This window comes from Psammomys obesus, unplaced genomic scaffold (assembly GCF_907164565.1).
Source record: "Psammomys obesus unplaced genomic scaffold, mPsaObe1.curated_primary_1811, whole genome shotgun sequence".
Taxonomy (NCBI): Eukaryota; Metazoa; Chordata; class Mammalia; order Rodentia; family Muridae; genus Psammomys; species Psammomys obesus.
Window position 1 is genome coordinate 4,404,338 of NW_026585504.1, and position 123,087 is coordinate 4,527,424.

General features: G+C 45.7%; 2 protein-coding genes across 4 annotated transcripts; one reads left to right on the forward strand and one right to left on the reverse strand.

The window, feature by feature from the left end:
• Nucleotides 1-1,759: 1,759 nt before the first annotated feature.
• Nucleotides 1,760-11,798, forward strand: Prokr2 (prokineticin receptor 2). Its single transcript, XM_055603407.1, has 3 exons — nucleotides 1,760-1,809; nucleotides 4,321-4,900; nucleotides 10,530-11,798. The coding sequence occupies exons 2-3, from the start codon at nucleotides 4,443-4,445 to the stop codon at nucleotides 11,221-11,223; spliced, it is 1,152 nt and encodes a 383-aa protein (XP_055459382.1). The 5' UTR covers nucleotides 1,760-1,809; nucleotides 4,321-4,442; the 3' UTR covers nucleotides 11,224-11,798.
• A 54,280-nt stretch (nucleotides 11,799-66,078) lies between these two features.
• On the reverse strand, nucleotides 66,079-119,485 carry Cds2 (CDP-diacylglycerol synthase 2). Of its 3 annotated transcripts, none has more exons than XM_055607466.1 (13): nucleotides 119,176-119,485; nucleotides 87,519-87,655; nucleotides 86,540-86,636; nucleotides 85,432-85,529; nucleotides 83,703-83,842; nucleotides 83,385-83,443; nucleotides 82,513-82,595; nucleotides 78,101-78,188; nucleotides 76,994-77,062; nucleotides 75,821-75,973; nucleotides 73,431-73,550; nucleotides 72,965-73,068; nucleotides 66,079-72,724 (listed from the first exon to the last, which is right to left on the reverse strand). In XM_055607466.1, exons 1-13 carry the CDS (start codon nucleotides 119,227-119,229, stop codon nucleotides 72,592-72,594), a joined length of 1,335 nt encoding a protein of 444 aa, XP_055463441.1. In that variant the 5' UTR covers nucleotides 119,230-119,485; the 3' UTR covers nucleotides 66,079-72,591. The 3 variants fall into 3 exon arrangements, with proteins under 3 accessions (XP_055463441.1, XP_055463501.1, XP_055463566.1); XM_055607526.1 differs by lacking the exon at nucleotides 119,176-119,485 and adding an exon at nucleotides 113,019-113,081; XM_055607591.1 differs by lacking the exon at nucleotides 119,176-119,485 and adding an exon at nucleotides 91,549-91,578.
• Between the last annotated feature and the right edge of the window lie 3,602 nt (nucleotides 119,486-123,087).

Consider the following 123,087-nt stretch of genomic DNA (forward strand, 5'->3'; position numbering starts at 1 on the left):
CCACGGCAAGGCTACTCATCCAGGGGTAGCCAGGGGTAGCCTTGTCACCCTCGTGATCAGCCCCACATCCCCCTGTGCACCTGATCTCACCAGTGGTGCGGCTCTCCACAGCTGACTCCTCCCACCCAAGTCTTGAAGCTCTCTCCTGGTCAGCCTTAGGCTTTCTCCAGCATGTGAAGAGTTCCATGGCTCAGATGGAACCATCCAAAAGAGAAAACTGTCCATCAGTACTGGGACTTGGGGCCGATGGTTCCAGCTGCCCTGTGCTGCCACGGACATCCAGGAGGCTCTCCATGTCTTTACAGATGAGCTCCCAATGGCTGCAGTGTCCCTTGCTCATTAACACAGACTGCATCGGCTCTGTCCCACCCCACATCACTCTGTACCCTGTTCTTAGTTTCTATAAACTGCCTGCACTCAGATTTGTTTGGGGGTCTTTTTGAGGATTCTGAATTAAGACAACTCCTTCAACACTCCAAAGCACTGTCCTCATTGTCTCCTTGGGGACTTCACGCTGGTCCCATGACAATTTTATTATGCTGGGGTCAGGACGTCAAGTTGCTAGGATGATAACTATGAGTTTCCAGGTCTGTGTGAGTGTGGTCCTCCCCTAAATCTATCTTGTGGAAGGCTGTGCGCATGCCAGAGGGTCCTAAGGGTCTGCTTGTCCCATGTAAGGGCTGAGCTGGTGGAGATGGCCCAGGAGGGATGAAGCCTTTAGCTCGAGATGATAAACAAGCACCAACTCTTTGTAAGAATGACATAAAGAACATGTTCAGGTATCTGGCTACAGCGTCAGTCCACGCCTTCCACAAAACCAAAGCAGAACAACAAGGACCTTCCACCAGTCTGGAACTTATACTGACCAGCCTCAGCGCCAGCCAAGCCACAGCCTCTGCCTGTGAGGAAAGCAGGAAACTGGCTCCTGTCTCCAGCAAGGAAGAGGATAGGAGGGCAGGAGTGGGTTAGTTCCCCATAAGGTAGGACCAGACAGCACCACAGCAGGCCCACTCCCAAATACGTTTCCAAGTCCTCTATATGGAAAGTTTAAATTGACAGCCTGTTGGTCGTGCCCCGTCTAGAAAACGCTCTCTGCGGCCAACATACAGCTCTTGCTTTAATGGGGTAATTTATAAAGCCTTCCGTTTCTGGGGGAAATAAAACAGCTCCTCAGGAAACAAAGCAAGGGCCCCAGTCTGCACAGGTAGGCTGGAAGTTGGACCGGGATTGTCTTTGAATAGACAAGGAGTATTACAGGAAGGTCATGCCAGAGTTTGGACAAGGACCTCAGAATTGAAGCTTTGTGCAGGGCAAGCCAGAGTATGGGGGCCGCCCCGCACCACCTCTGAGGCAAAACCAGGCTTCATCCCTGGCTTTCAGAGGGCAAGAATGCTGACACTGGGAACTTGTAGACACAACACACACACACACACACACACACACACACACACACACACACACACGTCGCTGGTGGGAACCGTAACTGCTTGCAGAGCACAGTGCTTAGTCTCGGCTGCTGAGGTCTCTCCAGGTTCAGGAGCTTAGAAAGCCCACGGAGGGACCCAATCGTCGGAGGCTGGCGGGGTCCCAGGGGGCGGAGTCGGGCGCCGGCAGGGGCGGGCCACCAGCTGCGGGGAGCAGCGGCAACTCCAGAAAGACGGGCGAGCCTCAGAAGGGCGCGCGGGAGAGCAGGACAGAGCGACAAGCGCGCCCCAGCTGGCCCTTGCCAGGGTGTCCCCCGAGCCTGGGCCGCGCCCACCTGCGGCAGCGCGGCGTCAGGGGGTGAGCCCCTGGAAGGCACCGAGGCAGGTGAGTGCCGGGTGGCGGCGGGCGGCCCCTGGGGGTGCGGACCGCGGGGAGCCCGGGAACCGGGACGCAGGAAGGCGAGCCGAGGAGGGGGGTGTGCGCGCCGTTCCCGCGCCCCGCGGGCAGCTCGGGTGCCCGGCTCCGCCTCGTGGGCTTGACTTCCCGCTGGATTCCCGGCGCCCGGCTGGCATCCCAGGCGAGGGGGAGACGCGGGGCCCCGCGGGCGGGCTCCCTCTCCCCGCAGCCCGTGGGCTGGTGCTGAGAAGCCGGCCGAACGCCCGCTTCTCTGTCCCCGGGGACAGTCTGCGGGGGACCAATAGACGCCCCAGAGGGAGGACACCGGGGTGCAGACTCCGCCGGAACCCACCGGTCAGGTAGGGTGGACCGCGCAGCTGACCCCAGAGTGAGGACCTCTGTGCCGCCAGCGCTCCCCCGGCCTCACGAGGCTGGACAGACCTCGCTATCCACTTTGATAGCGTCTTGCTACCCCTAACCACAGCTCCCACAGGGGCGGGTGTGCTGAGGTGGGAGAGGAGGGCGCTTTGTGGATGGTGAGACTGATCAAGTCAGGTCGGGTCCTCGGCCACTCTCTGGGGACTAGCATTTTAGAGACTATCCCTCTCCCTCTCCCTCCTGTGTACGTCTCAAGACAGCAAGACTAGAAAGGGGTTCTCAAGCGATGAAGGGCAGCCCTGGACTCTCCGGCCTTCCCCACCCGCCCTTGGGAGGCTGTTAGCAATCCAGTCTGCTCTCAGCCACCACCACCCTAGGAGCCACAGACCCCCGACCCCCCTCCCTCCACAAGGCTCGGTTCCTCCTTCGTCGGGGTTGGCCCATCCCCGAGGGTGCGAATCGGGAAGCCTAGAAATAGGGTCCCGGAGCCGATCCAGAGTAGCAGGGCCAAACAGGAGAGAACGGATTTATTCTAGAACAGGGCTTCTTAATTTTTCCAGTCCGGAGGGCCTCATTCACCTGAGGAATTCTTCCATGTCCCTGGGTTTATAAGTGCACAAAGTGGGCATAGAAGTCAAACATTTACTGATCATAAATCATTAACGTGTTTTAAAGCAACTCTTTGATATGCATATAATTTTATCATTTATTAATGAGTAAAGTAAATTTGCATAGTAATGAGATGGATTGTGTATTTTTATATAAAGAATTAATCTTGGCCGAATATTTGATATAGCATCTTCAACGTTTTTCAGAGTCGAATGATAACTTTGATTTTATAGTCATCAATGCTGAGAACGCCACTTTATATAAACGTGGTACAAATGGCAGGGGTGTTTCAGGGCTGTTTCAGAATCTGTTGGTAATTCTTTCCTAATTCCAAGCCAAATTTCATTTAATAATTTTTAAAAGTGAAACTCCAGCCAACTGCTCAAACAGCAATTTTTTGAATTTATTTTGTTATCGGGGGAGGGATACCCTCTGAGTCCAGAAGTGGGTATCACTTCCCCCGGATCTGAAGAAATTACAGGCAATTGTGAGCAACACAATGCTGGTGCTGAAAGCTGAACTCTGGTTCTGTTTAAGAGAGCCCTCTGCAAGAGCAGCAAGCTCCTGTGACCACTAAGCCATCGCTCAGCCTTTCAAATAGAAATCTTTAAATCAAAACATTTTGGCACAATAAATCCAAGGATACACTAATTTGTAGCTGAATGCAATAGTATGTAGCATATAATTCCAACTATTAGGGAGATTGAAGCAAAGTATCAGGAGTTCAAGCCTAAGTGGTGTGACTCTGCCTCAAACATAAAACCAACAAAAAAGATAAACCAACCAGATACTTACATACTGAGAAATGGTGACACTGAAAGTCTTTGGTTTCCATAATTAAACCGTTATGTTTTCATGAGAGCAGAAAGCTCTGCTTGTACAGTAATCGGACATGTGCAGTTCATAGCGCGTGGGTCTGAAGCGAGGTGTTTCAGGTCCTGTTCACAGGCATTGCTAAGCTAGATAGCACCCAGGGCAAAGTGCATGCGTGTGTGTGTGTGTGTGTGTGTGTGTGTGTGTGTGTGTATTCAGAAACAAGGTGACAATGAAGGCTCCCAATGCAACTTGGTTGAGGGATGCCAGAAATGGCTTGGATTCATTATGTTTGATTTGGTTTTAATTGAATTTTGGTCATTCTGAAACCACTTACAGTCATTCAGTTTTTTTTTTTTGCAACCCCCTCATTCAGTTATGCCAGCCCCCCAGTGTAAGAGACTGGCTTCTAGGGCAGCAGGAAAGCCTCTCCCAGCCACCAAGAGATTCCTATTCATCCCGGCCTGTCCCGCTGTCTAATAAGGGGTTGGGTCAAACCAGCACTGTCTGCTGGGAGAAGGGCAAGGGAGCACATTCTTCTTGGGTTTCTGTGGAGAGGCCAGCTCATTCCGCAGCCAGCAGGCAGAGGGCCTCCCATCTCCTGGCCCCTGGGTGAGTCTGGCTGGGCTGCACCCAGGGAGCTGTTGGGGAGCACTGCCACATCTGATGTTCGCTGTCCATGGTTGCATCTCCCCCCAGGTCCTGGATGGTATCTGTTCTTCCAAGGAGTCCAACAGGGAACTACACACTGACCCCAGCTACAAGGGCTGGACTCCACGTGGCCACACACCCCTGATTCCATCCCAACTGCAGGCATCAAAATGGCAGCCCAGCACACAAACACTAGCTTTGCACCTGACCTGAATCCACCCCAGGACCATGTCTCCTTGTTCCCTTCAAACTTCAGTTATGGTGATTATGACCTCCCCTTGGATGAGGATGAGGATGTGACCAAGACACAGACCTTCTTTGCGGCCAGAATCGTCATTGGCGTGGCCCTGGCAGGCATCATGCTCGTCTGCGGCATTGGCAACTTCATCTTCATCGCTGCCCTCGCCCGCTACAGGAAGCTGCGCAACCTCACCAACCTCCTCATAGCTAACCTGGCCATCTCTGACTTCCTGGTGGCGATTGTCTGCTGCCCGTTTGAGATGGACTATTACGTGGTACGTCAGCTTTCCTGGGAGCATGGTCACGTGCTGTGCGCCTCGGTCAACTACCTTCGTACAGTCTCCCTCTACGTCTCCACCAATGCTCTGCTGGCCATCGCTATTGACAGGTGAGGTTCACTTTAGCCCTCCCGGTGACAATGTGTTCTGTTCATCAACATTTGAGCAAGCTTGAAGTGTCTGAGTCTCATAGCTCTGGTTTCTGCTTAAGATATAGCTAGTGCATGGCCTCCAACACAGAAGCAAAAACAAAGCAGGAAATCCAGGCAGCAACTACTTAAAATCCATGGAAGAGTTAACTGGAGCAGCTTCCAGTTGAAAGAATGGGTACCAAGTTTTTTGATGTTGCCAGATCCAGATACAAAGCATTCCATTGCTTAGGAAGCCTCCTGTGCCCCTGATGAGTTTCCCCGCCAGTCTTAGTAATCAGTCTGTCATCACAGCGCAGGTCTGTCTGTTCTTTAATCACTTCCTTAGAATCATGCAGCACGTAGCTTCCCTTCTGGTGGCTTTACTGCAGAGCTGATCTGAAAATAAGATAGCAGAGTCTGCTTACAAGAGGGAAGGACTTCTTTGTTTTTGCTGTTTTGCATGCATCTGCATGCTTATTTACATACATTTGCATGAGACATCCCAGAAGTCCTTACTCTGCTATAAATTGTACGTAAATTTATAGCATCAGTGAATGGGAAATCTTGTATGTTACAGTTGTGTGCAGTTTCAGGCCAGCATTGTCGCCAGTGGCTGGGTGGGAAAGAGGCCCTCTGACAGTCCACCCTTTGGAGCTGTTCTGAAATGCATTCTGAAGGTGTGCTTCATGACCTTCCCCTTTGTCTCCTTCAGCTCTTCAGTCTCTCCCTTGCTCTGAGTGCTGTTTAGTGCCTCTTAACATACCGGTTAGTTATTTTTCATTTATATTAATAAACAAAACACAGGAACATGATGCCTCTTCCTTTTTATAGCAAGATACCTGTGGGAAAAGCAGCTCTCAGGCTCTGCAGTCTGGAAACCAGCTGATGGAATGCACACTTGACAGCCAACCTGCACAGAATTCCTCAGGAAAATCCCACTCTTCTACTCTGATCTATCACTTGTTCTAGTGATAGAGTCTAGTTCCTGGGCTCCACCCGCCCAAGTCGCCCGAATGGTGATCCCTTGTGCTGGGAGTTGCAAAAACCTGCCCTTTTATTCCCTTTCACCAGTGACTCTGATGCCAAAAGGAGATCTATCGCTGTCCTTGCCCCCATCCTCTTGTAAGCGCTGTGTCTGTGATGACAGTCTCGCTCTGTCTTGTGGTTTGTGGTTCTGGAGCTGCTTGGGAAGCATTCTCCCTGGCACAGACAATAACTGTTCCCGGCACAGCCTCAACACCCTGCCAGCCATGCCACCACTCCCGAGACCCAAGCAGGAAAGTAACCATCGTCCTCCACCTTCCTTCCTGTCTGTCACCCACTGACCCCGTCCCTTTGTTTAGCTCTAAGTGAGTCCAGTATATGTCCTCCCAGCTTTGCCATGATGGACAGCCCTGATGCTCTGCTGTCCTGCCTCCTGTTCCCCAGGAGCATCTAACTGTCTCCTAAAATCCACCTGCATCCGTTCCAAGCATCTGAGCATCAGTCACTGTTGCCGGCTCTTCCTAAGATGTTCCCTTGCTCATGGAATCTCCGGAAGTCCCAATGTCACAGGATATAAACCCTGAGTCTAGCACTGTGGGCTGTGCCAGCCTGGCCTTCCAATGCATGTTGCGTATGGAGCTATAGATGCCCTCCTCTGTACGTCTCAAGGCAATCATCGGGTCTTTGGTCTTTCTGTTGCCACACCAGGATACCTCTATCTTAGTCTGCGTTATTCCTCCCAGACCTTCTGACACAGATTCATGAGCAGGCGACTGACTTACTGAAGGGAGGAGCAGTAAGGACAGTTCTTTGCTCAAGCTCTACTAAGAAACCCTTGCAGTAGGTGTGGCTCATGGCTCGAAGTTCTAGGATCAGAAGGAGGGAACTGGGTGTGCATACACAGCTCTGGCAAGTCATTGCAGAGGGCTTCTCTGGAAATACTGCTCAGGCAGCCACGAGGACTCTGAAAGCCAGAGGAAACCCTCGGACAAACAGGCAGAAAGGCGGGTATTGGCATGCTGGAGTACACGCACATATGCTGAAGGGGCAAAGAGGAGCGAGAGAATGCATACCACAGTAGTGACAGCATAGGGGTATGGAGACGAGGGTAACGGTAGAGGGGCAGAGGGGAGGAGATGCTGAAGGGATAAGAGCAGGGGCATATGGAGAAGGTGCTGGCAGCTTCTGCCGTGAAATGCACACTTGACTGCAATGGGTTTGTGAGCTCTGCTGTCCTCAGGCTGTGTACATAAACACACAAGCAGTAGAAGATAGAGTTCTCTCGAGTTTGTTTTTTTTTTTTTTTCCATGCAAAAGCTAGGAATTATCAAACACTGAGAATAAATAAAGATACACTGATTTGGAAGTGCTAATTTTTCAAGAGAGGCAAGGGTCTCACCTATGTAGTCCAGAATGACTTTGAACTGCCTGAGACTACTGGGCACTGGGATGACGGGCAAGGACCCTTAGAACTAGACTTAGCTCCTCAAGAAGCTTATACTCGCCTTGACTTGGTAAAGGAACTAGATGGAGAGGAGGCCCCATGGGCAGGAGAAATCTGACAGCACAGGGGAGCCTGTGAGTTCTGCGTAGGTGCTGGGAGTTCTGTGAGGCTCAAACATGTAAAGCCTCATACAGAGCCCTGGGCCTTAGGACAGAGCCCTAGTAGAGAAATAATATGAGCCCTTCTCCCATCATCAGGCTCTAAAATGATCAGAAAGACAGACAAGACAGCCCCACCTTTCCTGATGATGCTGATTTTCAAAAACAGGTCTTTTTACTGGGGCCACGTTAAGTGGTTTTTCAGATGGCTGTTTATATTCAACCTCAGAGAGAGAAACAATTTAAGTTTGCTGTAAGTTAGAAGAGACTTGAGAGCCTCTGCCATCCCTCCACACAGGTCATTTCCTGAGAGCCTCAAAAAGGAATGCCACCAGCCGGGCCCCGAGTTCACCCAGTGAGAACTGTCAGAGTTCTGACCTCCAGACCTGCGCTATCACAATGCGTGCTATTTCAAGCTGGGGCATTAATTAGAAAGGCAACAGGAAACGTCGACCCAGTGGGACTGAAGCACCCACTCAGCCCGGGCCCCTTGCCCATGCACCAGTCTCCCGGTGCACATTCATTCCCTGTCTTCAAACAAGCCTGCTCTGCTGTGTTGAGTCTCCAGAAGGCCATGGCATGCTGTCTTTGGGAGCTGAGCCCAGACTCCACGCTCAGGCGGAGGAGGTGCTGTTTCCAGCTGTAGAAAGCTGAGGGAATACACCGACCTCAAGAGCACACATGCAGTAGAGTCAAGCAGACAGCTGGCGGCAGAGACCTTGCAGATGTCTCTCTTGCCAAGCGGTGAGTCATGGGAAATGATCAGCAGAAGCAAAGTATCATAACTCCATCATCCATTATGATGATAATGGATATCATCCATAACTCCATCATCCATTACTTTCTTGGAAGCTGACACAAATCCTGATAGCTTGTCAATTAAGTCCTTATTATCCCCACTTCACAGATGCAGAGACTAAGTCTCAGGGGCATAAGTTATTTATTCAAGTGCCTAACTCAGAAACAGGCCTGCCTAGTACCCCTTAAGTCCATGGTCTTTTCTTTCTTATCAACTTGAATTTTGGAATGTCCTTTAGAGTAAGAAAGGTGTCGCAAATGACAAATTATTTGGGTGTAAGAGTTAATGATAGCCAGACATAGCACAAACATTTAAGAGGCAGATTATCAGTCTGTGTGTGTGTGTGTGTGTTTGAGACTAGCCTGATCTACAGTTACGTTCCAGGCCACCCTGGACTACACTAAACCATGTCTTTAAAATAAAGAAAGGTGAGAGTGACAACAGAATAAGCAGAGATGTGACCTTCTCCTTGCGTTGGTTATCGGTATACTGTACATGGCGACAGGGCCAGCCTGAGAGTAGTATTAAGTCCTAAATTTGTTTTACAGTCTCTAAAGACTTTGGATTTAGTACAGTACACAGAATAATAGATGCCCAACAAACATAACTGCATCCAAATCCTCCAAACCCATGACGGTGCTGTACCAAATGCTGAGAGGGAACAAAGTAACCTAAGGAACTGTGGTTGCTGATCTTTTATAATAGAGTCTATAAAAGAATAATTTGGGTGGAGCTGATGGATGGCAAAGGTTCTTACCTGAAGGAAGCAGGCAGAGCACCATGGTGGGCCAACTTGAGAAAGACTCCACTGGCCATTGCTGGCTCTGATGAAAGAAGAGGTTATGAACCAAGACATACAGGCAGTTCTTGAAATGCTGGAAACCCAGACAACAACAAAAACCAAACAAAAGCCGCCCCCCACACCAGGTTCTGTCCTGAGAACCCCTAAAAAGTACCATCCAAGATTACCCAATGAAAACGAGGTCAGACTTCTAACCTCCAAAACTGCACTATCACGACATCTGCCGTTTCAAGTATCACTTTTATTAAAAAGGCAACAGGAAAGAGTTTGTCCAGTATCACAGGAGACAGTGGCTGGGATGGACCCAGCTTTCTCAGTATTCAGAAGCTTCAACTATGGAATTTTGCTGGAGAGCAACCAGCAAGCAGGGACAAATGGGACAAAATGACAGAAATACTGCAAGGGACAGAGAGGGGCTTCTAAGTCAAATCAAGGGTTTGGAAGGGAGATCAAAGAGTCCGGTTAGGAGGAGAAGGCAGGTGAGATGGAACTTTCCACCGGTGGCCTCCTGCTCTTGGTCCACACACATTGCCTGGATGAACTGTTCTTACCTGCCTCTCATGCCTCTTCTCCTCCTCCGCCCTTCCCTACCATCCTTCCTGTCCCTGCCACACAATGCACAGAAATCATTCCAGGACCCACATACCTAAAATATCACTCCGTCTCTCCGGAAGGAAGGCAAGCAACCCACACAAATGTGGCTCACTGAAAAGAACAGGGGTAAAGATTCAAGGTGCCACAGTGGGGTGCCTTGCTATGCACTCCCCAGCTGGGTGTGCAAGCTTTGTATCAGGAGGCTTCATTCTGGTACCTGCTGGCCATGAAGCCGGGCATGGTGCTCATTTCCTACCAGCGTCCTGACTCCCATCTAACGCTGCTGCCTCCATAATGCAGGCTGAGGAGGAGGAGGAAGCCGAGCAGTGTCCACCCCTCGCTCTGGGGTACACAGCTCTTCTTTACCTTGCATCATGAGGTGTTTGAAATAAGAATTTTAAGCGTACCGTGTTCGTAGGTAGGACGGCAAGACTGAAAACTCAAAAGGAACAATGGTCCCCTGAACGGATGAGCATGTGTGTCTACTGAAAAATACTCGCACAGCACATCCTTACCGTGTCTAATGCCCACAGACATCCTACAAGGTAAGTACCATCGGTCTCAGGTTGTATTCAAGGAAACAAATCTCAGGGAGAAAGGTGACTCCCAGATCCCTACGCCAGGCGAGGGAGAAAAACCAGGCTAGTTAAACCTATTTCTTGTTTCCATCAAATCCTGGCTCTAAATGCCATGTGGGGCTGTTCCCGAGCTAACGCCACTTAAACCTGGGTAGAAGGGACCTGGGGATCCATCCCGGGCCCTGGGCTGGTTGAGAACAATCGTGCGTCCGAGTGTAACCGTCACGGCTGGCTTCTCTCTCCCTTCAGATACCTCGCCATTGTCCACCCCTTGAGACCGCGGATGAATTATCAGACCGCCTCCTCCCTGATCGCTCTGGTCTGGATGGTCTCCCTCCTCATCGCCATCCCATCCGCCTACTTCACCACGGAAACCATCCTCGTCACCGTCAAGACTCAGGAGAAGATCTTCTGCGGCCAGATCTGGCCGGTGGACCAGCAGCTCTACTACAAATCCTACTTCCTCTTCGTCTTCGGCCTCGAGTTTGTGGGCCCCGTGGTCACCATGACCCTGTGCTACGCCAGGATCTCCCAGGAGCTCTGGTTCAAGGCCGTGCCTGGCTTCCAGACGGAGCAGATACGCAAGCGGCTGCGCTGCCGCCGCAAGACAGTGCTGTTGCTCATGGGCGTCCTCACGGCCTACGTGCTGTGCTGGGCACCTTTCTATGGCTTCACCGTCGTGAGAGACTTCTTCCCCACCGTGTTTGTGAAGGAGAAGCATTACCTCACCGCCTTCTATGTCGTTGAGTGCATCGCCATGAGCAACAGCGTCATCAACACCGTGTGCTTCGTGACAGTCAAGAACAACACCGTCAAGTACTTCAAGAAGATGCTGCTGCTGCACTGGCGGCCCTCTCTCCACGGGAGCAAGTCCAGCACCGACCTCGACCTCAGGACCAGCGGGCCTGCCACCGAAGAGGTGGACTGTATCAGGCTGAAGTAGCCTGCCCGTGTAAATTATTCAGTGCATCACACCCCACCAACCACTCGTGAGCTGCCTGGGAAGAGACCGCTGTGTTTGTTCTCTCCCGCCCTAATGTATCCGGATGCTTCTATGCCATAACACACAGCACCGCCGATATCTGTGGAACATCTTAACAGACTAGACACAAATGCAGCAAGCGGTGTGGCCTGAATGCCTTCTGTCCGCAAACCACACCAACAGATTATTCAAGGACCCCAGCTGACATTTGCGGATTACCTGCTTTGTGCAGAAACAGTTGCCAGAAAAACGGTAGAAGCTATTTGGCGTTATTAAGCTCTATCTATCTATCTACCTGCCTATCTGTCTGTCTGTCTATCCATCCATTCCATCCATCTAGGTCACTAGAAAGAGATCACAAATGATTAGTCAGAATCGTGCCCTGTATTCTTCCATTCTGTATCTGATGAGCACAGAACTGTCAAGGCAATAGAATAAAGCCATTGGACACAGTAGAAATGTAAGGACGACTCCATCAATGTGGAGCCTGCGGCTTCATAGGAAGACAGTCCATACAGCATCCTGACTGTCCCCACTCCAGCTCTCTCCTTAGAGATTCTGTTCTTATCTCCAAATGGTGTCATTTCAAAGGAGAAAAGAAAGTCTTTACCACTGATGTGTAAATCTCCTCAGCCTATGGGGTGAAGATGGGAAATCCTGAGAAAAGAAATGCATCCAGTTCCTGACACTTCAACGCCGAGGATTTCAGGGCTGTGAGATCATAGAAGAGGAGGACACAGAAAGAGCAGAGGTCACCATTGGCAATGATTGTAATCTGGCCATTTTCTGTGGTCTGGATGACTTTTCTAGAACAGTAAAAGCAGCAGCAGCTCTACTTGAAACCCAAAGACGTGGGTCAGAGCCCCCACTCCAGGACTCATCTCTGTGTGCCCCATTTTAATGAAAGGGGACAAATAAAAACATCATTAGGAAAGCCTACTGAAGTCATGGTGTGTGGATGTGATTTTCAGCTCTACTGACACTGAATAGCTCATTAGAAGAATCCCCTTCACCCTGGTTTGTTACCTATGGAGGAACAGCTCCACATTTTCATCCCTGTTCATCGGACCAGAGACCACTGAACTTATTTTAACGTAGCACATCTGTCGTGGGTCTTAAAGGCCTCCCTGTGCTAGGATATAATAAAAAAAAGATACAGTCAGTGTCCCAACTCTCAGCATCCCTGTGGTCTTGGACAGTCTTCCCAGCATAGCATTGGTGACCCCAGAACTGGATCCATTAGTGTTATTATATCTACTGAACCAGGCTGACCTGGCTGTCTAGGTGTGTGTCTCCTTCCTCTTTCATGGCCCCATATGTGTCTCCCTTAAACTGCACAGTTACTAAAGAAGACCTCCCTCAACCCAGGAGGACCACTATTCTGTCCAGGGCATAGAGTGCTATGCTTCCCTGATAAGCCTCTTCAGTAGCCCCTGTCTTCTTTGGGTGTCAACAGAATTTACCTCCTCCTTATATCCAAACATATCATCCTCCTCTCATTTAGATTTAACTTGAAAGCAATCCTGTAAATATCAATGCGTGTTTGTAATACTCCAGTGAATAAAGTGAATGTTGTTATCCTATGGAGTAATTAGCATAATTAACATACATAATTATAATCACAGTGTACCAAGGCTTCCCTGCTAATGTTTTGTATCATGTTTATCTGTTTAAATGTAAATGAAGGAATAGCTGTCCCTAAGAAGTTCAACCCTGAAATGAAGGAATTCCCAAAGGTGTTCTTAGAGCAGGCCATCTCATACTAGCAGGAAACCACTGTCTTACGTGTCCCTCTTATTTATAAATGATTTCCAAAATGCAGACTTTGTTCACATGGAGAATGCCTCTAGTCAGAGCTAAGGGAATAAGCTAATTGCATTTGTGTCCACTCCCCTCCAGACTAATTAAAGGCAAGCTTACAACACTTTTAACATGTATAAGTACATATTTATGCCTACTATTTCATATTGGAAGTTAATTTCATCTGGTAAAGTCAGATTCATTTTTTTCTTGGCCACAGTATGAGAAAAGATATTAACACAATGAAGCTGTTACAGATGTTTGTTAAGCTTCCAACATTTAAAATAAGTTACTTCTAACATTGGAGAAGCCAAAAAATGCTTCATGCCCTCAGGCGTGACAAAGTTTCAGACTTCACAAGGAAGGATGTGACATGTGGGAGATAACTAGAAAATTTAACACGAGTTCTGTTTCTACTCAAAATGGTGGCTCCAAAACACATCCTCTGTATCCAATCATATACTCCCTTGGCCTCAAACAAACACACACAAACATACACGCACACACACATCAGCAGGACACCAGACCAGAAAACACCTTGAGAACGTAAAATTCCATTCCTTTCTTTGGTGGATTGGGATTCCAAAGAAGAAAATGACCTCTAAAGGGTACAGAGTCAATTCTTGCTAGAGCTAACGCCTTGCCCCCGAAATTTAACTCTGAGACAATGAGCAGCTTTCAGAGACTGTGCACACCTGAGTCCAGAGGACCTGGCAAACCTTGGTGGCAGGTTCCAGAATATGTAGAACCTTAACTCCCTAGGTTGTTTTTCTTGTTCTTTAAGAGAAGGTTAGTTCCCCGTCCTGGATTAAGCCCTGTGGTGTGGGCTTTAGATCAAGAGACAAAGTGTTGGCTGTACATGGAGCTTCCTTGTAGATAGCTGTTGGGAGCTCACGGCACCCAACTCTATCCAAAAGATGTTTAAGGAATAAAATCCAGTTCTAGTAAATAAGCATTTACCTAAAAGGTTTCCCATAATGCGTTTCAATTAATACTTATTTTAACATATCTTCCTTTCCTACGTAGAGCTGAGAATATTAAGTATGTGTATCCTCATGGGTTGTTATGCTAACTATGCATGTAATAATCCCATTGTTGTAGAACTGCATGACTGTGAATTTGTTTACAAACTAAAATTTATTTGTAATCCTCAAATTGGTGCTCATGATGCTTTTATAGTGATTTGTATAGTCACAAAATGGTGACTTTTGACTGATCCCGTGTACGTGTCCAGGAGTGGCTGAACAAGCCAAGACTCTGCCTTCTTATTTCAGCTACAAACAAGTATTTGGAACAGGACAGAAGGGACATTTCCATTCCACAGTGCAAGATTTCCACCGGTATTTCACATTGTGTAAGAACGGGCCTGCATATACACACGGATAACAGTGTGTTTGTTCTGAGCTAACCTTTAGCCCAGGTGTGATCTAAATGGTGGCTCAGGGGAAATGAGACCCATTCACCAAGACACCCCTCTCTCCACTCCCCCTTCTAATCCCCATCCCTTGGCTACATAAAAGAACTACAGGAGGAGACAGAGAGCCACCATTCCTAGGGTCTCAGAGACCAGGCTACCCCCTGACCAGAGGGGCAACATCAAATACAAAATGATTTGGTCACCATAAAATTATACTAACTGGGGTGGACCAAGACAGACAGATCCCTCTGGCTTCTCAGATGCTGACTCTCTGGATACAACACAGGCTATAGATTTTGTTTCTGTCTCTACTCACTGGTTTCTGGGGTGGCTCCAGTATCCCATCACACATGCTTTCAAAGTCTGTTTTGCTTGTGTCTTGCTTTTGAGAGCTTTTTCTTGTTTGTCTTGTATTTATAGGGCCCCCAAATGGTGCTTATGTGGCATACCTCTTACATAGAAATAGATAATTTACTTGTGGAACTGTTAGGGGAAGGATAGAAGGACCCAGAGAGAACAAGAATTCCACAAGAAGACCAACAGAGTCATCTAGGCCCACGAGGGCTCACAGAGACTGAAGTACCCACCAAAGAACACTGTTACATATCTGTTGGTCTGTACCAGATATGTAACCGATGGGCAGCTTGGTCTTCATGTGGGTCCCCTGGCAAGTGGAGCAGGGGCTGTCTCTGACACAGACCCTGTTACCTGCTTTTGAATCACATCCCCATAGTGGGGCTGATTTGCCTGACCTCAGTGGAAGAGGATGAGCTTAGTCATGATGAGACTTGATATGCCAGCGTAGGGGTGCTTAGTATGGGGGGTCCTCTTTTATGAGGAGAAGGGGAAGGGGGAAATGGGAAGAGAGAGGGAGGGTGGAGCCAGGAGGAGAGGAGGGAGGGGGCTGCATTCGGGATATAAAGTAAATAATTAAATAAATTTAATCTTAAAAAAGAAAATATATATTAGAGAGTTATAGTGGCCTTGGCCATGAACTCAACATCAAAAAGTCAAGTATGTGTTAAATAAAGCAGTTTTACGATGAAAGCATGGATGCATTTAAAAGGTTATATGATGACCAGTTGACAAAATGTGGCCAGTGGCCTCAGTGGTATGACCCCAAGCTTTCCGTGTGAGAAATGTGTCAGTATTTTCTAATTCTTTTATGTGTATAATATTTTCTAATTCTGTTTAATCATTTTACTGGACACTTTTGTAAGGAATGAGGCTTCAGTCCTGCCTCTTGGGTTCAAACCTTGTCTATCACAGCACCTTACCTGGGACGCTGGCTAGGTGAAACCTAAAGGTCTAGGGTTTTAATTAGACACGCGGTCATTTCTTGCAGCACCCCGCCCCACCTCCTTCCAAGACCACCTTTGGTGCAAATTAAAATTCTTGAAGAGGGAGCCCTGTAACGGAAACGCACACACTTGCCCAAGCCACGGCCCACACTTTCTGCAGACCACAAGTCTTAGGAAAAAGCTTACTTCCCACTAAACATCCGAGAACTACAGGCCGCAGCTCTAGTGCTGTTACAGAAAGCACACACACTTCCCCATCCCATGGTGGGAAGGAGGACAGCTCTGGTAAATACTTTACCTGAGTGTTTATGCGGCATTCAAGAGCAAGATGATGATCTTTGCAAAGGCACAGTGAGGGACTACTAATAGGAAATTCTATTTCTTTTCTGTTCTTTTTGTTGTTTTGTTTTATTGTTCCATTTATTTTTTATTTTTGAGACAGAGTCTTTCTATGTAGCTCTGACTGTCCTAGGTCCTTCTAGGTAGGCCAGGTTGTCTTCTAACTCACAGAGATCCACCTGCCTCCTGATGCTGAGATTAAAGGCATGCACCACCAGTTGGCTGGCAATGCTATTTCTCCCAACAGATCCAGGAACCAACATGTAGAAGACTGGGACAAAAGAGAATCCCATCAACACAAATGAAGTTTAGCTCCCCCTAGGAGATGTAGTCTCAAAGATTGTGGTGCAAATTATGAAGGAAAACCTTATTCTGTCTTTGTGTGTTTCAGCTGTCTCTGACAATTACACTGTTCTTGACACTGTTCTTGAATAGAGGGATATGGCAGTCAAATGGCATTCCACCCAATTCAACGTCCCTTCCTGAGGAATATAAAGGAGGAAGAGACTTGCGTGAAAATACACAGATATACAGACCTGGAGGAAATATACTTGACTGGGCTGTGGAGTTGAGAATGGCAGAAGCCACCTCTCACCCGCTGGCGCCACCTTAATAAAAATGTATACCTTCCTACTTACCCATACTGTAAGCACTGAAAAGGACAGGACATGGCAGGTAAAGAGACTGGGGCCTGCCCCACTCCAGCCCACTAACAAACCCTGGAGATGGGCAGTAATGTCCAGGGAATGGAGAGAACTCTGTCCAGGCACCCCAGATCACCAGTAGCAAGGAACACAGAATTGAGCTGGGAGCCACAGCGCCCTGGTTCCTGGTGCAGTCACAGGCATAAAGTACTTTAAAAGAAGCTATTGGGTCCAGTGGCCAAGACGCTGGCCCGTCGCCTGTCTGGACAAAGTGGGAGAGCTGGTGGGCCGACCAACTCAGCTTTCCCCCAGGCTCAGATCCAGGGCTTTGAGTTGGTGCACCCCAACATCTACCCTATCTATGAACTGCTAAGCATGAAGGGGCCCATCCTGCAGAGCCAAGGCTGCAGGATCTCCATGACACAGGGCAACAACAGGATGTCTGAGAGGAGTCCCATGAGGATCCCGTATTGATGGTGTAGCAGAAGCCAGAGGCCTTGAACCAGCCGAATGACTCATGCGCATTTGCAAGGAAAGCTTTTCGGGCAAAAGGATCCACTGTGTGACACGCCAAGACATTGCAGCTTCCACAGAAAGATTTTTTCTTTTTTTTATTCTTTTGTTTGTTTGTTTGTTTGTTTTCCTTTTGTGGGGGCTACAAGGGCAGATATGAAGGAACAGGGTTCTGAGTAGGATTGAGGTGTATGATGTGAAATTCACAAAGAATCAAAAAGCTAAAAAAAAAAAAAAAAAAGGAATATTCTATCCAAACACACATTCTTTTCAATATCCCATGGACCATTCTTGAAAAGAAATCACATATTGAGACATAAAGCAAGTCTTCACAAATACAGAGAAATTGAAATATCTTTTTGTATTCTGACTACAATAGATAGAGCTGGAAATCAACAACAGGAGAATCTACAAAAAAATACTCAAAAATCATGAAGGTTAAGCAACACACTATTGAATGATGAATGAGTCACTGAAGAAATTAAGAAAAATTGAAAAATTCCTAGAACTGAATGAAAATGAAAACACACTATATCAAAATTTATGGTTACATAATTGAGGAAGTCCTAAGAGGGGAGTTTATAGCTCTAAGGACCCATATTAAAAAATCATACAGGCAAGGTATAGTTTCACATGCCTATAGTTCCGTCACTCATAAGGCAGAGGCAGGTGGACCTCTGTGAGTTTAAGGCCAGCCTCGTTTATAAAACAAGTTTCAGGACAGTCAGCACTAAACAGTGAGTCCCTGACTCAATACAAAATGGAAAGAAAAAAGAAAAACCGAGAAAACAACAAAAACCCTAATAAAGTACTTAATGAAGGTTTTGAAAAAAACAAGAACAAACCAGACCCAAATTATTTATCCAGGCAGCAATAAATAATCAGGAATGGGAAGAAGTAATGAAACACAAACAGACAAAAGAAAAACAGTACAAAGACTCAGTGAAACAAGGAAACTCCTAAAGAAATTAACAGACATTTAAAAAGAGCTAAATTAATAAAATTAGAAAGGGGAAGACATTTCAATAGATAAGAATGAAATTTAGAAAATTGTAAAAATATGCTTTTAAAACATGTATTTCTCTGAGTCATAAAATTTTAAAGAAATGGATGAATTTCTTGATTATCTGGTCTACCAAAGTTAAACCAAGATGAGATCAATATTTTAAATAGAACTGCAACAAGGAAGAGAAACGGTATTAAAATATTACTTCAAAGCCCCGTTGGACTCAGCGGAGAACATTTTGAAATCTTCAAAGAATTCAGTCAAAGTTTCTCAGGTTAGTCCATTAAGTATAAAAGCACACTTCTATTACCAAATCAATATTACTCTACAACCAAAACTAGATAAAGATACAACAGAAAAAAAAAGTAGAGATGAATATGCCCAATGAACATATATACAGACATTCTTAACAAAATACTTGTAAGCTGAATACAGAAACACATTAAAAAGATCATTCACCATCATCAAGTTTGCTTTAGTCCAGGGATTCAAGGACGGTTCAGCATTGGGAAAGAGAAAAATATAAGACATCAGATAAATGGACGCAAAAAAAACATCATGCGGTCATCTCTAGAACTGCAGGATGGGCCACTGACAAAATATAACATCTCTTCTTTATAAAAGCTCTGGAGAGAATAGGGATAAAGGAAATATATTTGAGATGTTATTTTGAGAATAATAACAGCTATATATAACAAACCTATAGTCAACACCAAAATAAATGGACTAATCTTGAAGTGTTCCATTAAAATCAGGACCAAAACTGATCTCTCTACTCCTGTTCACAGGGCCAAAAGTCTTATCTAAAGTAACAAAAAAAAAAAAAAAAAAAAAAAGATGAGCAAATAAAAGAAATGTAAATAGAAAATGAAGACATCAAAGTACCTCTATTTGCACATATTCTAAAACGTGATGCTTAAGACATGACCAGAAAATTCCCATAACTGACCGACACTTTCAACAAAGTGGGGGAATACAAAATTAATACATGAAAATCAGTAGCATTTCTGTATACCAATGACAAATATACTATAAAAATCAGAAATAATATCCTACGCAGTCAAATAAATAAATCTTAGAATAAATAAATCTTGTAATAAATAAATAATAAAATATTGGAGACATGAAAGATCTCTAAAATGAAAAAAAAAAAAAAAAATCTTAAAACACTGAAGAAAGAAATCAAGGAAGACAGGAAGAAAATGGAAAACTTCCCACACTCATGGATTAGAACTAATGTTGTAAAAGTGAGCATCTTACCAAAAACAATCTACAGGCTCAGTAAAATCCCACTAAAAATCTCTGTGCTATTGTTTACAGAAATAGAAAGAATAATCTTAAAATTCACACGGAAGACCTGAGTAGTCGAGAAAGAGCAGTGCTGAAGGCATCACCATGCCTGATTTCCCTTTGTACTGCAGAAACAGTAACAAAAACAGCATGGCTCTGTCACGCAACAGGCGTGCAGATCAATGGCACGGAACAGAAAATCCAGACATAAGTCCTGGTAACTATAGGGACCGGATTTCTTACAAAGATGTCAAAAGTAGACAACGGAATAAAAACATCTTCAACAAACAGTGCTGGAAGAGCTCACTGTGCATGCAGAAGAATGAAGCCAGGGCCCTTTCTCTGTCACCCCACACGAAAAGCGACTCCAAAATGAATCGGGCGCCCCAAGAGAAGACATAAAACTCTGAAACTGCTAATGTTATTAATTTGCTACATTGTCATTTACTAAATACACTACGTGATATCGTAGGAATGTACCTGTGCAAGCTTTAATACTATACAAGCATGGGTGGGGCCGAAGGGATAGATTGGTGGTTAAGAGCACTTGCTGCTCTTCCAGAAAACCCAAGTTCAGTACCAGCACCCACACTGGACACCTCACAGTGGCCTGTAGCTCCTCTCCAGGGAACCCGACACTGCATCTGCAGAGAATGGCCCATCCTTGTCCATGCTGTGCTGGTCACAATAACTAGGAAGTGGAAACATCCCAGATGTCCACCAGCTGAGGAACGGATGATGAAAATAGGGCATATTTATACAATTCAATTCTCTTCAGCTCGAAGATAAAAGGAAATTCTGAACTTTTCATGAAATTGGGCGGAATTGGAAAATATTATAGTAAGATAACCTAGAACCATGAGGACGAACACTTTGTCTGTGGACCCAGATGTTTAGATTTCTGTGTTTCAGTAGGAGAGTCCACAAGGGCCATGAAGCAAACAGAGGAGCCGTCAGAGGTTGGGGAGAAACGTCTAAAGGGGGTGGATGGTAAACACATCTAACATGACCAGAAGGGGAGACAAGAGGAGGGGATGATGGTAGGGTGTGAAGCCAGGGCAGACAAGTAACTCAGAGACCCACCTGCCTGACTCCTGAGTGCTGGGATTAAACGTGTACACCACCACAAATCCACTTTCTTCTACCTCCTGAGTGTTGACGTACTTTTTAAAAACTCTTTTATTTACATTTCTTTTATTTTTTTCTCCCTACTCCACCCCAACCCCTTCCATCACCCCAACATGAGGTAGGAGAGAGAGAAAGGGTTAGTGGGAGAGGGGGCGCAGTTCTTTCTTAGCTGCTTCCTGCTGGTCAGGGTCGTCAGGCTCCTTGGAGCCAGTCCAGTCCTTGTTTCAGGAGATCTCCAACTTCTTGTCTAGCAACGGCAACCAGGAACAGCAAAGGGGAAGCAGCAACAGCCTTGTTCTTCTTCCCCCTCTCTGGGCTCTGGCATTTATTCCCTCTCCAGAGTCTTCAGATTTAAACTATCTGCAGCTGGCAAAGAGCTTCTCTCAGCACCCATACGCGGCAAATAGTCTGCTGCTGTGACCATCTGAATCAGTCCCACATTCCACACCTGGGTCCAAAGCAACACCTGAGTGTTGATAGCCACACCTGAGTGCTTGGCTTAAAGGCATTCCACCACCCCTGGAATAACATGATCTTTTAAAGGAGCATTAGTGGAGATGCTCCACATGAGTGGACAACTCTGCTCATGTAAGTCAAGTTACTAAGCCAAAATCTCAGGCTCACGTGCACAATTCGTGCCTCTGAGCTTTTGGCCAAGGATGTGCCAGAGGTTCCCAACACAATGCAAGCTATCGCACATCTCCTTGCTGCCTGTCAGAACTAGACAGACTTCTTGCTGCAGGCAATAAGTTTGGGTACAAGACAAGGAGAAACTGGGCTGTAACCAGGCTGGAAGCTTCCTCTTTGCTGACTAGTGTCCAAAGTGCCAGAAAGAATTGTGTGGGCAGTTGGGAGAGAAAAGTTATCAGCAATCTCATCCAGATGTGGCCCCCTGTGTGCTCTAAGACTGAACTGCCTGGCAAGGCACGCCCACCAGTAGATCCATTGCATGAATGTTCCAGGAACAACCAATTGCTTCTTGGTTGCATTTCAAGCCTGCTGCACAGGAAGAAAACATGGCTGGTACTGTAGACCTAATCAAAAGGCTATGGCTGACCATAGCGAGGTCACAGGTCCCAAGGGGGAATCTACTACTTGTGTTTTTGTGTAAAAAATATAGTAAATATTTATGTTTAAAGCCATAGATTAGTGCTGCTCTCAGCCTTGATTGGAAAGTCTATTTTTGGCAGTCGGCAATCGTCAAAGTAGGGATTCACAACTCATCAAAGTTTGGAGAATAAGAGACTATTGAATGCTTGTCCCTAAACAGGACACACACATATGCCACCCCTTGTGAAACTCAGGGAACATCTAGAGAAGGGGTGGAAGTGTGTGGGAGGCAGAGGATGAGGAGGAAGTACTGTGAAGGTACTGTCTTCTGGGTATAAATAACACAGCCTTTATAGTCATGAACACATAGCAGCTATCACCATGTGCACAACAAAGGAAGGAAAGAAGGCAAGTAGGAAGGAAGGTAAGATGGAAAGAAGGAAGAAAGGAAAGATGTAAGAAAGGAAGACAAATAAAGAAAAAATTGAAGGAAGGAAGGAGAGAAGGAAGGAAGGAAAGAAATATGAGGTAGGAGGCCAGTAACTGGGAGGGGAGTTGGTAGGAATGGAAGCGGATGGGAGGATAGTGGAGGGTGAATGTGACTATAGTACTTGGTAAACAACATGAAACTCAAATTATTGCAGTAAATTATATACGTATTGGCCATTTCTATTCTTCTGAGAACTCTTCAGTCCACAGGCCCATTCACTGACTGGCAGTTCTGTTTTAATTTTGGTGTTTAACTTTTGCAGGCCTGGAATATTGCGGATATTAACCTCTCTTCTGAAGCCTGGCAGCTGACAAAGGTTTTTCCCAGTCTGTAGGGTTTTTATACATCTGATTGACTGTTTTCTTTTTATGTGGAAGTTTATTAACTTTGCATAATCCTATTTGCTGATTCTCGGTGCTATTTCCTGTGATTGGTACTATTTGTGTCTGTTCAGAAAGTGCTTAGTCTATGCCAATGGTCAGTTCCTGCTGTTGGCTTCCTACCAGAAGTAGATAGTATGACGCTATTGCAGAAGACTGATGGAAGAATGGCAAGTCTGCTATGGAGTAACCAGTGTCTTCTGGTTGCATTTGTTATGGGGTAACCAGTGTCTTCCTTCCACAAGAAGGAAGTCATGCCTGGTGCCATAGATCTACTCAGGAGGGTGTCTCAGAGACCCTAGCGTGGAAACTACTGCTGTTGTTTTACTAAATAAGAATGATATTCCCATGAAACTGCCTTCTAAATAACTTTTTTATACCTGCGGGTTATTGCTGCTGTCACCTTTGGCCAGAGAAGCCTCTGTTAGCAGTAGTCAGCTGTGAGTGCAAAGACTCAATAGCTGATCCAAATAGAGAGCAATGTGACTGTTGAATGCTCAGCAATAAAGGGGACATTTTTATGCCGCCCACCCCAAGGCTCCGGAACATCACAGAAGAAGAACAGAAATAATAGAAGAGCCAGAGGAAGGCAAGGAATGTATGGAACAGCCTCTTGCACTCTTCTTTCTTTCTTTCTTTCTATCTATCTATCTATCTATCTATCTATCTATCTATCTATCTATTCACTTTACATCCTGGTTGTAGTCCCATCTCTCCTCCCCTCCCAGACCACCTTTCTCACTTCTTCCTCCCCTCTCACCTATTCCTCAAAAAAGGGGAGCTCCCTTTCCCATCCACCCTAGCTCATCAAGTTGGATCAGGACTGAGCCTGTCCTCTTCCCCTGTGGCCTGGTAAGGCAGTCCTGCCAGGGGGAAATGATCAAAAAGCTGGCAAGTGAGTCCCCGTCCAATCCAGTCTGCACTTCCCTTACTAGAGGACCACATGAAGCCTAAGCCGTCAGTCTATGACACCTTTGTAGGGGGCCTATTGCAGTCTTTAACTCTGCAGCTGTGATTCTCGGCACAAGATCTGCAGATTTGTCTGTCACTATCCTGTCATGAACACGGAGGGACTACGGGGCCCCGACCCTCCCAGAATGTTTATACATGGTTATAGGTGGTAATGGTTGGTATGGGAGAGAAAAAGACATTTTCTTCAGTGGCGTAGCTGCTGTTAAAGGTGTCCATGTTCCTGTGGGCAAGCCTGATGAAGTGTATTCAGTCATCAACCAATCAATGCAGAAGTGGGGCTAGTGGGGAAGACGAGGGGCGTCAGTAAGCATGGGAGGGGAACAAGTGAGGCTAACGAGGAGCGAAGATGATGAAAATATATTATACACTCTCATAATTCTGCAAAATTAACATATGCTAATAAAAACAGCTGAGAAAAAGAAACTGTTGTGAGGTGCCTTTTTTTTTATTTTTTGGCAGCTTCAGTGTTTCTGGTTCTAAATTGAGGTCTTTAGTCCATTTTGAACTCATGGTTGAAAAGCCTTTTCCCAGCATAAGTTTTTGGGTTTTTTGTTTTTGTTTTTGTTTTTGGTTTTTGTTTTTTGTTTTGTTTTTTTTTTTTTTTTGCTTTTTTTAAAAAAATCTTTATTAATTACACTTTATTCACTTTGTATCCCCCCTGTGGTTCCCTCCCTCCTCCCGTCCCAATCCCTCCCTTCTTCCACCCTCTGCATGCATGCCCCTCCCCAAGTCCACTGATAGGGGAGGACTTCTTTTCCTTCCTTCTGATCCTAGTCAATTAGGTCTCATCAGGAGTGGCTGCATTGTCTTCTTCTGTGGCCTGGTAATGCTGCTTCCCCCTCAGGGGGAGGTAATTAAAGAACAGGCCAATCAGTTCATGTCAGAGACAGTCCCTGTTCCTATTACAATGGAACCCACTTGGACACTGAACTGCCATGGGCTACATCTGTGCAGGGATCTTAGGTTATCTCCATGCATAGTCCTTGGTTGAAGTATGAGTCTCAGGAAAGGCCCCTGGGCTCAGATTTTGTGGTTCTGTCCAGCGTAAGTGTTTTACATGTTTGGATTTACGGCTTGCTTTTGTCTGTGACTACACAGGTTGATGTAACCACTGCCACGTCCGAACGTGTTATTCACATAATCTGAGCCTGCATTCTTGGGACATACCCACTCAAATTTGGTTCAGATTAAATTGCTCTATTCCCTTTGAAATGAGGGCTGTTTTTGCCAACAGTTTTAGGGTCTGAAGAGCGGCCCTGAGGCTGCTCCACTTGCACAGAGTGACACCATGTCAGCGTGGGCCTTTTCTGCTCAACTGTGTTGTCACCTCAGGTAGAAGTCGCTGAGTTTTTTCCGGGCCTGCTTTGTTTTGATGTGGTCAATAGTTTGATTTGGTTTCTTTTGAGTTATTGGAAATTCTGTGTGCGTGTGCGTGTGTATGTGCGTGTGTTGCATGCATATTTATTTGCTAGCATTTGGCTTTTCTCTCCTGCAACTCCTTCAACATCTAACTCTGCGTTTCTGTCTGGGTCCTCTCCTGCTTACTGTAAGTTTATTCCTTTAGCCTAGAAATGCTGTGAGTGTGAGAGCCTGATCCTAAGTATGCTGAAGAGGCATTTGTGTCCTCCAGCCCAACAGGGTGGGGATGTCAGAGGGGACTTCCCAGGGTGTGCAATGGCCTCATGGGAAAGCCCGAGACAGCATACCTAGACTACAAGGAATCTTATTGGCTCAGCCAGCTAGATACTCAGGGGAAGTTGTTGCCTGGTATCAAAACCCGCTCACGTTCCTGCAAACATGCAGGATAAACCAGAGCCGAAGTGAGAGGAACTGCCCTGGAGATCAGAGTTGAGGAGGCCTGCTGTCATACGCAGCACCTGAATCCGATCCAAGCAAACTCCTCCAGCTGACAAAGGGAGGCTGCAACTTCCAGGAAAAAAGAAAAAGATGCTAAGTGGGAGACAGACTAACAGATAAGAAGGATATCTTTGGGAAACAGAGCACCATTTGGAACTCCAGCTCACATTATGTTTGATAATTATAACAATTTAACTTGCAGATGTCTTTAAATGAGCAATATTCTCAAATTGGTTTTGTTTTATATTTCACACACCAAACTGAAATCCCAGGCAATGGGTCATAATGGGAAGCCTACTTTAGTTGAAAACTGTAAGTATCTAAGAAAAGAAGAAAATAAAATTGTTAATTTACTTTAAAAAGAAAATGAAGAGTTTTGAAAACTGGAGGAAAGAGAGGGGTGAGAGAGATTGAGTTTAAAGAACAGGATATGAATAAGAATTTTTTTATAGGTATGTCAGAGCTAAAATAGGTAATTCTTGGGACTCTAACTCTTCAGCTCAACACCCCTCTCTGCTTTGCTGACCTTTGTATCATTCTCTCCCTCTGTTCTCTTCTCCAGTAACCTCTAAGAAGAACATATTTCTGTACCAATTACTTACAGCATTCCGGGCCCTACTTACTACAAAACAGGATTTTCTGACTTTTATTAGGACGTCACTTGTTCTGTTTAGCTCCTAAAACAAGAACGACATCAGAGTTTAGCCAACGTCTCCATGAGAAGCTTTGTCCTTAGGTCTCTCACTGGACCCTGTTAAAGCTTAAAGACGGAGATGCTTGGTGGAGGCCTTGGTCTTACTGAGGCTGGACTCTGATTAGTGGAATCTTTAATTCTTTGGTTTGTTTTTATCAGAATTGTTGATTCCACATATTCCTTCTGCAGTCTCATCTGTTAGTCTGTTAGCCTACAACTATGATTTTATGTTCCTATTTGAGGCTGTAATACAGAGGTTTTTACTTAACTACAAATGAGAAGTTTATAACTTTGACCACCTTAGCAGGTCATCTTTATTTTGTCATAATTATTTTGATGAGATATTAACGTAAGAGTTATTTCGTCTTGGTATGTCAGTGTACGTGTGTGTTATTGTGAGATATATGTCTGTGGTATGCTTACGTAGTAATGCCTCCCATTCTCGAGTGGTTTACTAAAACTGGCTTATAAGTAAGAACACATATAAAGTCAATTCAGTTCCTTTTTGTTCAGAATGTAAAACAAATTTGAGGAAAAAGTCCTCAGCTCCACCAAAAGACTAGGTTTGGCCACCTGTCTCCATATACCAACCAAAAAGATAAGAAATGACAAGAGTAAATAAATAAATAAATTTGGCTGATGTGGCCATATCAGGAAGAGCAGATAAAGGGGCCCAGGGACCCACATCTATCCTCAGAGTGTGACGTAACTTTAAATTTAAAAGGGGAACTAAGAAAATGGGTAAGCGATACATACGGTTTATTAAGCAGCTGTGGTCGGGGTGTGGTCTGTTGGTCATGTTCTGAGTCTTGGTTCTGCGAGGTAATCTAGAGAAGTCCTCATTGCTTGAGAGAACAGGCTCCTCTTAGGGGCAATGGCTGCTGCCCGGGGTGTGGCCATGATGCTCTTTCGGATAATGGCTCTGCTCTGGAAGATGGCATCGTTATTTGCTTCCTGTTGCTGTGGTAAAAACCATCGCCAAAAGCAACTGAGGTAGGAAAGGGTTTATACCATCCCACACGTCAGCGCTCATCGTCAAGGAAAGCCAAGGCAGGGACTCAGGTAAAAGCTGACGCAAAAACCACAAGGAAGTGCTGCTTATGGGCTTGCTCCTTGGGGCTTGCTCAGCTACCTTTCTTCTACAGCCCAGACCCCTGCATAGGGGTGACACCTTCTACTGTGGATGGGCCTTCCTCCATCAATTAGCAGGCCTATCCAATGGACGCAACTTCTCAATTGATATTCCTTCTTCTCAGGTATGTCTACCTTCGGGTCAAGTTGACAGAAACTAACCAGCAAAGGTGGTCTGTCCTGGGAGGCCTTGCCATTTCTGGAATCCAAAGTGACTTCAGGTTGGAACAATAGTTTACCACTTGCCTTTATCTTTGAACGGGAGGAAATATTTTGGGTAAACATTGCTTAAATAACAAACACACCTATAGAGAATCAAGCAGGCACTTGGCCCTAAGCAATGGAGACAGGAAAGGAGGCTGAGGTGGCAAACTTCTTTTTTCAATTTATAATTGTTTTTATTTTTTAATTTTTTATTTATTATAATTTATTCACTTCGTATCTCAGCTATAGTCCCCTCCCTCGTTCTCTCCCAATCCCACCCTCCCTCTGCCCCTTCCCCACTCCACTGATAGGGGAGGTCAGCTTAATCCTGCCCTTTGTTGGCTTGTGGGCGGGCCCAATCAGAAGTTGGTGCTTTTTAGACAGGGCAGCTAGTCTTTAACGACTAGCTAACTTAAATTTGATAGTAAGAGAGAATGGAAAGGTCTATGGGACAGTTGACATATTCTGCATATGTTTCAAACAGTTTCCTGCGTTTCCATTGGAAAACAAAGAGTTATTAAGTATTTATAAAATTTATTAAGACAGAAAGAACCTTCAAGTATGAAGAAAGACATAAAAAGATGTCATAGGTATGAAAATACATTTTGGTAAAATGAAAATACTTTGGAGTGAGAAAGATTTTACATAGGGAAATATAGTTTGGATCTAGAAAATGAAGGATTGTCTCCCAAATTGACATATGAAGATGCTGTGAACAGGGAACCTGTATCCGAGCCTACCATCCAGCCGCTATGGGACCTGCGCGCCAGTTCAATTGGTCATGCTCTTTACCTTGGCTTACAGCTCTTCCTCTTAGCAAAAGCTAGTTCCAGGGTTCACACCTAACCATCCATGTTCCCTGACGGAAGGAGCACGCCAGATACTCTGGCATCAAACTCACAACCTTCGGATTATCCAAGTTGTTCAGATTATCCAAGCGGTGTCTCTGGAACTTTGCTAGACAATCCTATACGAATGAGTCAATGGGATCCTACTTCTCTTTAAACTGTCAGGTAGATGCGGATTTGCCTGGCTTCTTTTCCGAAGCATCCAGGTGTTTGTTCCTTACGCAGGAGTCTGACGTAAAGAAACAGCTAATCAGTTGTCCCGCCTCTGCAGAGCTCTGGGCACGGTCCAGCAGTTGTGAGGTTGCATTTAACTTCATGTTTACTCTATATTTAACCTTTCATTCTGTTATCCTTGGTGTAGTTTCTTTCCTCGCTGTCTCTTAATGCTCCTCAGAGGTTGTACAGTTATGACCTCCTGACTTATGTTCTGGATCTTTGCCGTCTGTTATGTTTGATTGCGGCCCTCGCATGGTCCCTCACAAAGCAAGGCTCACTGTTTGCTCGTGACTGACCTCTTTGCCACACACCCGACCTATGAAACAATACAAGTACATTTTTATGCAATACATTTTATGCAGTGTTTTTTTCCTAATCTTCTGCTCCCTCCCAAATCAAAGCCAAAGATTCTTGTTAATCATGGGTGATTTTATTTTTGTATTTTTCATCAGATACTGTTTTTCTTCCAAAGGTGATTGCTATTGAGAGTTTATCGTGTTCAGGCGGTCTTTCCCTCATGACTAATGAAAGCTCCTGCTCTTTCACCTTATTACTGACACAGCGTGCAGAGAACTGTTACCCACGCTGTGTCGGCACACCCTTTAACAAGCCACCTGCACACTGTCTGTATTTCCCAACCTCCAGCATGGCTGCCTATGTAAGGTCCACATGCTTACCCACCAAGGATAGCTTTTTGATTTTGCTTCCTGCTAGTCTTTGAATTATTTTTGTTCTAGCAGAACGAGAAAACCATTAACATGGTCTTGTATAGGTTTGTACCATTTTCTCTTAAGTGGGATAAGTCAGAAAAGATTTTATATGGATTATGAAATTTTGGTCTAAATCATGCTTTCAATGACTTTAAAAATGAAACAATGAGGGTTAAGGGCAGAGCTTAGTTGCAGAACATTTGCTAGCATGTGGGTGCTGAGACTTGAACCCAGGTCCTCTGAAAGAACAGCAAGTTCCCTTAACCATTGAGCCATCTTTCCAGCCTGCTTTTAGGCTTCTTGACTTGTCACATAACTATCTGTGACTATCTGAGACCTTTCAGGAAACATTTGTTTATTGGGAGTGTGTAATGAATCAATACTCTTAGAGGCATGTAGAAACCACAGATGGGCTGTTAGATGCCACAGGCACCCCCTCTGTGTTGGAAGCGCTCTCCCCCACAGGGCCTCACGCACAGGCCTAGTCAGGATGTCAGTTTCTGTTGAGCCAGTCAATAGTAGAAATAATAGAAATGAAATAACATCAGGCATCCTCCATTTTTTTCTGGCCTGGGCCTGGGTCAGCATAAGCTGTTCTAAAGGTTATGACCATTAGCCTAGCCCCTCCCACAGGCCACCCATCACTCTCCAACTCCACAACCAGTAGCCAGTCAGAGCAGGCCTGTGGGTGACAGCCCAGCCCTCCCCAGAGCCACATTAGCAAGATGTCACTCTCTCCCTCATCTTTTGCTTATCTGCCCTCACACTGTATTTGTTCTCAACCCAGCACATTCTCAGGCATCCCGGCTAGGTATGAGGCTAATGAAGCTGGCCTTCAGTCTGACGGTGCATTTGTAAGCTGCATCACACTGCCATTTGAGCAATGCTGTCCCCAGTCCCCGCCCAGAGCCGGAGAATCTGAAGTCTCTGGGTACTCATTACCATGGCTGTGCACTCAAATCAGAACCTCAGTATTACACAGGATATTTCTGGCTATCTCGTATTTTAGGAAATTTCTATAACAATCCATGATGTCAAAGTTTACATGGTTCATTAGAGTGGACTTTGAGCCATAGCAGGAGCCTTGCACTTGGTGAATGAATAATTCCTCTGGACTTCTAGGAAGAAGAAAAGTTTTTGTGCTAGCTGCTTAGGAAGAAGTCTGCTTGGGACCTCACTGAGAGACTGAAAGGCAGACTTGTAGCTGAGTGTCGTCACCGGAAGAACGAAGGAGCAAAAGATGGAACACCGGGAAGATTCGTTTTCTTGTTCTTTCAAATACCTGGAAGAACCCTGTTTTTAAAGCCACAGTTATTAAGAAAACCTCAGAACTATGGATTTATGTCCATTTTCACTAGCTTGAATCTTGCCTTGTGTGAATATGCTTTGTTGAATTGAGTAAAGATTGTAGCCAGGAGTTGGGGTGCATACTTTGAACCCCAGCACTCCAGAGACAGAAGCAGGCCTATGTCTGTGAGTTTGAGGCCAGTCTTGTCTACATAATCAGTTCCAAAGTAGCTGGGGCTCCACAGTGAAGAAACTGAGGAAAAACAAAATAAAACAAAACAGGAAAGATTGTATTCTATTGACTCACATGAGTCCACAAAGAAGGCCTTGCGCAGTTGTGTGCTTGGCCCTGGAAATGGCTCTAAGTGAGATAACCATATGGGCTCTGAGCCAGAGGAAGGGTGAACGGTCTAATGCAAATGTGGAACCCACATAGGGTGATCACACGGTGGCTATGTGGATTGCGGAGGGGCCAGGCCTGGGCCTCTGCTTTCTTTCTGTAGCAGAAATGTCAGAAGCAGCTTAGCAATAACCAATAAACAAAACAAAGCGTTTAGCACTCAGGAAGAGCAGGAGGAGATGCAGAAAGCAAAACCAAGAAGGAGCCACCCACACCACAGTGCAGAGATGTCTGGGTGCCTCCAAGAGCCTGGGTTGTTGAGTTCTCCCGGACTTCCATGAGCTTGGCTAAGGTTTATGCAATACTTAACAGTGTAGACCTTCATGATTCAGAACCCTGTCATGCTTGTCATTCTGAACCAATTGTGTGACAAAAAGTCCAGTGGACAAACAGATTTGTGCACACAGAACTGAGACCAGACTGTGAAGTGTTTCCTCTTCTGAGTAAAAGTGAAAGGGGACCAGGTATGCCCTTACCTTAAGGTTAGGCTAAGCCACAGAGGCTGATCTGTAGAAGGGGCTTATATTCATTCCGCAGGACTGACACCACAAGGACCACCAACAGGTGCCTTAAAATAACAGAATAATATTCAGAGTTTGGAGCTGTAAGTGTGAAACTGAGGTTCCACAGGGCCACACACTGAAAGCTTCAGGGAGAGTGTATCCTGCTTCTCCTAGCTTCCCATCTCTACAGACAATCCTTTTGTTCCTTAGTTATACACACATCACTCTGCTCTCTGCTCTCCCTATGTCTCTTTCCTCTTCTAATTAGGATGCTTACCAAATCAGATTAATGCCCCACATTCTGGTTTGACATCATCCTATTTCACTATATATGCAATTGTCCTATTTTCAGTCACAGTCTTAAGTTCCAAGTGTTAGGGCTTCAGCACAGTTTGGGGGACATCATTTGTGCTAATTTTGTTGTTGTTGTTAACTTGACACAGTCTAGAGTCACCTGCTAAGAGGAATCCTTAGATAGGGATTGCCTCCATATGCTTGCCTGGAGGCAAGTCTGTGGAGCTTTTCTTGACTGATGCCTGATGTGGGAGGGCCCAGCCCATTATGGGCAGTAATACCACTGGGCAGGTTGGCCCCGGGCAGTATTTGAAAAAGCAGGCCATGAAGCACACCAGTAAGCATCTTTCCCCTGTGGTCCCTGCCTCTGCTCCTACTTGAGTTCCTGTCCTGACATCCCTCAGTATTGACTGTGATCAAGACACAAGCCAAATATGGTGGTTTGAATGAGAATGGCCTTCATAGGATCATATACTTGAGTGTCTGGTTCCTAGTTGGTGGACTGATTAGGAAGGATTAGGGAAATCTGATTGGAGATTTCCAGTCCCTGGGGCTGGCCTTTGAGGTTGCAAAAGCCCTCTCCAGGCTCATTCTCACTCTTGGCCTGCAACTTGCATATCAATGTGAGCTCTCAGCTACTGCTTCAGCGCCGTGCCTGCCTGCCTCCATCATGCTCCGCACCATGATGGGCATGGGGTAACCCTCTGAAGCCGTAAGCAAACCCCTAGTTAAATGTTTCATTTTATACTTGGCCTTGATCATGGTTTTTTTGTCACCGCAATAGAACAGTAACTAAGACACCAAATAAATCCTTTCCTTACAAGTTTCTTGGTCACAGTCTTTGTCACAGCACTAGAAAGTAGACTAGAACACAGTTGAGCCCCACATGGGGCCTGCTGGAGGAATGACTGAGTCCCCTTCGGCACTTACAGTCTTTGTAATGCTGAGACAATGAATGAGACATGTGTAGAACCAATAAATTACACACGTAAAAGACATGGCTACTTCGTGTGACAGTTAATGAGGACAAAGCTGGCTGAAGACACTATTCTGACATGTTGCTCTGTCGCTGGACTCTGCTTCATTCACGTCGGGATATGCTGGCTCTAGTTGCTGCTAGGTGAGACACTTACCTTGGGGTAAGGGGACTGGCCCTTTGAAGCACCGGCTCAGCCAGTCCTCAGGTGTGGCTGCAGGGTGAAGGGCGTGAAGACAAAAGTTCGTGAAGATGAAAGTTCCTGAGCAAGGACCCTACACAAGGAAGGAACTGCATAGTAGACTGTTAGGGGCCAATTCGCACATTAGTTGAGCGATGTCAGCACTGACTGATAAGTCAGGCCCTTATGCAGATCATTTCAGCAAAACCTCTCCCTGCTGCCCTTCGGGGGCTGCACTGACAGCGTCCTCCACAGAGAAGGGGTTTGTGCCATTTGCCATATGACCCGTGCCAAGCAGGTGCCCAAAATTTAAGATGTGGGCCCACAAGATGGCTCAGGGGGTTGGAGTATTTCCCACTGAGCCTAAAGACCTGAGTTCAATCTCTGAGCTACAACCGTGGAAGGAGAGAACTGACGCCTACAAGTTGTCCTCTAACTTACACCACACACACACACAGGGAGGGGGTGGGGGTTGTGCAAGCACATACACATAGACATACACCAAATAGACTGGTGTAATTTTTTAAATGGAAATGCTTTGTTAGGCTGGAGTCTCTGTAATCTTGCTAGGGAACTTGGCCCACTGTGTTCTCTTACTCCCGGTGCCTGGAGGTGCGATCTGCCCTGGTGCGCTTTGCTTGCTCGAATCACTGCTAACACTCAGTCGGATATCTCATTAGTGTATTTCCCACACCCATCTCAGGGTGACTTACACAACTGGAACCAGGCTTTATTTTGCTATGAATTATACATTTGAGAGCCCCCTCCCCTGTTAAGGGTGATTTAAGTAACAGTGGGAGAGAAAGCTATTTAAGGAGGAAAGCTTGTTGTCTTCTTGTTTCTAGATCTTGAGCGCTCTGCGACGACGTTGGGAGATATGAAAGCAAATGCTTCCTAATAGCAGTTTACCCTGAAAGTGGTTGATGGCTGGAGCATGATGGCAACTCCCAAAATCACTACAGATTTCTGCTGTGTTGTGGAGAGAGAAGATAAATTGCTTTGATTTTGTCACCCTCTCACAAAAAGTTGGCAGTGACTTGTGTTTTGGTGTAAAAGCGTGAGTACTCATGAAACCATTAGATGCCTGGCTCTGTGTGAGTACTTGTGGGACCATTATCTGGGGAGGGCAGCAATGCTGTATTTGGGATAAGCTGAACTAAACATAATTCCCTGAATTGTAGAGCAAGGAACAAGATCTTCCCTGGAACGTGGGGGGGGGGGGGCTCACTGCAGGGACAGAGGATCAGGCAAGGACCGAAGTCTCAGGTCCACTGACCCAATAGTGATCCCTTTGACCACCACTGCCGCTGAAGTGACTAGCATGCACCATGGAGCCACTGAGCCGCTTCTGGGGTGGGAGAAAAGGCAGCTCAGAAAGGGAGAAGTCTTGCTTCAGGCCCTCTGTATTAGCACAGATGGAAATCAGAAGAAAGAGCAGGTTGATGTTTTTTACCTACCTTTCTATTCATGAAGGATGTAGCTGGTGGAGCATGGTGGTGCATGCCTTCAATTCCAGCATGTGGGAGCGGGAACAAGGAGGATCACAGGTTCAAAGCTGCCCTGGGAATATAGAGCTAATTCTAGACTGTCTTTGAGACTTTGTCTCTAAACAAAATGAAGCAAAAGAACGTCAAGACTGAAGTAAAATAGTGTGAAAACACAAATAGCATCCTCCCCCGACTGCCACATCATCCCAAACCTATTATGAATATAGTCATGTCTGCTCTCCCCATAGGTGACATACGTGATTTTTATATGAACTGCATATATGTGTAATGCGAGCATCTGAGTGAAAGCTACTCACTATTGCACTTATATTTTACATCCATCTGTATAATTTATTGGCAGGCTGTATGTGTAGGTCAGTGGCTGGACACTTGCCTAGCAGACGCCAGGCCCTGGGTTTCATCCTCAGCAATCCCTCAAAGAAAGAGATGGGACAGCTGTACATTCTGCTTCGCAGTCTCTTGTGAGCACTTTCCTTACAAGACCGTTTTGGTGGTGCAAATGAGAATGGTCCCATCTTAGCCACTGTTCTACTGCTAAGCCAACTCATAGAAGAAAACTTTTATAGGGGTTTGCTTGCAGCTTCCGTGAGTCAGTCCGTTAGCATGGTGGTGAGAGCAGTGATAGGCCCCCTGAAGTTCATGTGGAAGCTTGTGTAAGAAAGCTTGAAGTTACTGTGAACTATGACAGGACAGAAAGCAGAATGCTCTTCCCTTAAGGTGGCCTTCAAGAAAGAACTGTGTAGACTATAAGCAAATGCACTTGAAAACAAGGACTAGAAGGGAATGCCCTGGCATGTCCACATTACATCTGTGGAAAAAAATATTCTTGGCTCTTTTCACACGACCAAAACACCAAGTGTATTCCCTCACTCTACTTGTATTGGCTTAAGCTAACTGTAAGCACCATGTTGTGTTTCAGTTACTAGATAATAAAAATGAGAAGTGCTTTATTTGCACCACCCCTGAGCTCACACACGTGGAGTCCTCTGGTTATCCTGGACAGATCTTTGTCATCGCTATTGATCCATGGAGACTTAGCTCCCTAGTCAAAACAGATTAACAAATTCACATGATTGAATGCTTGGTTCCCAGTTAGTCTGGGAAGGATTAGGTGTGGCTTTGCTGGAGTTGGTGTGTCACTGGTCCTGGGCTTTTAGGTTTCAAAAGCCCACACTAGGCCCAAATCTCACTCTCTCTACTTACTGTCTGTAGATCAGGGTGTAAGTTTTTAGCTACTGTTCCAGCCCCATGTCTGTATACCTGCCACCATGCTCCCCACCATGATATTCATAGATGAACCATTTGAAACCAGTTGTAAGTAAGTCCCCAATTAAATGCCTTCTTTTTTAAGTTGCCTTGGTCATGGTGTTTCTTCCTAGCAATAGCACAGTAACTAAGGCAAGGTTGTTCTTTGGAATATGATAGTAAAGGCTCTGATGCCACTCCTTGACTATCTATCTGTATCCCAGGAGTATCTAGTCACTTTTACCTGACTGGAGTGAAATCAGCTGAGTTTGTTTTGAGTTAGTCTGAGGTAACCAGGTGGAGACGAGAACTGGTGTCCTTGACTGCTTTCGGTTGCTGTGATTCACACCTTAACTAAAGCAACGTGGGGAGAAGAGGGTATATTTGCCCTCCTCTTCTATCTCACAGACACAGGAAGTCAAGGCAGGAACCTGGAAGCAGGACCTGAAGCATAAAGGAACTCTGCTTACAGGCTTGCTTCCCATGGCTTGTTCAGTTTGTATTTTTAAGCAACCCTGGCCCACATGGCCAGGGGTGGCACTGACTGAAGTGGGCTTGGCCCTCCCACATCAATCATCAATCAAGAAAATATCCCACAGACTTGCCTACAGGCCAATCTGATGGAGGGAATTTTCTCAACTGGCTTTCCTTCTTCCTAGATGACTCTAGCTTGCATCAAGTTGACAAAAAACAAAAACCGCTACCTCCCACAAATAGGAGAAAGAGAAGCCTGTCTGATCTGTGCTCAGCCCCACAGAGGAGCTAACAGTCCCCAAGTCAATTAGAGATGCTTGGCAGAACACAGTGAGAGAGCAGCTCATTACAGCTCTCCAGGCTCCAAAGAACACGACACTTCTTGGGAATGTAGAATGTTTGCACATGTATTTGCAAACTCAAAGAGCCCCCTGTCAGGCAATTCAACATTTGCAGGCAATCAGCACTGCTTGCATAGTCAAGGACATAGAGGCTAACATTTGTATGTAGAAGAGTCAAGACAAATTATAAGTTCAAGTGTGTACTTGAGTTGGCTGGCAACTTGAAACTATATGCCAATTTTTTTAAGTCATATCAAATGCCTCATTTTACATGTTTATCATTACTTTTATTTATTTCATGTGTGCTTACCTGTGCATGCTCACTGCGTAATACATGTGTGGAGTTCAGAAAACAACTTTTGGACTTAAGCTCTCTCCTTTCACCAGCTGGGCCCTAGGGATTGAACTCAGGTCATCAGACCTGAGTCATCTCACCAACCCAATATACCAATTTCTAGAATAATGAGATCCACAGTCCTTATACTACCTTTAGGAAATACCCAAGAAGAAAGAATACTAAAGAATATCGTTTGCCTGTATCTCCTAGATCACCATCTACATGGCCAACAGAGTGTGCCTATCCTGAATGAAGAGCACTTGCCAGTAGCGGCTCTTGTGCCTAAGGAGTCTGATATGACAAGGAAATATATATTCTATTTATCTGCTTGCAGTTTGAGAAACATTCAAACTCATATAAGCGATGCACAGATGACATACATCCATTATTTTGCTTATTAAGCTTCTTAACAAGAGACAGGAGAAGGTGACACTCCCCACGGGAAGAGCCTGGGTGCCGGGAGCCAAAGCTATCTACTGAAGCCAAAGTCAATTAGTGAGCCAAAGCTATCTACTGAAGCCAAAGTCAATTAGTGAGCCAAAGCTATCTAGTGGAGACAAAGCTATCTACTGAAGCCAAAGTCAAACAGTGAGCCAAAGCTATCTAGTGGAGACAAAGCTATTTACTTAAGCCAAAGCCAAGTAGTGAGCAAAGGTCATTTAGTGGAGACCTAAAGCTATTTAGTTGAAGAGTTACCTAGAACCCGAAATCATGGGTGATAGATTGTGAGAATATTCGTCTGTTAGTTTTAGAGCATCCGTGAGATAGCTTAAGAAAACATCCTTACGGCATCTTGCAGGTGCAATATTTAACCCATGAAAGCAGTCTTCCTATCTCCTGCTGCAGTAAATTAACCTTCCCCCCTTTCCTGCCTTCTCCCTATATAAGTTGGGTAAAAATTTTTAATAAACGAAGCCTTGATCAGATGAACAGACTTGGCTTTCATTCCTGCGTCTCTTGTTCCTTTTTCCCCCATTCCTTCCAATCTCTCCACCTTAGGAACCCCGTTGAAGCCCCTTGGGTCGGGGCACCTGGGGACAATTAAATCGTTCTTCATGGTAGTTTTGGTTTAGAATAGGGAACTGGAAGAAAGGGGCCGTAGCAGTGGGGTGGAAGAAAATGTCTGTAAGAGGACATGCCTAACAAGAGGGGGTGAGAATAGGCTATGCTGTGCCATGATGTCCTCTGACCACATGAGCCATTAGCATCATCTTCATAGCACCTGTGACTATGGTCATTCACCCTTCCACATAAACCTCTTGGTATTTCCTCACAGGAGGAAGGAGTAGAAGGAGTCATTAAACCCTCAGCTGAGGTTTCAGCTACTCTCGCCTGTCCCTTCCTGTCAGCTGAATATAATTCTACTGTGTGGTCTTGGGCAGTTGACAGAATGTATCTAGTAGATTAACCAAGGAGGTAGGGCTTCATTTCTGCAGGTACGGGGAAACTGTCATCAAGAGGGTGTGAGACTTTTCAGTGATGTGGCTATTCAGGGGGTCATCCATACAAGAGTAACCCATCACCCAAATTCCTAAAAATAAAGCCAATATGCTCATTAGTTCACCAAGCTAGACTTGGGTGGGGTGGCTGGTTTTGGTGTTCTCTCTGGGAAGAGTAGATAAGGGTTCATTTCTCCCCAGAAAAGGTTGATCCAACATGCCTCTACCGTAATCTATCCCAGAGAGGCATTAACTTCAGCCAGAAAATGCATGAGGTCCTCAGTGGGTTCCTGGGCAGGAGAAGGCAGAGGACTGAAGAGTAGCCTAAGACAGAGATTTGCATATAAGCAAATTATCAGAGAAATAATTCCAGGCAGCACTAGGGAGAGGTAGTTATCTAGGATGACAGGAAATATTACAGAACATGACAGCACGCAGGGAAATCGGGGCCCATCTTGCTGGAGAACTCTGGGAGATGATATGTGTGGAAGTTTGAACATAAAATGTCCCACATGGGCTCATGTGGTCCCCAGCCTATGGTGCTGTTAGAAGGGCTGTGGAACCTTTAAGAGCTGGGGGTGTTTTGTCACAGCAATGTAACTAAGATGATATGGAATACATGTGAGAGGCAGCCCACTGTGAGGTAAAGGATCTGAGCTATTTACCCACCAACTTTTTCTTACAACACATAGGACAATGTCATTTTATTTTTTTTATTTGCTTTAGTTTTATGTGCATTGCTGTTTTGCCTGCATGTATGCCTGTGTGAGAGTGTCAGATCATGAAGTTACTGACAGTTGCGAGCTGCCATGTGGGTGCTGGGATTTGAACCTGGGTCCTATGGAAAAGTGGTCAGTGTTCTTAACCTCTAAGCCATCTCTCCAGCTCCCACAATGTTTTTGTTTTTTGTTTTTGTTTTATTAGCACACAAAGAGTTTGGCATTTTCACAAGTTACTATTTTGTTTTTATTCATCTCACTCTCCCAGTGCTCTTCCCCTTATTTATGAACTTAATACGTCCCTGGCTGAAAGCCAGTTCCTGGCATACTTCCTAGCACTTCCAGCCTGCCCCATCACTGGTTGAAAAAAACAAGGGAGAAAAATGCAGGCATTTTCCGTAGGATGCAAATGACATGTCCTGGAACACTGAAGTAGAATTAAGGGGCTGGTCACTATTCCCAGCAGCTGAAACCGGGACTCCCCAAAGGGCATCACTGGCCTGGCTTTGATGTAATCTGCTGAAGGTAGACTTTTTTTTTTTTTAATCAAAGATTCAGAAAACTAAATTCAGAATTTAGAAAACTTTGATCATTTGGTTTAAATCCATTATCTTATTGGAAACTTTGGCCCACGGGGTTCAAAGGAGTCTGTGAACACACAGCAGACAGGGAAGAGAGACCACGGTGTAAGCTAGAGCACCTGACCCTCCATACACCTGGAAATCCAGGAGGGGAGTATCTCTGTGGCCTGTTGGCACGGTTGCAGATCATTTCATAAAGGTGCCAGCTCGTCACAAGCACTAACATATTTACATGGTATGCACTACGGCCCAAGCACCTAGCAAACAGATTCCCCTTCCAGAATCTTACCTTCTCGAGATACAGACATCAAACCAAAAGCAAAGAAAAATGTGTGAGTGACAAAGGCTAAGGGAAAAAAGCTGGAAAGAGGAAAAGGTAACAGAGGGAGTTCCAGGGTGGGCACCGCTAAATGGGTAGCCTGAAGAGAACAGCAGAGCTCAAAGGAGAAGAGGGAACCAGGCGCACACTTTAGGGCACGTGTGGTCGGTGTTTGCCACTTTGTGGGTTCCTTTTTCTACCACCCTTCTCTATCCCCCAACACTAGGCAGGAGAGAACAAAGATTCGAGAAAAAGGCCCCGTTGATATCATTAAACTACTTTCTGCTGATTAGGGGTATAAAGTTCCTTGGGGCAAGTTTGATCTTCACCGTCAGGATATTCAATTTCTTCTACTTGTCTCTTTGCACACGACCATGTGACAAACAGCAACCAACCACAACAATAGCAACCAGCAACCAGCAGCAGAAGCTGCAGTCCCTCTTAAAGCTCTCACATTTATAAACCCTCCCAAAAGTCCCCAGAACTCCAAATGTCATACACTTTCAGAAACTATCTGCAGCTGGCAAAATCACGCCCATGCCAGAGCATGAGACAAATCATAGTCAGCTGCTGTGGATAATCTAAAGCAGCCCCATATCCCAGACCTGGGATTAAAACAACAACATATTCCCATGACATTTCTGTGGGTTTTTTTGTTTGTTTGTTTGTTTATTTTAATTTTTTTTCTTCACAGTTTATTCATTATATATCCCAATTGAAGCTACCTCCCCCAGCTCCCCAAGTCCCACTTTCCCTCCCTCTTCCCCCATCCCCTTCCTCTAGTCCACTGAAAGGGGGAGCTCTCCTTCTCTGCCATCTGTCTCATCAGGACTGCCTGGATCCTTTTCCTCTGTGGCCTGGCAAGACCGCACCATCAGGGGCAAGTGACAAAGGCGCAGTCACTTTTTACATATCTGTGTTTTTAAAGGAACCAAAATTCTCACTACAGGCACACATGCAAGAGAACAACAGTGCATGCAAATGAACAGAGCATGCAAGAGAATGAAGAGTTTAAGTTAGCCTGGGTGACTCCATTTTGAAATGAGGAGCCATCTTGACAGGAGCTGAACTCGGGTACCAGGAAATATCACAGAATGTGGGCTTGGCAGAAAACAAAGTTGACTCTCCTAGCAACAGCCTCCAGGAAATATCACAGAATAAATACTTGATAAAAAATTGAGACAATCTCCCTGGCAATAATCAATGAGAATCAGTTGGGAAAATTCTTCCTAACATTCCAGATGTAGTTTGGAAGAATGACAATTGTGATTATGTAGAGGGTCACCTCGCCCTATGGTTTTTACCTAATCCTGAACATCAAGATATGAACCCCCCTGCTTGCTGTCATGGAAACCCCCTGCTTTCAGTTTTTCCCTTTAAAAACCCTGCTCACAGGGCTGGAGAGATGGTTCAGTGGTTAAGTGCACTGTCTGCTCTTCCTAATGGACCTGGGTCCAATTCCCAGCACCCACATGGCAGCTCACAACTGTCTGTAACCCCAATTCCAGGGGATCTGACATCTTCACACTAATGCACATAAAATAAAAAAATAAAAACCCTGCTCACTCAGGGCTCGGGGTCCCACTTCTCTACTGCTGCATCAGTGAGCCTTGGGTCCCGAGTTCAATCGCTCTCGTAATAAAGCTCTCTTGCCTTTGCATTGAGTTCTCTCCTGCTGGTCTCTGAGGGTCCCGTGATCCTGGCACAACAAGAACAGCTCATGCAAGTGAACAACACATGGAAGAGGGAGCCAGGAGGCCAGTGTGGTCTCCTCTGAGCAAGGGAAGGACACAAGGAGAATGAAACCAGACCGTGTAAGCAGAGTAAGGACTCCAGCTTTGGCTGGAGGGCTCAAGCAGGAGTGTTAGCAGTACCAGGGTTTGGGAATTTCCAGGTTCTTGGCATCATATTTAAAGCACTAAAATAAGGACACATAGATGTAGCAAGAAAAGTATTCAGAGCAAAGAGATAGTACACACAGGTTAGGATATACTAGGAGAGAGCGGTGGGCCACACCAATGAGGGAGCACTAACCAGCTCTGGTTGTTGTTTGGCGCCTTCTCTCACTGGGTTCAGGAGAAGAATTTAGCTGCTAGTGCTGTAGCATGTGTGGCTCTTCAATTTTTTTAAGACTTTACTATTTTTACTTTAGCACATGAGTGTTGTGCCGACATGCTAAGTTCACCGCCTGCAGAGGCCAAAAGGGGGCCAGGAGCTGGAGTTACGAGGCAGCCGTGTGCTGCCACACAGTGCTGGGAACTCGGATCCTACAGAAGAGCAGCAAGTGCTCTTAACCACTGAGCTTTCTCTGCAGCCCTGCCTGTACAGTTCTCTGTCTTACTCGGCAGATTAAGTTACACAGCCTTTATTCTACTGTGTATGTTCCTTCCCATAATGCACCATTAATCATATGCACATCGGTTATGCATAGGCAAGAAAAGAAACCGGGGGATCGCCCTAAAGGTTCACCTAGAGGACAGTTCGCCTTACTGTGCATTAATCCAAAGCCAGTCTGGCCTGGATTGACCCCATTCCCCTTGTTCTCGGATAGACTGGAAATGTCTAAATAGAAAATGTCCAATTAAAAAGAATCAATTTGGCCTGGCAGTGGTGGAACACACCTTTAATCCCAGCACTCAGAAGGCAGAGACAAGGGCATCTCTGAGTTCAAGGCCAGCCTTGTCTACAGAGTGAGTTCCAGGGCAGCCAGGGTTACACAGAGAAACCCCATCTCAAAAAACAAACAAAAAAATTAGGTTTATTTATTATTTTATGTCTGTGAGTATTGTGCCTGCATGTATGTATGAGCACTTTATGTGTGCCCAGTGCCCTCAGAGGTTAGAAGAGGGCACCTGGTCTGCCGGGAGTTGAGGCACAGACAGTGGTAAACCTCCATATAGATGCCAGAAATCAAACCTAGGTCCTCTACAAGAGCCACATGTTCTGTTAACCACTGAGCCAACTCCCCAGCTTAAAGATACCTAACTTGGATTGTCATTAAGGGAGAAGAAACTTGGCTCATTATTTGAAGTGGGGAGTACCCGGCATTCGGTGTGGGAGGGGCTCGTAGACCTCTAACAAGGCACTAAGTTCGTTGGTCAAGGAGGAATGTGTATGCGTAGTGCATTTGAGTGAGGCTCTCGGGCCGTCGGGCATATTCTTCAAAGATAGGTATGTACGGAGCCCAAACCTAGCAGAGTTCCAGACTGCTAAACCGTTCCCTTGTCTGTCCTGGAGGTGGGACAAGATCTGAGTGGCTGCTTTACTCTGGTAGATCAAGATAAGGCTAAAACTAGTGAGCTGGATAGGGCCATGCCTGACCCGGGGGTGTGATGACAGGGTGATAGCAAGAGATAGACGGGAAGTGAGTTGTTTATGCTCTAAACTGCAAGTAAAGTGTGTGTGTGTGTGTGCCACAAGCGACTTTTGTGTTTTGTTTTGTTTTGTTTTAAGACAGAGGCTCATTGCATAGCTCTGGCTAGCCTACAACTTACTTTGTAGACCAGGATAGCCTTAAACTCACAGAGATTCACCTACCTCTGCCCCATGAGTACTGAGATTAAAGGTGTGCACCACCATGCCCTGCCCAAGAGTTATTTGACAGATTCGTATGGCAACCTGAATGGCAAGAGAGGGGCCTGGCATCAGCACTGCCGGGGCAGAGTGTGAGCCGAGACAGACAGGCAGGGAGGGGTGTCCAGTCGCCCAGACATTTTTCTCGTGGTTCCCTTTCACAGGCAACAGAGACCTGTGTTGAACTTTCACCGTTGTTGCCTGTAACCAGTCATTCCAGTACAGCGTCCAAAGCTAGAGTTGGCAACTTCCGCATCAGACCATGTGAAGCTGACTAACTCAAACCGTGATGGTTGGACACTGAATCTCGGGGGCTCTGAAGCTGGGGTTGCCTCATTTCTACTCAGCTCTGATGCTGGTTTATAGTGCCATTTTCTAAGAGCCACCTGCTCTGCGTCTTGGTGCCCTTTTGTAGCATAGAAGTGATGTTTTCTAGCACTACTGTAAACTTGCTTAAACAAAAAAAAAAAAAATGACTGCTGTGGTTTTCCACGTAGCCCTTTTCGAGTTAATAGTTACATGTCCTCAAAAAGACCAATGTGTATTTAGAAAGCTGGGCGTTAGTTTTTAGAACGAATTGTGACTCCAAACGCCAATGCGGTGTCTTTAATAGCCCAACAATTGTCCTAACGACATGGTGTGATTATAAATCATTCTTTTCTAAAGCCACACTTCCTTTTCAGCATTTAACACGTGGCAACCTGTGCGTCCGTCAGCAAACCCTTCAGACTTGGCTTCCTGCAGAAGAAAGGCTTAGCGAACGATTGGGCTGCATTCCCCCCCCCCCACGTCACCAGCCTCAGGCACTGGGTATAACACAAGATCCGCACCCCAGTCCTCAGGTCCACATGAGCCAGACACCCTTCCGTGAAAGGCTTATGCCCGCATTCCCACAACAGATCTCCCACTCCTGTGAATTATGGAAATTCTTCCGCTGTTCATAAGTTATGAGGATCTCAAGCCATGAAAATGCCACAGGCAACAATGTCAGCCATTGTGCCAAGCCTTGAACTATAGTCTGCCTGCTCTGTGGGCATTTCTCCCAGTCTGACAGCCTGTCACCACGGTGCCAGAAAGCCGCTGTAGTAACAGTCAGTGGCATGGCCAACCCCCTTAGAGCTAACCATCCCTGTGCTGTGCTGGCTTCCAGAGGTAAGCGCTTGTGATGAAGTGCCCAAGAACCACCCCTGGCCCCATGGATGCTCTTAGCAGGAAGTGCAGTGGGGAGGGTATGCTGGGAGACTTACTGTCCTCAGACACTCTCCTCAGCCAAGAACAGAAGCAGATTGGAAGAAGGGCTTCCACCTCTGTGGTGGCAACTCTGAAAGCTCCCCATAGCCCATGCCTGCAAGCTCTCGATGCTGCCAGCAAAACCCAGCCTCCACTCCCCTGTGTCCCTGCTTCCCCTGTGGTGTCTCCCAAGCATTCCTTCACAAAAACGGCCTGCACTCCCAGCCTCCTCCAGTCAGCCAGCGCTTACTGGGTGAGGTTAGTGGAATCTGCCTGTAGAGCTTTTCATTATTGTTGTTATTTTGTTTGTTTGTGTTTGTTTGCCTCTTCAGCCTCCAGTGTAGAGAGGGTGTGGTTTTCACAGAGGAATCTAAACTATGCAAATTCTACTCTGTGAACAGAGTGAAACTTAACCTTACTTCTGCCAACCTAAGTACGCTCACACTCACCGAACAGCAGAAGAGAAACATGTTACAGGAAAACACAGCAAGGCAATCAGCCCCAGCCAGCCTCCTCACATCCAGATAACAAGTCTCCGCTGGAAGAAGCTCTGATCTCCAACGTGCGGAAAGAAAAGGGGAAGCAAGCACACACCCCCCAACATTATTACAGCCTTCACCCAGCTGTGCTCCGGTCCCACCCAGACCATCCCCACCTGCACGACAGCCTAGACAAAGTGCAAGACCCTGTGAGGAGAGGGCGGTGCCCTGTCCACCTGTCAGAGGCCAGCCAACAGCCTAACCGTGTGTTCTGATGTGAGTCTTCTGTTTATTTGGTTGGTTTTCATGAAATGCCTGTAGCTGTCCTGGAACTTGCAATGTAGACCAGGCTGGTCTCAGAGTTGAGGTGTCCTCTGGCCTCTGACCCCTGAGTGCTGAGATTAGAGGCCTGCACCGACACACCCCACTGAAATTGGCTCCTGATTCCTCTTTACTTCATCACCCTCACCTGATTCCTTGGCATGCTCCACGGGCTCTATACCTAAAATATGTTCCCAGGGACTCTGTCTCTATGCAGCTGGGCCAGCCTGCTCCAAGCCACCATTAGTGTCCACTCTAGAGGGCTGCAGTGTCTCCCGCCTGAAGTCGCTGCTTCCACCCTCCTCTGCACAGGGAATTTGCAGACGGCTTTTCCTAATCTACGCTGTGTGGAACCTTGATTCCTGATAAACCCTGCTTCTGAGACATCTGTTTCTCCTGGTCAGCACACCTGTGGGGAGGTGTGGCTTTGTATGCCAGTGCCGCCCCAGTGCTGAGCCTTGACTTGGTTTATACTGAGGTGCAGAACAAGCCCTTCAGGCACCATTACAGCAAAGATCTGCTCATCTTAGCAGGGGCATCGGTCCCACAGCTAGTCAGACCAAAAACCCTGCTTATGAGTGGCACAGAAGCTCTCTTGGTGGCCAGCTTTCAGTGACCCTCTGCAGAGTGGACGCAGACCTCAACCACATATGTTGTTCCCCTGGTTTGCTCAGTGGCTTTGCAAGCACTTGGTTTGCTATAAAAATCCCTTGTGCTTGCTCCAGACCTAAGAGTCTGCTCTTATAGCTGACTTCTGTTGCCAGTGGAGTATCTAAGGATGGAGTCACAAAGGCTATGGGTATACTTTAGAGCAATGGTTCTCAACCTTCCAAAGGCTGTGACCCTTTAATACAGCTCTTCGTGTTGTGGGGACCTCAACCATAAATTTATTTTCACTGCTACTCCATAACTGTAATTTTGCTGCTGTTATGAATCATACAAAATGTCTTCTGATGGTCATAGCCCTGTGAAAGGGGTGTTTGACCCTCAGAGGGGTCACCACCCACAGGCTGGGAACCACTGCTTGGAGGGATACGCTTGAGGCCAGCCTAGTAATCTCTGCAAGAGATGAGGCTGAGAGAAAAGGTCTTTTCCATAATCACTGAAGAATGCACCCAAGAACATAAGTGCTTCCCATGTGGCCCTGACTCCAAAACACTTTCTGAACTTGCTAGGAGTATCACGTCGCCTCTGAAGTCCTGTGATCTCTCCCCTCAAGATTGCATTCACAGCTCCTATGTGACATTACAACAGAGCCTCTGTTGCTCTGAGGTTGCTCAAACAATAGAGACAGGAAGCCTGAGGACCGAGTTCCACGGAGCAGCCTGGGGTGGGTATTGTCAAGTTCTTTCCAAGGTCTCCTCACCAGGCAGAGTGGTAAGACCCTATTTTCCTTTTTAGTTTTTGGGTCAGCTTATCCGTTTCCCATAGACACTCAATTTTAGTTTTAAAAACTTTTCTGTTAAAAATGCTATTGTGAATTTGCTGTGGAGTCCATTGCATCTGCAAAAAGCTTTGGTGCTGTGTACTTTTTTTTTTTTCAAGACTTATTATTTTTATGCTGCATTCTGCCTGCGTGTGTGTCTGAAGGCCAGAAGAGGGCACCAGATATCACTGTAAGTGGTTAGGAGCCACCATGTTGTTGCTAGGACTTGAACTCAGGACCTTTGGAAGAACAGCCTTTAACCCATGAGCCATCTCTCCAGCCCTGCAAAAAGCTCTGGACAGGACAGACACCTATGCAGAGCTGCCTATTAATCCATGAACATGGGACATCTTACTGTTTAATCTTCTGCACTTTCACCAATATTTGTTGTTTTCAGTGTACAAGTCTCTCATCTTCTTGAATAAGTTTAGTCCTAAATATTTTTATGCTGTTGCAAATAGGCCATTTTTCTAAATTCTTTTTTGACAGTTCACTTTTGTTACACAAAAATACAACTGGGTTCAAAATGCCCAGGGCTAAAGAAACAAACTCTGTCTTGAAATATATATATATATATATATATATATATATATATATATATATATATAATTTTGTATAACTATATATATATATATAAATATATTCAATTGTGTGTGCATATATATATATATATGAGTTTTGCTGTTGTTTTGGACCTTGAATATGCTTAAGCAACTTTTATACGTTGATTCACAATCCTAATATCTTGCAGAACTTTCGGTTTTGCTGGAATTCTAGTGTATTCCTTAGAGTCATGTATGTACAGCTCATGTCGTCCACAAATTGAGATACTCTCACCTGAAACTTTCAGTCTGGGTGCCTTGTATTTGTCTTTCTTGCGTGATGGTTAAGAGCTTCAGCATAGTGTAGAATAGAAGTTTGAACAGACATTCTAATCCGCTTCCTAATCTCAGAAAGCAGAAAGTCACTGTTAGCTGTTATCAATGTGAGGAAGTTTCCCTTTCGTCCTTTTTTTTTTTTCTGTACAAATTATAATGATACCCTCTTATTCCTGACTTTGGCTATTTAAGTACTTGTAATGGCTAAACTTGGTTTTCAACTTAACTGAATCTGGCATCAATTAAAACCCATCCAGTGCTGGGCAGTGGTAGTGCAGGCCTTTAATCCCAGCACTTGGGAGGCAGAGGCAGATGGCTCTCTGAGTTTGAGGCCAGCCTGGTCTGCAGAGTGAGTTCTAGGACAGCCAGGGCTATACAGTGAAACCCTCAAAAACAAAAGCAAACAAAACAGAACAAAAGCAAAAACTCAACCTACACTGCAAGGTATTTTCTTAACCAGATTATTACAGCTGGAAAGTTCACCTTAACTGTGGGTGGCCTGTTCTGGCGAGAGTCCAGATAAAGGACACGGAATAAGGAGACTGCTTTTCTCCGCTTGCCCTCACTCCCACTGGCAAGTTTATCTATCCTGCTGCTACCACGTTCCTTAACCAATATCAGAACCAACTTATCAATCCTAGACTGAAGACCAGCAGCATCCCAGGAGTCCCCCAGGCCTTCAGCAGCAGCTTGGGGCTGCTGAGACATCCTTCCTCACAGACCCAGACAGCCATTGCTGGACTGCACACACCACATCTGTAAGCCACCGGAATAAACCCTTCTACCAGCTCCCCTTCCTGCAGAGAACCTCTGCTTCTTTCTCGCTTGGTTCTAGAGACAAGCCTGTCGATACAGTTGACCTTTTCAGAGAATTGAACTTTCAGGTTTATTAATTTTTCCATTGTCTCTCTTTTCCTCTCTAATGTTTGTTGTCTATTTAATAAAAGCTTGCTCTGCTCATTGTTTTCATTTTCACTCATCTCAAAGTATTTTCTAACTCCCCCTGTGATTTTCTTGTTTGTATTTCACACTCCACGAAGTGGCTGTAGCATGCACAGTTGTTTTTTTTTTTGTTTGTTTGTTTGTTTTTTTATCCCATGCCTCGAGGTGACTCTACAGAAGACAGCATTTTGGTTTGTTCTGTTTGGAGCCATCATCCTGACCTCCCTTTGCAGGGACATGGCATCAAAGAGATGCTGCCCTGAGGCATGGCTACCAACAATCCTCAGTCACACAGCTCTAGAAAAATCCAGTCATACGCCAACTTTCAAACAGTGCTCAGCCACATTATAATTATGTCGATTAGACAGAACTTTAACTAACCTCAGGCTCCAAATAATTTGAGAAACAGTGTGACAGTAAAGTAAGAAGCAATTCGTTGTTCCTGGCAGGCAAGATGGCTCAGTGGGCAAAGGCACTGGCCACCAAGCCTGACAACTTTGGTTCAGTCCACATGGGAAAGAAACCGATTTTGCAAGTTGTCTCTAGGAAAGAAAGAACTATTGCCATTGCTTTTAGGTTGTTTGTTTGTTTGTTCGTTTGTTTGTTTGACAGGGTCTCAACCTTAACCCAGGCTGGCTTCAAATTCATGGCAATCGTCTTCTTTCTCAAGCTTCGGGCACTGAGATTACAGGCCTGAGCTACCACACCTAGCTGACAAGTGGCATTCATTTGGAGGGCTAGGCAAGAAGACTGACTGTCTCAGGACCCTGAGCAATTAAACCCTCTGACTTAATGTCATAATGAAACAGGCAGGGTCGGGGCGTCCAGAAACACTATAGGGAGTAAACAGACTGGTGCTAATAAAATCTTAGTCACAAAATCTGTTTCACTGTGAAGAGCTTTCAAGACATTACCGAAGCTACGATAAACCTTCCCACATAGTACTGTAGTGGGATACAATTATCGTTATTTTATCAGCACAGATCTTCATGTATGCTGGGCAAACCTACTGCTAAGCCACATCCCAGCCTAGGAGATCTATTTAGATGTCTATCTGTCTTTCTGATTAATAGGGGCCAAGGGATGACTTGTTGGTGTCTGGTTATTATTTTCCTCAGTGAAAGAACAGTTCCAGGCCACTGACTCCTGTCACTGCGTGAGGAGCAAGGCTCCTTACACCTACTCCACAGTATAAAAGAAAGGAGGGGAGAGGAGCAGACAAACCATCTCTGGACTCAATAAACACTTAAGCTAGAATTCCATACAGCAGCTTCTCCTTTCCCCTAAATGCCTCTGGCTGTGTTCTCAGAAGCCTCTACCCTCCCTTCCCCCACAGGACTTAGATTCCTGATCATCACTGACTGAAATTCCCCAATATGTTAATGACAGGACTCGCTGATGACACATAGGAGAACCATGCTTCTTCCTCCCACTTGGATTCTTGCTGATCCATTACTTCACTAGTGAGTGTTGAAACTTGAGAGAGCCTAGAATCACCTGGAAGATGGCCTCTGAACAGGCCTTGTGGGGGGGCTTTCTTGATTGTGTTAACTGAGAAGTGAGAAGGCTTGCCCGTGGGACGGGCACTGTTCCCAGATGGAGCACTGGACTGTGCAAGTGGAGGAAGGGAGCTGAGCAGAAGCGTCCATCTCTCTCTGTCCCTCACTGTGGATGAGACTGGTCAGCTGCTTTAAGCTCCTGCACCTTTCACTCCCTACCAGGGTGGACTACATCCTTGTCCTTCAAGGCAGAATAAGTCCCTTCTCTCTTAGGTGGCTTTCGTCTGAGTATTTCATCACACCAACTGTGTTACCAGTGGTTGAAATCAGGTGTTTCCATATTTGTGGTCTCCTACTTAATGAACTGAAACAAAAGCCCATGCAGATTTGCGAAAATATCAAGGAACTTTATTTAAGGCAAATGAGAGATAAAAGTGCACTGCCAGGGAGCACCAGGCCACATGAGGGAAGATACTCAGGGTCTCGGTTATTGTTTGAGGCCACTTTTTTATAGGGGTCAAGAGAAGGAGTTTGATTACTAAGGAGCACACAATAGGATGGTTCTCTGTCCTGATTTACAGGTCAGGTCACCTATTCACTTCTCCACTACATGTCCCTCCCCATAAAGCATCTGATTTTAATCAGATTGTGGTGGTCTGAATGGGCATCGGTCCCATAGACTCGTGTGTTTGCATGCTTGGCCCACAGGGAATGACACTGTTGGTAAGTGTGGTCTTATGGGAGGAGGTGTGGCCTTGGAGGAAGTGTGGTACTGTGGAGGCGGGCTTTGAAGTCTTACATATGCTCAAGCTATACACAGTGATACAGTCTCCTCCTGCTGCCTGCAGATCAAGATGTAGAACTCCCAGCTCCTTCTCCACACCATGTCAGCCTGCATGCTCCACGCTTCCCACCATGACGATAATAGACTAAACCTCTGAAACTGTAATCCAGGCCCAATTAAATGTTTTCCTTTATAAGAGTTGCCTTGGACTGGAGAGATGGCTCAGAGGTTAAGAGATCTGGCAGTTCTTCCAAAGGTGCTGAGTTCAGTTCCCAGCATCCAGTGATCTTCTTGACCACATTTGAAAGAGGGGCCCAGTGTCCTTGTGCCTTAGGAAGAAAGGGAGCCTGGGTAGTCACTGAGGCCAGTCGGATGGCCTTGGCCAGCATTTGGTATTTTTGTTTGTGGGCTTTGTCATCTCTCTGAGGTACACCTTAAAGGCCAGCACTAAGACTTCTGCCTGTGGAGTCAGAGGTCCTCTTTCCAAGCATTTAAGCTTAGCCCTGATGTCGGGGTAACTCTGGGAGAAAAAAATATGGCATCAAGAGTTGCCTACCCTCTGTACTTTCAGGGTCTAGATTAGTATGTTGTAAGAGGGCCTTTGTAAGGCACTCTAGGAATTGAGACAGGATTTCATTCTTGTCCTTGAATAAGCTTCTGGAGCTTCTCATAATTAACTGGCTTGAGGGCAGCTTCCAGAGACCAGCCAGGAGGCAGGTCTTGAACGGATCTCTAGCTAAAATGTCTTCTGGAGTATTATAATCCCATTGTGGATCCTGGTCGGGCACCGCATCAGCCCCAACCACCAGGTGTGCTGTGTTTGTTTGGTGAACCTCATCTGCGTGCATTCTAGTCTGTTCCCAAACTCGCTTGCACTAAGGTAATAGGCTGTTGGTAAGAATCATATTCATATATATATATATATATATATATATATATAGGAAGGTAAGACTATAAGATTGAATGAGATACTGAAATTCTTAAGCCAAAGATGAAGAGGAGGAAGCAGAGGAGGAAGGAGAAGCTGGAGGAAGGCTGAGAACGGCAAGGCAGAGGTTCATCTGCAGGGTCAAAGGTAGAGAAATCTTGAGGTTGAGACTTTATAGCTAGAAGAAGTTGGGTAGGAAAACAGGAAGAACGGAGAGAAGGTTTAGAGTGGAGGACACAGAATGCTTGAACATAAGATATCTTCTTCCATTTACCAAATGGCTGACAGTAATTAAAAAGATCCCATAAAATATTGGGATTTAATGTGCCATTAATTGGCCAATTTGAACCATTATCTGAGAAACATGTAGGCCAAGTTTTATTACAGAGGCATATGAGCCTTTAATTCAGGCTCCATGTGTAGGGTTTTTAAATTTTCCAGAAGACATCCAAGTGAAGATGCTGGAGGAACGGACGCATGCGCAGTTCCCATTGGGAGGGTAGGAGTCAGTGACCTGCCAGAGGCATCCCAGAGTCAAGGTTTGGCTCAGTAGACTAGTATGATATTACCTGATCCAACAACTCACCAGCATTGGCCACAGGTCGAGGGCACAGCTGCTGGTAGAAAACACAGTTTACCTAGTACTAGGATTTTTGTAGATGAGCAAGAGCAGTAGGTGAAACCATGCCAGTAAAAGAAAAAAAAATCTCACCCAAGGGAAAAAGGAAGCCCTAAATGGAGGTCAGCCATTTAGGTTGACCTAAAAGGGTCAACTGTGGCCAGTTAAGGCCGTGGTTGGGGGTTCCTCCATCTCAAATAGTACTAAGAAGTTGCCGGACACTGAATGGTCAGTCTTCACTTGCCAAGAGAGATGTTTATGCTGACCAATGAGGGGAAGTTACCAATCCAGCCAGTGTTGCATATAGGAGGTAGCAATCCGGTTGTTGGAAAGTGGGTCTTGGGCAGATTTGAAATGAAATAAGTTTCCAGCAGCTCCAGTGGGGTGCTGGCCCCGAAAGCAACTACCACAAGGTATGGCTGCTGACAGAATCTATTCCCAGCCAATGCACCAATGTTAGGATTATGCAGAGGCGTTACACAGCAGGTTCACAAATCAGGCTACATGACTGGTTCCATGTGGGAGGTTTTATTAAGGGAAGAGGAGGGGGTCACAGAGACCATCTCTGGGCAGGGTAGGAGAGAAAGAGTACAGGTTGTACAAGTTCTTTTATAAGGTGACCCAGAGCATGTGCAGGTGGTTTTAGGCGGTCCACAGGTCGTCCATAGGTGGCCTCACAGATGCCTGGTGTCCAGTTTATCAGGTCCCTTGGGGCTGGCCTTAGAGATGCCTGCCTATGGATCCCAACAATAGCAGCACATAATAGACCCACAGAAAGTCTTTGCTTAGGCAAAGGTCCTACAACACAGAGTGGCTGTGGGACTGTAATGGCCCAGTGTTACAGAGGCTAGGTTGAAAGAGCCTCAATCCTGGATATGTCAGTCATGAGCAGAGTTAGCTACCTCCCCACTCTCAACCTGGCAACATAAAGTCAGCTCCCCCATTATCAACCCTAGTAAGAATTTACTACCTGACACATATCAAGCTTCACTCCTTGTTTGACTGTATAATCCCCCTCCTCCCTATGGCCGCTGAGTATGCAGATGAAGCATCTTTCAACACTCCTGCCATGGCCAATGGTGCATTGCCACACAAACCTTGCCCTAGAGACTGTGGCTGCCCCCAAAGGGGCATAAATACCCCTCTCTCCCCCAATAAACAGAACCAGTTCTCTGAAGCTGTTCCGAGGCGTATTCTTTGCCAGTGCACTCATGGCTGATCAAGATTTTGCCCTGCACCCACCTGCACCCAGCCAAGCTTCCTTCCGTCCCGTCCAGCTTGGCGTGCAATGGGCCTGGCTACCCTGAGGGGGAAAGCAGACACAGGTGGCAAGTGGCCACTATGAAGAGCTCTGTGTGCTGCCACTGTGGAAACAGACTGAGTCTAGACTAGGACTAACTCGCTGTTCACAACGGGGCTCTCTCAAAGGCGAATAGGGCAGGCTAACATCAGTGTGGGGTGCACCGTTGTAACCCCATACTTAGGAGGCTAAAGCAAGAAGATGGTGCATTCGAGCCACACTGGGCAACACAGAAGGTGTGACTCGGTGGGTGGGAGAGAAGGAGGTGAAGAGCTGAGATAAGAAACGAAGCAAAGGCCAAGTTCTCCACATAGACCAAAGGAGCGGAAGGGAAATGCCCAGCGCTTTGCTGGCGGTGGTGGCTTTGGCTTTCAGATATTTGAGACAGTCTCACTCTGTATCCCAGGCTGCCTGGAACTCAGAGCGCTCCTCCTGTCCCAGCTTCCTATGATTACAGGAATGAGCCACCGCCCACAGCTGGCTAAGTTTGTGAAACTGACTACTGCTAGTGTTTACGAAAACTTACCATGTGCCAGAAGTTAGATAAGCTTTGTATAAGCAGAAGTTTATTTAATCCTTATAACCTCGTGGAGTGGTGCTATGCCTTGAATGTCCCGCCAACAGGCTCATATTCTGAGTACCCGCTCCCTCACTGGTGGTACTATTTGGAAAGGTTAGGTAAATCTTGGTATTTCCATGCAGACCACAGGAATAGACCTTTGAGGGCTCTGTCCCACACCTACTTCTGGTCCTATTCTCTGCCACCTGGTCTGACATGAGGGGCTGCTGCCTCCTGTCTTGTTTCGTCAGAACGCAATGGCTCCACCGCAGCTTTCATGTCCTCCCCGCCAGGGCTGTGTCCCTCCTTCAAGCTATGAAGCCAAATGACCCTCCCCCCCCTTACATGGCTTTTGCCAGGCACTTGGTCACAGCAACAGGAAATGTGACTGATGCAGGGGGCACTGCAATGCTCATTATCCAGTGGTCCTCAACCTACGGGTCGAGACCCCGCTTGGGTCCTGGGTACCCCGCATATCGGATGCTTACATCACAACACATAACAGTAGCAAGATTTCAGTTATGAAGCAGCAATGAAGTAGTCTTATGGTTGGGAGTCACCCCACGAGGAACTGTATAAAAGGGTGGCCGCGTTAGGAAGGTTGAGAACCACTGTTCCTCACCCCAGTGAGGTAATGCGGCTGATAAAGGTAGGCGCTGCATTGCTCATTATCCCGTGAGGAAACTGAAGCACAGCCAGACAGCATCCTCAGCTGAAACAGAAGGACAAGCCAGTCTACCTCTCCAGGTGTGTCAGGACATCCGTGGAGGGAGGTCCAGCCCCGGCTGGGAATCTAGACGACGTCAGGAAATAATTCAGCCAACGTCCCAATGTGATTTTAGTTCTAGCCGCCCCTAGGGTGCCTGAGCCAGGGCACCTCTGGCAGTTCTAACCTGCCCCTCTTTGTTACCAAGCAGACACTTTCCTTCTTAGTGCAAACAGCTACAATGTCCATCCCTGGTTTCCCTGGAATATTGATGCCAGAAAGAAACTCATTTCTCAGACAACAGTGATAACATTACAAATAGACGCTCTGGCCAATGACTATTAGATGCTAGGAACTGGACAAGAGCTTTGCATATTTTCCCAATTACTTCATACAGAGGAGGGCCAGTGGCTGAGCAGTTTCATTGAGGCAGAAGAAAAGCCAGTGAAGGTTGGGCCAGGAATGGTGTCTGAGCTGCAGTGCTTGAGCTTGGTTCCTGATTCACCACTGCCCTCTTCTGGGCCTGTGACAGCACTGCCTGGCTGCGATGCATTTTTTTTTTTTTAATTTGGTTGGTTGCTTTGGAGTTTGTTTTTGTTGTTATTGTTGAAAAAAATGAGATACATCATTTCCCCCTTCCTTTCCTGACTCTAAACCCTCCCACATACCTCTCTTCCTCTATTTCAAATTCATGGCTTCTTTTTTCATTAATTGTTGTTACATTCATATAGTATATAGGTACTGCATTTTATTCAGGCCTCTCAAACTGCAGAGGCCAGGAGCAGCATTCCATCAAATGGGAGATGGAGCAGGCAGAGAGGGAGAGGCGAGGGCATTTCTTGTTCTCCAACCTACTACAGAGCCCCTCAAAATTGCACTAGACAAGAATACACACATTATAAGAAATGAGAATCTAGCTCAGTGATAGAGGGCCTGCCAAGCACCCAGACTCTTCTCCCTTACAAATAATCAAGATTAAAGCTGGTCATTTCTCAGGAACTCTTCTGTAGAGCAAGGACTCTAGACAAAGTAAAATGACAATTTCTTTATTACTATTAAAAAACTCATCTACATCATTAACCAAATACAATAGTGTAACACTGCCTTTTCATTCATTGACAACTGCTGGATAAAACAGCAGGGTCTGGTTCTTTTTATTTGGTTTTCTGGGTTTATTCTTCCTCTGTAATAATCAGATACCCTTTTAGGTAGGTAGGTAGGTAGGTAGGTAGGTAGGTAGGTAGGTAGGTAGATAGATAGATGATAAGTAGGTAGATGTTAGTCAAGTAAGTATGTAGGTAGGCAAATAGACAGATGATAGATAAATAGATGATAGATAGATGTTAGGTTTACAGATAGATGATAGTAAGTAGGTAGGTAGATGACTAGATGATAGGTAGGTAAGTAAATAGATGATAGACAGGCAGTGTGGTGCTCTGAATGAGAATGCCCACCATACCCTCAAATTTTAGAATATTTGGTCCCCAGGTGGCGGTGCTGCTTGGTTAGGTTTAGAAGGTGTGGCCTTGCTGGAGGAAGTCACTGGGGTGGGCTGTATGGTTTCAGAGCCACATGCTCTCCCCTATTCCCTCTCTCTGCTCTGTGCTTGTGAGCCATGCTTCTGCTCCAGCTGCCAGGCCTCCCTCCTGCTACCTTCACTCCATCCTGGACTCTTATCCCTCTGGAAGTGTGAGCCCAAATAAACTGTTCTATAAGATGCTTTCGTTGTGGTATTTTAGCACAACAAACAGAAAAGTAACTAATACAGATAGACAAGTAGGTAGGTAGGTAGACACAGACAGACAGACAGATGACAGACAGCTTGTTCTGAATAAAGGTCAACATTTAGAAGCTAGCATCCAGGCATTTTGAAGCCCATGCGGAAATCCCTCCCTTTGTCACTGTGAAAGCTCTGCAGCTGTGACGTGAGCAGTTCCTTTTCCTGATAGATGTTTCTGTTTTGTCTATTTCTATTTGAACAACCAAGAAAAAAAATGATATTTAAACAAAACACAATCATCCCAACCTCAAACCACTGAAATCAGTGGTAAACAAGCTACTATATTTTTTAAATGTAGAAACCAACACCTTCTGTGGAAATGTCTCAGTGCTTAGTGTGTGCCATTTGAAGACACCCTGCCTTAAGCTTAGTAGACCAACTTGCCTAGTTTGTGACTTTAAAGAAACCTCTGTGATTAAAAAGTTTTAGAACTGCTCAAAAGTATGAGTGGTCACAGTGTTGGGAGGGGATGATGGCAGCTTTCCAGGAAAAGACCCACACACCCAAATTCTCTATCTGGGCAGTGCTGGGAGAGACCCCAAACCAGGCTCTGGTGCAACCCAGCAGTACAGCCGAAAGAATCCAAAAGGAGAACTGTTCCTACAGCAAAGTGGGTGTTTAGAGGCAGGGTCTCCTGCACAGCCAGGAAGGGCCTCAGACTTACGGTCCTCTGCCCCTCCCTCCCAGGAGCCTCCTTACAAGCAAACGCCACACCGGGCCTTAATGCTCTTTATCTGCCATCGTCTGCTTTCATAATACTGCTGTCTTCCACTTTCTTTAGGAAACTGCTCTTTCACTAAGTGGTTTTTGCAGCATGGATCAAAGAAGGGCTTAATGTGTTAAGATGTGAGAAGAAACTGTCTAAAGCAGGTGAGCACTGGAGAACTGTATATTTTCTCTGACTCTGAGTAGGGCTGGAATTGATTTAAGTAATATGAAGAAAGTGAGCCTGGTTTTCACCAATATTAACCTATGTAAAATGGCACTTGTTCTTTTTATTGAAAATACTTTTTTTCAGCGAGGCATGGTAACATGCCTTTAGTCCCAGAACTCAGGGAGACAGAGGCAGGCAGATTGTTGTGAGTTTGAGGCCAGCCTGGACTACAAAGGGACTCTAGAATAGCCAAGGCTACACAGAGAAACCCTGTTTTTTTTTTTGGGGGGGGGAGGAAACATGAAAAAACTTTTTTTCATACAACCTTCCAACTCCCCACCTCTCCCCACCTCTCTCTCCATTCTCTCTCAAGATCTGTCTCTCTCTCTCTCAAGAAAACGGACAAATAAAACAAACAAACCAGAATAAGACAAAACAAGAAACATGATAAACACATTCATTTGCTGACACATATACACAGACTACCAAATACACAAACATGCACATATATAGACACCAACAAACACACAATACTCAAAAGCACAGACACACACACACACACTATACACATACACAGACACACTCAAACACAGACACACACACAAAAATGAACAAACATACACAGAAAAACAGATACAGACATACACATGGACATAGACATACACCATAAAAACATCAATCTTAAACTGCTAAAATAACTTTAGAAAAATAACTAGGGCTGACCTTAGAACCCTGAGAAAAGTGTTTACCAACTGGCTCGTTGGCTATTCGGAATCTGGAAATCAGTTTTTTCTTTAATAGCAACAAGAATGGTGCAGTAAAAGGAAGGTTCTAGAAGATGCAGTACTTTTACTTTAATGAGAACCTGCTGTTTCTGTATTTTATTGTTTACAATAAAACCATTTTTTTCCTTCAAAAGCAGTCTTACGAGTAGTCCAATTTAGTCTTAAGCTTATAAGTCAGCAGCCACAGCCTGCCAATTGCTAGGATTACATGTGTGTACCATGCTTACCCCAGAAAACTTCTAGCTGCGCAAAAAAGAAATTCATGTTATTCCACTATGAAGGACACATCAGGATAACGTGAAAGTTGAATAAGTCAGTAAAGGGACACCATGCTCACAGTTTCAAATGGTTCAGAAAAAAACACGTGAAGAGTGCGTGAGAAAACACAAGCAAACGTGGCAAAATGTTAACATCTGGGTGATTGGTTGGAGAATGTAGGATGTTCTTTACACTATTCTTATAATTGTCCTAGAAGCCACAACTAATCGAACACAGGGCTACACAGCCACCCCTGAGGAAGGGACCAGCCACACTCTCTTGTAACGTGGCATCCGTGGAGACTGTCACCCATGGAGCTCCTTGCTTGGCATCTCTTCATGATGACTACCACCGTAGGCAGGGAGTGAAGGGACCCTTTAAGAGACAGGAGGACAGAGCTGCCGCTTAGCAATCAGCTCTGCAGATCCTCAGGGCACACAGGATCCCTGCACAGTCCCTCTAATGACACCCACAACAGCAATTACAGGCAGTGATGGGGAACCCCAAAAGAATAAACATATACGCAGGCACTGGCCAGCACAGCAGTAGGGGGACTTGGGGAGCAGTCTGTCTTATGAAAAATAAAGGTGAGAAACTTGGGACAGGAAGACCAGGAGGCTAAAAGACAGACGGGAGACAGGTGGGAAACGTTACAGACACTTGCTCTGCGAAAGAAAATCAAGTCTGAGGTGCAAGAAGGACTGGTCACAGGTGGGCCACCCTTGGCTTGAAGACCGTGGGACACCAGAAGGGTCACTTCAGAGTGTCCTGGGGATGGTCCAGCAGAGGGTATCAGCCACGTTGGAGGAGGTCAGAGGACGTACTTTTACTCATCTACTGCTGCACATCAGAACCACAGAGAGAGCTTAAAAAGAAATGATGCTCAAGTCTGATTCTCAGCATTTCTGACTTAAAGCAGTCTCGGCTGCCTGGGTACTGGGACTTTCTGAAACTCCTTGGTATTTTTCACATACAGTCAGGGTTTGAGAATCTCCAGCTTCAAACACAAGCAGCCTTGAAGGTACTGAGAATCTAAGAGCAATGTGGACTGTGTGGTCAAGACCAGCGTCCACTCCTGCAGCAGAAAGAGTGGTCTCCTGGTCATACGAAGATGGAATTTACCCCAAAACTCCTCTGTCTCATTATATGCTTTGACACACACACACTCCAAATTGTCACAGATCTCTTGCTACAATTCAGAACGTTTTCTGAGTTTGGGTTGATTGAGAACTTGGCAATGAATGTCCTTTGGTAACTAAGGGGAGGCGGTGGCTTTGTGACTTAGAATGCCATGGCTGAGTCTTTTCTCTAAAAACCCCTTTCTCTGGTTCCCTTGCCCCAGCTGCTCTGAATCATCAAACATGGAACCTTGCTTTGCTTCACTTTCCTTCCCAGAAAAGCAAAGGCCAAGTTACTCTTCCTCCTTAAGCAGAGACCATCCAAGCTTGCACTACAGCTGATTCTGTGAGGAAGGCGCAAACCATCTGAAAACAAGCCTGTCAGGGCCTGAAACAGGATTGTCCGAGGCGGAGGAAAGGATGCACGTGAGCACACACCCACAGGAGCTGTCAAAACTGCAGCAACTCCTCAGCCTGAGGCTGTCATGAGGTACCGCCACGGGAGCTGTCCATGGTGGCGGCACATTTTTCTCCAGCCTCCCCAAGCAGCTCCACAGCTATGGTGCCTCAGCCCATGATCTCCCCATCCTAACCCATGGGCCTGATGCAGGGAAAAGGTTGTGAAAAGGCCACTAATCCTTAAACAGGTAAACCCATCAATCCCTGAACAGAAAAAAACCACCAATCGCTGAGCTCCCAACCTCAGTTCTTGAAATCCCACCATCACTCCGGAAATCTCTGGCCTGCCCTTTGTCTCATCCCCTGCTGTCCTCTCCTGGAAGCAGGGCAGGCTCCCCAACACTTTGACTCTCCAATGAATCTCTTTATGAGATGTGCTGCCTGGTGGGACTCTTTCATTGGAAGAAGCCAAGAAGCAATGAAAAGGGAAGAAGCGAAGAAGTGGAGTGGGGATGAGGCTCCTGAGCGCCTCAGCTCAACTGGGGACACCCTCCCCTAAGAGCTACAATGCCTCTGCTGTGGAGGCTTTCCCTCAGAGCTGTGTGGTTCCTGGGCTATGTCTCAGGATCTCCTTCCATCTGAGCAAGAAGGCCAACAGCACCAATGGAAGGAACCAGTACTATACAAAAGTTCATTCTCAAATTAGAACCAAGGACTTAGCTTTGGACCTCGTGGTGGTCTGAGTGTGATTGGGTCCCAGTTGGTAGAACTGTTTAGGGAGGATTAGAAGGTGTGGCTTGGTGGAGGAGGTGTGTGTCACACTGGAGTGTTGGCTTTGAGGTTTCAAAAGCCCACAGCATTACCAGTTAAGCTTTTCCTGCCAGTTCTGAGCTGTAGAAGCTCTGGAGCACAGCAGAGTGTGTAAGCATAGGATCAAGTGTGAGCTGTCAGCTGCTGCACCCCCCCCAACATGATCATGGACTCCACCCTCTGAATCCATAAGCCCCGATTAAATGCTGTTATAAGCTGGCTTGGTCATGGTGTCCACTGACATTTATAGACAAGTAACTTAAGGCAGATTTCCAACTCTTCCCTGTTGGTGGTTTTATCCAGTCTCCAGGCTCTTGGTTGTCAGGAGACCATGTCCTTGGACCAGACATCCACACGTGTGCCCCAAATGAAACCCTTCATCTTCACTCTCCTGTGCTCCGTAGCTTCTACAGCTCAGAACTGGCAGGGCCATTCTTCTGGTGGCCAAGGACCACCTCACAACCATCCCTAGCTCTTCTTTTCCTGTTCCGTGCTGTATCTAGCCTTCCAGCCGATTTTGCTGGTCTAAGGCACTATCTTCTACCCTGTTGTCATTCCCTCCTCCTGGTATCCCTGCTCCCACTCCTGTCCTTCTGGAGTCTGTCATCTAACAGCTACCAAGTAACAATTGGGAAACATCAGATAAAATAACTCAGGTCAGAACTGTCGGCATCTCATTCTGCTCAGAGTAAAGTTGTCTCTGGGGCTGCATTCCCTGCAAGAATCCTCCCGACTGCACACGGCCCTGCAGCGCTTCCATGTCTTCACCTTTGCCTCACGTCGATCTGTTGTAAATAAATAAAATGGGTGTTGGGCTATATAAGTTTATTATTAGCCCTAAGATTACTGTGATGGATTATTTAACCCACGATCACAAACAAAAGACAGAGATACCTGTTAGATTTGTAATTGCCTTATTTACCTTGGGCAGGGCAGATATTTCACTTACACTGTCTCACTATCCTCACCATCCATCTCCCAGTGCCCATCCAATGCCAGCCTCCATAATCCTCCTCATCTAAACTGTCTTCTATCCATAATCCCATGGCACTTGATTGTATTGTTCATCTGGGCCTTTTTACTCCATTATTGGAGTCCTTCCTTCTGGCCTCATGTGGTTTCTTCCCTGTGCTAACCATTGCAGCACCCTTCTTCCTCTCCTCCTGTCCATTTGTTCCTGTGATTCTCCTCAAGAGCCCAGGAACCCTAGCCACACCTACCTATTCTGCCCTGCCTAGGTACAGGATGTTTAATCAACCAATCAGGTATGTCTTAGGTAGGTTTACACTAACAAGGATGGGTGTATCTGGCAGGCAGTAACCAGATCTTCAGGGCCAGTAATTAGCATTAGGCCAACCTCCAACAGGTCTGAATACCCTTCCCCACCAACACTCCATGTTCCTCTCTCCTGACTCCATCTGTCTCCACCTGAGCTCCATGAGACTCTGTGACATGTGCCCAGTGTGCAGACAGGACATAGTACAGAGCAACACCTCCTAAACTATTCACCGAATGAATGCTGGTTGCCAAGGCCCATTTGAAAGCTCCAAATAGAAGAACACTAGATGCAGGCATGAACACCATGGCCCTGATGCCACCGCAAGGAGCTCCTCAGAATAAATGCATGCACTTCCCAGGTGGACCGCTGACCATGTGGTCCCCACTTTAGTTGTACATAAATACTCTGCTCCTGGTACTAACACAGGAGAATCAGGGAAAATGACTATTTGGTTTCTCATCAACCCTAACTGGTGGTTGTAATCAGGTTTTGTTAGTACTATGACTTAGCTATAAAATGTCCCCAAGAGCTTACACTGAAGGCTGGGTCCCCATGCTGTGGTGCTATTGAAAATGTTCCCAAGGGCTCATGTTGAAGGCTGGGTCTCCATGCAGTGGTGCTACTGAGACATGATTGGAACGTGAGGAGGAAGCTTGCTGTGGTAGGGCACAGCTGTAGTCCTGTAGCTGGAAAAACTGGCAGGAGGATGGAGACGTGGAGGCTAGCTTGGGCTATATACCAAAACCCTAGCTTAAGAAACAAGATGAAAAATAGGTTTAGAGGGTGCCAATATCATCAATGCATTAATACACTGGCAAGTTCATAGCTGAGTGGGCTATTAGCAAGTGGGGCCTAGCTGAAGAAAGATTTCTGGGAAATGTACCTTTGTATCTCTTGTCCCTGCCTCCCCACCACCACCACCACCACACCTCTCTGCTTTCTGGTTGCCTTGAAGTCAGCACTTTTCTCTGACAAAGCCCTTCCACCATGATCTGCTTGCTTTGCTACAAGCCTGAAAGCTATGAAGCCAACCAAATACAGAATAAAACCTCTGAAACTGTGAGTCAAAATATACCTTGCCACAAGATTTTTGCCATTTTCCCCATTGTCACAGCAATGGAAAGCTAACACATCAAGAAAACAAATGCAATGGGCTTTGTACCTCAAATACTGGCCACCCATCATTTGCTAGGTCCTTATGCTAGAATGGGTATCAAAGCAGATGCTGAGACTCATAGCCAAACTTTGGGCAGAGTTCAGAGAAACTTACAGAAGAAGGGGGAGATAGAAAGACCTGGAGGGGACAGGAACTCCATGAGGAAACCAACAGAGCCAAAAAATCTGGGCTCAGGGGGTCCTGTGGTGACTAATCAACCAAGGACCATGCATGGAGAGGACTTAGACCCCTGTTCAGATATAGCCCATGAGCAGCTCGGTCTCTCTATGGGTACCCCAGTAAGGGGAGCAGGGGTTATCTCTGACATGAACTCAGTGGCCAGCTCTTTGATCAACTACCCCTGGTGAGGTGGTCTTACTAGGTCACAGAGAAAGAGGATCCAGACAGTCCTGATGAGACCTGTTAGGCTAGGGTCAGATAGTAGAGGAGGACCTTCCCTATCAGTGGACTGGGGAAGAGACATATTGGGGGGAGAGGAAGAGGGTGGAAACAGGAGATGAGGGAGGGGGCCACAGCTGGGGTACAAAGTGAATAAACTGTAATAAAGAGTAATAATAAAGAAAAAAATTAAAAAAGAAAAAATAGTCTCATCAAATAAAGGCAGAGGCCTTTGTCCAAAAGGCTATGGTTATAAGCCCCACTGTTCTCAGGCATTAGTCCTGGTGAGGCTAGTCCTCTCTTCCTGGAATTTGGATTTGGCCCTATCTTCAACTCTTGCTTCTAGGACCTATAGTCTGCCAAGGTAACAAGAGTCCTAAGGCAGGAAACAGGGAACAAAGGGCCACACACAGGCCTTTTTAAATGTGCACTGTTATACAGCTAAGTGAGCTGGGGAAGAGCTGGGAGAAAGAAAGAAATCAGACAGAATGACATGTGCTAAGGGCAGGAAATGAGTGTCTGGACAAAGAAGAGGTGACCACCATGAGTGGACAGCAAGATCAGGGTCTGAGCGTGTCCTCCAGAAACCGTATGAACAAGTCTGAAAACTCCAGCTGTGGTGGAAGGAGTGATCAGCAGAGATGACCACATGGCAAGGAAACAGCCAGAGGCTGACAGAATTTGTCAGGAAAATGGGGCCTTACCCAGAGGCCCAGAAGGCAGAGTGGCCATGCCAACTACAGATGAGGTCACATTACTGGCTTGTAGAACAGAGATGATCAGAGAACAGTTAGAAAAGGCCATGAGTTGGGTTTGGTCAAGTAAGGAAGTACCTGCAAGCAGAGGCCCTGTGAGCACTGGCAACATGAGAACGTGGTGACTGATACCCTCAGAGTGACAGGAACACCTAAGAAACCAGAGGAGCACAGAGAGGCTAGGGCAGAATGCCCATCTATGAGATGGACAAGTAAAGAGTCGTTCAGAAAGAAGGAAGGCTGAGGAGGAGCAACCACAAAGATGAGGAGAATGCCCGGATTGCTGGCACAAAGACCTAGGGCAGCATTGGAAGGTTAACCCTGGCTAAACCCTATCCCCTGCCAACCCCATTCCCGGAAGTAAACACACCAGCTCACCACATTCCTGTCCCACCTTCAGTCTTCACACACCTCCTGGGTGTTGGGGAAAAGGCTCAGCGGCTAAGAGCACTCGCTGTTTTTCCAGAGCACCTGGGTTTGATGGCCAGCAGCCATGTGTTATTTTACAACCACCTGTAACTCCAATCCCAGGGGATCCAATGCCATCTTCTGACCTCCCTGAGCATCAGGCATCCAAGTCTGCATATATATACATATATGTAGAAAAAACACGTACACATCAAATTTTAAAGAAAAATGACTCTAATTTAAATTTTTTTTTTAACATATTAAAAAACAAAAACAGTTCCCAGTGCTGGGGAGATGGCTCAGAAGGTAAAATGCTTGCTGTACAAACCTGAGTTCAGATCGCCAGAACTCCTAAAAGTTATGTGGACATGCCAGCCTGCCAGTAATCCATACTGCAGGAAGCAAAGACAGACTAGCCAAAGGCCAAGCAAAGGCTCAGCCTGACGCTGCCTCAAAACGTAAGGAAGAGAGCAAATGAGAAGACACACACGTCACCCCGGGGCCTCCACACACGTGCCCACAGACACAAGCACATCATTCTCACACACGCAGGCAGCAGAAACAAAAACAAAGGCGCCACACACTTTCTGACTGGCAGTGTGACATATGTGTGACCTCAGCATTCAGAGGTGGAGATGAAAGGATCTTAAGTTCCATGCCAGCCCAGGCCACATAATAGGACTGTCTAAAAACACAGAAACCAATCCCTTGGGAATACAGAAGTGGCTCAGTGATTAGAGGCACTGACAGCTCTTCTAGAAGACCCAGATTCAATTCTCCACACCCACACGGTAGTGCACAACCATCTGTAACTCCAGCTGCAGGAGGGATTTGAATACCTTCTTTTGGCTTCTCCAGGCAACAGCCACGTGTGGTACTTACACACACATGCAGGCGAAACAACCATACATATAAAATAACTTTTTAAAAGGGCCTCTTCAATCAAAAACCACAATCTAGAATTTAATATATGTTTATTTGTTTAATAGGAACATTCAGGTATATAAATAAGGTAAATACTTTCCAATATACAATATATCACATTCTTATACTGTGCTGAAAGGAATCTACAAGTGTGTTCAACACCAATCCTAAGTGCAGAGAGAAAGGTCGGACATGGTGAAAACACTGACTTAGTGAAACCGGGTTGAAGAAGTGGCACGACAGTAACACATAAGCACATGCCTATCTGGGGAGACCCAAGGTTTGTCATGTGGATTCCACACATCCAAGTGCTGAGTCCCAGTGCGCCCGGTCTGAGGCAGGAAAGCAGCCAGGCAGTGTGAGATAACTGAATTCAGCAGGTCCCTCTGCACAATGGAAGTGGCTGAGAGACTGTCCCAGGTAGCCTCCCTCTTTGCCACTGTGATCCCCGCTGCTGTTTAGAAGGTGTCGAAACTGGGTCCACGCAGACTCTGGAAGGAGCCAGGGAGTCCCAGCACTCCCAGGATGGATTCTCCAGGGCGTTTTCTGGTCCCCTCAGCCACCAAGGAGCACTGAGCTGGTCTGAGTCTACCTTCAGTAGTTTAAGAACGTGTGACTCCCATCCCCAGCCTAGTCCTGCTGCTGTCCCGGTGTCTCAGGAGTCCCTGAGTTGGACAAAGAGCTGATGCCTTCCTTGCCTCCACTCTTTAGACACTTGCCCAGTGTGAGTCAAGACAGAAACTGAGGAATGAGAAGAAACGTCACACAGAGGACTGTCATGAACACATGTGCACACTCAGCTCACTGCAGAAACTCTCCTAGCCCCTTTCTACATCGCTGTTCCTTAGAGTAAAGCCAGTAAAAGCAGCACACAAAGCCTGTGGGTGAGGAAAAGGTATGCTAATGAGGAGGGCAGGGAGGGCTGACAGGGTGGCACCTAGAAGCACAGTTTCACTGAGGGCAGGTGGCCAGGCGGGAAAGCCTTCTGAACACTGCACTCAGGAAAGTCCTCGGAAGCCGCAGAGCTGGGCTTGGCCAGAGTAGAGGAGGGCAGTGCCCCAGGACCTCTGCTGGCATCAGACTTTTCTTTCCAGATAAAGGACTGCCTGGTCCATCAGATGGCACAATGAAGGAGGAAGGGCCAGAGCTGGAAAACTCCAGAAGAGCAGGGGAGCTCCAGTATCTGTTCCAGCAATGGGTCTGCAGGTCCCATTAACACCTGGGACCCGCCACTGCTGGAACCAAAGTTCTCAGTTACCATCACGCAGTCTAAGAACCTCCTGGGTTATATTAGCCAGTGCCACTCAATCAAGGTGAAGGCTTGTCACTCTCTCTCCCAATTAATTTCCCGTGTCCATTCAGAAAAATGAATTAAGCATTTCTCCATTCATGATTAATAATCTATGTGATATGTGATTCTTTGCTAATCTAGAACAGACAGAAACACTCCAATCCCCTGTCCTCAATAGTCACCTGCTCTAAACTGTTCTTTTAAGAAAGAAAAGTCAGGAGGTTGGTAGCATACACCTTTCACCCCAGAATTTGGGAGGCAGAGGCAGGTGGATCTCTGAGTTCAAGGCCAACCTGGTCTACACAGAGTTTTATAATAGCCAATGTTACACAAAAAGAAAACCCTGTCTCAAAAAATAAACAACAACAAAGAAAGAAAGGCAGGCAGGCGGAAAGACAAGGTGGAATGGTTATGGTGTCAGAGCACAGGTGGAGCTTTAGGCTTCTGGCTGATGCACAAAGCTTCAGGTTTGTTTTCTCTATTCCTGAAAATATCCACTTGTAGAGGAAACCAGGGGTTCCAGAGCTACACAACACAGTAAGGCCTTGGCTGGGGAAAGTGGGGTCCAGGACAGGACAGGCCCTTGCACCCTTCCACTCTGGGTCCACCAGGTCAGAACAAACTGTGAACATTCTTGACCATGGGAAAAGAAGAGCAGAAGTGCTGAGCAGCCTCACATCATCCAGTCAGGCTGGCCTCAGTGCTCTGGGAAACACCAAGCTCTTAGCATTGGACTGCTGAAGTGCTGCTCTTAGGACAGTATGGTCACTCTACAGGACACCTGTGATGGCAGGAGCATGTGGTGACTGAATACCCAGCAGCCCATCAGTGGGGGCCAAACTACTCACTGAGCTCAATTTAAAAACAAAAACAAAGAAAACTACCAATATTTATTGAGTGCTTACTATGTGCCAGGCACCTTGCTAAATGCTTAAATGCATTAGCTCACTAAATCCTCACAGCCAGCTGGCTGGAAGTGAAGGCTGCCCGCAGCCTAGAACCTGGCCAGAGGTAGAGCTACCTAAACCTCTAGTCTGGCAGTTCTGTATGTTCTCAATCTCTAGCACAGAGCTTCTTCTGGATTAAAGGAGGTAACGCATGCAAACTCTCGGCACTGTGTCTGGCACTTATTAAGCACTATATGAGTGCACGTATTAATAACACACGGCTGCTATTTCATTGGCTGACGAATAAGATAAAGAGGCTGGCACATAGGCACCTGATAAAGGGCAATGATGGGGGCAGGGTCTTCAAATAGCCAATGGATTTGAGGATCACTGGCCATGAAACCGTAGCTTTTGTGTATTCTGCCCTTCTAAGTCTTAAAATAATCCCTATGTCCTAAAGCCCTAACACTTCAGCACCCAAGCACACTCATGGAGACTGGCTTGCCCAATAGAGAACCATTCCAATGGTAACAGCCTCCACCCGCAGGAGCGCACAGAGCCCAGGTAAGGTCGCTCCCAGTCAACTTGAATGGAGGGGAAGGCAGACCACATTCTAACAGAATGACTGGGTCAGCAGCTATGGATGATCCCGAGCATGGGCTCACCCTGCTAGACTGTGAGTGAAGACTACCCAGGATGTGGCAATGAATGGGCCTAGCAAAGCCCTTAAATAAGAACCCTCCTCTGCCACTTGGTCTAAGCCCCAGCATGCCCCTGGAAGGTGCCCACTCAACAAGGGAAAACTGAGTCAAGAAGTAGAAGCTAATAATCTCTTTTCTGAAGCTCTGCCCAAGATTCAGCTTCCTGTCCAGCAGCTGTCGGAGCCTTCCGGGTGGAGCTTTCCGAGTGGAACCTTCCGGGTGCTCTCTGGAGCCCTCCGCTCCAGGTGGAGTACACCCACCCAGAGTTGACTGTCTCAGGCTGTGTCTACAGCAGTACCCTAGCCATCCTCTCATCCTGACCTGGAAAGAACAAGAACCCTGGATGCAAGGAAACTGCCCTCCTCCCCACATAAGCACAGTGTGCAGGCATGGTGGCCACAGACAGGAATTACTCTGAAAGACAAAGACAACATGGCCTCAGATGTTACTAACCCAGCAAGTTTTAGTTGTAACATCCTACACCGGTAGTGAGGAAAAGGCTCTCCTGGAAATCCACCTCAGGCTGACTCTGTAAGGAACACAGTGACCTCATACAGAATTGTATGTGGCATACTCGTCCGAAGTCCTTAAGTCACTCTTTCTCCCAGCTCCATCAACAACAGGGACTGACCTCAGCTTGCCAGGGGCTCAGGAACACTTCAAAGGAGGTCCCAGGCAACCCAGCAATTAGCCCAACACAAGGTCTTTGTTTGTTGGTTCTCTTGAAGTACACTCATCAAATTCTCTTTCATAATATAAGCCAGGTTACAGGATGAAAGTGAACAGGAGCAAGAGATCATAAGAACTGTTTCACAGTCCACCTATAAGAGGACACCTATAAGATGTGAGATTCCACATCTCTGAAGCCTGGCTCACATATACTCCAGTACATTAAGAATAAATACATTTTAAATGTGGTTATAGAGCAGAAACTAAAAGGCTGAGAGTATGAGACAGAGTGTGTGTGTATGTGTGTGTGTGTGTGTGTATGTGTGTGTGTACTTGTTCTCCCAACTTCCTTACATGATTTCTTCCTTCATGATTCCTTACATGATTTCACTTTCAGAAGTAAAACACAAATTTCTTTTTCATACTGAAGCGGTTAGGAGGTTGAGAAAAGCACACACAAAGGGAAGGAAAGGCCCAGTTTTCTTGAGAACAATCATGAGCAGAACTCATGTGGGAGGCACCCTGGCTTGTTCTGACGTCAGCCTGGTTTCTGGGACCACACTGTTCACCAAATCCTTACCACACCAGTTATAGGCTCCTAGGCATCTAAGCACTCCCCAGGCCGCGCCTGGCTCGGGGCTCCAGAGCCTGTTGGAAGAACACTGCAGTGTTTCTGGTGTTGGGACCTCAGGAACTAGCTAATCCTGTCCTTCAGGCATACTGTGAGATGTGGTACTTTCTGGTTCCACCCCATGGCTCTAACCTGAGATATATCAGGGTATGAACAGATGGCATACAAACTGAAAAACAAAACCCTTTAAATTAAAATTGCACAGTATTTACAATCACATAAAGTGGGAAACAAAGCCATGCATTAAAGTGACAAACACTGAATTCGTGACAAGGAAAGGCACAAAAATTTATTTCTGACAAAACAAAATGAGTGTCAAGCAAGTCCTGTGAGCCACTGAGATCTGCAGGGTGTAGCAGTCTCTGGGATCCCGCCTGTTTAATGGGACAAACTCCATGCTGGACAGACACAAGGCGGCACTGCTCTCCTGGCTACTGACTGGGAAAGTTTCCTCTTTCAGAAGACTGGAACCTCAGGAGGAACAAAGCCCTCGCCGACAACTGCAGTGAGCCCTGGCTTTCAGATTTTTAGGACACCAGGAGCCCTTCCTCGAGCCTCAGCTGCTGCTACCCGAGCGAGTCTCAGCTGCCGGGGAGCGGCATGCCCTTCTCTATCTAGTTTGGTGATCCAAGGTTATTTTTCAATCAAATAAATATAGCCTCACTCCTAATCACTGCTGAAAATCTTAAGAAGATACTGGCTCATCTTAAAGAGCAATTGTGAAATACAGCTCAGTGTATTTCCTTTTTTGAGTCCCCATGACATGACTCAATAACAACAGGGGCCACCAGTGACAGGAACTTCTTTGTAGATTTACACAACTGGTGAACCTCCAGGCTAAGTCAGAAAAGGAGAACGCTGAGAGCAAAGCTCCCACCCAGGGTCACACCACAAGAACCCAATCCCAAGACACCAACATATTCTGTTCAGCGTGGCCCTGGGAATTGAGAACAAAAAGCCACAAGGCTGACATGGAAGTCAAAGGTGAGAGGCAAGAAGCTGTCCCCCACCTTCCTGCCCCGTGCAGGGCGCAAGATGGTTCAGGACAGACAGTCTGGGGGCTGTCTAAGCATTGGAGGAGACAGAAAGGCTAATTGGAAAACAAACAAGCACAGACCAGTGCTTAAGCCAGTCACTGTGCCCCTCTTGGCAGTGGGCACACCATGGCAAGGCCAGGCTGTTAAACGCTTGGTGAACAAGTTCTTTCCCTGCCAACTGCTCCATTCCACAACAGTCTCAACTTAAGATTAGGAAGGAAAAGAATACTCACAGGTTACATAAGCAACAGCAAAAGGTCCCCCAGAAAGTGCAAACTACATCTACACTGGTCACATTTCATAAAAAGTGTACACTGAGTCTTGAGAAGATCCAAGCCTCTTGACAGATCAGGCTTGTCACAGTTCAAAGCAGGACGCAGGGACTTCTGTGAGAAGTGCGGGTTTGACTGAAATCATGTACGAAACAAGTGAATTTAAGACACACAGACACACACTCACCTCAAGAGTACTATATACACAACACAGCAGCAACACAGTGGGCTTCGGGGCAAAGGGCTCCCCACTCTCAGGAGTCCCCAGAATTCAGAATTCAGCAGCAGCAAACATGACAGCCTCAGCTCTGCAGAACTATGAAGCCACCAGCGCCTGGGTGGCGGGGAAAGGGCTGTGACAGTGCATTCTACTGCAAACACTTGAAATATTGCAGTATGAATTTCTTTTTCCAGATTTCATAAATTCTCCATGCTTTTTGAGAAAGACGAAGTCTGAAATCTTCCTTTAGTCTGCATTATGAAAGCAAACTCTAAGCAAAGCTCACGTGCCCTCTGCAGGATTTCAGCTTGGACGGGAAGCTCATCTGATCAGTAAGCCTCCCTCAGTTTTACAGAAGGCAGCCCACCACTGCTCCCAGCCAGAGATGGCTGAGGAGCCCCAAGGAAAGGTGTCAAGTAGACCAAAAGCAGAGGCTACCCTGCCCAGGGGGGAAGTCCCTCAGCTAGTCAGGCATGGATGACTGTATGTTCTCTCAAACAGCACAGAAACACCTGGACGGGTGGGGGTTGCAACCACCAAGCACGCACCCTGAGTGGGCAACACTCCTTCACGCTGTTCAATACCTACATTAAGAAACCCAAATGGGTCTTCCCTGTGACTTCTTTGCAACTCAAAGCTATAGCTTACTCACAGCCCACATTATAAACAGACTGTATATACAGATTTTTAAAAAATAAAACACAAATTAAAAAGGGAAAAAAAAAAAAGACAGTGAGTTGAAGCTTTTCATTATCTAAGTCACAGCAGCTGGGCTGGCCTTGATGACCTGCCCCTCACTCAATCCTGCTCCAGCTCTCCTGGCCATGGGTGGACTCTGCTACTCATCTTCCAAGGCAGATGTCAGAATCCCCTTATCAGTCAGGTGAGACTTCAGTGTATTGAAGATGTGGAGCTGCTGATCCGGCCGCAACGTCAGAAACTGCTGAATCAGCTTGCTCGGGTTTGGGCCCCTACAACAGAACATGAAGCAACCCTGAGTGGGGCCAGCTGCTTTGCTGGCCCAGTTACCCATGTGCTGTCTGATCTCTGAATTCACTCTCAGAGGTGGAGAGACCTCAGAGAGCCTTTAAACAGTAACAACTGAAACCTCACTCATGCTTAGGCTGGTTTTACTGAACCACCTGAGACAAGTTCGAGGATTTCAGAGTTTGAAACCCCACTCATCTGGCTCAGGTAGAGGGGACACGCACCTGATAAAGCTGGCGATATACACGTTGACAAAGGTGGCCATCAGGTACTGGCAGTCAAAGCGATCCATGATGCCTCCGTGACCAGGAATGGTGTTGGCGAAGTCCTGTTTGAGGCAGAGGGAAACATGATGAGCCTAGGCTCTCCAACAACCAAATTCCACACTAATGGACCCACCCCATGTCCAAAACCCCGTTGGGTAGAGAAGGTGATGGAAAGAGGCATAGAATCAAATGAACAATGGTCAATTAGGAAATGTTCTTTTTTTGAAAGAAACACTAATAAATGAAAACCTGACTTCCTCTCTTACTGTCCCCAAATTGAACACATGGGTCAAGAAAAGCATACATTTTTAAGTGCCAGGTGCATACGCTGGCATGGTGAAGGGTAAACACTGACAAAGCAGGGCAGGGGAGAGACTGGATGGGCAACAGACAGGGGTGAGGGGCAGGGCGGAAAGTTCCCTACTTTAATTTTAAAGGCTCGCTTGAATCCACTTGCGAAGAACCCTCCAAATGGGCCGATGAGCGAGGCAAAGGTGGAGAGAGCGATGCTGTGGATCTGGAAAGGGTACATCCTCACCGTTTTCTGAGAAGAAGTGAAATCAAAATCAAGAAGTGTGCAAGTCTGGCTTTTCACAGTTAATGGGAGAAATTAATAAAACCAGTTCTCTATTTTTTTAATCCACCAGAAGACTGAAAGGAAAGACGGTAGGTTCTATGGTTTGGAGCACCAAAGAACCTAGGTTCAGTTTCTAACATACATGGTGGCTTACAACCATCCATAACACCAATTCAAGATCTGATGCCTTCTTCTGGTGTCCACTGGCACTGCACACACATACACACAAGCAAAGCACTCACACATATAAAAGGAATGAGTCTTAAAAAAAAAGGGAGAAAAGGAAAGGAAAGCGAAAACTGGCCCATGTTTTTAGGTCTCCTCATGGTAGACATTAAGATATTCTGGCCTGGAGTGGACGCAAGTGCCTGTAATCCCAGCACTTGGTAGGTAGAAGCAGTAGGATCAGGAGTTCAAGAGCAGCCTCAGCTACACAGAGAGTGTAAGGTCAGACTGAACTACATAAGAACCTGTCTCAAACAAACAGAAATTCTCGAATCAGCTTCTTATGTTGCTTTGCAAGCACTGTATGAACAAAGTCCAGAGAATGTAGCTTACAGAAAACATAATTTCAAAAGGATGAGTATTTCAGCAGTCTTCTCAGAGAACTGTGGCTATTCTTTACCTTTATGCCAGAACCTGACACAGATAGTTCCTTAAACGTTAGGTGCAGGCTCGGGGGATACTCATCAGTTAAAGTACTTGCCCTATAAGCAAGAGGAATGGAGTTCAGATTCCCAGAATCCATGTAAATGCTGGGTGTGCATGGCAGCCACCTGTAATTCCACACTTCGAAGGGAATCCAGAGCAAGCTGGCTAGCAAGATTAGCCATAATGGCAAGCTTGTGGTTTGCTCAGGAAACCCCATATCAAAAGAATAAGGTAAAAGAGCAACTGAGGAAGATTTCTGCCATCAACCTTGGGCTTCCACATATATATGTTTATTTATATACACCTGCAAACATGCATACATTCATGTACATAATCACAAACAAACATGAAAAGAAATATAGTTGCAAGCCAGGTGGTAGAAGGATTCCAAGTTCTTAATGAGATATTGTTTCCCAAAAACAAAAGAAAAAAAAAAGGTACAGTGTGAAATCTAAAGCCCTCCTACTGAATGTTCTGTGCTTCTTCACATAAGTCCATGGTCTACAATGCCCTGCTGGTGGTTCTTTTATCCAGGCATGACTATGGAACATTATTTACTGGTCAGTATTTCAGAAACAGTGGCTCATGCTGGCCTTGGAGACACACGCCTTTGATCCCAGCACTCAGGAAGCAGAGGTAGGAGGATCTCTGTTACTTCGAGGCCAGACTGGTCTACAAAGTGAGTCCAGGGCAGCCAGAGCTCTGTTACACAGAGAAATACTGTCATCCTGTCTTAAAAACCAGAAAACAACAACAAAAGAAGTGCTGGCTCACTGTTATGCAACTTCCACATGTGGGCACACTCTGTTACGTGATGCCAGACGGCTTTTAAGTGTCACAACGCCACTATGCCTCACAGTAATAGGTGCACACTTTCAAACTTCTCATTTTCACCTGAAATGCAGACTTTTATCATTGGTTGCAACTGCTATCAGTCATTTTCTTTGAAGTGACAGTTACTTCATTCTTCTCAAGAAAAACACCCATTCCATACCCAAGTCTTTTCTAATAAAACCTATGCCAACGACTAAGCAGCCAGCTGAGCTCACAACTTAAACAACTATACATGTTTTCTCCGTGGGACACTTGTGCTTCAGTATTTGGCAGAAGTATTTTCTATTTCAGTACAGAGAATATTAAAATGGTGTCAGGGATCAGGAATATCTTAATGAAGTTACTAATTTTAGAATCCTATCAAGGGCATTCACAAGAGCAACTAGCTTGTCTGCATTCACTAGGAGGGTACAGCATGAAGCAAGCAATGGCCTGCCAGCCCAGGCAGCGCTTTAGCTTTAACTCACACCCATTGCCGTAAGGTTACCCACCACTGATTCTGCATCATCAAGGACACACCAGCCCAGTGAAAGAGGCGCACGTTACTCAGAAAGCAGCTGGGACTTCACAGACCCCTTTAAAGAAACCTCAGGGTCCTCCAGGAGCCACACAATCTGAGAACCGCTCCTCAAAGAGACAGGGAGTTGGGGAAAGGCCTTCTCTACCCTGATCCTGGCATAGAGCTCAGATGGGGAAGCTACCATCTCTGGAGGGAACTCCTCTGTGCAGCCACCCATGTAAGTGTTACGTACCCAGCCTACGACTGACTGGATCACCCCAGGAAGGTTGTACTCCTGCAAGCGGAATAGGTCAGAGGGCTCACAGTCCACAGTGAAGCTGTTGGTGTCATTGTTGTATTCCACAGGACACACGAAGCATCTGTACCCAGACATCACATAGGAGAGCTAAGGATGAAGAGCAGAGGGACAGGCAAGAACACCAGTTGCAGATACTCAGCCTGGCTGGCCAACAGCTGACTGGCCCACGATTCTCAGAGAGCCTCCTACCTTGTCCACTGTAAGCCATGGGCTCAAAGACGTTTGTGTTTCACTATGTGTATTTTTTTTTAATTTTTATTTTTTTATATTAGTTCCAGTTTATTCACTTTGTATCCCCCCTCCTTCTTTCCCTCCCAATCCTACACTCCCTCCCTCATCTCCTCCCATGCCCCTCCTCCAGTCCACTGATAGGGGAGGTCCTCCTCCCCTTCCATCTGATCCTAGCTTATCAGGTCTCATCAGGACTGGCTGCATTGTCTTCCTCTGTGGCCTGGCAAGGCTGCTCCCCTCTCAGGGGGACACGTGTATTTTACCTGAACTGTTAAGCAAAAAGGTTCATATGTCTCACTGGGGACTCACATATATATGTCCATATATGTCTTAAAAAAAAACCCAGGAAAGATCTGAACAAAGATGTAAGACAATTCTTCCCACCTGGGGAACCCTGCCCCATCGTGCTATGATTCTCTAAACTCAGTGCTACATGGAAACCATGGTGGGGGTGTGAAAGGTACAGTGACAGCCAGCCAATGCTAAGAGAGGGCCTGAGGATCAGTCACAAAAAATGATGTTCTCCAAAGGGCTAGAAGATTGTGTTTCTCCAGGAAAGTCATGTGTACAAGAAAATCTGAGGTGAAGTAACACATCTCACCTCACCCCTTACTCCAAGTTGCCAGAATCACCCCAATCTTAGTATGACATGGTGTGTGGACATAAGAGGACAGATAAGGTATACATGGACCCTACACAACTGCTTGAAAGCTGGCAGGTGTCATGCCAGTTACAGAATGTGTTCTTCTGGGCAAGGGCCAGCATTGGGCAGGAAGACTCTATACTCTGGGAAGACAAGTGTCTACTCCTGCACAAGCCTCTGAAGATGGTGTGAAGCCTTGTCCCTTCCCCATCCAGATGGGAGCTACCACCTACCAGAAGGCCAAACACCACAGTAGCAAAGAAGCCCCCAATGAAGCCTTCCCAGGTCTTCTTTGGAGAGAGCTGCAGACAGAAAACACACTATCAGCAAAGAACACTCTGTAACTCAGATTTGGTGGTCCATCACTTATGAAAAGTATTTCCAGGGCTGGAGAGATGGCTCAGTGGTTAAGAGCACGGACCCCTCATCCAGAAATTTAACCTCATCTGGGTTAAATTTCTAGCACCCACATGGCAGCTCACAACTATCTGTAACTCCAAGATCTGACACTCTCACACAACTATGCATACAGGCAAAACACCAATGCACAGAAAAAAATGAATGTAAATAAATAAAGTATTTCCAGCCAGGCATGATGGTATTCTTTTGTTGTTGTTGTCGTTTGTTTTTCGGGACAGGGTTTCTCTATGCAGCCTCGGCTGTCCTGGATTTGCTTTGTAGACCAGGCTGGCCTCAAACTCAGAGATCTGCCTGCCTCTGCCTCCCTGAGTGCTGGGATTACAGCTGTGCACCACCATGCCAGGCTAACGCAACACACATTTAATCCAGTTTTAGGGAGCCGGAAGCAGGAGGATCTCTGTTTAAAGCTAGCCTGGTCTACATGGTGAGATCTAGGACAACCAGGGCTACACAGTGAGACCCTGTCTCAAAACCATGCAAACAAGAAGTATTTCTACATAAAATCAAACTTCAATTCATCATGTACTTTCAAAATTCTCCCCCAAAACTGTTTTTTCTTGCTTCTTATCCTATGTTCTTCAGCTTAGTTTTCTTTCTATTCTACTATTGACTAACACATTTATTAAATTATAAAAATTATCATTATTTAATAACAAAAGTCACATAAAGAGCAAAGCCATAAAATAATGTCTACATACAAATATTTTCTTTGGGAGATTTTTTTTTTTGAAATAAGCATTTGCCTGTGTCTCTTTCAGCTTTTTTGTTTGTCTGTTTTTCCCTCTAAAATATCCCCAGAGTAACATGAAGACAGGACTACAATGGATACACACCAGCTAGAGTTCCTCCCTGTCCACTGACATGCCATGAGAAAGCATCACCACCTACTAGGACAACCCATGTCACGATGACCCACTTACCTTAATGAGTGGGGTCCGACCAAAGAAAAAGCCAAACATATAGGCCATAATATCATTACAGATGACACACGAGATGGGGACAATGAACCTAGGAAAAACCCAAGACAGGAATAACTCTACCAAGACAATCTCAGAAGTCTACCAAAGAGTGTCAATAACAAGTCAGTACAAAATAACTCATGGTGTATTTATAATTCATTAAGATTCACGTTAAGAAGAAAGAAAATACACATGGGAAGAGAAAAGGAATAAGTGAAAGTTGGAAGGAGGTAAGAAAAGACAAACACATGAATGATAAAAATACACTGTATACACATATGAAAGCATAATAAAATACATTACTATGTTTAGTTGATATCTGTAAAAATAATTTTTAAAGTAAGTCAGCTGTGATTGAATGAACCTCTAACTCCAGCTAGAAAGGGTAAGAAAGGATTGCTGTAAGCTCAAAACTGGTTTAGGCTACACACTGAGACCATCTCTAAAAATTACAGTGGAGGAACCAAAATGTCATATCTAGTGCCTGACACATGACTGGTATTCAGATGTTCACTGAATGACTGAACAAATGAAGACAACATTCTACAAATGTCATTTTCTCCTTTTTCATTACAAAATAGTATATAAGCAAGAAAATAAACTGTTAAAGTAAGAGAAAACTTGCTTATTTCCCCATCCCTACTACCACTCCCCAAAATAGCCATTTAAAATCATTTTAATATTTTTGTTTTGTTTTTCAAGACAGGGTTTCTTCTGTGTAGCCCTGGCTGTCCTGAAACTCACTCTGTAGACCAGGCTGGCCTCCAACTCAGAGATCTGACTACAATCCGAGTGCTGGGATTAAAGGTGTGCACCACCACCTCCCAGCTCACTTTGATCTTTTAAGTAATATACTTTGATGCCAGTTAAATTTCTCACTGTTTATTGCTAGCGCTAGTATTCCCTATGGTGCTTGAATGAGAATGACCCTCACAGGCCTGTATATGTGAAAACTTAATCATTAGTTGATGAAACTCTTTGGGAAGGATTAGGCCTTGTTGGAAGAGGTATGTCACTGGAAGCAGGTTTTGAGGTTTCAAAAGCCCAATCCGGCTCCCCCGTCTCTTTCTCTCACTGATGGACTCTCTGGAATCACAGGTCCCAAATACAATGCTTTCTTTTATAAGGTGCTTTGGTCTTTTTTAATGGCAACTGAAAAGTAACTAAGACAGAAGTTGGTACCAGGGAGTGCACTATGGCTGTGACAGGCCTGACCATGCTGGGTTTTGGAGGGATGTGGAAGGCTTTGGAGCTCTGGATTAGGAAAGCAGTTGAATGCTGCATGAAGGGCTTACGTGGCAGTCCTAAAAGAAGCTTAGTAGTGCTTAGCAGTGTGGACTGTAGAGGCCCAACTCAAGAGGTTTCAGAAGAGAACAATATTAGTGACTAAGCTAGAGGCTTTTCTTGTGATATCTTGGCAAAAAATACGGCTACTTTTGCCCCTGTCCTAAGAATTCGCCTGAGGCTAAGTTGAGGAGTTTTGGACTAATTTCACTGGCAGAGGAGATTTTAAGACAGTTCAATGTTGTCTCTGGAATTTGGTTATTAGCAATCACTCTTATGCAGATGTTCAATGAAAAGGAGCAAGTTTTGCCTATGGAATTATCTGTTCCTAAAGAGCAAAAACAAATCAAAGCTTATGCAACTGTAACTCAAGATGAGGGCCAGAATACAGCCCAAGCAGGCAGCAGAATGTGGCGGCATCAACCAAATGGTTCTGGCTTTAGAGTCACGAAGGAGACAGATAAAAAAGGGTTATAGAATCCTCTTCCTTGGTTAAGGAAAGATGCTGAGGACAGACATGTGGCAGGAGAGTCCCTGAATGGGGGCCCATAAAGGCCACTGTGTGAAGCTGTTAAAAGTGAGGCCTGGATTTCTCTCAAGAGCCCAGAATGTTGGAGGTACCACAGCCATTGGATTCCAGACAGGAAGAGCACACAGTGAGTGGAACAAGTCCAAGAGAAAGAAGTGTCCTGCAGGTGGCAAAACTGGCAAGGCGGAGATATCTAAGCCCTCTGGCATGAGACATGGAGCTACAGGATTTGAAGTTTGCCCTACTGGGTTTCAGTCCTGCTTTGGTCCAGCACTTTCTCACTACGCCCATCTCTTCCCTTGAAATGATAATATATATTCTGCATGTGTATAGAGAAGCATGTAATCTGATTTTTTACTTTACCGGGCATTACAATTATGAGATTGTCTTAAAGCGGGGTGTGGTGGTGCAGGCCTTTAATCCCAGCACTCAGGGAGGCAGAGGCAGGTGGATCTCTGTGAGTGAAAGGCCAGCATGGTCTATAAAGCAAGTCCAGGCAGCCAAGGCTACACAGAAAAACCCTGTCTCAAAGAGAAAGAGAGAGAGAGTGAGATTGCTTTGAATCTCAGAGGAGATTTTGAACTTTGAAACTGTTGAGTCTAAAAAACTAGGGGAACTTTTAAAGTTGAACAAAATACATTTCAAATTATGATATGGTCACAAGCCTACAGGGGCCATGGAGTGGAATGTGGTGGTTTGAATAAGAAAGCCCCCGATACGTTATTTATTTATTACAATATATTCACTTTGTACCCCCACTGCAGACTCCTCCCTCGTCTCTTCCCAGTCCCACCTACTATCCCTCTTCTCCCCCTATGCTCTTTCCCTAGTCCTCTGATAGGGGAGGATCTCCTCCCCTTCTATCTGATCCTAGCTTATCAGGTCTCATCAAGGCTGGCTGCATCATTTTCCTCTGGGCCTGGTAAGGCTGCACCCCTCAGGGAAGGTGATCAAAGAAGCTCATATACTTTAATACCTGGTCATCAGTTGGTGTAATTATTTGGGAAGGATTAGGGGGTGTGGCCTCATTGGAGGAGGTGTGTCACTGGGAGCAGGCTTTGAGGTTTCAAAAAAGCTTGCCATTCCAAATTAGTGCTTCTCTCTCTCTCTCTCTCTCCTCCCCTTCCTTCCTGGTTACATCTAAAGATACAAGATTTCAAGATCCCAGCCACCGCTCCAGGAGCCATACCTGCTGCATGGTTCCCACCATGATGCTAAACCATCTTGACCCATGAGCCTCAATAAATCTTTTATAAGTTTTCCTGGTCATGATGTCTCTTCACCACAATAAAAAAATAACTAAGGCACTGGGAAAGCAAGTCTAGTCCTCATAGACTTCCTCCCTGTTCCTCCTCTGCTGCCCTACTGCTCTCTCCTTCCCAACAGAACTGCTTCAGTCTGCCCCTCTCACTCTCTGACACTGTTCTAAGTTCCTTTGCTACAGTTTGACATGCAATACATAAATCTTATTTCCTGGCCCAACAATTCCTGCCTTACTCTGAGGCCGTTTAAAGTGTTTGAACCCCCTCACTTTATTCACCTCCAACTCCCACCACATTCCCTTCATCAAGGCTTCCAGCAGTCTGCTCTATACAACTATGAAAAAGCCTTCATTAGAAACACTGGCATTAGTCATTCATGATCCAACTGGTGTGCTTGGACTACGGATGACTTTAGCACTCTTAAATACCTAATAAAAACCCAGACAGGGAATGAGCTGCTTGGTGCCTTCCCGGGCCATTACGCTTGTTTTAAATATAATATACAAGGCTAACATTTACAAGAGCTCTCTAGAGGCAAGTAAATTCTGAAATGAAGCTTGGGGGCTTATTACCCACAACACTTAGCACCTCTTTCATTACACCAGGTGTGTCTTGTCCACCCACTGAGGGAATCCAGCTTCTCCAATCAGCCTGTGACTGACAACAGAAAGGCTTCCAGTGAACCCACACACTCAAATGAAATCTCTCCCTGTTCTTCTGACCCACTGACAGATTCAATTATCTGGCATTATTTCTTTCCAACTGTAAAGGGAATCAGTGGTTTCTCACCTACTTCTTCCCTCTATATGATGTTCAGCAGCGTCAGATGACTATCAGCTCTTGACCCATCTGTCTGTTTCTTTTGCCCGAGTGTGGAATTTACAGTTTTCAAAGCTCCTCTATAATTACTGATTTATTCACGTGTTTATCTTCATTACTTTCCTTGTTTACAAGTCGCTAGGAAAATCATAATTAAGTCACCTATGTTATCAAGTCTGTTGCCAGTTTTTTTCACCTTTGGTTCCTTAACTTTCAATGCACCTGTCAATCTAGACTAGAGCTTCTCACAGTTTGGCTCTAAGCAATGGCATCTATATCTCCTGGAAGCATACTCGAAATTCAAATAAAGCGCCACCCCAGACCTACTGAATCACCTACGAATTGAAAGCCAGCCCACAGGAAATTCTATAGGTGAGAAGCTTGAACACAGAGGCAGAGGTCCTTAGTCTTCCTGTGTATGAGAAACCCTCCAGCCCCTGGGGCGGGGGAAGAAAAATTCTTGTCAGTTCACTACTTACCATATCATTCCTTCAAACAAGTTATGGATAACAAGATGTGACTGGGTTACAACAATAAGCAAGGTCACGTGGGTCCAGCCAAACTGCAAGAGAAGAAAATGAATTCTACCCACCAAGTTCATTGTCAAAACAGCTTCAAAGAACAATAAGGAACAAATGGGATTCTACTGAGAACTAGGGAAGACACATGCTTTAATAGCTGACTTATTGGCAGTGAAAGTACAAAACAAACTTTTAAAAGTAATGAAGTCTTTTCCAGGACAGTCCCACCAAAAGCACGCACTAAGTCAGACATCGGTGATGCAAACAAATCCCAGCATTCTGGGGGAGGGGGACTGTAAAGGTGAGACCAGCCTCAGCTACATCGTAGTATATCCAATCAAACAACAACAGAAACATCTCAGCAGGGTCTGTGCCATGGGTCCTTTCATGCCCTCGAGCACAGAAACATTCTCACCCAGACTGATTTTCTCAGGCCGAGGCAAGCAATGACCAGCACCAAAAGTGAATGAGCTGGAGCCTCTGCAGCCATGTCCCTGTCCCTCCCTCAAGCCCACCTTCAGAGGCACAGAGGAAAGACCTCTCAGGATGTAAGCTGAGTGTCTGGTCAGTTAGATGAAGAACTGCAGGACTCTTGCTCTTCTGCTCTAGTCTAGATGAATACAGAACAAACCATGACAACTTCTGATTTGTCACAGAAAGCATGAAAGGCCTGCTGAGTTTTTGCATTTCATCTGGCCAACAAGCTCAGCTGGTTAGTTTCTGCAGATCTTCAAGTAAACCAAGAAGCCAATCTCAACCTGTCATTTATACACCTCTAGAACATACACATTCACCTCCCATACACACATGCACGCACACACACGCCTTACCATGTAGAACTGCAGTCTATAATGCTTCTTAACTAGACTCAGTACAAACATGCAGAATCCTAGTTGGAGACAAGAGAAGAGAGGACAAAATGAATCACACTGCATTGCTTTTTCTTTAGCTAAGTTAAGTACTCCATTGGCTAATTTACTTGTAACATTAATTTCAAAACCCACAGGGGAAAATTAGCTTACAGTCAATGTAAGACAGAGCTGTCAGCTTGCTTCCCAGCATGGCCAGAGGTAAGGTTACAAAACTTTAACCAACTCCTACAAATGAAACAGGACCACAGAGCGCAGAGGAGAACTGGAAGGACACACCTGTCAGATACAGGGTGAAGGAGATGAACCGGTGGTATCTGCTGAGAATCCGCAAAGGCTCCTCTCTCTGCACCAAAGTGAAGAAGTAGTCCGTCACTGTCTCACCATAGAAGAAGTAGTTCACACACAGGAGGAAGTACCTGCGAATGATGAGAACACAGTGCCAGGGAGCACATGCAGCTCTCCTCCACGAAGCTGTCAGATAGCCCCGAGAAGACAGAACAGCACACCCCACTGTGGGAGCTGTGCTAGAAGCTGATGGCACCTTTTACTCACTCTCCCTGTATTACAAACCCCTCTGTGGTGCTCCCACACCTAACCTCCGGCACCTCCAAGTGCGCCTCCCCCACCTCCCTAGGTTCACTCCTACTATTCCCGCAGGAACCCTCCACTCAAAAGTGGTCCACGTGGCTTTGTCACTGTCCTGCTTTAACTGTTCCCTGAACAGAACACCGTCTTTTCATTGATTTTATTTGTTGCTCTAACATCATTTTATAAAAATAAAGTTTTAAAAATCTGCATAAGCTGGCATCCTAGCTACCACGTCACATTTGTTTCTACCGCAAGTAGTAACTAATGACCTCATTAGACAATTAGGCTCCACCTCAGGACATATCCCTCTGGCCATGGCCCAGATCCTTCAACTAGAATCCGCTGTGCATTTGTTTACATCCTTTCTTCATGGAGAGGAACATGAGGGGAAATCACAACTTACGGCCCTGTGCATCCTCCATTACGCTTCTGGGTATGGGATCATGCTGTATCACCCCAAGCCCTCAACAGGAAGAAACTGCAGATCTTCTCTTTCCCATCTTTTCATTATGAAGCATGAACTCCCACACTGTTTTTTTTTTTTTTTCATTGTAATGAAAAAAATTTCCTTTGTGGAGCCACCATACTGAAGGATCAGGCCTTCTGAGTATGTTAACAAAATTCAAAACACAGCTGTCTAGCTACAGAACAGACAAAAAGAAAACATGAGCTGCGAAGGCAGGTGGAGGCTTGAGAGTCGGCGTGTCCTGATGGATACACGGGGCAGAGTGTGCCCAAGTCTGAGCAGGCCAGCTTCCTTGGCCATATCCAAGGTTCTTACACACAAATCAGCCATTAAATCACAAAGTAATTAGCATGGTCGGTGGGTCTTCCCAGCTCTGCTAGAATACCACCACCTAAGAACAGTGGGGCCAACAGCAGAGCTCTGGGTCAGGAAGGGGCTCAGAAATCCTTATGTGCTACAGTTCTTTATTTACCTTTTGCTGTTAGGCAGCCGAGCCTTTTTAGAAGAAGAAATCTTCTCTCTGAAAGAGCTCATATCCTAACCACGCTGGCACCCTGAGTGCCTTAGAGGAAGCAGCCTCAACAATCTGCTGTAATGCTGAGGAATTCAAGTTCCAGATAGAGCAACGCCAACACCAGATCCTGCCAGCTCCTAGGTGACTCCAGTGACATGCTGGGCCGCAGCATAAAACTACAGTGACCTCCAGTGGGGATGTAAAATACCATCCCTGGCTACAGGAGACCAAGGAATCCTCCTGCTGAGGTAAGCCCAGCCAGAGGCTCATCCTGTTTCTCCTAGCTTCTCAAGACTCCTCAAAGGTGGCCATACAATACAGCCTATGAAAGACTATGTAAGTCTGTGGCAATGACTGTCTCTACCAGTCCTCTAAGTACCTGCCACAAATCACATCACCTAAATCAGGCAAGGTGCCCCATGGACCAGAGAACTTACCAGCTGAGGGTCCTGAACCAGGGCAGGTCATAGGAGTGGTATACATTGTAGCCAATAGTGATTATCTCATGGAAACACTTAATCTGAACACACATAACCTGAAAAACAAAGAGGAATCAGCTTAGGGTCTTCAGAAAGAGAAACCAACAGGTCACAGGCCTTCAAGAAAGCTATGGCATTTAGGAAATGTTTTGGTCTTACACTGTTCTGCTTTCCTCCTGCTCTCTCACACCACCCCACAGGGTAATGTAGCCCTTATGTCACAATTTCTCACAATAAAACACAGTCCTGGTACCCTGACTAACCTTTTCTTCTAGAACCTCCCAGGTCCCAGCCAATCTTCCCAGGCTGACCTTGAATACATACATGTGGGTGCTGGATGAGAGCATCCAGCTGTCCTCATCTAGACCTATCTCTAATGGTCCACCTGACACCAGCTGTAGCATCTGAGAAGCTCGAACCTCAACTGAGAGAACGCCTCTCCTAGAGTAGCATGGGCAAGCACGTGGAGCATCGTCTTGACTGACGACTGATGTGGAGGGCCGGTCCACCAAAGGTGGGGCCACCCCTGGGCAGGTGGCCCTGGGATGTACGAGGAAGCAGACTGAGCAAGTCGCAGGGGCAAGCCGACAGGCCACGCTCCTCCACGCTCCTGCTTCAGTTCCTGCCACAATTTCTTGCGCTGGCTGCCCTTCATGGTGTGATCAGGACAAATAAACCAGATAAACCCTCTCCACCCCAAGTTTCTTTTGGTCATGGGGTTTATCACAGAAACAGAAAGCCAAAATGAAAAAGGTGGGAAGACTGAACTCCTTAATGAAATGTCGAAGTTTGTGAATAAAGCCCCAGGAACACGAGAAACAAAACCAGAGTCTTACACGAACCAAGAGCCAAGGTCACCTTTCATGCCGGTGTCCCTACAGCTGGCATGTGAAAAATGGCAAGTTACAGGTTCTCTGAGACAGAAGGTTCTGAGAAAGAAACCTGGAGCTCCAAGGTTTCTCGGCACCAACCCAGCACCAGATATTGTGGGCAGCAGGCACTAGAGATGACAGGCCCCCAGGAAAGGCTGGATGCAGCACTAAATTGGCTTGTCAATGGTACTTACAATCATCATCAAAACCATTGGTCCCAAGTAAATGATAATGAAGAAAAATGCAATCATGGCCAAAGTCAGGATGCCTCTCACCCACCAGTTCTTCCATCTAGGTGAGAGAGAAAGACCCGTCAGGAGCCCAGAGAACCAATGCACAAGCCTAAGGAAGTGAGGTTGCGGGGCTCTGAATGTAACCCTCCCCAAGCACGTCCTTCACATCAACAGACGCCAGCTTGTGAGAGCAGGACCTCAGCATCAATGCCTGCTCACAATCACTCAGCAGCTGCACAAGTCACCAGCATACACAGGGGTACAACAAAACATGAGGTAGTATGGGGAGAGGCAGGGCATAAGACAGTGTCCTTTGCCTGTTTCTACATGGATGGTTTCCAGGGCCATTTCTATCTGAAAAGAAAAGGCTGAAATCATTCTTCCTGTAGCTGGCTTCTGAACACTGCAGGGCCCTAAAATCACACTGGTAACAGCTGTCTTAGACAGACAGTACCAACTATAACAAATAGGCACCAGGCTTATCTGCAAGAACTTGATGCATTAACCTACCTAACCCTCAACACAACAGTCTCAGTAGGTTTTATTTCAAATACATTTTTAAATCAGCACACAGTATCTGTACTCAGTATGCTGAGAAATGAAAAAAGACCCTGTAGCAAGCTAATGGTAAAGCTAAAGTTCAAACCCAAGATCCACAATGCCCCACCCACAGGAGGAACGCAGAAACTTTCAGAGAGGGCTGTGGAGTCTCATGACTTGTGCTTTCTCATGTATGCACACAACTCAAGTTAAGAGCACTGACTTCTCCAGGGACAGGAGTTTTACCCTGACTCCGGTTGAGACAGTTTTTAGTTCTTCCTGGACTGAAGGAAATGTTCAGAGGATGTACATGGAGGAGAGAAAATAACCGTCAGCCAGAAACCCTAAAAGCCTCAGTCTTACACGGCAATGGGCGTGGTGCAGCACTCAGCCAGGTTACCTTGAAGACAAGTTGGAAAGTGCCCTGTTCAGGACCTCTGGGGTATCATCTACGGAGGTTGGCAAGGGAGCTGGTTCCGCTCGGCTCTCGCTGTCTGATGCGGTCTCTCCATCTACCTTTGCTTCTGTCTCTGATTCCTACATGGCAAAATCAGAAGAGCAAAGATCAAACCTCCTGGGCAACTACTAAGAAGTGCGCAGCTATCACCCGAGAGCCACAGGAAAAGAACTCAGGGCGCCTGGCGCACTGACATGACAGGACGGGGGACACAGTAATCCTGACGGGGTTCTGATACGAGGAGAGACATCTGTGCCATGCACAATCTGTTTACAGCCCTACACCATGGGGCCTGGGGGCGGGGTGGTATGAGAAGACAGAAATGGCTCACTTGTATCCAAAGAATGTAAAACGGAGGAGACTGTGACTGACTTCCTGAGGGCCTGGCCCTGAGCCTGCCATTGTTTAAGCCTCCAAGACCCTTCCCTATGTCAGGCCTAAGCATTTCTGAAAGCCCCGCTCCACAAGCACTTGAACCTAACCAGTGGGCAGACGCCACGGCTTGTAACCACTGACCCAGATGCTCTGAGCACTGATATCCCCATTCTGTGAAAGGAGCTCACTAAGGGTTCTCTTCATCTTTAGGGCTCCTTTCGTGTGTGTCTTGTTTTACAGTTCCGGGGGTTGAACCCAGGGCCCTGTGCACGCTGGGCCAGCACACGACCCACCACTGCCTGTATCCTCCAGTCCAGCCTGGGGTTCCCTTAGGACAGATAAGCAAATGCCAGCAGAGCTGTGCCCCACCTCACTGTCACGGAAACTCTGCGACAATAACCCCCCAAGCTCTGTCAGAGGAAGTGAAGCCCAGGCACCAACTTCAGTTTTCCATTCTTTAACATTTACACTTACATCCTACTAGCAGCCAACTACCTGTGAGTAAGACCATAAGGCAGTTCTGACCCCTAAACCTCAGGGCTTCACCATGTGAGCACCTGCCTGCCCCATATGCTGACAAGCTCCAGGAGCATCTACAAGCCGCAGGAACTGAGCCAAGCACCAGAAGGCCAGCACAGGGTTATTTTTAACTTATCTATCCCGTTGTCAAGGAGACTCACAGAGACTGCTGGGTCCCTAGGCAGGAAAGGACAAAAACAAAGGCTAGTGCTGGGAAGTTAAGGGGAGGGTGCTAAGATCTCTCTGGCCATATACGGTGGCATGTACCTGCAAATCCTGGGATCTTAGCACCCAGAAAGATGAGGCAGGAGACCGCTTTGAGTCTGAAGCCTGCTTGGGCCTACAGTGAATTCCAAGTCAATCACGGGTACACAGTAAAACTGTCTCAAACATAACATAAGTTAGCCGGGTATGGTGGCGCACTTCTTTAATCCCAGAACTTGGGAGGCTGAGGCAGGTGGATCTCTGAGCTCAAGGCCAGCCTGAACTACAGAGCAAGTTCCTGGACAACCAGGGCTACGTAGAGAAACCCTGTTTCAAAAACCAAAAAAATTAAATTAAATTAAAAAGCCTCCAAGGGCTGGGGGTGGTGGTACATGCCTATAATCCCAGCACTTGGGGAGGCAGAGGCAGGCAGATCTCTGTGGGTTCAAGGCTAGCCTCGTCTATAAACTGAGTTCAGGACAGCCAAGGCTACATAGATAAACCCAGTCTCTAAAAAAGAAACAAATAAACAAAAAAGTCTTCAGCCTGACCTATACTTTCCAAACCTGATCCTATTCCTCTTCTTTGAAGAGGAAAAAGAGGTATAGTCAGTAGAAGGAGATAAAGAACTCTCACAAAGCCCTCTGGCTGTCATCACTACCAGGACCTCAGCGTGACTAGGATAAAGAACTAAGAAATGGAGTAAGCTTCTGGAAGGATCAAGCCTAGGTTTTACCTGCCTCAAGATATCTCTGGAATAAACACCTTGGAGGCCTCCTTAGGAGTAACTGCTAGGCAAGAGGCTCACACTCATTCATAACACCATGCTCCTGCCCAGCCTCTGGGAAAGGTGAAGTTGGCTACCTCTCCGTCTACTCCCCCATACACCCAGGAGTGGAGGTCAGGACCAAACACAGGAACCTGGAGCCTGCAGTGTTCCTGGCCTCTCCTCAACTCTAGGCAAAGACCTTCTGCTCAGAAAGTGGCAACTCATGTGGACGTGAGGGAGGCAGAGTGCACACAACAGTTTCCATACTGGGCAGAAAGGGGACCTAGGGCCCAGAGTCCGGCCAAGAATAAAGCAGCACATTCTGGGCAGAAAAACTGGAATGAGGGATGGGAGAGGCTGCTCTGTAGTGAAGAGGGCTTGCTCCCCTTCCGGAGAACCTGAGTTCAGTTCACAGAGCTCACATCCGTCTGTTACTCTAGCTCCAAGAGGTCTGATGCCCTCTTCTGGACTAACACACATGCAGCACACATGAACGCTTTAATTTTTTGTCCTGTCTTGTTTTAAGTCAGAAGTGGAGCCAGGAAGATGGCTCAGTGGGAAACGACAGCTGCTGTCAAGCCTGATGACCCGAGTTCAACCTGTGGGACCCAAAGAGAGGAAAGAAATGACGTCAAAAGTTGTCCTCTGGCTTCCACACACGCCTCCATACCACAATAAGCAAATAAATACAAATTAAAAATAAAAATTCACTGGGCCTGGTGGCACACCCTGTAATCAGAGGCAGACGGATCTCTGTGCGTTCAAGGTCAGCCTGGTCTACAAATCGAGTCTACAACAGCCAAGGCTCTCAAAAAACCAAAAACAGATAGATAGATAGATAGATAGATAGATAGATAGATAGATAGATAGACAGACAGACAGACAGACAGACAGAAATTCAGAAGTGCAGACAGACATCTAGGAAAACCTCCTGTAGGAGGTGGCAGGTTCAGCCTGGGAAGCAAGGCTGGCTCATGTTCACCACACTCCACACGAGTTTCCTTCTCGAGTCTTCCAGTAGGGAAGACTCCCTTATCTCACAGTCGCTGGGGTCTGCGGCAGCTATCCGTCAGCCTCTCCTGCTTCCACTTCTCGGTAATATGCCCAAAACACACAGGTCAGAAGCAAGGGAACCTCAAGTAGCCAGGCAACCTGGGCATCATTCCTAAGGAAGGTGGGTGCAGGGAAAAACAGTGGGCTAGGCAACTAATAAATTACTCAAATGCAGCATTTGCCTGTGTGGCCTCCTTTCACACTGGCAGCCCAACCAAAAGCGAAGACCCCTTGAGCCAACATGCGCTGTCTAACACTCACAAGCTACCTGTTAAAGCAACAATGCCGTGTATGTGCTCACTCTCCGCTGGGATGCACATAACACATCTGCCGTCTGTGTGCCAGGACAGCCTCCTCCTCGACAGAATTGTTGCTATTTTATATGTATGAGTGTTTTGCTGTCTGTGTGCATTCTGTGTGCCATATGCATGCTTATGCCCTGGAAGACCAGAAGAGGGTCTTCTGTAACTCCATCCCAGATGAGCCATCATGTGGGTGCTGGTTCAGTTCTTCTGGAAGAGCAGCAAGTGCTCTTAACCACTGAGCCATGTTTCCAGCCCTGGGCCTCTTAAGCACTGCTGAGAATGGGAGTGGTTTCACAGCACATGCTGGCAGCCAGGCTGTCTGGCTCCCATGCACCAGTGCTCTCTGGTGTAAGTTCATTTGCTGGATGAGATTCTGACACCTGGGAGTCTGGAAACTAGAAAATCAGACAGTGCAGCAATAGAGTACTTAAGTGTATCTGTGAAAGGGCTGCTGTTGGGATTATGGTCAGGCCCAGGTTTTCTGTCTCCAGGCCTGCTTTGCTTGTTTTCTCTAGTGCTGTAGCCTGAGCTCTGCTCAGGGCCCATGCAATGCTAGTTATCTGTCTGTCCATGCATTAATAACTCTTCAAATAAACTCCATGCCCCCAGTAATCCATCTCAGTGTCCCTTCTGAATCCACATCCAAGACCTTATGACTCTACTGAACATATAGTCCCCACACCAGTTCCCATGGACAACACAAGGGCTGCCTCCACTGCTACTCAATGCTCCTGAAACCCATTCTTACCTCCCTCCTTGATGGGCATAGGGCGGTGGCTGCAGAATAGGCTTCTCCCAGGGCCCCTCCTCCTTCCCAAGAGCCTTTCTTCCTTTCTAGTTCCCAGGCCCAGAGCAGCAGCTCAGCAGAGCAAGCCCCTCAGCCTCCACCCATCTTCCCATGTTTCCTGAGGCAGTCCCAGAGGGGTGTGATGCTGATGTAAACAGGAAACAGACCAATCTGCAAGGAAGGGAAATGGCCTCTAGAAGCCTTTTCCTTGGGAAAAAAAAAATGTAGCCATGTTTCATCTAATTATTCTTGAAGTAGGAATTTTCTTTTCTGTAGATGAAAAAGATGAAGTCCAAGATGACTGGATCTCTCCTAGGATCACATGGCTTGTGCTGTTTGTCTCTTTCCCTTGCCTGCTCCCTGAGCTCAGGGGTGTCTTGTTGAGAAGGTTATAGCTGGTGTTGTTTTCTGCTCAGCTTATCCCTCCTAATGTGTTTACAGAATGGATGCTGTAAACATCAGCACTTGGAGTGAAGACACATGCAGAGCCTAGACACCAAGAGCCAAGCAAAAGACAGTGGCACTTCTAGAGAAACTGTTACTCAAAAAGTGTGCCTGACCAGCCTTCCAGACTCTTCACCCCCAGCCCACCACCGCAGGAGTCTCAAAACAGCACAAAAAGTTTGTCTAAAACAGAAATGTGGAAGGAAGCAGAGAGACAGTGGGTAGGCAAGGAAGCCCCTGTGTTACCATCTGGATTTTACTGGGGAAGGACCTCACTTGGCCGGCCACAGCCTATGCTAACTCATTCCTGCTAAGGCTTTCTAGGTGGAATCCCTGTTGTTTGACTTGCACCCTGAGTTCTCTATTGTTGTGAGGAGAACAGCATGATCAAAAAGCAGGCTGGGGAGGAAAGAATTTATTTGGCTTAAACTTCCTTATCACTGTTCATCACTGAAGGAAGTCAAGACAGGAGCTCAAGCAGGCTGGAATGTGGAGGCAGGAGCTAATGCAAAATTCATGGAGGGTGGTGCTGCCTGCTGACCTGCGGCTTGCTCAGTCTGCTTTCCTATAGAACCCAGGACACTAGCCCACGGATGGCACCACCCACAATAAATGCTCACAACTAGATCTCACGGAAGCATTTCCTCAACTGAAGGTCCCTTCCTCTCTGGTGACTCTAGCTTGTGTCAACTTGACACACAAAACCAGCCCGTGCACGCCCTGTTTTCTCCCCATACCCTCTTAATTCTCCGTATTTCATGACTGGCTGCCTCTGGCTCACAAAAAAACATCAACCTTCCCCGTGTGGACAGAGGCTGACTTTTTAGAAGTATAGCCAGGGGCCAGGGCTGGACAGAAGGCCCTGTGGACAGGGGATCCAGGTAGCTGGGCCTCACTCTGTTCTACACCCATTTCTTTACCATTTTTTTCATGTTTTATCCTAGTTTGCTAAGAAGAGCTAAAAACTGGGGCAAAGAAACAAACAGTACCACCCACTAGGCTTTCATTCATTTCAAGAGGCCACATTTGGCTCACTGGCCCCTTTCGATCCCCAAGCTCTCTCCTCTGGGGACCCAGCGGTCCAATCCATAAACTCCATTCACTAGTTACTCCACAACTTACAAACTATTTTTTTGCACTGCTTTATATGAAAATTGCATGCCTCCTCCTGGAGCAAAGACGTAGCCTAAGCTTAACCTTAGTTGAATACTAACACTGTCATCTTAACAAGCCTTTTGGCAGCTACCAAAGCAACCAACTTCTCCCCACTTTCAGAGACAAGTCCTGAGGAAAGACACTGCTAGACAGAGGGTGCTTAGAATGTCAGGATCCCTGCATCCTTCTCGATGGGAACGCCCAGTAGGTTTCCATCAGAGTTCTTGCAGAACAGATGGATAAACTCCAGCACGTGTACTGCACGTGTGCAGGGTGGGGTAGGCACTGTAAAGAAGAACAAAGAAATACTCTTCCTGTTTTCAATACTAATTCCATTTGACAAGTTCATATGTCTAAGGAAAAGGGCAAAGATTGAGCTTACTGTGAGTTGGGAACTGTAGAAGCAAAATGAACTTCCTCCCTGCCCTACAAAGATTAACAGAAAGGGACACATAGATTTTACCTCCAGAGAGAGGGGCATTCCCAGATTTAGTGAACATCATGAATCCAGGAAACAGGAGCTTATTTACACTCTTTATAAGCAAGCTGGCAATTTTGAGGGCAATGAATTGGCCCAGAAAGCTGGTGCTAACTGACCCAACTCTATCCTGCATGGAGTCAAGCCCTCATTCTTCTGATATTGCTTTGTAGCCAGGAAAATAAAGTTACAACTAAGCAGAGCGTGGTGGCACACGCTTTTGATACCAGCACTCAGGAGGCAGAGGCAGGCGGATTGCTGTGAGTTCCAGGCCAGCCTGGTCTACAAAGCAAGTCCAGGACAGCTGAGTCTACACAGGAAAACCCTGGAAAGAAAAGAAAGAGAGTGAGGAGAGAAAAAGAGAGAAAGAGAGAGAGAGAAAGGAGAAAAAAGAGAAGAGAATGAAAGAGAAAGAGGAAGAGAAAAGAAGAGAGAAAAGAAAAGAGAAAAGAAAAGGGGGAAGGGAAGGGAAGGGAAGGGAAGGGAAGGGAAGGGAAGGGAAGGGAAGGTTACAACTGCAACTCTACTGGAGAATACGGCTGGCCGGTTTAGAACCTTAAAGACCTCTGAGTGCCAGGAGAGAAGTGCCAAGAGATGTAAGTGCTCTGCACGCCAAAGTGCCACACACTTGGGCATCATTTCTGAGCCCTAACAGAACCACTCCCACTATTGCATACCCCGCCCCCCGAAAGTAAGGTCTCAAATCAATACTGAGATCTACAAAAAGAACACTCAGCCTGCCGAGATGAAACTCATTACCAGTAACAGCATCATAAAAAATATCAAGGGTGAGGAGGCAGAGGATAGATTTACCTTCTAAAAACCTAAATTTCACCAGTCCAGGCCAAAGAGGCCTTTGCAGAGGACAAGAGCACTGATGGCATGTACCCTACCGGGGCTCCTGGAAAGCTACACTGAGAAGTCTGCAAGTGCTTGCCCAGCCGTGACTGCTCACCTCCTCCTTCCTCTTCTCACCACTTCCTCCCAGCCATCTAAGCAGGCTCAATAATAAACAACTTGTAAAAGTTCATCCAATTAATGTGCTTTCTTCACCGCTCCACAGAAAACCTTAGGGAAGAGCATCGCTGGCTGCACCATTCCTCAAACCTTAGCAGCCAGCTTCATCTCAACCTGGTCCAGGCAGCTCCTTCATCAAAATAAGCTCATTATTAAAACCCTCCGAACCAGCTCTCCAGCCTCACCTCAGCAACTTCGACGAACAACAAAAACCCTCTTCCTCTGGCCTCTCAGCAGCACACACCCTGGTCTCCCATCTGCCTCTCTGGCCAGACCATCTTAACCAGCCTTCTCTTTCTCAGCCTGTCCCTTAATCGGGAATGGGGGGTGTTCCTCGGGAGACTGTCCTACCACTGGGCATGGTCTGAGTGACACCTCACTCACTCAAATCAGGTTCCAAACTGTCCTCCTTTGGGGGTAGGGCAAGGGAGGCTGGGGCCCAACCCAGGGCTCTGCCCGCGTTAGATGAGCTCTCTCTACACCTCTATGCTATATTCCAGCCATGAGTCTCTCTGCTGGCCTGCAGGCATTTATGTCCAAACACTTTTCAGGTCTCCACATGCACCTAAAACTCTCCACATCTCCAAAACAAAATTCACACTTACTTCCTCTCCAAGCCTCCTCCTCCCATGTAAGCTATCTCGCAATGGGATCTTTCTCCTTGAATTCCCAGTTTGACTCATCCCACATTCCTCACACCCATTACTAAATGTGTAAATGCTATCTCCTAAACTGCTTTCAGCTACATTTCATCTTTTTACCTCTCTGACTCCTTAATTCAAACTGGTATCATCTTTCCTCCTCTGATAACTGCAAAAGCACACTTGCTACCTTTGTCTAGCCTCAAATCTACTCTCTACACTGCCGCAAGGAAAGAACATCTAATCTCCCCACTCCCTGAGGGGCTAATGAGCTGTTCCCATTGTCCAGCCTTTGAGTATTTGGTCCCAGGTTGATGATGCTTGCCTAGGATTAGGAAGTTGGCCTTTTTTGGAGGAAGTAAGTCACTCCGGGTAGGCTTTGAGAATTTACAAGACTCTCCATTCTCAGTTCACTCTTCCTGCTTTTTTCCCCCCCAGTTCAAGATAACAAGCTCTCAACTTCTGTTCCAGCAGCCATGAATTCTGGAAGCCCAAATAAATTCTTTCTCCTATAAGTTGCCTTGATCATGATGTTTAATCACAGGAATAGCAGAGTAGCTAACGGGCTAGAGAGATCGCTCAGAGGTTAGAAGCACTGCTTGCTCTTCCAGAGGTCCTGAGTTCAATTCCCAGCAACCACATGGTGGCTCACAGGCATCTATAATGAGATCTGCTACTCTCTTCTGATGTGTAGGTATACATGCAGGCAGAACACTGTATAAATAATAAAATAATACATCTTTAAAAAGAAAAAAATAAAAGTAGCTAACATACTCCTCCACATCTTACAGAGTAGCCCATAGTTCAAATACTATGTCTAAACCCTCTCAAACTCCCTTAGGATCAGATCTTGGCTAGGCTTCCAGCTTTGTCTCTTGAGACCATTCTAAATGAGAGTTCATATTTAAAAACTAGAGAGTTCCCAAATAAATAACCTAATGATGTACCTCAAAGCTTTAAAAAAAAAAAAAAATAGGAAGCTGAATCTGAAGAGATGCCTCTTCCAGAGGATCTGAATTCAGTTCCCAGCAGCCATGTCAGGCGGGTCACTACCATCTGTAACTCCAGCTCCTGGAGGTGCTCTGCTCTGGGTCTGAGAGCACCTGCATTCATACGAACATACCCATGCACAGGATTAAAAATAAATCTTTTGTCAAAACACAAAGGAAAAGCCAGGTGAAGTGGCACACACCTTTAATCCAAGCACTCAAGGACACAGAGGCAGCTGGATCTCTGTGAGTCCTAGGCCAGCCTGGTCTACAAAGCAAGGCGAGTCTAAGACAGCCAAGGCTACACAGAGAAACAATGTCTCAAAAAAAAAAAAAAAAAAAAAGGAAAACAACAATAAAAATCTGTTTTAAAAAAACACAAAACGTGTTTTAAAATCTTTGTTTTCCACAATCCGACCTTTATGTCTCTTTTTGATGAGGTTGTTTTCACCGTGAGTAGAGCAGGGAGGCAGTGCGCACCATGTGCGTGCAGCACCTGCAGAGGCCATAAGAAGGCACTGGGCCCCCTGGTGTTGGGTTACTAAGCAGTGGTGACCCACCCAACATGGGCGCTAGCAACTGAACTCAGGTGCCCTGCAGCACCCCTCTTAACCACTGAGCCACATCGCCATCCCCAAACTATTATGTTTCTATTGACAGCAGAAAACTATGTGAACAGGGAAAACAAAAACAAACAAACACCAATGCATAATATACAATATTCCAAACCTGGCACCTACATTCCCTATGCTGAGACTCTAACCCGCCCAATATGATGCTGTTAGGAGACAAGCACCACTGAAGGAAAACAAGTTCTTCAGCCCAGGCCTCAGAGTGTACCTCTTCCACTCTGTATAAACAACGACACAGCAGCTAGCAACCAAGGGTTCACCTGTTAGCATCATGATGCTGGATTGCTCAGGATCTGGAACTACAATAAACATTTTTTGGTTTTTTTGTCTGTTTTTGTTTTTTGAGACAAGGTTTTACTGTATAGCCATGGCTGGCCCGGAACTCAAGGCTAGCCTTGAAGTCACAGAGAAACACCTGCCTCTGACTAATGTTGTGCACCAACACGCCTACCAAATTGTTGTGGGTTTCGTTTGTTTGTTTAAAGCTGTATTTATTTACTATGTATACAGTGTTCTACCTGTATGTACTCCTGCACACCAGAAAAGGGCATCAGATCTCATTATAGATGGCTCTGAGCCACCATGTGGTTGCTAGGAATAGAACTCAGCACCTCTGGAAGAGCAGTCAGTACTCCTAACCTCTAAGCCATCTCTCCAGCCCCCTAAATTGTTGTTTTAAACCACCCAATTGTGGTCATCTGTTACAGCAGCCCCAGGATTATCTATAGGACAAAGACAGCTATGGATAGGGCTCAACATAAAATCCATAAACTTACTTAAGGTTAACATGTAAGGTTTGGGCTGGTTGTTTGGTTGGTAACTGGACTGTGTAGCTCTTGGGACAGTATTGTGACACAATGACCACACTCACTGTACCATCCTTGTCAATGTTCTCTTCTGATAGTTTTCATTTCATCTTTAGTCCTAGCACTTGGAGAGAGAGGTAGGCGGATTACATCTGTGAGTTCAAGACCAGCTTGTTTTATACAGTGTTCTAGACCAACCAGGGCTAAACTGTGAGGCCTTGTCTCAAAAAAAGAAGAGTGATAATATTAATAATAACAATAATTATCATAGGTATCTTACCCATAAAATTTATTATGCTTTTTCTTTTTAAAATATCCAGTAAGAGGATATTTTCCATAGCTTATTCTATTAAGATCATCACAAATAGGGACTGCTTTTCATGTTTATCTTGAGACCTCAATGCTTTCATTGCCGTGTGTGTGGGGGTCGAAGAGCAATTTGGGAGAGTCAGCATGTGGGTTCTGGGAATCCAACTCAAGTTGTGAGGCTTAGTGTCAAGCGCCTTTACCCACTGTGGCATCTTACTGGCCTCAAGTAATCTTCCTTAAAGGGTTGTTTCTTATTTATATGCATGTGTGCATATGTGCATGGATATACAGGTGCCCAGGGGCCAGAAAAGAGCATGAAATCCCCAGGAGCCATGGCTACAGGCGAGTACCTGATGGAGGCCGGAAACCAAATCCAGTCCTCTGCAAGAGCAACAAGACCTCTTAACCACTGTCATCTCTTCATCTTCCAAATATGCTTTGTAATAAATTTATGTACCTTTTTCTACAGGGTCTCACCCACATGTGTGTAGAAGAGACAAGTGGAGAAGGACTGTCACAGTTTGGTTTGAGTTCCCACAGACGTAAGAGGTTCCCTCTAGGGGCAACCATAAATATTGGGGAGTGGTTAGCTGTACTTCCCAACATCAGCTAATGTACTGTCAGGAACGACGAATAACAGGCAAAGCCTTTTAGGGTTCTTAGTGGTTCCATCTTGCATTATAGAATGTACGGGTCTCAGTACATTTCCACTTGTTTCTCAGACAGGTTCAGAAACATCTGTCCACATCTCAGCCAACTGGTCTATACACTGGAAAGCGCCCTGAGAAACTAGCACTTGAAAATGCTACCCTCATAAGAAACACCTAGGTTCAGGTATGGTGGCCACAAACCTATATATCTCAGCACTAAAAAGTACCTCAGCACTGAGGTATGAAGAGGATGAATTTGAGGCTAGCCTTGACAATACAGTGAAGACTGTCAAGAACAGAACAGGAAAGGAAGAAAAGACAAAACAGATGGAGGCAGGCCTGGCAAGCATGTGACCTGTAGTCCCAGCTACTTGGAAGGAATAGTCATGGGAGGACCATTTGAGCTCGGGTTTTCCAACAGCCTGGGCAACATAGAGGGACCTTGCCTCCAAAGAAGAGTCCTGCTTTGCCCTTTATAACATCAGTAACTCTTGTCAGGAAACACTCATCTGTGGCCTTCGATGGAACATGAACTCCATGTTGGAAGAAACTGGGTTATTCACTGCTATAACCCACGTCTGACAACACTGCCCCCGGATAATTCCACCATGCGTGAAGAACCTGAAAATTGAAGGCTTTTGGAGCTAAAGTCTCAGCGAGGCATTAACAACGTTAGCAAACATTTCCAGGCTGAGAGATGGGGGTTAGAAGTAGTGGTCCCTCAATCAGAATGTGAGGACAACAGGACCACTGCCCGCTGAGGCATGGGCTGGACAGCAACCTCTCCACCACACTGTACAGGAGAGGCAGGGATGCACTCAGCTTTTCCTGCATGCTGAAAGCCCGTGCTGTCTACGCCCTAGGTTCTGTCCATACCAAGAACAGAGGACAGATGCCAAGAAAACTTCCAAGACAACACCAAAGAAACAAGCAAATGGATCTGACTCATGCTCATCGTGCTAATAGCAGCAATCACTGGAGCTATCTTCCTTGTGAGCATCCATTCTGTAAACACATTAGGAGGGATAAGCTGAGCAGAAAACAACACCAGCTATAACCTTCTCAACAAGACACCCCTGAGCTCAGGGAGCAGGCAAGGGAAAGAGACAAACAGCACAAGCCATGTGATCCTAGGAGAGATCCAGTCATCTTGGACTTCATCTTTTTCATCTACAGAAAAGAAAATTCCTACTTCAAGAATAATTAGATGAAACATGGCTACATTTTTTTTCCCAAGTAGCAAACTGAGACCCACTGGGTCTTGAAATTAACTTAGTGGGTCACAATTAGCCACACACACAGTGCCAGAATGCAGGTTGTAGCTCCCAGAGTGATCATGAGTCAGTGATCACTCAGAAGCCTCCCCATGGGAGCCTTCCGGGGACTAGGAATGATCTGTTTCATCTGACACTGTTGCAGGGATGTGCTTCATTTAAGAAAAGAGAATTACGAATATGTACAATTCTGCATGTCTGTTATAGTTCAACAAAAGATTTACAGAAAGGGTAGATACGATAAAATCAAAGAGCAGCAATCTTTGACATGTTCACAGACAGACTGTTTTGTGAAATGTTTATACCCAAGTCACATATGTACAAGCTAACATACACAGATGCATTTCCTAGTGTTGGGTCCAGACAGCAGACACCCTTTTTAAGATGAAATGGGTTTGGGGGTATAGCTCAATGGTGGAGCACTTGGGTATCATGCGCCAGGCCCCGAGTGTGCTCTCCAGCACCATGCCCCCACCCCGGCTTGATACAATGCACTCTGAAAGACAAGCTTTTCCCCACTGCCTGTATACACGCATAGGCTCACCTGTACCAAATGTCTTCTTTTAGAACCTTGCCTCCCTGCATGAGCCTCAGGAAGAGGGAAAACAACCAAGAAGATAAAGCTTCTGTCTAAAGACTAAGTCTTAATTGGGTTCCAAGAGTTTCTAGACAAGAGATGAAACTGAAGGGCATCAAGACAGACAGGAAATCCTGTCTGGAGAAAGAAACAAAACCCGATTACTAGCAACTAAAAGGCTACACACAGTCAGCCCACTGGCCTCAATGTCCTCAAAGTTATCACACCACAGGGCCAAATCTTTAGCAATGTCAGGCTAAGAGGAAGAGTGGCTGTCTAATGATCCCAGCATTCCTCCTCCTAGAGTAAGCCTGCACAGGGAAAACCCCTCCAACAAAAACACCTAGTCAGCATCACCACTGATGCAAATCTTAAAAGAGCATTTCACTTTAAATCTATGTTTTGACTTTGTATTTAATAAACAGTTAATGTGAGACATTTTCGTAAATTTTAATTGGAAATAATATTCAAATTTTGTCTACTAAACCTACCCAGAAAGAATAAATGTTCAAAATTACAGTTTTATTAACTTGGGCTTTTAATTACGATTCCATGGTATATCCAAACACTGAGTATTTGAACCACTTGATTTTCATCATTTCTTAAATCCCAAGCCCTAAAATAAAACCCTGACAGTTCAATTTTCTTTGTGCTTCACAACAGGTTAGTCACTAAGCATAACAAACTTCTCCCTAAATCACAGACCTGGTTCCTACTGCCCATGCAGCTGTTAATCTTCACAGCTGATTAGTACCAACTCACCCTTAACCTCCTGACAAGTCACACGTACTAGAAACTGGGTCCAGCCATCGAGTTCATGACATAGTCTGCAGAAAATTCAAACCTGTGAGCCCAACACACACATGGCATTTACAGAAATCCAAGACAAGAAGCAAACCTCAAAGACCATCTGTTGGGAAGACAGCGGGAGATGGCACCTAATGGAGGTGTGCACAGTGACTTCCACAGAAACAAGGGGGAAGATATGAGCTGGAAGTATCCAGAGTGTCACAGAAGAGGCTGGGGCTGAGCTGAGTCTCTGAAGCCTAGGGCTCTGTGATACATCATTTCACAGGGCTCCAGGATGCTCCTGCTTCCAAGATGAAAGCCTCAAAGAACTGCAGGCACTTCCTCTCTACAAAACTGGATGCGAGAAAGGAGGGGTTCACTCTGAGACAGTCACAAGGCTTCTTTCTTTGTGTCTCTTTGAGCAAACCCAGGAAGAAAACGTGAAATGTTCTGCAAGACCAATGGAGAGTGGATCAAGCCCACACACTCTGCAGACCCTTCCCGGTTAATGTTTTCCTGGGACGACATACACAGACACATCTATGTATGTATGTCTACAACCCTACGTATATATGGCTATAACGCTAACCCTTAATATGATCTTAAAGTCTATAGAGGAAAAAAAAAAGACTTTTAACTCAAAACTCAGTCAACATTTTAAATGGAAATCCTCACAATAAATTTCACATAACTTCAAAGAAACCATCCATTCTGCAAAGTGCATGAAATGTCAAATGTATAGTCCCCAAAGCTACTGACATTTTGAAGCTTGCATTAGTAGCATGCTCTTTGCAACAATATGATGGTGAGATAATTTCCTTAAAAAAAAAAAAAAATAGAGGGGCTGGAATGGCTCAGTCGGTAGGAATACCTGAGGCTCTTCCAGAGGACCTGAGCTTAGTTCCAGCATTCATTATGGGAGGCTCACAACCCCTATAACTCCACCTCCAAGGATCCCCCACCTCTTCTGGCCACAGGCACCCTCACTCACGTGACATTCACCCATACACACACACAAATACACATAAATCAAAATAAGTAAAGATTTTTAAAACACAGGTCCAATATTTAATTAAAATGTCTCATAACACCTCCAATTAAGTCTTTTCTTTTAATAAAGTGCCACTGCATTTTTTTCTTCCTAGAACTTGACTCTCCCGAGTCCACAGGACAATTAGAGACTGACAGTATCACAGACACCGAAGGAAGCTACAGAACGCTAGGGAGCAAACAGTGTGTCACTATGCTCAAGACCCAATCACACACCATCATGTCTGAACCCAGCACAGCGGCAGCTTCAGCCCCTCCTCCACGATGAGTGACACACCTCATTCACTAGAGTGGCTGCTCTTAATTATTAAGGACCTTATTACTTGTTTATGTAGAGCCATCAAAATTTGCCATGTTATAAATTAAAACTGAGAAATTTCTGAAATACAACACCCAAGTATTGTGGTTCCTCAAAAAACTAAAAAGCTGGAAATAGTTGAGCATCTGCAAGCACAAATATAACCAGCAGTATGATTCCCCAACACCGCAAGAGGAAAAAAAAAGGAGGAGGAGCAAGGAAAAGAAAAGCATTAAAGTCTGTATAACTAAGACTGAACAACACCACATCTGGCTGTCCACCTAAAAAAGCTGAGCAGAGCCAGGCACGGGCCTTTAATCCCAGCACTCAGCAGGCAGAGGCAGGCGGATCTCTGAAATTCGAGGCCAGACAGAACACAGTGAGTTTTCAGGGCAGCCAGAGCTGCATAATGACCCTGTCTTAAGAGGAGAGGGGTGAGCTGTGAGCAAAGACAGAAGTATGTGCACACTTGTACCGAAAGCAGCACCATTCACAACACTGGCTTACAAAGCTTTCCACGATTGTCCCCCAGAGGCTGTAAGGACAGAATTCTATTAGGCAGTCAATCACTATGACTGCAAAGACTTGATCAGAAAAGGGAAGAGCATTATCGTTGTTTTGAGCCAGGGTCTCATACCATCCAGGCTGGCCTCAAGTTCACTATGTAGGTGACTGGCTCCAGCGCTGGGATTACAGTGTCAACAGCGTGGGTCTTCAAACCTGGCTGGCTCAGGTATATTCAGCTTCCATACACACCGGCCAACAACCTTCCACAGCACTGGCAACCCCATCCACTCCCCAAAGAGTGCAACTGTCCTGCATGTTTGTTAGCTCTTAGTACATTCACACCTTTTTCAATTTTAGCCATTCAGATGCTTATGTTTTATCATGGGCTTTAATTTTAAGTGTTCTGATAACTGATATTGATATTGGCCTGACTGATTTCTGGTATAGAATGTAAACCCAAGACCTCCCACATGCCAGACCTGGCCGCACCTTTTCTTTTTGCTTTTCACTACATGCATATGTGTGTGGTTGGGTAATTTAAGTGCAGTTAAGTGCATTTAGGTATGGAGGCTAGGCATGAACTTCTGTTTCTTAAACTAGTAAGAGAATGAAGACTATTTCTATAAACATACCTGACATGGGTTTATGCCCCCACAAAACAAATAGGGATGTAGCTGGACAGAAAATCAGCACTTCATATGGGTCAAACTGTCAGAAAAAGTATTCAGGGCTGGAGAGATGGCTCAGCAGTTGAGAATGCTTGCTGCTCTTAGAGAGGACCTGAGTTCATTTCCCAGCATCCACGCTGAATGTCTTATAACTTGCCTAGAACTCCAGTTCCAGGAAACCTAATGCCCTATTCTGGTCTCTGCAAGCACTAGCACATGCAGACACAGTAAAATAAAATATTAGAAACTGTCAGTTCAGCTTGGTATGTTAGTTTACACCTTTCATTCTAGCACTAGCAAGGCAGAGGCAGTCAGGTGTCTATTGGTTCCAGGCCAGCCTGGTCTACAGAGTGAGCTCCAGGCTAGCCAATACTGCATAATAAGGCTCTTGTTTCTAAAGGAAAAAAGAAAAAAATTAAAGAAAGTTAAGTTCATTTATATTAAAATAAAGACCCAGTATTAAAGAGCCAGAGGAGGGATGCACTGTAGCTCCAGCTATTTGAAAGGCTGAGGAGACTGCTTGAGCCTGGACATAGCAAAACCTCACCTCTCCTTTTGTTTTAGTTTCTGTTTGTTTGTTTGCTTTGTTTCTTTGAGACAGGGTCTCACTATATAGCCCTAGCTGCCCTGAAACTCACTATGTAGCCCAGGCTGGCCTCAAACTCACAGAGCTCTGTCTTCTAAGTGCTGGGATTAAAAGGCATGCTGCATTTTACCACACCTGGCTAAGAATGTATCTCACACATACATACATATATACATACATACATACATACATACATACATAAAGATATAAATTTCAAATATACCCAATATGCATAAGTTTGATTGGCTCAACATTCGAATACAGTTCTGAAATTATTAATATTCTTTAAGTCTGCTAATGTAGTGATTTCACTTCTTACCCCGTGTCTCACGGAGAAGTAGAGCATCTCTGAGCTGTTTATTCACAGAAGCAGGCAGGCCATTATTCCAGTGGTGTTTGTCACAATAAACTCTTTTGTCCCTTCAATTTCCTGTCAATGAATCTTTCCAACTGAAAGTTCTGGTCACTTGCAAGTTGGTTTTGTCTAGGGGACTCCTCTATCAGAAACTACGAAATGTATCTGGCCACCTCTACTAGAGCACAATTACTATCTCATTCCATTAACTAAATGTGGGCTGAAACAGCTCCATTAATGTTATTGTAGTAATGGAGACTGAACCCATGGCCTGACCACTGATCTACACTCCCCCAGTCCCTTAATACTCTATCATTCCTTTGTCACTTTCTATAAAGAGAAACTTTCCCTAATCAACTATTTTGTTACTCTAAAGGTCAGTATGGTAGGTAGTTTTATGTCAACTTGACACAAGCCAGGGTCATTTTCAAAGCGGGAATCTCACTTAAGAAAATGCCTCCATCAGACTGGCCTGTGGGGATGCCTGTGGTGCATTTTTTGTTGACGACTGAAGTAGAGGAGCCCAGCTCACTGTATACAGTGCCACACCTTGGCTGGTAGTCCCGGGTGCTACACAAAAGCAGGCTGAGGGAGCTGGGAGAAGCCTCCATGTAGCCCCTGCTAACCTGGAAGTCGCTATGCAGACCAGGGGCCCCAAACTCACAAATATCCGCCTCTGCCTCCTGAGTGATGAGATTAAGACTATGTGCACAACGTCTGACTTAACAATTTTTTTTTTTAAGATTTAGCTCTACGTAAAAATAAGAGCATCCAATTCAGATGCAAATATGCTTTTGTGTTTAAAGAACAAAAATTATACATATAGCAACTTTAAAGTAAACTCCTGGGGCTAGGGCAATGACTGGGTGGGCAAAGATGTTTGCTACCAAGCCTGAAAACCTGAGTATGATCCTGTGGAACCCACATGATGGAAGGAAAGAAATTTCAGATTTCAGAAAGTGATCAGATACTATGACCACATACATACCATGGCATACTCAACCCATACATAAATAAATTTAGAAAATAAAATTTGAGGTGGGTGGCGGTGGCGTGTAGTGGAAGTTTTGGTGTGTTTAAAGATTCAAGTTATGTTATGTAAACATGTTTCTGTGTTAATTCCAGGCGTGGGATATGAAGTTGCTTTAGACTGTCCACAGCAGCAGGCAATTTGCCTTGTGCAGGCTCTGAGAGGGGTGTGATCTTCGCCAGCTGCAGACAGTTGAATGCTGAGGACTCTGGAGAGGAAATAAATGCCAGAGCCAGGGGAGAGACATGGAGTGCCGAGAGAAAAAATGAAGGCTCCTGCTCCCCACTACTGCTCCTGGGTGCTGTTGCAATTTAGTGAGAAGTTGGAGATGTACTGAAACAAAGATTAGACTTGCCCCAAGGAACCCAACAATCTAATCCTACTAATGTTGGGAGGCTGGAGGACTGGAGGAAAAAAAGGAGAAAGAGATATAAGAACCCAATAAAATAAAACAGATTAAAAACAAATGCACGCCAACATGTGGTGCCCACTGTGAGGGATAACAGAAAATCTGGCTTCTAATGCTGGAGGGCAGCAGGGTATGAAGGGATGAACATGCTGTTTCAGGGCATAAGCAAAAGGTTTCACTACGTCTGCTGCCACTGGGTTCTCTCATGCTTTGCTCCCTGGAGGAATTTTCTGTTTTTGCTCAGTCTTCTTCCTGTATTCCATTTCAAATAAGGTTGGAAGAATAGTTGAACAATTGGAAAAGTTGCGAGTAGATATGAAAGGATATGAGAAACAAAAATGTTTGAAATAGGAAAATCAGAAGTGTCACTCAATTCTCTCATTTTTTAAAGGATTGCAGAGCTGGCTGTGCAACTAGAGATTTTGTTGGTAGAGACGGAAGCTCTTGGAAAGCAAATAGCACTACTGGTAAAGGGAGAAAAAGGGTTCAGACCTGCTAACTGAGAGCTGGAGTTTCCCCACAATTGCCACCAAGACCTGCTCCATGCCCTATTCCATGCCCTTTCAGTGTCGATCGAGTTCCCACAGGCTCTGGGCAGGCTGGGGAGCTGGAAGGAGCAGAAGGCCATATAGGGCAAAAGAGTTTCAGAGAAACAGTCCATTTCAAGAGAAAGTGTTAATCCTTACATTAAGACATTACCACCATTAGCTTTCCCGGTAGCCATTAAAGTCTTGGATACTAAAATGTTCAGTGCTTCAACTGCAGTAAATTTCAGTCTTTGGAAAAGAAATTGTGACCAGCCTGCTAAAAGTCTCAGCACTCAAAATGGCTGTCTGTTAACTCTGAGAAGTACCGTACTTACCACCAGAGAAGCGAACAAGCCATTTCTCATAACACTGGATCTCAGCAAGAACGCCTAAGTTTCCCCCCCACCCCCGGGTTTGTAGATGCTGTGATAAAAGCCGTCGTAGAGGGAATTTATTTCAGAACATGGATGCTCCAGCAAGAGATCACATCCAAAGACCTTCTAGGCTGTGTGATCTGGCTGGAATACAAACACGCCTTTATCTGGGAGACAGAGGCAAGCATATTTGAGTTCAAGGCCAGCCTAATATAGAGCAAGTTTCAGGTAAAGAAAAGCTTAAAGCCGGGCATGGTGATTAATTAATTCCACCATTAATACCAAACAATGAAGGTAAAGTTAGTTTGTAAAAGGAAGCACCCATGTTTGAAAGTGATGTTTAATTGAGTGGCAGAAAAAATTGAATCAGAGAAAGATTTGACAGAATAGGATTTGCCTAGCTCTCACAAGAACAGAAAGGAAGGGGAAGCTATCTAAAGGAACAACAGAGAAGGAGAGAGAGGGAAAGCAGTTTTACTGGGAAAGTTTTACAGAGAGAGCTTGAATAAGAGAACAAGCTAGACACAGGTAAAGACACAACAAGCCAGAAAATGAGAAGGAACCAGAAGATTAGAAAACATTGCTGGAGTTAGTCTGAGGAGCAATTCAGAGGTCGAGAGAATCAGCTGGCAGAGGAGTTTTAGCTGGAACAGCTGACTTGAACCAACCAGATATGAGCTCAGAAAGAACATAAAAGGGTGAGTTTATTGTATAGTAAATCTCAGAGGCTGAAAACATTCTAGGCCTAGGTTAGATTGTACATAGACTAGAAGCTTCCAGGACTAGGCCTAGGTTAACAGACAGATGCAGTCAGCCTCCAAGACAACAATTACTTCAGGCGAATGAAAGTTCCTTTTACAAGGCATAATTGGACTAGTGAATGCAGGTCCAAGAGTGACATGAGATAACCTCTTGCCATTAGGAAGCAGCTTTGGAGTCAGAGCCCAAGGCTCAGGAGCAAAAAGCACAAGCCATTCCAAACAGGAGAAACCAAGAGTTACCAGGTTATTAAAAACAAACAAAAAAACTGAGCCTGGTAGCGCACATCTGTAATCCCAGCACTCAGGGAGGCAGAGGCAGGCAGATCTCTGTGAGTTTGAGGCCAGCCTGGTCTACAAAGTGAGTCAAGGACAACCAAGGCTACACAGAGAAACCCTGTGTCAAAAACAAAACAAAAAAATAAATAAAAGGCCATTTTTATACTAACAGGAAAAAATGTAGTGGAAGTTTTGGCATCTTTAAAAACTCAGGGGCTGGAGAAGTAGCTCAGAGGTTAAGAGCCCTGGCTGCTCTTCCAGAGGTCCAGAGTTCAATTCCCAGCAACCACATGGTGGTTCACAACCATCTATATTGCCCTCTTCGGGCACGCAGGTGTTCATGCAGACAGAACACTGTATAGACAATAAATAAATCTTTTAAAAAATTTAAAAAATAAAAATAAATAAAAACTCAGTTATGTTATGTAGATATGTTTTCTGGGTCAGTAGTTCTACATAAAATAATCTTCCAAGGAGATCATGCACGAATAGAAGAATTTAGTGTTTGTTTTCTTTTTTTGTTTAACTAGAGTTAACTTATACAGCACTAATTATAATAACCAAACACTTAAAACCATTTTAATTCTTAACTAGTTTAATAGACTAAGGCTCAGCACAAAACACAATGGCCTATATCTGTTAAAATGATGGGGGCGGGGTGCTGGAGAGATGGCTAATGGTTAAAAATACTTGTGCTTGCAGAAGAACTGAGTTTGGTTCCTTGCACCTTTTTGGCAGCTCAAAACCTCCTGTAACTCCTGGGATCCAAAACCTTCTGACTTCTGCAGGGTCCTGCACCCATGTGGTACACACAAACTCATGCAGGTACATACACATAAAAATAATTTTTTTTAAGTTTAAAAAAATGATGGTGAGGGCTGCAGAGATGGCTAAGTGGTAGAGCCCTGTCTGCTCTTCAGGAGGACCTGGGTTCAATTCCCAACACCTACACGGCAGCTCACAATTGTCTCTAACTCCTGTTCCAGAGCATCTGACACTCTCATACAGACATATGTACAGTCAAAACACCAATATACATAAAAATAAATTATTTTTAAAAAATGATGGTGAGCATCAGCAAGATAGCTCAGTTAATTAAAATTTTTAAAAAGGCACCACTCACCAAGCCTGATGGCCTAAATTAAGTCTCCAGAACCCACAGATGGAAAAGGAAGGAAATAAGTCCCATAAGCTGTCCTGACTGCCACATGTACACAAATAAATACAATAAAAAAAAAATTTAAGATGCTGGGGACCTGAAGAGATGGCTCAGTGGTTAGGAGCACTCACTGCTCTTCCAGAGGACCCGGGTCTGATTCCCAGTATCCACATGGCAGCTCACAACCTTCTGTGCTTCCGGTTAAAAGGAACCTGACACCCATTTTGAGCCTCTGCAGGCATTGGTCACACATGTGGTACACACACACACACACACACACACACACACACACACACGCATACAAAATGCCCACACAAACAAAAAATAAAACAGAATCAACTTAATCTTTAAAAAAATAGTTTAAACTCTCAACATTCAAATCACATTTCTAGAAAAAGGGGAAAACACATGCCATAAAGTAGCTGTATATACAGAATGAAAGAATGTGTAAAATGTCTGAAATGAAATGACATATATATCAAAATATTAATGGTGGTGCCCAAACAGCAGAATTAAGACCATTTTTTCTTTCTTTTTGGTGCTTCTACAATAAATGTCTTTATCTTCACCTGTTTCTTCATAGTCAGGACAACACTTCGGCGGGCCAGCGGCAGTGCATGCCTTTAGCCCAAGCACTTGGGAAGCAGGGACAGGTGGAGCTTTCTCTCTCTTTTTTTTTTTTTTTTCTTCTCTTTTTTTTTTTTTTTTTTAAGGTTTTTACGAGAAAGGGTTTCTCTGTGTAGCTTTGGCCGACCTGGGCTTACTTTGTAGACTAGGCTGGCCTCAAACTCACTGTGATCCACCTGCCTCTGCCTCCCCAAGCGCTGTGATCTTTGTGAGTTCGAGGCCAGCCTGGTCTACAAAGCAAGTTCTAGGACAGCCAAGGCTGTTACACAGAGAAACCCTGTCTCAAACCCCGCCCCCATTAGCACAAAGAGGAAAACTGTGAGCTCATGGTGGCTATTTCAGTCACACCTGAGCAGGAGCCAAACCACAGCCCTGTCTCTCATGGGTTCACAGGTGGCCTGTATTCTTATCCGTATACATTTGTTTCTATAATACAGGCAAGAATGTTTCCAGTGGGATTAAGTCCAAGTGGAAGAGGGTGACAACAAAAGCCACTGCAGGGACGGAACAAGATAGATGGCAAAGGTGTCCAGCAGAAGGGAGCACAAGGACACAGAGAGGGTTCCATGTCTTTGTTCTATGATTCATAGCATAGCTTCAGAAGTGCTAGAGGACAGAAGCACAGACGGACTAGAGTAGGTGCTTAGAGCCCATCCTGAAGAGCTAGAAGAGGCTCAAGGTGAAGAGTTTACAAGAGTGAAGGCATCAAGTCCTGAACAACAGGAATTGTGCCAGGGCAGCAGATAAGAAATCCTAGTAACACTTAGAACCTGAGTCCTGGACTCCTCAGAGGAGCAGAGGAGATACACAAGATTCAGGCTGTCAGACTTGGCAGCAGCTTATCTAATGGGCCCAAAGCCTGAATAACTGAGGGACCTGTGGTTCTAGTGGAGGAGGAAAGGAAACTGTAGGAATAAGGTCAGCATAGAGAAGATGACAAACTCAGGTATGAGACAAGCCAAGTTTGCACCGATGAAAGGACCTAGGAATGTATGTGTTCAGACGGCTGAAACCACAACACTAGCCAGGAAACAGACGGGGAGCACACAGCTCTAAGAATCACCAAATTGGGAGTGTCTGTGACAGGCAACTCTCAATATCAGATATTCAAAAAGAGCGTCACCTTTAAATCTTCCCCAATTACACTCCCCAAGTTACTTGCCATACTTGTTCCTGTCTGGGCTACTTCTGTTCTGTTCCATCAGGCCAACCTTCATGGCCACATGCTCATAGTCCATATTTTCCCATACCTACTTCCTTCTCCTCCTGCTACACCTTCTATTTCCTCTTTTCTTCCCTTTCCTTGTGGTCTCCATCTGACCCCAAGCCAGGGAACCTAAGCTCCGCCTACTTCTCAGGCTGCCCAGTTGCAAGCTTCTAGCTATTTTATTAACCAAGTAACTAAATCAGGTAGAGCAAAGTTTACACAACAAAGACTACGGTAGTGACTCCCTCTACTGCAACCACAACTCAGAAGCCAGTGTTTAGCATTAGAGTACATAGCACCTGACCAACCCCAACACGTCCCAAAGCTTTCCTTGTTTTGTTTTTTGAGACAGGGTTTCTCTGTGTGGCCCTGGCTGTCCTGAAACTAGCTCTGTAGACCAGGCTGGCCTCTAACTCATAGATTCACCTGTCTCTGCTTCCCAAATGCTGGGATTAAAGGTGCATGCCACCAACGCCTGGCTCCAAAGCTTTTTCAAACTCTCAGGCAAGTCTTCAGGAATGGTCAAAATGGGTCTGTGGGGACCATATCACAAAGAGGCTGATGTCACATGCACCAAATCAAAGGGACATCTGACCTCGGCAAGACAGGTCAAGCCTTTCTTGATACCAGCATGCAGGGGCTCTTCAGCTCACTAAGAAAGGAGTATCTCTGGGGAAAGCAGGCAGGAGCAAGGAGACTCGTCGCGACCCAGCAAGCACTGCCAGTTAAAAGAACATGATAAAATTTAACTTTCTTTGCGAGGTCATGCAGGCTTGTGGGCTGGATAAACACGAGGTCAAAGATCAGTGACTGGCACAGTGAAGGTGACTACTGGGTGGGTGGGTGGAGGGGTGTGCCTCACTACTCCCCCAGTCAAGCAGCTACTACACAACAAGCCTTGGAAAGCAGACACTCTGCTCAGTGCCAGGAACAAATCAGCATTCATTCAACAAGACCCTGGCACACTTAACAGTCAAGAGCCCAAGTCTCTTTTCCAAACTGGAGGAGTGGCTGTGCTTTTTTAACCCCACGGCCTCTTGTACCAGTCAGGGACTGGAAACTGTCACGGCACAGGTGCAGCTAAACAAGCTATATGAAGGAATCTGCTCGGCCTATACAACCTCAGAATGACAGACAAGTGTGAAAACTAGACATACGGACACATATTTGCACTGTGAAATGCAAATACAAGATTCACTTTCAATGAGTTTCTCAGCCAGCAACAGTGACACGTGACTACAACCTAAGCATTTAGGAGGAAGAGGTAGAGAATGATCCCGAGTTCAAGGTGGCTGGAATTACATGAGAGATCTTGTCTCCAAAAACCTAGGGCTTGGCCTTAGAGATGGTGACCTCAATTCAAACCCAGGAACACAACTAAAAGTGGAAGAAGGGAACTGACTCCACAAAGCTGTCCTCCAACCTCCACACACTCACTGTAGCATGTTTACCTACACACATATACACTCACGCACACAGGAATGCTAATTTTTAATTTTTTTAAGGGCTGGAGGTGTAGAATACTTGAAGTAGGAGCCATTATGGCCTGGGTTTAAGTTCCTACACGACCAAATCAAAACCAATTTAAATCGGGGGGAAAAAAGAGATCACTGGGAATCAAACTGGTATAGAGGCTGTGATAGAGGTCAGTGATAGATGGCCTACCTAGCTGTACAAGCCCTGGGTTCCACCCCCAGCCCATGTGAGCATGAGCACACACCTCTGGAGTTATTACCCGTACAGACTGACACCAACCTCAACCGGAGACACAGTGAATATTAGAGCACAGGCAGTGTACACAGCAGACTGAGAGAGAATGTTCTGAAAAGCGCTCACCACTGATGACGGATGGTGCTGGAACAGAGGGTTCTGATGCTTAGTCATGCCTGGCCAGCACTTCCTCTAGCAGCCTCACACACTCACACTGCTCTGAGTGAAGCTCTGTGGTGGCCGAGCCTGAAAAGGGAGTTCCATTCAAGGATGTTCCAATCCCCCAACCCCAATACCACCAGTGGCTACCCTTAGGGATGGACTTCAAAGTATATAAATTAGAACCAAGGATTGAGAACTGTCTAATCTACTTTCTCTTGAAAAAAAAAAAAAAAAAATTCTCTCCCCCCACACACTATGAGACCTCACTTGCTTTTAACATTTTGCATTTTAAAACATGGTTTTTGCAACTTTTTATTTACAACTACATAAGAAAATTAGGCTTCAAATGGTGGCACATGCCTTTAGTCCCAGCACTCAGGAGACAGAGCCAGGAGGATCTCTGTGAATTCAAGGTCATTCTGGTCTACACATTGAGTCCCAGAATTGCCAGGAATATATGGTGAGGTTCTGTCTCAAAAAAAAGAAAGTCAAGAAAAATAAATACATAAGAATAAGGCCTTTTTTTTTTCTTCAAACCAATACTCATTAATACAAGAATAAAGACTTTCAATTAAAAGTAATCCTATACCCTTAAATCCTATACCCTTTTCTCTCATTATGCAATATGAGAGAAAACTGGAAGGGCTTCACACTAGCAACCCTGCACCGAACTAGCTACGTTGCCTTACTTAGGCGGGAAACCTAACTCTGCAGACGGTGGCACCTGTTACAGGAAGTGATCACCTCTCAGAGCCCTTGTGGTCCTAGAGTCAAAGACGGCAGGTTAACATTTATAGAGGATACTGAATCGTCTTAAAGAAATACTAACGCATGTAAAGACAAAGTATTTTGAATTAAATTAGCTTTGCTTGGGGCGGGAGGGGGTAGGGGTGGATTTCAAGCAGTCATAAGTTGGGAAGTAACTGAGTCCTTAAAATAATATTGTTTTTCCAACATAAAAAACAGCAAGATGGCTCAATGGGTAAAGGTGTTTACTGCCAACCTAAGTGCAAACTCCAGGGTCCTACAGGCAGGACAGACCCATTCCTGCAAGTTATCTTCTGACCTGACATCTGCCAATGTACACCTCACACAGCAAATAATAAATAAATATTTACTTTTCTTTTAGAAACCTAAAATGCTAGGGTGTATGATAAACTTACCTTTTCCGTCATTTCCCTACATAAAGTCTACAAGCCATGCTTAAGGTTTACTACTTTTTCAATTCCCAACTCACTCCTCATGTAAAAACTTTTTAAAAAAGAAATAATTCACAGGGCTGGAGGGATGCTTCAGTGGTTAAAAGCACTTACTCTTGCAGAGGACATGGATTCAGTTCCTAGCACCCACATGCCTGCTCTCAACCATCAATAATTCTAGATCCAGGGCCTCCAATGGCCTCTTCTGACTCTATGGGCACCAGGTACACACACAGTATACATAGATACATGCAGCCAAGGCAAGACCCTGACACATATAAGATAATCTTTTCAATTATAAAAATTAAAGATAAATAGCATAATTCTGCCTCTGAAAACCTAGTTATAGCTCTTAAAATAATATCTCAGTAGTTTATTCCCAAAATCTATCAGAAAAACATTTTGATTATTCAGGAGCATCTTGAAGTACCATAGCTGATGCTACGGAAGAAGATAACTACAATCCAGAACTGGTGCCTGCATCCTACCTACCTTCAGGGTGCAACCCAACTCCAAAGCCAACCTGATCAACTTACACACTCTCTGACAAAAAAAAAAAAAAAGTAAAAATGGGTTGGAGATATGGCTCAGTGGTGGCTCACTTGCCTAATATGCTTGAAAGCCTAGGACGAACTGCCCCCCGCGTACCAAAGCAGAGACTGCACACACAAATGCCTAGTGTTCCTTCTACAATTAAAGTGTGTCATCTGAGTACTGAAAAATTTCATCAAGAAAATGAACTCAAAACAGGTCACAGAAGGCCAACCATTATTCTAAATATAACTTGCAAGTTTAAACACATGCCAATACGTACAAAAAATTAATTTAAATTCTATAAAAAATCTATTTTATGCAGCAGCAACAGTGGCTAACATGTTCTCAGTGCACCATGCTCTGTCTCGGTGTTTACCCTGTATACACACTGAATCCACTCAAATGACCTATGAAGCACATGCAGTGTTCCCACTTAGAATACGGGCTTGACAAAAGCCTTCTGTTTGGCAGAATGACTTACAGAAGAGCCCAGGTGCAAGGCTGATCTCACTGATGCTTTGAATTATCTGCAGCTAAAACCTGAATTTTCCTTTCTAATCAGATTGGCATACACCTGTAATACCAGCCTGGGAAGACAGAGACAAAAGAGTTTCCAATCAAGACCAACTTACACTACATTGCAAGTCTGAGACCAGCCTAAGGTCCAAAACAAGTCTCTGTTTCTGGATGGATGGATGGACGGACGGACAGATGGACAAACAGACAGATGAGTGACTTGTTACCTACCTATACTAACTTCATCCATCTAGAATGGATAGGCAGAAGAATGGGAGCCCTTAAAACAACTAACGCTATATTTTCACACCATGTCAGCATCTAAGTAAAGTAGAAAACCCAGAACCTTCCATGTAAGTCCACAACAAATCTCCTAAAATGCCAATCCAACCATTTTTAGTACATTAGTCCAAGTTTCATCCTTTTGCTGGCAGCAGAGACCAGTCCTAAAGCTTAACATCCAAGGGTCTTAGTTTGGCAATTGCTTTGGGACTCTAGATCCCAAGAGAACACTTCCTTTATTAGCAACTGGCTTTGAGAATTCCATTCTAGGATGCTAAATATAACAAAATGCCTCCTGACTTTTATAAACACATTCTCCAGATTATTTTAATAGTGGTGATTGTCTAGTAACAAGACAGATTTGCAAACACAGTTTAGCAACTGTAACATTTTGAGTAATCTTTCAAAATTGTTCTTTAAAGAATTGTCTTGAAAATTGTTTTTTGGATTTTCATCCTATGAAGTAACAGAGTTCAAGTTTCACTACTCATTTCCCTAAAAAGACAGTAGTGCTTCGTTATACCTAAGCCCTTGGATTGTGACACAACAGTGATAGCAAAACCATAATTGTGGAAGTAGGTCTTCTCCAGTCTAAGAGACAATGAATAGCAACTGGGTGGTGACCTGGGTCTATGCTTAACAGTACTTGCTGCTCTTGCATGTAGCCAGCACCTATATCAGGAAGCTCACAAGCACCCAAGAGTAGTTCCAGGGCATTTACTACCCCCTTCTGGCCTCATGGGCACCCATACACACATGCACATACACACAGAAACACATACAAACATAAATAAAAGCAAACAGCTCTCTGAAGAAGTAAGATTTGGAGGCTGGAGAGACAGCTCAGAGGCTAAGAGCACTGGCTGCTCTTCCAGAGGTCCTGAGTTCAATTCCCAGCAACCACATGGTGGCTCACAACCATCTATAATGAGATCTGGTGCCCTCTGCTGGCAAGCAGGTGTACATGCAGACATTGTATACATAATAGATAGATAGATAGATAGATAGATAGATAGATAGATAGATAGATAGATAGATAGATAAGTGAATAAATAAATAAATAAATAAATAAATAAATAAATAAATAAGATTTAAGCCAGGTGTAGTGGCACACACATTTAATCCAAGCGCTCAGGGAAGTAGAAGCAGCCAGAGTTCAAGGCTAACCTGGTCTATAAAGCAAGTCCAGGACAGCCAAGGCTACACAGAAAAACCCTGCCTTGAAAAAACAACAACAAAAAAAAATTAAGATTTTAAAATGTTACTATATGCATTCATCAAAAGATAATAAGGCATTTCACTACTTCCTAAATGCATTAATTTTTTTAAATTATCTTTTTATTATTTTATTAAAATCAGTTTTTATTTTTAATATTTTATATTTATTTTTTATTTTACTAAAAATCCTACACATGACAACTCAGAAATAATAAGTAATCATTACCGTGCATGGGCTAACTGCCCACAATCTTTTAAGCAGAATGCATAACAGCTATATTTGAGGGAGCACACACCTGGGAGACCTCAAAACCAACCACAAGCCTCTTTCACATCACACGAGGCTTAAATGCTCTTGAAATGACTAAGGCCGGACAGCTCCTCATATCTTTTCTACGTAAAACATGCATGCGAATACTAAGAACCAGCTGACACTCCATTTAGGGAATGGGGCCGAAGGGCTGGGTAGGGAGGGTGAAAACTGCTTCGGCCCTACTAACATCATAGTCGTTTGGCCTTAACTTTTTAAGTAAATATGTGTGCATATGTGTGTGTGTTTATGCGTGTGTATGTGTCTGAGTGAGCGTTCGTAGCTGTATTCCAACAGCTATCAGACTTTTTGTTTGTCCGTTTTGTTTTCAAGACAGGGTTTCTCTGTGTAGCCCTGGAATTTGCTCTGTAGACCAGGCTGGCCTCACTAGAAGGATTCAGAGATCAGATTGACCTATCTCTGCAGGGAACACAGGCAGCCAGGTAGGCCTTCTTCCTTCTCCCTCTTCTCACACCTTAATCCAGGGGCCCCACTAGCTTTAAGTATGAAGTCCTCCTCAATCAGACAGGTTCCCAGAGTGGCCTTCAAACTCAACAAGGAGGACTCAGAGCGAACAAAGCATTCTCCAGGGCCAATCCACTACAGTCAAGGGGAAGACCAGAGTTGTAAGTACTGTCTTTGCAATCTAACTCTGGACCTCAGCCCTAAGCTTTCTCCAAAGGACAGAGTTCTCTGATGACCCACCGTCCACAGAAGTCACAAAGGTGTTTAAGCCCTTTATCTTTCATCTGAACCGTGCTTCCCAGTAAAATTACTGTTGGCATCCTGTCACCAAAGCTTATGCTTGTTTCCTTCCTGATGTTCTCTCTAACCGATTTAAAGACAAAGAGTACAAGCTGGCTGGGTGGCTCATGCCTTTAACTATATAGCACAGGGTAGGCAAAGGTGCCTACCCTGAGGTCCAAGCCAGATGGCAGGGGTTCACAGAGTCTGTCTAAAACCAAATAAACAAAAGTTCAGACGACAAAAGTGGGTGCTCCGGGCTTGATGATGTTTCCTTGAACAGCGGCGGCGGCGGTGGGGAGGGGGGGGAGGTTTGACAACTAAGCCGGGCATGGTGGCACACCTTCGCAGCACTCAGATCTCTGAGATCAAGGCCAGCCTAATCTACAGAGCAAGTTCCAGGTCAGCCACGGCTACACACAGAAACCTATCTAGAACAAACAAAAAGATACTAAACTCTGTCAACTATTAATCAGGGGAAACGCGGCAGAGTCTCCACTATTGAAGACAAGCTGGTAACACCGTCAACAGAACCATTATTTCCGTATCAGCTTGGAGGCCTAAGGAAGCTTCTGCAGGTCACCAGCTGGCAATCCCTGAGTTAACCAGTCTCCATCATTCTGGTCCAGGCTGCCTCCGTCCGCTCTACCCATCACTGATCCTGACCACTGCTAAGTCAAGAAGCACAAATGCCGTCATTCGACGTCCACGGTAGAACAAGCACTCTGCACCTTCCTCAACTTCTCCACACAAACCTTGCACTTTCAACCAAAGGAGCCCCCCACACTGGCTGTGTCCCTGCCAAAATGGCCTCCTCCTTACCTCCCTCTTTTACCCCATCAATGCCCACACTTGGCGCAGTAAACAAACCCACCATCGGGAGCACACACCTTCTCACTAACCGGCCGGCTCACTGCGTGCATCAAGACGCCCCTCTAATAGAACCAACGGATGTAATGTTTTCATCAAATTCAAGAAAGTGTTTTCTCTCTCAGGGGACAAATGCTATATGGCCTGGGTCTCCTTACCCCCCAATAACCACAGCACTTCTAAGGCCAGCGGGGAGCCGAAATCACAGTCCCGGGGCCACAAGCAAGGTCTGTGGGGTGTTGAGCCCACACCAGGAAGGCCTAGGGAGGGCGCGGACACCCCACCCCGAGCTCACGCGCCACTCCCCGCGCCCGCAGGCGGCTGTGCGGAGAGCGAAGGGCGCCCGCCGACCCTCGGCGGCGCAGCCCAGGCCTGAGGCCGAGGGCCGCGGCAAAGGTCAGAGAGCGGGGCAGCCGGCGCGCCCCTCCACGCTGAACGACGCCTCTACCTTGTCCTCCGAAGGTGCGTCCTCGCGGACAGCCCTCTGCCGTAGCTCGGTCATGCTGGGCACCGGGGCGCGACGTCACTCAGGGCGAGCAGCAGGGCGGCCGCGGAGCTCTGCTCAGCGCGCACGGCCTCTCGGCGGCCCCGAGCACCTCGCGGCCCCGCACAGCCTCGCACAGCGCCTGCAGCCGCGCCGCGAGCCCCGAGCCCGGCCCCGCCCAGCACCGCCGCCCTCGCCCGGGGAGCAGAGCTGCTGTTACCCCAGCGGCCACTCGCTCCTCCTCCCGGGAAGCTGCGAGCCAGCGCGCACGCGCGCCCCCGCCATCTTGGCCCGGGAGCCCAGACGCCAGGGGCGGGGCAGTCGGGCGGAGGTGGGCGGAGTCAGAGGCTCATTGGACAAAAACGAGAGGGGGCGGGAGAAAAGTAGCACGGTGAGCCAGTGGTCGTTTGCGTCCTACGGCGTGCGCCCGCGCGGGAGCGCTGGGGCCAGGTGGGAACGTGTTTCTAGGGCACGACAGCGCCTCCCGGCGGTGTGAGGTGGCCAGCGCTTGCTCTCAGCTTGAAGCCCAAGTGAAAAGGTCAGGTGGCCCGCTGAACATCACAGCAGGAGGGGAAACCGAAGCTTCGGCGCACGTAGCTTTGCCCAGCCGTGATCTCTAGTAACTTAGTGTGCATTGATTCTAAACACCGAACTCAGAAATCGCCTTGCTTGGTTGGTCTGGTTCAAATCACACGCCTTTTTGATTCACAGCATTCAGAGGCTCTTGATTTATGTAGCCTGCTTCAGGGCTACACAATGAGACCCTGTTTCCAAAAGAAGAAACCACTTGGAAATGGATATTTTTGCAAGTACGATCAAGTATTTTAAATTTCTTGTTTTGTGCTGAAGATAGAACGCGGAGCCTCTCTTATGTAACCACAAGCTCTTCGAGTAAGCTAACAGCCGCAACTGATTATTGGAAGATCTTTTGGCTGACAGGAATGTTTTCTATGGACCCCCATATTCCTGACATAGCCTAAACAGTTGATTAATGGATTTTAAACTTCTAAAGGAAAATGATTTAACTACAAATTAACTAGTAAGAACTAGAACCCAGATTTTGTTACCAAAATCACACTGTAACCACTATTCACACTGGCTGCCAGTGTTGCTCCGGCATTTCCCTCGTGCAAAACAGAGGCTCCCAGTCCTTAGTCATATTGCAATCTAACAGTAAGAAGTCTTCCACACAGGGAAGTTTCAATTTCCTCTCTGCGATTTTGACCTGTGAGCTTTCAGAAAATAGGAACAGTGCTGTAAAAGACATTAAATAGCACTGGTCTCTGAATATATTCTTAAGATCTTGTTATAATGCTTCAAAGTGACAGTATTTAGAAAAACTTCAGACCTCTGAACTCTCAATTTTGTTTTCTGTTTAGCTGCTTTGCACAGATACTTGGTGCTCTCGTTCCTCTGCTGATTGTTGCTGGTTTTGTTGGGTTTGGTACTTTGCTTTGTTCTGTTAGACCAAAAAGCTTCTCTGTCTTGTCTCTAAAAAGAATCATGCTGGTGGGAATTTTTAAACTCTTGAGGTTTTAGTGAGCACCAGTTTGACTAACACTTTTTGTAATTACTTTATCTATCAAAGTATATAAAAGACTTAGAAGAGCATCTGTTCAGAGTGACCACATCTTTGGGGCAAGTAAAGATGTTCAGATGCTCACTTTTTTGGGTGTTGTGGAATTGGATATTAGACTCCAGAGGGCTTCTCTACCCCAGCTAGTTCCCAAATAATCAAGACAGAGACCTCTTGGATTTATAACAGCTTTAAAGCATAGTAACTGGTCAGATATCAACCCTCTGTGCTATTTCGCCATTTCCCAGCTATACACCTTAAGTTACTTGCCATAATTGTTCCTGCCTGGACTGCTTCTGTTCCATCAGACCAGTGCTCATGGCCACATGCTCATGGTCCATACTGCCCCATGGTGACTTCCTTCTCTCTGGCTTCTTCTCCTCCTGCTCCATCTGTTGCTTCCTCTCTCTCCTCCTCCCAGCTTCATGGTCCCGCTGACACCCAAACCCAAGAAACTTAAAGCCCCTACTTTCCTTCTGCCCAGTTACAGGCTTCAGCAACTTTATTAGCCAATCAACTTGAATTATGTAGAGCAAGTTCTACACAACAAAGACCACTGTACATGAGGATGTACTCAGCTGGACTGCAACCAGATCTTGAAGGCCAGTAATTAGCATTAGAATACATAGCACCAAATCAGCCCCCAACATCTGGGTACCAGTCTTGTAGTGGAAGAGTATTACATTGGTCTGTACAAGCTCTTCCATTTCAAACCCAGTGTCAGAAGGCTGGAGGCCTAGGGATGTAGCTCAGTTGGTAGAGTGCTTGCCTAGCATACACAAAGCCTGGTTTTAATCCCCACCACCACATAAATGTGTGTCTGATGGCACACATCTATAATGGCAGTATGGGAGAGGTAGAGGCAGGAGAATTAAATAGTCATTTTCATCTACATAGGGAGTTCAAGGCCAGCCTAAAATACATGAGACCCTGTCTCAAAAACCAAAATACATGGTTAAAGAAATGGCTCTGTGGTTAAGGGCACTTATTGCTGTTGCAGAGGATGAAGTCTGGTTCTCGGTGCCCATATGGGACTCACAACTGCCTATAATTCTTGTTCCAAGGAATCCATCTCCCTACTCTACCCTCCAGGAGCTCCTGCATGCACATGATACACAAGTACACATAACTCATGCAGGCATACACATACCCAAAATAAAATAAACATCACTTAAAAATAAAACAGAGCAGAGAGATGGTGAAGTCATTAGGAGCACTGACTGCTCTTCCAGAGGACCCAGGCCAAATTCTCAGCACCCACGTGGCAGCCCTCAACTGAGACTCCAGTCCTAGGGGATACAACAACCTCTTCTGGCCTCCAAAGCACCAGGCATTCACATAGTGCACATAGGTACATCCAGCTGAAACACCCATACAAAATGAGTAAAATAAAACAAGACCTGGAAACCAACTAATATAAGTCAGAGTTAGAGAGCTTTGAAGTATGTATTCAACTAGATAACACCTTAGAATTTGGCCTGAACAAAGTTCTCAGTTATCAGACCTAATTAATCTCAAAATAAGTGCATTCCTAAAATCAGTGTTGTAGGGAGCAGGAATCCATCGATCAGACAATTCTAGAAGTAGCACTTTATTTCAGTTTTAATGTCTCTCCTTCAATTGCAGAAATAATTAAAAAAAAACCATCTAATCATCTTCCTCTACCCTTAACATTATCTTGTGCCCAGGACTCAGATATTTTGTAAAATTTTTTAGGTTTCTACCTTCAGAGGTCATAATCAGAAGAAGGCATTAGATCCCCTGAAAATGGAGTTGCAGATGGTTGTGAGCCATCATGGTGCTGGGAGTCAAACCTGGGTCCTCTCCTTTACTTTTAAATATATTGATAGCACTTGGTAGTCTGGTCTCCCAGAATGTGCAGGCTGACTGCAAACCCAGTCTAAGAGGCAATTACTCTTACTGGGTATAATATCACTTCATGATAAAACACTTCCCATCTCTCTTTTTCTTTCTTCCTTTTCTTCCTTCCTTTCTTTCTTTTCTGACAAAGTCTCTGGACTCTGTAGCCAAGGCAAGCCTCAAACTCACAGCAATTCTTCTGACTCTGCTTGCCAAATTCTGGTATTACAGGCACACACCACCACACCTCGACCCTAATCTCGACACTTAAAAACCACAATGGACAAAAAAATGTTAATTATTTTTTTTAAAAAAGCCAGACATGTATCTATAAAAGCCAGAGGCATATATCTTTAATTCCAGCATTCAAGAGGCAGAAGCAGACAGCTCTCTATGAGTTTGAGGCCAGCCTGGTCTATACAGTGAGTTTCAGGACAGCA

What these genes read in the sequence shown, in the direction of transcription:
- Prokr2 (XM_055603407.1), top strand. Translation starts at nt 4,443, where the DNA reads ATGGCAGCCCAGCACACAAACACTAGCTTTGCACCTGACCTGAATCCA. An exon ending in CTGGCCATCGCTATTGACAG is followed by an intron (nt 4,901 to 10,529) that starts GTGAGGTTCACT and finishes CTCTCCCTTCAG; the next exon opens with ATACCTCGCCATTGTCCACC.
- Cds2 (XM_055607466.1), bottom strand. Translation starts at nt 119,229, where the DNA reads ATGACCGAGCTACGGCAGAGGGCTGTCCGCGAGGACGCACCTTCGGAG. An exon ending in CTTCACCCTGTATCTGACAG is followed by an intron (nt 83,444 to 83,702) that starts GTGTGTCCTTCC and finishes GTCTCCAACTAG; the next exon opens with GATTCTGCATGTTTGTACTG. An exon ending in TTGTTTGAAGGAATGATATG is followed by an intron (nt 78,189 to 82,512) that starts GTAAGTAGTGAA and finishes GGTTTTTCCTAG; the next exon opens with GTTCATTGTCCCCATCTCGT.